Source organism: Cibotium barometz, chromosome 10 (assembly GCF_041138505.1).
Source record: "Cibotium barometz isolate CiBa-2024 chromosome 10, ASM4113850v1, whole genome shotgun sequence".
NCBI lineage: Eukaryota > Viridiplantae > Streptophyta > Polypodiopsida > Cyatheales > Cibotiaceae > Cibotium > Cibotium barometz.
In genome coordinates this window covers 48,772,775-48,883,484 of record NC_141055.1, presented here as the reverse complement: position 1 = coordinate 48,883,484, position 110,710 = coordinate 48,772,775, and the positions used below count along the sequence as shown (strand labels likewise).

Below are 110,710 nucleotides of genomic sequence, written 5' to 3'. Positions count from 1 at the left end.
TCTTTCGTGTATCTCTGTGTGTATGTCCTTTTAATTTCTGTTAAAGGCTTTTGCCGTTAACATCCTTACAGAAAACTTGTAGTGATGTCTATAAGCACTTGGTATTTGGAATAACTTACTCACCACAATCAAGAAACTCCCAAAAAGCAAATGCTTACCATTGTAGACTCCAAGCATCAACTAAATATTCTCAAAGAATGTCCTTCATCTTCATTTCCAAGAAATCCTCCTCAGTTGTGACACTTTTCTTGGGCTTCATCTTTTGTCTTCTTTCTTGGCTTCTTTTTTCTGCCATTTTGGCCAGCTCGACCAGTTCCTCAAACTCCTCTTTAGTTTCGGCCTGGTTTGTGTTGACCACTATGTGGATGTCCAGCTTAAGCCTTTGGACAAACCAATCTGCAACTATTTGCATTAAGGGTTGGGTTTGTTCTACCACTCTCTTTGCCTTAATCTTAGAAGTTTTGTTGCATAGGCTTCCACATCTATGTCTTCTTATCGGAGTTCTCTCATTTGATCACACAGAGCTGAGATGCAGACTTTATCTTTCGGAATCTCCCCAAAAAAGCAGTCATGATCTCTTCATAAGTCTAGAAATGGTTGTCTTGGTATCGTGATGCCCACTCCGTGGCTTTGTCTTTGCAGGTGTTCATGAAAGCTTCTTTGCGGATTTCACTCAGCTCTGGCTCTCCTACATCCCGAGATTTGTCCACTTTCAAGTATTGCTCAAACCTCCTTACATGAAAATCTTCATCTTCCCCTTTCTCTCCTAAGAACACCGAAAATTTTTTGGCTAATGATGCCATGGCTCCCTTGAACCTTTTCCGGGGGTTTTGTTGTTGTGGTTGTTCTTTCGAATTTTGTTGCTCCATCCTTCTTAGGCTTCCTGGACCTCCCTGGACCTGGACTGTACACAACTTCTAGCTCTTGGTACTCCTTTTCTTGGTCCAAATTATTCTTGAACCCTGACACTCCCTCTTGATCGTGTGGTGTTGTAGAAGTTTTCGCACTATCTTGTTAGTTGGGAACGGTGCGAGACACTCCCAGCTGCGAGCTTCCTAGACGTTCTCTTAGAAAAGGCATTACTTTTATCCTTTCTTAGGTTCATAATCATGCTGAAGGCGTGCCTAAATCCATTTTTGCTGTGGTTAAATTGTGTGGTGAAAGGTTCTCTGCACTGACTTTCCTAGAAAATTGCCTCCATGATATGGCTTCCTGCCACGCAAACTTGTTTTGGGGATTTATTTCTAGCAAGATTAGTTTATGCGGAGCCATAACTTTCTTTTTTTCAAGATTTCTTTAGCTTTAAGATACAGAATGCTACTCAGCGGAGATTTTTCTACTTCGTTTTGTGATTTTGCAAAAGGAAAGATTCCCAGCCTAGTCGTGGTGGAGTTTTCCTCAGTGAGTAGCTTTCCAACGGAGTTACAGTAGTGTTTTCCCCACCAGCAGGATTGCTAGGTGTTTCTAACTGATTCTCCTCTCAGCGGAATGGCAAGACAGTAAGTCTGGGGTATCAGACCAGTGGAGACATATAGCCACCCGACCACCAAAGCTTCTAGATTCAAACACCAACTCTAGAGTGGTCATGGGGATACTCAAAACACAACTCAGTTTTGGAACTTAACACACTGACACTCTGCTCTCACTATGCTAAGTCACTCTCTCTCTCTCTCTCTCTCTCTCTCTCTCTCTCTCTCTCTCTCTCTCTCTCTCCCCCTCTCTCTCTTTCTCTCTCTCTCTCTCTCTCGGGCACACAACGCGTTTCTTAAAACAGAGACAAAAAAATTTCAATTCAACAAATTGCAGAGAGTACACAAGATCAACAAGTGAGTTGCAACATTTCTCTTTGATAAATGTATTAGTTCCAGAATCAGTACAAGTTCAATATAGAGCAACTGACTGACACATGACTAAAACCTCCTAAGAACTATGACCATAGCATGGTTCACATCACTGGGACTATTCATAGTTGTGACTATCAGCAACATGCACATCTGCAAACCTTTAGCTAGCTTTCCCTCTGCTCACCTTGCACCGTCCTTTTAATCTCTCTCTTCTTGATCTTGGCAACGGCTACTCTTGTGGCTACATCCCGCTATCTTCACATGTGCAGTACTGAGAGGTGATGCTCACGATTTGGAAGGTGGTCTGACTGACCGCTCTGCCACCACTAAGCTACTGGTCGAACAAGTACATAGGTTTTTGTGCTGTTACATGGGTCTTTGTGCACAAGGTAATTTCCCTCACACAACCCACCATAGATACCTCAATGTTTGATCTTCAATCACCCATGCCCAAATTTATAGTTGTATTTCTCACCACATGGTGGATGACACATCATACAAGTTTGCTTGCTTGCCCCTGCTCCAATGGTAGTAGGTGCTTTTTCTTGTTGCCACATTTCCGCATACTTTCATGCTCTCTCTTCATATGATGGAAGATTCACATGATTACAATATCAAGGATACTCTATAGATTCAAGACACCCATATCCGTGTAGGACTGAATGATATATAGCATGTGGATGCTTTATGTATGCCAAACATTGATGCATTTGTGGCACGCATTTTACTCTTTTACCTTGGACATACAAGTTTTGGATGCTTTATGTATGCCAAACATTGATGCATTTGTGGCACACATTTTACTCTTTTGCCTTGGACATGCAAGTTTTAGATGCCCTTATGATGGATGCCCAAGCCTATGCTTGGACTATGCATCACATGATATGCCATCTACGATATGCAATAAGTGGATGCCAATTTGATTGCATTGGGTGTACTTCCCACTAATGGTATTGATGCTAGTGATGCCAGTTTGGATATTATGTTGGTGTATGATGGTACCAATGATTTTAGTATGATGCCTTTTATTGATGCTATGGGCACCCACACATTGGATGCTCATGAGGCTGGTGCTATGTTTGACATGCCAAATGGCATGCAAAAAATCAAGGATCCTTATGATATTATGTGTTCCCAAGAAAGGGCCACTAGCTTTTGATTTCACTATGGATTTGGAACTTGCTATACCTAGTGCAGATGATGCCATGGATACCTACTCTTTAGTTTCCCATGATGGCCATGACACTGGCACCCATGCTTCAGGTTATATTCTCATTGTTGATGTGCTTCATGCCTCCTAGGGAGAGGAAATTTGGTTTATATTATACATTACTAATCTATCTTGCACTGGCTTGCTAATTGGTCTACCCTCTATACCCATGCACCCTTACACATGATCACTATCTTCCATAATTTTGTGCTTATTGACTGACTTATTTCACTACTTCACACAGGATGCCTACAGATACACATGGATACTACATTGTAATACATGTCTTAGTGATTGATGGGATTCCTTATAGTCATGCTAGGTCAACTCTCATGTGATTTGATGTACAGACCTGTGGCACACACTCTCATGTGCTTTGATGTACAAGCATGTGGCACACAATCTCTTGTGGTTGCCACATGTAAGGGGTGTAATAATACTCTCTTAATCCTTTCTTGGGAAAATCACATGTGCCACCTAACAAGTGCATTCACAATACCTAAAGCAACATCATGGTGCTCAACTCACATTGGCAACATAATGCTAATCTTTGGAACTCCAAAAGCAAAGTGTATCCTTCACCTACCAATTGACAAGTCTCAAGCTCACACATCCATTGGCCACTCACACCAATGGGGGTAGGAGGGGTTTAACTCACTAAGAGATGAATACAAGGAAAGGTCAAGGGAAAAATTCCATTTTAGTTTGTAAAAAAGTATGGCTCAATGGGTTCTAAAAGTATTTAGGTCAAGAGATTGAAGAAGAAAGAATGGAACCTAGCTTCAACTCTACTCAAAAAGCTGTGGTAGCTAGCAAGCACACATGCTCCAATGCTCACAAGCTCTCCCTCTCACACTCTCTTTCTCACTCACACTCTCATACTCTCTCATACAAATAATGAAAACATTATATTTCAAAAAATGTCAATAGTGTATTTGTATTAGTTTTCATGTTTTATATAGAAGGTACTTAACCTAGCCCAAGATGGTCTTTTACAAAGCTAAAATGTCGAATTGAGGCCTATACAAGCTCCCAAATATGAGAGAAAAATGAATGTTTATACTATATGGGAGATTATATCTAGAGACTTTTAGTAGGATTTCTTCTTGAGATAAATAAGCTATATTAACTCATGATGCTACTTTGCTCTATCTTGTACTTTGCTTTTACAAATTTTGAACTATAGGGCTTGACATGGTTTGGCTCAATATTACTCTATGCTCTATCTTGGAGCTATTCCTTTGGAAGTGATATAGTATATGAGCAGGGAAAGTGAGTGTAGGTGACATGGTAATCATGTGGAGAAAATGGTTGGGTAAAAAAGGAGGTCAATGGTGAGGTAGAAAGTGTTGCCCATATGAGTTGATGGGATGCATTGAATGAAATGCAAACATGCAACTAGATGCAATATGAAAAGAGAAATGGTATATCATATGATTAAGTTTTTCACAAAGCATTTAAAGTAAATGAGTGTGCCTGTATTGCAAATGAAAAATTATATTTATGCAAGTGTGGTGCAAATGCTGGGTAATGTAGTTAGCAAAGTTACTAACTCTTGAGGTCTCATGAGAGTCTCACCATGATTCTCCAAAACTCCTAGGATCTTTTTTGTAGTGGTACAGGAAGAAAACATGAGCCCACCCTTGAGCTATGTGTGGAGAAAATTCCAAGACAATGAGGCTAAAAATAGCACAGGTTATAACCCTCTAGGTATGCCTCATTGTTTAGGACCTTAGCATGTGTGGGTTTACCTAACTAGTGGTGCTTGTGCAATTGGTAGGGTGATAGGTCTAGCATCAATGCAGACCAAAGACTCCCTAGTATATCATCTTCTTGAGGGCCCTAAATGCAAAGGTACCTATAGGTAGAAGGTGTTGTTTGTTATGGTGGTATGGAACGGATGTTGTTTGCAGCAGCAGCAAGGTAATAGCAATTAGGGAAGATGGGGTATTTGAGTTGATGGCATCCTTCAATGGAGGTGCATTGTGTGAGAGTAACATGTTGGATGTGGGAGATGACCATATTTTCAAGAAGGAACTAGAAGTCAAAGGGTATGAAATTAGTAGCATAGAACATTAGGTAGATTGTCATACAGTTAGGGCCAGGTTGCGGATCAAAGTATAATGGGGGAAAGCCAAACAAGAACTCACACACCCAAAGTACATAATGGAGATGCAAGAATCCAAGTTGGGGAAGGAGCCTCAGCTCTTTTCTTCCACTTTCTTCTTTCTTGTTCTTCTCCAAACACACCCAACCAACCAAACAACAAAAAAGCACACACTTTTTTATCTCCTAGAATCTCATTGGCATAAGAGTCCTAACTCTAAAATGGATGGTCCTATTGATCGGTTTATTACACACCACATGATTATGCGTGATGTGTGTGTCAACACGCAATATTGGCCTTCTCCACTTGTAATCTATCTTATCTCACCCAACATCCGCTATCTTGGTTCTTCTCGTTGAACTTGTCTTTTTCAACACTCTCCCTCAATCTCAATTGCATCTTCTTCACTCCAAGTCCATCTTGAAAATACATCATCTTCTCTTTTCCCAATGCCTTTATAAAGATTTCATCCACTTGCTTATTCTTCCTCACATAGACCAAGTCTCCTTCTTTTGAAATTACTTTCTCCCTCACATAATGGTAATGTACCTCTGTGTTTTGTCCGTGTGTGGTATAGTAATTATTTGCTAGCTATATGCTACTCATGTTGTCATGATACACTATGACACTCTTTTTGACCTGATGACCCAAGTCTTTGAGTAGCTTCCTCAACCATGCACCCTCACATGCAGCTATTTCTGCTCCTCTATACTCCACTTCAGTGTTTGTTGACAGTGCAACAGTAGGTTGTTTCTTTGAGCTCCAACTAACCATGCCACTTCCAAGACTAAATGCATACCCACTCCTGGATCTTCTATCATATGAGCATCCTACCCAATCTGCATCTGTATAACCAAGCACAACAATATTCTTCTCATACTCATAAAAAAGTCCATACATGCTTGTGGTCTTCACATATCTCAATACCCTGCACATCACACCAAGATGAGGCTTCCTTCTTGGCTTTTGCATAAACTGGCTAACATGTCTAGGTCCAAAATAACCAATTGACCATATTATTCGACTAAGACCATACTAACAACAAAGTTTAGAATGGATTTTGCACAACTCCCATGACCATCTAGACCCTCAAACGTAACCTAAGAACATTGTGCCCTTAGTTTACTTTTTAGCATTCACCAATGTAGTCACATAGCCTGCACAAGCATGCATCCTACTTGGAAGAGTGCCAAATCTACATAAGCCATCTCCTAACCAATTGTAAGTCTCTTATACACAACAGGTAACAATGTGTTTATTTTGTCACTTTCAAAATTGTATTCTAGCTTGTTTATGGAAACTTTGGGTTGTCCATTAGTTTTGGCTATGGAGGGAGCATGCTCAATGGAGCATGGTTCATCTCCTTCCTCCTCCGACTCAGGTTTAGCTACGTGGACTATTAAATTCCATTCATTCTTTCTGATAAGTCTCTTCAAAGTTTATAATATTTTCCTTGTAAAAGATAACTTATCAAAACTCGGTGGACCTTCGTAGACAAGAAGGATGTGAGGCCTACCTGTTGGGGTAAAGGCATTATGCCCACCCTTATAGTGTGTACAAGCCCATGTGTTTTATAGTACATAGTACACTTAGTACTTTTAATGTACTACGTGCACTATGTGTACTAGTGCAAAATATACATGTGTGATAGGGGAGTCACACACTCATTCCGATGAGTTGACTTATCCCCACATATGTCTCTCTCTCTCTCTATCTCCCTTCTTCTCTGTGTATGTCTCCCACATGAAACCCTAACTCTTAATTCTCCCATTCAACTGGTATCAGAGCCACGGTTGTGTCCGTGTGTGTGCGGGTGTACGGAGTCATCTTCATCCATCGCGAAGAAGAAGCTCGGCTATGGAGCCTTGAGCTTGGCACAAGCAGAGGAGCTTTCTGGAGCACATGCGCTGCAAACAAACAGGCTGCCGTGTTGGACGCTACAAAGAGCTTGCTGTCGTGTTGGGCGCTGCAAGACAGTGAGAGGCGACTGCAAACAAACAGGCTCGCGGAGCTTCGCTCGAGCTGTTGGTGAAAAGCAGAGGCTTTAGGTGGACATCGTGGGGAAGCGTGTAGCAGTGGCCACTAGGCGGAGGCGACATTCAACTGGCGGGCATCCATACTCAGGCGAACACGCCTACGAGCAAGCCTCTATAGCCGCCAGCTTCGGTGAGAGCAGGTTCTTGGTGCGGTGAGCATGGAGAAGAAGCGACCACGCATCACGACTGGTTCCGCCTGTTCCGCCTGTTCCGCCTGGAGAAGAAGCGACCACGCATCAGTTTGACTCCACGCTACAGAGTTCGCAACACTAGCGTTGCCCTGCCGTGAGGCAAACGCCTGTCAGTTTGACCACGTGGTAGCCCTGGTTGCCTCGCTTCTTCAACCTGTTGCTTTTCGTGCGCCTACCTCGCATGCACCTGCATCTTAGTCTCCTTCAGCAAAGCAGCTAGGAGAAGCCTTAACCTGCAACCTGCAAGACCTACACAGAACAGCAGCAGCATCATCACCCCTTTTCCTGCAACAAAAAATCAAAAATTACAAGGTATTTGCTTCAATTTTTTTTGGGATTTGCAATTGAGCAGGTACAATCATCAATTGAGCAGGTACAGGTGTCAAATTGCTCAATTTTTGAGCAAAATTGGCAAAATTGGGTGACATTGGTCACAATCAGAGTCAATTTGCAGGAAATTGGATGTCAAAATTTGGGGCTTTTGATGTAATTGTGCAATTAAGCATTCATACATGCTATATGATGTGAGAAATTTCACATTCGGGCAAAATTGCAGGAAATTGATGTGCAAATCAAAGGGCTTTTGTGCCAATTGGATTGATTTGCATGCAGGCACTCGCATTTGATGCTTTGGGCAATGTGTTGATGCCTGTCAAGCACTCAATGTGCCTGTAAATCAAAGGGCTTTTATGTATTGGATGTATATGTGGCCACCACAGGGGGAAGCATTGTGAAGACTCTGGATGCCTTCATCTGCGTTAATGTACCATGTATGATCAGAAATTGATCTTAAATCAAGGGGCTTTTCAAGATTTTATGCTTATTGAGCTTGGCAAAGCAGCAGACAAGACTTTTATGCCTTGAATCCTCAGAAATCCACTTGCAGTCAAGGGGCTTTTGCCCAATTTCTGTTCGGGACTGTTGTATGCAGTGGTCGGGACTGTAAAAGTCTGATTTTCACTCATTTGGACAGCGAGGAGAGCATTTATTGTTGCTGTACTTGTTGGTACAGATTTGGTACAACTTTGTGCAAGTTTTGGCATGGCTGCACATTGATTTGAGTGATGAAAAGGCTCAATTTCAGTTGCTGTACTTACCGGTACAGATTTGGTACATCATTGGTGAGCACTTGGTACTATTGTTCAGTACTTTGGAAGGGCAACAGAGCACATTTAAGGTGCTGTCCTAAATCTGCAGCAACCAAATTTTGGTGATTTCATCACATACAGTGGGAGTAGAGTTGCATTTGTGCTTTCGCAGTGGGAGATAAACTTTGAGAGAACAACTGTGAGCACTTTGTGTGCTTTTGGTGCAGTGTTTGCACATTTTGCAGGGAGTCAGGCATTGACAGGTTGCATATTGCTATGGCAACCACAGGTGAGAGCTCTTCATTGCTTCACATCAAGAAGCTTGAAGGCTCACATAACTATGATATTTGGCAAACCCAGTGCTATAATGTGTTGCTCTAGAAGAAGCATCACAAGCCTATCAAAGAAAGGGGTGTAATGCCCGCTTCTCTTACTGCTGAAGAGTGGGAAGATATGGATGAGCTGGCAAGATCCACCATCATGTTGTCTGTGTCAGACACTTTACTTTTCAGCATTCGTGAAGAGAAGACAGCTTGGGGAATGTGGCAAAGATTGCAGGACTTGTATGCCCAGCAAAGTGCCTCAAGCAAAGTGTATTGGTTGAAGAAACTCATAGGTCTTCAGATGAAGGAAGGGGCGTCTATGACAGTCCATCTAAATGAGTTTAATGGTATTGTCAACCAGGTCATTAATCAAAAGTTGGCAATGGACGATGAGTTCAAAGCCACTTTTCTCTTATGCACTTTGCCAGAGAGTTGGGACACATTCAAGATAGCCACTAGCAATTCAAATGCTATGCTGTCATATGCAGATGTGGAGGGTGCTCTCCTTCAAGAGGAGATGAACAGGAAGAACAACTCTGTTGGAAAGTCCAATGCAATGAATGCACGTGGGAGATCCCAGCAAAGGGGTAAAAGCCAAGAACGGAAAAGGAGCAAGTCCCGCTCCAAAAAGGACTTGGAATGCCATTATTGTGGTAAGAAGGGACACTTCAAAAAGCAATGCTACAAATAGAAGAATGATCAAAAGGAAAAGGGCAAAGGAAAGGACAAAGACAAAGATGAAGCCAAAGATGCAAAGCCAAAGGGAAAAAGTGGAGTCAAGATTGAAGAAGTCAATGTGTCACATGCAGGTGACAGTGAGGGTCCTATTCACGTCTTCACTTGATGCCCATTCACTTCTTGCAGGAGATGGTCATGGTATGCACTCATGGATCATTGATTCAGGTGCCTCCTTTCATGTCACAGGTTGCAGAGACTTGTTTGTCAAGTATACTCTGGCAACATGAAGGAGTAGTTTATTTGGGTGACAACCATGCATGCAAGATTCTTGGCAGAGGTGATGTGAGGCTTGTGTTTGCAGATGGCTCACAGCTTATGCTCCATGATGTCAGGCATGTGCCTGAGATCAAGAAGAACCTGCTTTCTACTGGACAGCTTGATGATGCTGATTATGTTACCACATTTGGTCGTGGAAAGTGGAAGATTAGTAAGGGCTCACTGGTTGTTGCCAGAGGCTCTAAGGTGGACACTCTTTACTTCATGCATGCAGGTGTTTGTCACCATGCTAATGTAAATGCAACCGAGCTACCGGAAATCTCTATGTGGCATAGCCGGTTGGGACACATGAGTGTCAAAGGAATGGAACAATTGTCTCGTTTTGGTTACTTGCCTTCTCTAAAGTTCTCAAGTTTTCAGTTTTGTGAGCATTGTATATATGGCAAGCAGCTCCAGTGCCCCCACAAGAAAGCTCTTGGATAGAAAGATGCTCAGTTAGAGCTTGTGCATACAGATGTATGTGAGATGCCTCAGCTTTCTTTGGGAGGGGCAAAATATTTTGTGTCTTTTATAGATGATGCCACACGCAAGGTGTGGGTTTATCCTCTTCGTTTGAAGAGTGATACATTCTCAGTGTTTGAGAAGTTTGTTGCTCTTGTTGAGAATCAAACTGGCAAAACACTGAAGGCTTTGCGTTCCGACAATGGTGGAGAGTATATGTCCAAACAGTTTCAGGACTTTTGTGATGCTAAAGGCATCAAGAGGGAGCTCTCTACTCCTTATGATCCTCCACAAAACAGGACAGCAGAGAGGATGAATAGGACCATTCAGGAGAAGGTCCGTTCTCCTGAATGTGACAACATAGAACGGACAGGTTTGTTCCATGGATTGACTACTTGATGCTCACTGACTGTGGGGAGCCCTCATGTTATAAGGAGGCTTTACAGAGGGCAGACAAGGCTCTTTGGGAGCGTGCTACGAAGTCAGAGATGGATTCTCTGCACAAAAATGGAACATGGAAGTTGGTGCATTTGCCTACAGGCAAGAAGGTTTTGCCATGCAAGTGGGTTTACAGGCTCAAAGTTGCACCTGATGCAAAGCCAAGATACAAAGCCAGGTTAGTGGCTAAGGGCTTCAAGCAGGAATATGGTGTGGACTTTGATGAGATCTTCTCTCCAGTGGTCAAAATGACCACACTTAGAGCTGTATTAGCTTTGGTTGCTCATGATGATCTGGATTTGATTCAGATGGATGTGAAGACTGCTTTTCTTCACGGTGATCTCCATGAGGAGATATATATGCAACAGCCAGAGGGTTATGCAGTGAATGGAAAGGAGAAGCTTGTATGCAAGCTGAAAAAGAGTCTTTATGGGCTCAAACAGGCACCAAGGAAATGGTATCATAAATTTGATACATTCATGAAATCACAGGATTTCAGGAGGAGTGACATAGATCACTGCTTATACACCAAGAAAGCTTTGGATGGCAGTCTATTGATCCTCATCTTGTATGTGGATGATATGTTGATTGCCGGGAAATCTCGTAAAGAAATGGATGCCTTGAAGAAGAGGCTGCATCAGACCTTTGATATGAAGGATTTGGGTGATGCAAATCACATTTTGGGTATGCGGATACTTCGGGACAGAAATCAGCATGTGTTGTATTTGTCTCAGAAGGAATACATTGGCAAAGTTTTGCAGAGGTTCAATGTGGACGGGGGGAAGAAGACTAGTACTCCTTTGCCTCCATATGTGAAACTCAGTGCTATGGATAGCCCACATTCGGATAGTGACAGGGCTGATATGGCCAAGATTCCGTATACTTCAACTTGTGGCAGTCTCATGTATGCCATGGTTGCTACTAGGCCGGACATTGCATTTGCAGTGGGAGTGGTTTCTAGATACATGGCCAAACCTGGCAAGAAGCATTGGGAAGCAGTGAAAGGTGTCATGAGATACCTGAAGGGCACACAGGATATGTGCATATGCTTTGGCAAACAGGATGCATTAGTGCATGGTTACACGGATTCAGATTATGCCGGTCATCCAGATAACCGGAAGTCTACTACCGGTTATGTATTTACATTCACAGGAGGTGCTGTGTCATGGATATCCAGGATGCAGAAGTGCACTGCCTTATCTACTACAGAGGCCGAGTATATTGCAGCCACACAGAGGCTTGCAAGGAGGCATTATGGCTATCTCGGTTAGTGGTTGATTTGGGTTATACAGGGGATATTATTCCATTGTTGCATTGTGACAGTCAGAGTGCCATCCAGTTGGCAAAGAACCCTGTCTTTCATGCAAAGACGAAGCATGTGGATGTGAAGTATCACTTCATCAGAGAGGTGATAGAGAACAAGCAAATTCAGCTTGTTAAGATTCATACGGATGACAACCCGGCTGATCTGTTGACAAAGAGTTTGCCTCCGGAGCGGTTTGCTCATTGTAGACACTTGATGGGCATTGGATGAGGCCAGTTTCAGCCTTGGTATGGCCTTGTATATCATCATGTACATGCTGATTTTTCTTTTCCTTTACTTAAGGGCACTTTGCCTTTAAGTGGGAGGTTGTTGGGGTAAAGGCATTATGCCCACCCTTATAGTGTGTACAAGCCCATGTGTTTTATAGTACATAGTACACTTAGTACTTTTAATGTACTAAGTGCACTATGTGTACTAGTGCAAAATATACATGTGTGATAGGGGAGTCACACACTCATTCCGATGAGTTGACTTATCCCCACATATGTCTCTCTCTCTCTCTCTCCCTTCTTCTCTGTGTATGTCTCCAACATGAAACCCTAACTCTTAATTCTCCCATTCACTGCCATGTCCGATAAGTTACTTGCACTGGGCTCAGTCTCACTTTTAGGTGGGCTAGGACCTACTAATGTGTAAGATATATACATTAATGCTTCCTTAGGACCTCAGAAAAGATGTTGCATTAGTTATGGGGAAGGCCAACTTTCACCTCCCATTGAGTCCTCCCTCTCATTGTATATAGCAATGTGGGGGAGCTTGGGTGGATTGGTTCCACAGGCAAAGGCTCCAAAATTGGTTCTATTTGTAGCCTCTTAAGAATGGTTACAGGTCTGTCTCTAAGGCCTTGGGTAAACTCTGAGTATCCCTCATTCGTTCTATAATTGGCTCTGGGATATACTTGTGTAGTTAGTGGTTCGTGCTCAACTTCACCAATAACATCAATAAAGAACAGGAGTGTGCACACATGTGCAACATCTATATAGGGACATCTACTTATATTTCCTATTTTTATGTTTTATTTCTTGACAATCAGAGACTCAAAAAAGATTTGTAATAAATGTCTATCTGGTGTTTTGTTTTCTTGCCTAAGTTTGTACTGCCTTGTGTTATAAAAGGCTATGTATGTTTTCCAGTTGAATCCCAATTACGATCCAAGGGGTAACTAAGTGTTGGCCTCGCTACCTCAATCTTACCTTGATATAAGAGAATACCATGACATGGGAGGTGCAGATGGTGAGTCTAGCTCTTAAGCAGGATGGATGGGCTAGGTGGCAGCATCTTCTTTGCATTAGGGTCTCACCACCTTTGCTCCAAGTTTGTTGGGTATTTCAGAGTCTCTTATGTCATGTATGTCTATTTGGTGTATTTTCAGTGTGTGTGTGTGTGTGTGTGTGTGACCATCTATATGTGTTTATATAGATGTGAACACTTCATATATATGTAACCATCTATATGTGCTTATATAGGTGTGAAGTTTGAACACCTCATATATAGGTAAGTGTGCCTACATGAGTGTGAACACCCTCTTATCTGATAAGATAAGTGTGTGTCATGTGTTATGTCCCCATATGTCTATGTTATTTATGTGAGTCAAAAGATAAGGTTTGCAACAATGCAGAGATTTCATCCTCCTTAAAACTATGTACTACTAACCCTAAGGCTAGGCCCTCAATTTTGCCATAAACAACTCCAATTCTGCATCAACACTGTTCTTGGGCTCTTTCTTCAAAGGCTCCAAAGTGGCATTCTTCTTATCTACTTGACTCGACATGATTTGACCACATTACCAAGCTTGTCGTAGTAGAAGCACTTCACCTTTGATTTCTTCCTCTTCTCAGAATCATTGGGATTATCAGAACTCTTCCCCTTACCTTTCTTTGCATTTGTGGAGAATGTAGCATCACTGTCATCTCTAGCTTTAAAATGCATCATCTCCTCCGCTAATAATGTGCTCCTCAAAAAGTAAGAGATGGGTTGCTCACATGCGTGTTTACTGAGCTTAGTAAACTGTCATACTTTGGGAGTAACACTCTGATATACCGTCGTGTCATTTCTTCATTACTCGTAATAATGATCCCCACCATCGCCATCTGATCTTACATATTCTTTATCTGTGATATGAACTACTTTGTTGCTTCCCTTTCAGAATGCCTTTGCTTTGAAAAGTTGATTCTTAAGGTTTTGAATCCTTGAGTGATTCCTCGTCTTATACTCATTCTTAAAAACTTGCCATGCTTCAATATGCTGAATCAGTATCATCACCAAAATCACTGATACATTCCTTTGCCTCCATGTCAAAATGAGAGCAAGATCCGATGGTATTATCTGTAGTGGATATAATGCTACGACTCGGCTTTGCATCAATCCTTGATATGGTTTCTCACAACTCATATAAATTAAGAACCGACCTGATCTTAAACTTCAAGGGAGTGTTATTTGTGTCATCTAACTTTCCATCACTAAATGGTGGAGGGACACGAGCGATTGCGTTATTTGCAAGTTGGGCCGTCTCTCCAAATTTGTCTTCGAATAGCAAATTGTTAAAGCAAGCTGCCTAAAGCCTATGCTCCAATACCATGTAAGAAAACACAAACAAAGCACTAAATTGTAGAAAGAAGTGAAGAATACACAATATTATTACTTGTAAACTTTGATTATAAACTCATAGCTATCCACCCACCCATATGCTCTGGGTAAGGAGCTTTAATGGCGATCTAAATAAACTCTAGATAGAGGATGTCTTGCTTACAAGAAAGCATGTATACAATAAACTCAATGATGGAACTAAGACTGTCAAACTAGTCTATATATAATACCCAAGGTCGGCATGGATGTAGGTTAGTCACGTCAACCAACCCATGTCTAAGTCCAAAATAACTAACCGACCATATTATTTGACTAGGACCATATTAACAACAAAGTTTAGAATGCACTTTGTGCAGCTCCCATGGCCATCTGAGACCATCTAGACCCTCAAACATAACCTGAGAACATTGTGTTCTCAGTTTACTATTCAGCACTCACTAATGTAGTCCCATAGCCCGCACATGCATGCATCCTACTTGGAAGAGTGCCAAATCTATATAAGCCATCTCCATGTAGATAAAATCCCTAGAAAGAAATACAATGAAATATGCCTCCAAGTATGTTCTCAGTTTACTATTCAGCACTCACTAATGTAGTCCCATAGCCCGCACATGCATGCATCCTATTTGGAAGAGTGCCAAATCTATATAAGCCATCTCCATGTAGATAAAATCCCTAGAAAGAAATACAATGAAATATGCCTCCAAGTATGTCCACATAAAGACTAATAAATAGTACCAATATGTGAAAAAAAAAAGCCAAAACTTTTAAGGTTTATAGCTTGATTAAGAATGTAGAGACTATACAAGATCCACTAAGCATCAATCCAATTGCTAACGATATTCCCTAGTATGCATAAAATCAAAAGACTTGTTAAAAGGAAAAAAACAATGTTTCTCAACTAATGTTCAAAAATATGTTGGAGTGGAGATCAATGTAGCCACACACACGTAGATGCAGCAAGGAGAGATGGATGGAAGCACAACACTCAAAGTAGATTGATGAGAACGAGTGAAGTACATGTGAAGTGACATGATAAGGTCTCTTACACTCATAAGTGTGCATACATATGCTCAAGGAAAAAAACCTCCTAAAGAGGGAAAAAGTACCCGGGGTCTATTTTTCCCTCTTCCGAGCCGGCTCCCCTTTTTCCCCTTCTATTTCTATCACAGGTTCTGGTTAGTTGGGCTTGATTCCCATATTTTTGCCCACCATTGGTCCTCCTTGCAAGAAAACTCCATGTCAAAATTGATCATTCACCGAAGTGGACCTCCAGCTCTTGTCAACTGGGCTCTAGAGTAAAGGGCATCGAGCTGTCTGGAAGACTTGAAGATCTCTCCAAAGCAAGCAATATGGATCACAGAATGCAGTCTTTCGATGAGGTAGAGCTGCTTAGTGCGACTGCGGAGAGTTGGTATGGGGTAAAAGCACCCAAGGTATACCTTTCTTTCTTCACTAGCAGATAGACTAACATATTCACTTTCACAGCAAACCACAGCTGCCTTTGCATCTTCCATATTGGGTGATTGAAGGGATTCTCAGTGTCACACGTTGGAGACTCACTTCACCATAGTGACTTTACTAGTGAGTATGCATACTACCAAAAGGGGAAAAGTTAAGGAGCAAGATGGCAGTCCTCTCAGACTAGGCCAGATATCACTTAGGTGTGAGAGAGGCATGACTATGGACAGAGTAAGTAAAGGGATGCAATCCTTTGCATACAATGAGATAGAAGTCCCTCCTCTCCATGCATTGCAGAGAAGACAAGTCTTATCCAGTCATAAATTTTTTTCAAATCCAGGCAAACATACTACAGATGAGATAGAAGCTCCTCCTCTTGATGCATTGCAGAGAAGACAAGTCCATCCAGTCATAAATGTTTTTCAAATCCAGGCAAACATACTACAGATGGCACAAAGTGCTGGAGAGAAAAAAATCCAGCACATAATTTGCACAAAAATTACATAATTATCATAACACAATGGGCAGGTTTTGTACTTCTCACAATGGACTCTCTACATCTTTAGTTTTGAAAGGATGTCTCCTTGGCTTACACCGTGCCCGGAATCGAGGAGTTCCAACAAGATATCTACGTACAAAAGCCTCATCAACACATGAAAGCATCGAAGGAAGGCTAGCATTGTGGATTCCTTGTGCTGCCAGCTTTTCGAATCGAGGCTTTATTCTTTTCTCCAAGCTATATCCAAAGTACTACATACAACATGAAAGAGGGTCATCAATCTATGAGAGTGTACGCAAAGCATTTAACCCGACTCCCGTGCAAAACATGAAAGCTACACATTTGTCGGCATAAAACCAATGTTATGATACCATCCGTCTGATTCCGCATACCTGAGGGAAACAAACAGCTTCTTCTATTTCACGTTTCATGACATTGACCAGATAGTGATACTTCGGCTCCAAGGAGCCCTTGATGCTCTGATGAAACATGGAAGGAAAGAGAACCATAATTTTGACAACATCCTCCTTAGATAATCCCATGCTCAGAAAGAAGTTGAACTTTGGATGAATATTGGTCTCAATGTTGCAGCATAGAATCTGTGCATTGCGAGCAAGCAACCTCTCCATGTCTTTTTCCTGTTCGAAACCAAAGGATCGTAGATATTCTACTACAGGCTTCAATTTCTCTTCACGTCTTAAAGTGAGCACCTGCAATAGCAAGAAAGCCTCATGATGGGGAGAAAAATAGAAAGGCATGCAAGACAAAGAGGTAAGATAGAAACAAAATGTATACTGATGCTTGCAGGGGTGGAACCACGAAACCCTTCCTGACATTGTGAGTGGGAATGATGTTAAGAGATGCATAGGGCATCTTTAATAATTATAACCTTACTAGAAAACATAGAAAAGGAAAAGGAAACATTGAAGGGGTGACACCAGTACCTTTATATAATCGTCCAAGGATCTCACCTGCTGACACAATAAGATCAAAGAGGGTCCTTTTTTCAATAAGAGCATCCTCTGTTGAATCACGTCTTCAATGTGCAATGCCCATCACCTAAGGATTGACAACTCAGGGTTTTCCCCCAGAAAATAGCTCTGTCCTATCCCGTCTTGTAAGTTGTCATACTGAAAAGAGGGGCAGTGCTCGGGTATTGACACTCTCCTACTAGCCCCCATACCCTAAAGATCAGATAAAAACTACAAAAGATAACTTTGGTATAGAAGTATTCTTGACGCTCATATGTGCATATGCATATGCTTACATTAAACCTTTTTGTGAGTTCTAGGTTTCACAAACCATGGACACCAATTACAAAAATACACAAATAGGAGAGCAAATTACACCATTATGTGCAAACAATTCCCTATCCAGGACTAGCTATATGTGGAATAATTCATCATCATTCACAAGGACTAATGATGGAGAAATTTATACCGGGATAATGCTTCCCACTATGCCCAAAATATTCACAAGCCATGATTACTTGTGATTTTCTGCAAACTCTATTGGGCTGGCAGTTTGAGTGCATTAAGTATGTAAGGCCCAACCTTGTGAGCCCTACTTGACAATCAAGAGATGTAAATGGTGTGTGCCCCGTAGAGATTCAATCACTTACATTACATGTCAGAATTGCAAGGCAACCAACAATAGCGCAATGATTATGCGAGGTTTTGGGCACATCACGAAATAAGTAACAGAGCAATAAGAAGTGAATAGAAAATAAAAGCATTGCACTCAAGTGCCAAAATTGAGCCAGCCTCTGTCACAACCCCGAAAAGGATGCATATGTCATGTCTACTAACCATTAGAGTTAGCGTTAGGAGGTAAGGGGCGCGCAATGTAGGCCATGCAAGTGAAGGATTTCCAAGTCCTTGAGGCATCTAGCCTTTGAGAGTGGCACGCCCCAAGCAAGAGAAGCGACGATGGACAAGTGTAATTAAAGAAGCCCCAAAAAGGCAACTTAAAATGGGAGTAGGGCCAAATTACTAGGGTAAAATGGGTTTGAGATAATTTATAAGTCGGAAGGGTTTTTCACAAAAGAGGCTCTTGATGAGCTCGTTGATCATTTGCATGGTCCAATGTACTTCACCAAGCTCTATCTATAACTATGTCTCCTTCCTTCCGTGTTGACTTTGGTCTGCAATTGTCTCAGTTGTCAGTTTTGTCGCTCCCACTGTATCCTTTTTGGAACACCCTAGCTCCTGTGTGTTGCTGAAATCCATGTTGCCTTGGTCTCTTGTGAAGTGGAGCATTGTTTGTCTTGGCCTTTGGTGCTCCTACTCATATCTAGGATCCAACCCCCAAATTGGAAAATGAGATAACTAAAGTTAGAAGTAGAGAGGCCTATTTATAGGAACAACTAACACAAGTTGTCCAACCTTTTGTGAGCCCTACAAAAGTATCATAAAGTCACTTAACACGTTCACACTGCACTAAAAGGGTGCCCAACCCTCGGCCCCTTGGCCACATTAATCTACACATGCTTAGACTCTCAAAAACTCATCCAAAATTGCCCAATGTGTCACATGAGTGCTAATAGTGTGAGACAAACACACAATTAATGCAAATACAAATGATTTAGCACACACACAAGGGAATTGACCACAAGCTAGGGGCACCACTGGCAAGAGGAGACTAAGCTGGACCAAAAAGATAAAAGCAGCTTTTCCAAAAAGCAGCTCCAGGGCCGAAAAGCAAAGCACAAGAACTTTACTAAGATGGGTAATATTTTATTAATAAAAGTAAAAGAAGCAAAAAGGAAAAAGCAAAGAGTAAAAGGCAAAAAGCATGGACAAGCTTTTGGCAAAAAGCAAGGCTTTCCCAGGTATAAAAGAGGCTTGAACCTCTCCCTTCTCATCATCGTTGAAGGTTGGAACCTCTTGTAGCACCTGGAGCTATCATCAAAGCGTGAATAACATCTTCTCCATCGTCATCACCAAGGTCATGGCCATTATTATTGAAGTGTGAGGAGCAGATCGTCATCATCATCAACTTTATCATCATGGGGACGTGAAATTCCATTGCCACCTGGGAGTTGCTACCCTAGCTTCTGCCTTTACGCTGCCTATCTCTGTCGGCTGTCACCTGCACAGCCAGCCAGCCGAGCGTCGGCCTCTGCGGCCCCTCTACGCTACCTCCAGCCTACAGAGCCGCCAGCACTCAGCTCAGCCTCGACAGCTTCAGCCTCTCCAGCGCCAGCGCTGCTGGACTGCACCGCCCACAGAGCCGCTTGTGCCGTTGCCACCCTTTGTGCCTGCTGGCCGCCACCAACTCCACCTGACCGCCAACAACTACTCTTGGCTGCCGTCGCTATGCTGCCAGCACTTCTGCCATCTAGAGCTGCTGTCCACACACAGCCGCCGGTGCCTACTACTACACCTGGACGCCGCTATCTACACCTGGCCACCACAGGATACACCTAGCTGCCGCCGTACCTTACAGTTGCTGCTGGATCCTACTGTGAGACCACGAGTATTGGACTTGGATTGGTACTTGGACTTGGATCTAGATTTGGATCTGGACTTAGATATTGGATTTGGATTTGGATTCATTTGACTTGGATTCATTGGATTTGGATTTGGATATTAGATCTGGTACTAGCCCAATGAGAGATTCTTGTGGGTCATCCCCGTGGTGTGCCCAGCATCAAAGATCTCGTGCCTCGACATCAACATCAACTTGGATATACTTATTAAATAAGTCCTGCTCAATGTGTACTCACTTATAAGTTGTCTGGTCACTTATAAGTGGGTGTGAACCTGCACCAATAATTATTAGCATGTGAATTCATAAAGCTTTGGGAATACTTACCACCTGCAAAACACATGTACACCACCTGTCAGTTCCAAATAGGTGTGCACATACACGTCCACAGGGTGCCCAGGCGTCCCCGGCCCCATGGACAACGCAGGCAAAAATCTCAGGCATTGTCTAGGCAAACAAGACAAGTCATCCAAAGATAAAATCAATGTCATGCACACACATCAGTGTAGCTAGATTGGAAGAAACACCCATTTGCTCAGTTGTATTCGATAACATGTCCAGGACTCATGATCCTTCCGAAACCTTCCAAGAACATAAATACAAAAGATCTCCAAGATAGCTAGTCCCAGAGAATTTCATGATGTCAGGCTCCATGGGCCATACATGTACACCATGTCAGGCCCCACAAGCCACACATGTACTATCATGTCAGGCTACACCAGCCATACATGTACTGTCATGTCAGGCTCCATATGCCACAGAGACACACCATGGCAAGCTACACCAGCCATACATGTACGTCATGTCACGCTCCACATGAACAATAGAAAAATAGAAGCTGTAAGGAATTTTGTGACACTTGTGGTGCATGGTGACAAGATGGCTCATCATCAGTGCAACACTATACAGCAGTAGAACCCTTTGGGATTTGATATTTATCGTATGCCGTGACCCCATTGTAATGATATGTCAGGCACGAGCTACGTAGATCATTCCTCAGTCTTAGAGAGTCAATCAATTAGTCAAAGTCCCTTCACCCACTTGGAGAGAATCATTCATGAATATAGAGTCAGTAGAAGCCTTAGGGTTTGCATCAGTTCATGGTTGCATTTTGCATATCATTCATCCCATATGCAAATAAGACCACATAGACCATGGCAGAAGCATCAGAATATTATTCAGCATTATTCTACATTGTTACCATATTTTCTAGCATTTATTGTCATTATTTTAGCATTTATCACATAATATCTAGTCGTGTAGCATTTATGATGCAGTTGGCTAGCTCTGTAGCCAGCCGACCAGCATCAAACCTATATAAATAGCATCGCTTGCTTCATTCCATCATCATTCACTCATCATCTCATAATCATTGGAGTCACGCGTTTCCCTTCAACACAAGGAGCATCTACTCATGAAGCATTCAGCCCCACATCAACAAAATGCAGCATCCACAACATTCAGCTAGTAGAAGCACATCAATACCTTGCATTTTCAGCATACATACAGTTTTCAGCATTCACTCACATCATCGTTTTGCTATAGCCCTACTGGTGAAGGTAAAACATATTCATTCATTCATTTTCAGCATATACACACAGCCTAGAACAGTCCCAATCAGCCCCTTCTCTCAGCCTCAGATTTGCAGCCTTCCTACATTCCATAGGAAGAGTGCATAGGCTTGAGATCGGTCATCATTGGTGCTTCTATAGCCGTGTACAGTTCAACCCGACTCTTGGTCTTTCATAGGTGTTGCGTTTGGATTATCTTTAGTCCAAAGTCAGTTCTCATTCGTTCTCTCCAAAAATAATAAAGCAAATACTCCTAGCAATACGAGGGGGCCCTTCAGTGGGTAATTTGGGACCCAATAAGGTGTACAAATCTCTCTCTCTCTCTCTCTCTCTCTCTCCTCTCTTCAAGTTTGAAGTGATAAAAGTGGATTGCTAAAGACTCACGAAGCCCAGGATAAAGAAGGCGGTGCAAGACTTGTGTGATAGGATCCTTCATTACGCATAATTCCGCTGCATGTTACATTGGTATCAAATTCATCTTGTCCACACACACCGCATCCTAGCGTGAGAGCATCCTTGGATGGTCATACTTCGCTCTGACATGACCACCGACTTCAGTAACATGTCTACAGAGGAGAGTACACATCAGCAGGAAGACGTCTCTCCTAAAGGATATCTTGCTCTTCCTTCTACTACAAATACCATAGCTCTAGCATAGAACCAGCTTCTTATGGAGCCTCTCCAACTTTTGGAGGCAAACGCAGCAAAACCCACTCCTCCAGCTACCCCCGACTTCGTCACCCTTTCTTTCAAATGGAACAACAAAGACGAGAGGATGAAGCCAGACGGCGGGAAGAAAAAGCAGACAAACGGGACTATGAGGAAGCCCAACGCACGATTAACGAAGACCGGCGTCAGGCTGAACTCGCTGCTCGGGAGCACCAACGACAGCTTGATCGAGGACGCATGTTACTCGAACACCAGCGGGAAAAGGAGGCCATATATCTGAAGTATCAACACCTCTCTTCGGTTTTCCCACCCATAGGTGCCACCAGCCAGAATCCCATGACATCGACAACCGTCATCCGAACTCAATCGAATTTTAGTAAGTATGATGGTAAGTGTGATCATTTATTGTCAATCAATTTAATGCTTATTTTCCATTGGCAAAGCTAACAGATCCTCAAGACAGTCCATGTATCGGTTCCCCACCTCACAGGTAAGGCAATCACTTGGTAACAGCATTGGTCTAGTATCCATACAAACCACATCACAGGTCTCACAACTTTTCGTTGGGATACCTTTGTCCATGACCTTAAGACCACATTTCTCCCTCCCCATTATTTGACCAACCTGGCAGATGAGTTCTACGGATTGAGACAGAATGGGTCACCCGTGCTTCAGTTTTCCGGTAAGGTTATAACTTTAGCACAACAGTTAGGGTTATCTAAGCAGGGCAAGATGGATCAGTTCATTCGTGGATTAGATCCTAACATCCAGTTCACAGTTCGTAACTTTGAATCCAGCGCATATGACCGAGCTTTGACTTTCGCTCAAAATGAAGAAATGAGAATGAACAGAGGTAAGCCTAAACAACTGCAGTCTAGTACCAAACCACAACTAGGGAAGGTTACTCCATCTTCTAAAGATGCTAAGACAAACAACAGTCCTAGCTTTAGTTCAGGAGGTAAGGAACCCAAGCCTAAGAAAACCCCTGAGGAAAAGGCTAAAGCAAGCATCACTGGAGGATATCTTCCTCCAGAGGAGCAACGGAAGTACCAGTCAGATAACAGATGTTTTTTCTGTCATACCATTAGGCATGGTAAGAAGGATGGTCAAAAATGGCAAGCGGAGCAAGCCTCCAAAGAGCCTTTTGCCACAGTTGCCGTAATATCTCCTGCTCCTCCAAAACCGCCTGCTACCACCAATGCGGTTCAGATCTTACCTTCTATGCATCCCATGCCATATGTGGTGCTTGATGCTAAGCAGGAGGGTGAGGTTACAACCACACAAAAAAACTTGATCCGAGGTTATGGCTCTGCCAAGGGTCGCCAGTGCATAGTCCTTTTTGACATTAGGCAGTTTTGAGGACGCCATCTCTCCCTAGAAGTTGGCTACCAACATGAGCTATCATTCGGAGGTGGACCGGTTTATACCTGGTCTCCGTACCCACATATATCAACGGACACAACAGTTTTCTTTTCAGGTTCAAAAGACCTCATTCTAACGAGATTTCATTGTCTCTCCTCTTTTGGGGTGTGACATGATCTCAAGAATCCAGTGGTTTCGTCATCATAAACCTATTCCCAATTGGGAGCAGGACACCTTTATTATCTCCAAAGGTTTTCCTGAGCGTGTCATGATTCGTGGGGATACGAGCATTCTTGGCATTCCTATGATTTCTCATCTCCAAGTCCGACAAGCTATCCGCAAGGGAGCGGAAGGAGCATTGATTTATGCTCAAACAGCTTCTATCTCATCGATAACAACTGTCTCATCTTCTTCTTCAGTCCCTCAATTGATAGATCTCCTTTCTCATTCATACATTTTGCTTAAGGATGATCTCCTACCCAGTATTCTACCCTCTCGTCTTGAGGATCATCATATCAATTTGGTCCCTAGGACAGAACCTCCTAGCAAGTTTCCCTATTGTCTTTCCAAGACTTTCAAGGGCAAGCTAGAACAGCAGTTGGCACTCAAACATTTGAAACATGTTCCTTATGGACGAGTTTTCACAGTCACCACAGACCACCAAGCACTTAAGTGGCTCCTGACGATGCCAAGTGCCCAGTGGAGTGATCAGCACACCAGATAGAGTCAGCTCTTCCACTAGTTTAGAGGATTGAACAAATACATCCCTGCTAAGCATTACCCAGTTGGCTGATGCTCTTAGTAGAAAGACTCGCATCCAGACCATTCACGAGTCTACCATTCTCAAAATATCTGAAAAAGACTTGGATAGTATGACCAATCAAGATGTCGATTCCGCAGGGTTTGGTACTCAATACAGTTTGGTCCTCACTTCTACAGGCAAATAAGTCTAGACGAGATGTCAACTTCAAGAAAGGGGATAAGATCTATTTGCATATCACGAAACAGAGATTGAAACAGGTGGGAAAACTGTCCCAAGCTTTCTTTCCGTAGTTTTGGACCCTTTCCTATAGTTAAAAAGTGAAGTGATGTCTCCATGAAATTGAAGTTGCCTAACACTTGGACGATGCATGATGTTTTCCATGTTCTTGGCTAAAACCATATGTTGGACCACAAGTGTTTGATGTTTCAAATGAACAGCAGCCATACGTGGTAGACGAATCAGAAGTCATTGAGTCTGAGAAGATCCTTCTTCAACGTTGGAAGCATGGTTCCAATCGAAGACTCCGTCAGTTCTATACGAAGTTTCGAGATCGAGGTACCCACAAAGCAGTTTGGCTAGATGAAGAGTTCTTTTTTTTTTCGTACACACCCGGGGCCCACTCAAGTGGGTGGAGCCGATTTCCCCTTACAACAATTAGCCAATTATCATGGTCGGGCAAGGGCCACGTACCATCGGGCAAGAGACACGAATTAGGCAGCCCCCATGACCACCGCGATGAGTCGAGCGCTGGAACAGCGGAGGGGTCTCGTATGGATCCTCCTATCTCGGGTGATCCACCACCCGAGGAGGAGGAGTCACTCGAGTGTTCAAGGGGCAAGAGCCCGAGCAACCAAACACATCAAGCGAGCATAGGTGTCCCTTTATAAGGTGAGAGAGCCTAGTGGGACTTGAACTCATAACCTTAACTATGCCCCCGGTACAAGATTTGATCCAACTTGTGGTTCCGGAATCCGATTGACGAGGTTGAAAGCTTGTTGTAAAACTTATGGGATAAGGATTGAAGCCCGATGATTGCTTTTAAAACATCCCTAAACCCTCTTGACTGAATTAGGGTTTAGCACTCTCCCCTATGCAGTCCAAAACTGCCAAAACATCAAATAGGCCGTATTTTGCTCAAATGGACTCCAAATTTGATGAGCTTTAGTTTTTCACCTTCTTAATGGAGAGAAGAACGCGTATACCACCCTGGATCGCACTTTGGATGTGTGCTACCCTGGATCGCACTTTGGATGTGTGCTATACCTCTCTGTTTTGAGATTTGTCGCACGGCCATTTTCTACTACACTTAAATGAACCCCAATTTGTATGATTTTTGGATCATTGGAATGCTCTTGATGAGTAGATCAAGGATGTGTGAAAACAGATTTGAAAAGTCAATTGTCCCTGTTGACCAAAGTCAACCGCTTTGAGTTGACCGGTCAAACAGTCTCCGAACCGGGCGTGCTTGGGCTTGATGGAAAGCTCTTAATAGGTGATTTCATGCTATATGATCACTTTTCCACTAGCTCGAAGCATTTATAACTGGGCCAAGATTTTGTACAATCTACCCCAAAAAACAATGCGGTGGAAAATGCCAAAGTTCACCGTCTTTGCAAATTCCAATTCGACAGTTCTAATGCTTGTTAGAAAGCTCTTTAGTAGTGCTATCTAACACTCCAAACCCCTTCAAAACAGTCCGCACCGTTTGTGACTGAATTAAGCTTTTCTACACTGCCTGTGTGTAGTCAAAATTATCTCACTAGTCTCGAATGCATCAAAAGAGGAGATCCCGTCAACATCAACAAGTTCTTGAAGCTTGGAAGAAGAAGAAGAAGACGATCCTCATCATCAACACAACGAAGAAGAATGAAGAAAACACAAGTAAATTGGTAAATTTCTAGTTTTTCGTCAAAAAATTCCGTCGAATCTTTCCGTTATCAATCTTCTTCAAAGATTTCGAAGGTGCATGGGGATGCTTTGGATATTTTGAAATGTTCCAAGTATGCTCTCTTAATCAACAAGCATCTTCATCAACATCATCATCAAAAGGCGCATCAAAAAAATGCAGCATGTCGTCCACTGCAGTCCATCTCAGTTTTTCTTTTTTCCGTCGTTGTCCATCCGTTTCGCTCAACATCTTGTGTATGCTGTTGCTTAAGCAATAGATTTGTAAGCTTGTTGTTGCTTATGCAACATCATGGCAAGCACTGCATCAACAATTTGCTTAAGAAACACTCTTGGCTGCTACAACATAAACCTCAGCAACCGCCTCAACATCAGCTGGTAGGAGCAGCAGCATAGCGCTTCAAAAACGCATCATGTTTTTCAGAGAGAAGGAAAAAAAATCGCATTTCCAAAGGTTTAAAAACCTTGTGGTTTTTTCATTAAGGATATAAAAAAAACCCCCAAACTCTCTACTAAGGTTCTTGAAACCTTTCAACACTCTCTTTAAACCTTTCTCCAAGGTTTTCCTTAAACCTTTTTCTCTAAGGTTCTCAACCGTTTTTTTCTCTAAGTCCTCAGAGATTCTACAAAGGTTTTTTTCCCTCATTTCTTTCAAGCTCAAGGCAAGCGGAGGAAGCAATTATTTGTGTCATTCTCGCTTGGGAAGTGCACGGTATGCACAAATTTCTGAAACCAAGCAAATCAGTGCATCAAGCATGAAATCCGATCCTAAAAAATTTTGATGAACACATCATGTGCATGGAAATCGTCCATCGTATTGTAATGGAGTCAAACATTGCCCTTGTGTTGATAAACAAGTGGTAGGACCTCTTCTAAATCAATGTTCACATTGGTGTATGTATTTTTGCATCATGATGAAGTGGAAGGTGGAAGCAAGAAGCATATTGAGAAGCACATGCATAAGCTATTAAAACATGGGTGGCAGTCATGTGTTGGTTTGTGTGGCAACTAGACTAAGGAAGCTAGCATGATTGGAAGGAGACATATACGTATGAAGCGTGTCTACCATGAGAAGGATTGGATGAAGCCAATGTAATGAAGAATGGTATGCGGTAATCCCCAATACTCTAGAAAATCTTGAGCCATCTCCCTAATCTTTCTTCACACAAACCTTTGTCTTCTTTCACAAACCGAAGGAAATTTCTTCCTCTGTGGAGGCACCAAAAAGTGATGACACGGAAGCGGTATAGCTATATATGCCTTTATAGAGTGTCACACTTCCACACACTGATACAAACACACCCAGAACACCAGACCCAAGAGCATGAACAAAACTTTATTTCAATACAAGTCTTCGTCTTTACAGAGTTGAACATCCATTACATCCTTAGAACCATCTTCATCTAAAACCCATTCATAATCAGCCCACTCCCTTCATCGATATGAACTATGACTGACCAATACCCTGCATCACTGTCAGAGTAAACAACCTCAAACATGGAAACATCTTCAAAGTATAGTTCTTCGATATCCGGACCAAGCTCCAGGACAAGATACATATCTGAGATGGGCTACCCTCAAAGCTTTACTTCAGGTTTACAAGACTATATTTTCAGGACAAAAACTATTACAAGTATGCATACAAGAACTCAGTTCCAGTTTTGACTCTTTACACAAAACTTCCCAGAAAACTCCAAGTCTAGAAACAAACATCAACACCTTATACAGCCGACCCTTCCACCATTTTAGTGCAGCAATGAGCAGGTCCCAAAGCTCTTCAGCTCTGACTTTAAGAAGGATGTTTCCCAGCCAACTCAGCAGTAGACGACCACCTCACCAAAAGGCATCTTTTTGGTCTTCAATTCCCTTTGCTTCCATACACATTGCCTTTTGGCCACATAGCTCCAAGAGAACCAAATTGTCGTTCTCTAAGAAAAAACCAGCAGCAGCACAATTCAGCCATGCGGTTCTCTTCCCTCCCCTATTTCGAGCTTCAACAAAAATCGCTTCACTACATCCTCCCACAAATCCAAACTGTAGACTTCAAAGAAAATAACACAAACGTCCTCTTTAAAACCAAGGCATTATAACACCATATCTCGAACAAGGCACCCCTCTTGTCTTCTATTCTTTTTCAGCAGAAGCTGTCTCATAGTATCTGCAGCCGACGCCACCTTTGGTGCAAGAGCAAGACAAGCCCCAACACACTCAAAACCTTGAAAGAGAACTCGGTGAAGCCAAACACACAGCCCAAGCCCTCTCTGGATCACCTCTCAGGATTCAGCTTGCCCGACACACAGGCCCACAGCAGCAACCACTCCCCTGTCTCCAACACTCCCCTGTCTCCAACCACTCCCCTGTCCCCTTCATCACCTTCCTTTTTCCTTTCTCGCGCACCAGCCCATCGACGTCCTCCTCTGTCTTTTTGCTTGTAGTCGCCGCCACCTTTTTTCCTTCACTGTTTTCCTGCATCGACGCTACCTTTCTCTCCTTCCCTGCAGACGACGTCATCTTCTCTTCTCCTCTGTTTCTCTGCAATCGACGCCCTCTCTTCTTTTTTGGTTCTCTGCAGTTGACGCCACTGTCCCCTCCTCTACTATTGACGCGCTCTCCCTTGGCGACTCTCTTTTTGCGCCTCTTAGGGATTCCCTACTCCCCATACAGCAAGCTCATTCCCTTGAGGCCACGTGGTCCTTTCCATCCTTCTTGCGCACGCGGTGAAGGTTAATCTACCAAGATGGTGTTGGTGGCCGCCACCTTGATTTTTGGAAGCTTGAAGCTTCTAATCTCATATTAAATCTTTATTATTTAAGGCTGTTCACACTGCGCAGCTCTTTCAGCCATGTCCCCATACCATTTAAGCCTTCCCATTCTTTGCTCACATGCCATTAGCACCACCCTTTTTGCCTCCTTATTGGCCTTAGGTCACACGCCACCTACATCCATGCTATATATTTACAAAGGGCATGCCCAAATGCAAACGGTCAGTACTCATGCAGGCACTAACACACACTCACACACACCCGAAGGCTCGCCAAAAAAAGCAACAAGATCACCACATCATGAGGATGCAAGGCCTAATGGTTATGCCTCTGTTCCTCCTGTTCAGCAGATTTAGTCTCAACGAAAACTCAAAACTGACCCAAACTAATTACATATTTTCTGAAACTCTTAGTACTCTGCACAGTATGTACACATCATCAGCCTCTGTTTTTGTCCACACAACAGTTGTTTCGATCGAGAATGACGGAGCAGCTACCATGGAGTTCTCTTGAGGGGTGAAGACCAGAAGGGGCCGAGGCTTGCCAAATGAAAAATACCCAAAGAACAAGAGAAATTGCCTAAAGAAATGGAGGGAATGGAGAGATGAAGCCAAAGGGGAAACGGAGGGGGGGAGGGAAGCAAGGGAGGGGGAGGGAGGAGGCGCAGGCGGGGGGCAACAAAGAGGGAAAAAAAGGAAAAAGGAGGAGAGGGAGGGGGGTGCAGACAGGTAGGGAGTGAGCAGAGGCGGCATGGAAGGGGGCGTAGGCAGCATAGGTGTTCGCAGGGGGGGATGCTCGCTCCATACACAACAATATATCTTGCTATAGTCGACACAAGATCTTCTCTTTACCTGCTGGCCGACAGCCTCTTGGTCCATCCAAAAGTCTTCACTACCAATACTAGCTGCAGTAGCTTCTAAATCTGATCTTTATGTGTTGCCCTTGAGGGATTAGCTACGGGATTAGCATGTACATGTCATGCACATGACATCCCCCTTTGCTAAACTTGATGACGAGATTCCAACTTCTAATCCTGGATGACTATCATTAGCTCCTTGTCTCCTCATGGACTCCACAACTTGTCATCCTTCCCTTCTTGGCAACCTTTCACTGAGAACCTTGCTCAGTTACTGACTCCACTCCAAATCTGATGAAGATTTGTGCATCTGTTCCACTTTTTCCCCTTGCCTTCTTTTGCCTTGTCGCTGAACACTTTCTTTGGTCTTCTTTTCTAAGTATTGAGTCTAGCACTCTTACTCCATCCCTTGGAGCATCATCCTCCCTTGGAACCGTTGCCTGAAAGCCTTTCTTGGTATACCCCAAGTATTGGCATATATGCTATGAGTAGTGCCACATGTGAGCATGGGCTAACCACGGACACTTTTCTCCCTTTGGGTTTTTCCCATTGGATATCTAGTGTGACAGGACACCATCACTTTTATTGTATTTTGATATTATGGAGTTGACTCTCCAATTCCATTCATTCCAATGCAATCTATTGTGTGAGCATCAATCACTATCCTCTATGTACTTGCTTGATGCGGTTGATTCCATGTGTGTGTGTCTGTGTGAAACCCTAACCCTAATATGTGACAAGCCCTAGGCCAACAGTGGTATCAGAGCCGGGTCCCCCTGTCTTGCAGGCCATCACCACGTTCAGCTGTGCCACTCCACCTGGCGACCCTCGCGCGGCTTGCATTTATGTCCGCTGTCCTAACTCCGTTGACTGCACCTTCCAGCGGCCTGTGCGCCTTGTTTCCGGCAACTGCGCGCGCCTCCTGTCCACTACCTGACCTGCCATTTTTCGCTCGCATTAGCAAGTTTCTGCCTCCACACCCGGCGGAGCTAGGACCGCCTCCGCCTCGCTAGTCGGCAGTGCTCGAAGGACAGTGGGCGGCCCGCTGCCCACTTTGTACCTTACGTGGCATTTGACGGAAATTCGATTTTTCTTGGTTCCCTTCCGTCCGGCATTGCCATCGTCCGTTAGCCTCCGCTCTGACATGTCGTCGTCGGCCAGTTTGGTGGGACTTCCACATTGCCGGTTCGCCGCCCCGCTGAAGTTCGCATCGCTGTTCACGCCTTTCATTGCCACATTGCCATCGTCCGTTAGCCTCCGCTCTGACATGTCGTCGTCGGCCAGTTTGTTGGGACTTCCACATTGCCGGTTCGCCGCCCCGCTGAAGTTCGCATCGCTGTTCATGCCTTTGATTGCCACTAGCTATCGCCGTCGACGCGCATCTGCCTACTGCTCGCCATAGCCCAAGTTGTCTGTCTATCTCCGCTGAAGGTCGTCGTCGCCCAAGCTCCCTGTCTCTGCTGCCCGTTTGTGACCAAGCGACCCCCTCTCCGTGGCCCAAGGTGTGTGTCGCTACTGCCCGTTCATGACTAGGTGACCCCTCGCCTCAGGCAGCCACCCCAGGACCAACAGTGCCACTAGTCCCTCTCAACACAATTGCTTACCTCTGCAAACGCAGATCTGGTTCCAACCATTTAGCTACTTGATTTTGGGTTCATTTCATGGGGCTTTTGTGAATTACTTGCTTAATTGCAAAATACAGGTGCAGGTAGCAGTACAGCGCACGATTTGGTGCAAGGTTTAGTGAAAATTTAAGGGTTTTAAGAATTACATGCTTCAATGCAAAATTCAAGCTACAGGACAGAAATTTGGGGCTTTCCTAAAATCAATGCTTAATCTCCCAATTAAAGCTCATTGGTACACAGATTTTTGGGGCTTTTGTGATTTGTGTGCAATTGACACAAAAAAACCCATTGGTGCATAGAAATTTGGGGCTTTTCGCATTGCAAGCCTTGTTTGCAAATTTATGCAGTGATTGTGCAAAGATTTGCATTGCATGGGTCGTCAGGACAATACAAACTTTATTTACAACCTTGTATTTGGGGCAAAACATTTTCACAAGACGTGGTGGTTGCCTAGCTTTGCACTACGGTGCGTTGGGATTTTGCCTGCAGATGCTTTTTACAACATACTTTTTGCATGTGTTTGCATATCTATTGGTAAAGAGATTCTGCATTATGGCTAGGAATACAACCGATATATTCGGGGTTTTGTCCCAACAAGAGGACAAATTGGATGGCAGTAACTACTCTCTCTGGAGTTTCATGGTCCGAAACCTTCTTGTGGCCAAAGGCTTATGGGGTTATGTATCAGGTGAAGATGTATGCCTTGCTGACATAGCACCTAACACACCTGGCCATGGTGCTCAACAAGCTACAGTACCTACTCCTCCCTCACAGGAGCAGAAGAGATGGGATACTAGTGATGCCCAAGCGATGGCTTTGATTGCTTTGCTAGTAAAGCGATCAATCATATCGCATATTAGGTCTTGCAGGACCTCACGGTGAGCTCGGGATGTACTTGAAACCATGTATCAAGCAAAGATTGAGGCCAGGATTGCATATCTCAAGAACGAACTTCAGAACTTGGACATGAATGATGGTGACAGTATGGCTGATCATCTTATGAAGATCCAAGATCTTTGAGAGTAGTTGCTCAGTATTGATGAGGTCATTTCTGAAAAGGAACTGGTTTCCAGGACACTATCATCACTGCTAGAAACTTATTTGAACTTCCATATCGCTCACTCTATCTATGCAGGGGAACCCGGAACCCATCTTGTTTGAAGAGTTGGTTGGCTTGTTACTATAGGAGGAGAAGAATTGGAAGAACAAATCTTCCATCATGCGTGGCAGTGATGGGGCTTTTGTTGCCCAAGGCAAGGGCAAGGGAAAAGCCAAAAGTAATTTTCAGCCAAAGGCTATTGTGATGCATGGTCATGAAAACAAAGTATGTAAGCTTCCAAAAGCACTTTATGGTCTCAAGGAAGATCCATGAGCTTGGTATGAGAAGATACATACTTATTTGACTAGGCAGGGTTTTCGCAATAGTCCAATAGAGAGCACCCTCTATGTGAAAGAGGATCACGGCACTTTGATTGTGGTGCGTCTAAACACATTACCTCATACAGAAATTTGTTTAAGAAGCTTATGGCTTCCCCTAAAGGCAAACGGGTAATATGTGCAAACAATTCTTCTAATCTAGTTCAGGGTGTTGGTGAGGTGATCCTCACAACAACAGATGGTGCTCTCTCTCTCTTTCTACACATCTCTGTCTATCTTGTGCATTATCTTAGTCACGAAAGATTGCGTATTTGCTTTATTAGAATGATGAGAAAATAACGCAAATATCTTCATATCTTCTGTGTTGAGCCAAGGAGGACGACCAATGGCTTTTGAAAGTAAGAAACTCAATAGTTCGCAATGCAAGTGGTCCACGCATGAGCTTGAATTGTATGCAGTTATCCATGCACGCAAGGTGCGGAGGCATTACGTGTATGGAGCTGAGTTTAAGGTATGCATGGATCATGATACACTGAAGTATTTTTGTAACCAGCTAGATTTACGAGGCCATCGGGCAATATGGGCTGAATTAATACAAGAGTTTCACATGAAAATCTTGTATAGAGGAGGAAAAGCGAATGTTGTTGCCAATGTAGTCTCGTATAATGTATCAGATGAGTTTCAATATAGTCAAGAATGAGATCATTCACACAATACGTGAAGCTCAAAAGACGGATCCATATGTTCAATTATTATGGCATAAGGCTAGCTAAGTAGATGAGGAATTAGTCCCACCTGATTTATTGTTTGGTAAACGTAGATTTACCATTGAGAATGGAATTCTCAAGAGGAACGGCAAGGTATGCGTTCCGGACTTAGATAATTTGAGGGTATTAGTGATGCGAGAATGTCATGATGTCTCAACTGTTGCAGTTAAATTTAGCTAGAGCTCGATGTTATATTCGTCGGGTTTTGGATCGAGCGGTTAAATATGCTAATCCCAAGAGGATAGCTCGTTCTTCTAAAGAGGGGGAGAAAGTGTTTATACTTGTTCCTTGGAGAACTGAGACGCTTCGTGCGGGTAATTCTACAAAGTTGTCACTTAAATATTATGGACCATGGACGATTTTGAAACGAGTCGGAGATGTGGCTTATAAGTTAGACTTACCACAAGGCTCTCGTGTCCACCCAATATTTCATGTGAGTCGATTGAAGCGTTATCTTCATGACGGTGATAATTTAGTTGATGGTATGATTGCTTTGCAAGAACCTCATCAAGAAGATCATGGACCAAAACAAATCCTAGAACGAAGAGAAAGACGATTGCGAAATCGTACTCTTCGAGAGTTCCTTGTAAAATGGAAAGGACATCCTTTCATTGATGCAACTGAGAAACGGAGTTTCAGTTTTGTAAGCGTTATCCTTAGTTTGTCATCGAGGATGCTGATTCTTAAAAGGGGGAAAGAATGTTACAACCTTACACGTGGCAACACGTGGGACGCGTACACTGATACGTGGGATTTACTCGCAAGTATGTCGGAATAAGCAGAGGAAATGAGACAAAATACTGAGAGTAGAAAATACAGAAATGCAAGAGAGGAGAAGGCTGTATAATCTCTGCTATATACACCTGAATCCGGTACAAGAATGATGTGGGGGGAAAGTGCCCAATATATATGGGCAGGGGCTGCTGGTCGGCCACTGTAAAACATGCCAACAGCCCCATGGAAAAAAGCCCATGACCAAGGTGTACCTGGTCGGCTAGCAAAGGCTGGTCGGCTAGGACACAGGCGGGTCCTCCTGGTCAGCAAAATACCTACAGCAGACGAGGGAAGAAACTACAGCACCCCCACGTGGAGCAAAATTGGAAAATCTGGACAATGAGGAAAAAATGGAGAAAGCTCACACGCGGGCGGCAGACACCCACAACAATGGTCCTCACTCCCTACTGAGTAATATGGTACAGACAGGATATGACTACTAACACCCCCTCTCATCTCGTGGATGTCAATAAGCTCGAGTGCTGACGGAGCATTTGCTGATGTAGAGGCTTCGTGAAGAGGTCTGCCGCATTGTCCTCCACCGAACAAAAGATAAGCAAGATCTCATTAGCCAAAATCCTCTCATGAACAAAGTGACATTGTATCTCTATGTGCTTGGTCCGGGCATGGAAGACCGGGTTCCGAGTAATAGCTATACAGCTCTAGTTGTTTCACTGGATGACCGTGGGGTCCTTCTGTGGAAACCCAATCTTGCCAAGTAACCTCCGCAGCCACACCACCTCGCAAGCAACCACCAATACTCTACCTTAGTAGAAGACAAGGCAATAGTTGGCTGCCTCTTGCTGCTCCATGAAATCGCTCCTGAGCCAAGAATAAAGCCATATCCTGAAGTAGATCTCCTCGTGTCTAGATCTCCTCCCCAATCAGAGTCACTCCAACCTCGAAGACTGACTCGGTCCTTCGGACCCCCTCCAATGTTATAAAAGAGTCCAAGATCCTTCGTACCCTGCAGCTACCACAAGATCGGCAATCTTGCATCCCAATGAGTCTTCAAAGGTGTCTGCATAAATGAGCTCAACAGTCCCACTGAAAAACTCAAGTCCAGTCTGATGTTCAGCAACCGAATCAATGAACCAACAAGCTTCGATACAAGGAGGCATCAACCTGCTCACAAGGATCATGTACAATAAGTTTGGTATTCGGGTCCATCGGAGATGAAATAGGCTTGTAGTTCTCCATCCCAAAGGCCTCCAGTAACTCATGAACATACCGTTGCCGAGAAACAAAGAACCCCTCTGGGTGTGCCAAATCTCCAATCCCAAATCTGTCATCTCAAACTCCTCTGACAAGGCAGCCTTCGTCACAGCTATGTGCTCTACATGACGGCCAATGAGAATAAGATCATCCACATATAGGATAATCAATGTGACCATACCACGTTCTCGGAAGAGATACAAGTTCGGATCTGCAAAACTGATCTCTGGAAATCCTTTCTCAGAAAGAAAAGAATCAATCTTCTGGTTCCAAGCCCTAGGAGCTTGTTTAAGACCATACAAAGCCTTCCGTAGCTTGTAAACCATACCTTTTGATCCTGGAACCTCAAAGCCTAAAGGTTTCTCAACATACACCTCCTCCTGCAAGTCACCATTTAGGAACGCAGATTTCACATCCATCTGATACACCGGCCACTGCTGAGAAGAGGCAAGCACAAGAATTGTCTGAATCCTGGTCATCCTAGCTATTGGTGTAAAAGTGTCCTCATAGTTGATGCCAGGCCATTGAGCATAGCCCTTAGCCACAAATCTAGCCATGTGCTTGTCCACGGACCCATCGGACGTATACTTGTTCTTGTAGACCCACTTGATGTCACCAATTACCAATCTTGAACACTGTTTGACACTCTGTCGGGAATCAAGGTGTGAACGGGGATTTTCCACAGAAGAAGGCTAGAGCACTAACTGGCAAAGTTTTGCCTGAAAGAGGGCTTCTGAGCAAAAGCAACATGGGATTTTTAGCATATTAAGTGATTTATAATGTTTATAAGTCGGTGTGTTCACACATCACTTAAGTGTGGCCGGGCTTGTTATTATTTTGGGCATGTTTATGTGGATAGAAAGAGCCGCCTCCTTGAAACTTGCCTAACAAGTTAGGTAAAAGCATAAAGTTGATATTTTGGGCTGGTTCAGCCACTTTTAGCCAAAAAGGGGAAAGCACGCCTAATATAGAACTGGTCGATTCTATTAAAGGAGGGCTTGGGGGCTGTTTTATCATCATGTGCATCCCTCTTCAGCATACTTGGCGCTTTCTCTCTCTACAAGCCAGCCTACCCTGTTTCTTCCTCCTGATTGACTAGCCATACAGCAGCAGATCTTCTATGATCCAGCCATACAGCAGGTACAGCTGCAGGCAGCTTCTTTCTCTTTTCTCTTGCAGTGGTCGTACTGAAGACTACAAGCCGGTGAGCTCGTCTCCTTTGTTTTGCGCTGGTCGTACTAAGGATAACAGGCCAGGCAATCCATATTCTCTCTCTTGCGCTAGTACAGGCCGTACAGCAAGTACAGCAGCGCCATCCAGCATGGTCAACCACTCTCTCTCTTATGGGCAACTGGCGGGCAGTAGTTTGACACTCTCCATCTCTTTTCGTTGTCCATACAGCAGCAATAGTGCGCTGGCCGTATAGAAACAGCTTAGCAGTAATAGTGCGCTGCCGGACAACTAGCCGTACAGTACCTCAGCTCTCTCTCTCTCTCATTCCTGAAGTGCAGACCTTATAGTGGTACAGCAGTCAGGCGAGTTCTTCTTCTCTCTTGCGCTCAGGTTGTACAGTGGTACAACAGCTGGGCCATTTCTTCTCCTCACTTCACCACTCCCTCCTGGGCATAGGTTCAGGGGCTGTGTTTGGAGGTATTCAGGGACTGTTTTGATAGCCTTTTCGGGGCTGTTTTGCCACAAAGTTCGGCATTGGATTTGACTCCATACTGGGCTATTGTTTTCGAGGTTGATTTGCACAGGTTTTTGGTGCTGCTTGGTACCTTGATATTTGAGCAAGCTTTTTGGCTGAGCTCAGTGGAAATTCCAGTGCAGTATTGCACTTGCACCTTGGTTTTGTTGTAGCCTTTATTCATTGGAATAAAGCAGTTCCTACAGGGAGCCAGCTGTTCCGGCTCAGTGCTGTGTTCCCTTTAGCGTTGTTTATGGTTATTTTCGTTGTGTTTCATATCTTAGATTGGCATCTAAAGTGTCTGTTTATAGTCCCGTCCAGTTTCATCGGTATCAGAGCCCAGCCTTTCTAGTAGTAAGGCTTGACAACAACTTTTGGAAAGGAAAAGATCTTGTGAAATCCGGGTTCGAATGGACAGGTCAGCGTTGTTGGGTTATAATCGAGACAAGCTTCTTCAGCAGATGAATACTATATTTCATAAGACTCTTGACAAACAGCAACAGTTGTCACATGCACTCTGCACTGTAGTGCATGATGACAAATTTGCTCATCATCATCAGTGCAACATTGTAATAGTATTAGTTCCATTCAAGATGATATTTGTCGTACGCCATGACCCCATTGTAATCCTCAATCCACGATAAGTCAGGCACGAGCTACGCAGGTCATTCTCAGCCACAGCAAGTCAGTCAGTCAGTCCAAGTCCCTTAACCCACTTAAAGAGACGCATTCATGCATATACAGTCAAGTAGAAACCTTAGGATTGGCATTAGAAAGCATCATGCATATTGCACATCATTCATGCATAGCATCTAGACCATTGCAGGAACCCCAGATATCATCCAGTATTTAACAGGATATTTACTAGGATTTTTCTGGTATTTTTTCCAACATTTTCAGCATTTTATACACATTTATGCATTATTCATTGGGCATGTGCAGTCGGCCAGCTCAGTAGCCAGCCGACTGGCTCATTCAACCCATATAAATAGAGCCCTTGCATAATCATTCTCTCATTCATCATATTCAGCAAGAGAGCATTCAAGCGCTTGTCATACTCAACCTCAGGAGCATAAGCGATTGCAGTTTCAGCCACCTCTCTTCAGCGTTTGTCTCCTACAGCCCTAGGCGCCTCAAACGCATGAGCATTCAGCCATCTACATCAGTAAAACGCATCAGTTCAGCATTCAGCCTTGTGTTTTTTGCATCCATACAGTTTTCAGCATTCATCCATTCATCGTTTTACTCCAGCCGCTTGGTGAAGGAAAAACGCAGCACTCATACTCATTTACAGCATTCATATACAGTCTAGAACAGTCCCAAACAGCCCCTCTCTCAGCCCTAGCTTTGCATCCCTCCCTCATACCATTGGGAAGAGTGCATAGGCTCGAGATTGGACATCTTTGGTGCTTCTACAGCAGTGCACAATTCAGCCCAACACTTGGTCTTCAAAGGGCTTGCGTTTGGCTTATCGTCAGTCACACCGTCAATCTCTTTAAAGATAATAAAGCAAATACTATCTCGGTAACGGGATAGGGGGCCCTTCAATGGGTAATTCGGGACCCCATACGGTGTACAGTTCTCATCTCTCTCTCATATCTCTCTAAAGTTTGAAGTATTAAAGTGGATTGCTAAACTCGCGAAACTCCGGATACAGAAGACGGTGTGAACATTTGTGTGACAAGATCCTCCAATACGAAGACTTCCGTTGCATGTTACAACAATCCTTTTGTGAGGAATTGGATAAATTGTTGAAGCGATTGGCTGACAAAGAAGCCTTATTGACACTCTATAGAAGGGACCCTTATGTTAAAGGCTTCTCGATCTAGCTTACACATATCTTTGGGAGAAGAGGGATATCCAGGTCAATTTTGCTAACCAACATATGATTCCAGATGCTCCTCGACAGTAAAGGAATCAACAACTACAGGGTTTGGACCGAAACTCCTACTACGGAAAGAAGAGAACTAGGTCTTCTTCGATGACTCCTTTAGATAGGCACGAGGATTTGGATAGGACTCCTGATCTTTATGTAGGTTTTGAGGAAGTCCCTCGAAAGAAAACAAAACCAAAGTGCAAAGTTAAAAACGGTGCTGGGTTCCAGCTTGATCAGATTCTTCATCCCCATAGTTTACAGAAAATGCAAAAGCCATTACCGTTTTCTCCTACTTGTGGATATTGTGGTGAGTCGCATCACTACGCAAAATTGATAATTTTGAGTGATTCAGATGACGAGTATGAAGCCGAGTCTCAGGAGCTCTGAGATCTTCTATTATCGAGGATTTTTCTTCGTGGAGAAACTTTTTTTTGGTACATGAGGATAGTTTTTGGCATAGCTTGAGCTATACTTTTTGGGATCCTCCGATGATCATGCTTCCTTTTTGGTTAAGTACTACCTTATTTGTAAGTTGTACTTTTTGGTTCAAGCAATATATGTATATACTGAAAAAATTTTGGTTTTTAAGCAAACTCACCCTCGCATGAAAGTGCAAGGAGAAGTGTGTTCTCTGAGTGTGCTTCAAGAAAGCAAAGATTTTTCTTGTTGTAGACAGCAACGTCTTCAGTTTTTTTGGAATGTATCTCTACTTTTCTTGTACTATGGCCGCAACGCCTATAACTAATTGAAAAGGCTTTTCTATGGTTTTGATAAATAGTTTATGGTTGGTCTTGTGTATTGGAGGCTCCTAGCAGTATGGGATGCTAGAACTGTTGCCTACGCAAGGATCTCATATGGGGAGTATTCTAGTGGTATGGGACGCTAGAATATGTCGCATATGCGGTTACAAAACTATGAATTCTTTATCAGTATCATGGATGGGCTGATTCTAGTCTATGAGCTGTTTTGGAAACAACATGGTAGTTTTGCGGAGAAGGATTTCTCACATCAAGCATGCTATGGCACATTCCTTTTGCATGTATGTGGATGGATCCTGAATGCCTCCAACGCTCGTGTAGTCATTCGAATCCGTTGCCTTCTTGTCTTGACACCCTTTAGCAGATCGGTGAGATCCACCGAGAGTTCAGAAAACTTGTCTATGTGGGTGGAGTATGCCTGGCATATACCCACAAAGGATCTAATGTCATAAGCAGTTTGTGGTACTTCCCAATTGACAATCTCAGCCATCTTGGCCGGATCGAGTCGAATGCCTTCTGCACTAATTATATATCCAAGGTAATGAATCTCGAACAAATAAAATTCCGACTTCTTCTCATTGACGTAGAGCTCGTTGCTTTCCAGCAACTTCAGGACTTTCTACACATCAATGTCATGCTGCTCAACCGTAGCTGAAAATACTAGTATGTCGTCCAGAAATATGAACACACTTTCCAATCAATTCCCGAAACACCCGCATCATCGTGCGGTTGAATGTGGTTGGGGCGTTTGTCAAGCCAGAAGGCATGACTACAAATTCATAATAGGCCTGTTCTGTACAGAAGGCTGTCTTGGGGATGTCCCCCTCAACAATTCTCACCTGGTGGTACCCACTCTTCAAATCGAGTTTTGAGAACACCTTAGCCCCATTCAGCCTCTTGAGAATATAATCTATTCAAGGCATCGGAAATCTACTCTTGATAGTCAGCTTATTGAGTGCACGACAATCGACACACAAATGAGAAGACCCATCTTTCTTCTTGACAAACAAGATCGGTGCTGCAAATGGTGACACGCTAGGGCGGATGAAGCCAGATTGCAACAATTCTTGGAGTAGGTGGTCCAACTCCGATTCCATTGCCTTTGAAAGGCGATATGGAAACTTGCTCAGGGTTCCAAGCTTGAGAGGAGATCGATCTTGTGGTCCTCTGATCTGGACGGGGGGAGCTGGGGAGGGAGATTGCCCCGAAGAAAAATCTTTTGTAACTTTTCATGGAGAGCCAAATACTTCTCGGAAGCACTGGCCACTGTCTGGGCAGTGTGGATGTATATCATCGCACAACGTGCGCCTTTCCTGATTGCTCGTTTAGCCTCCAAGTGACTTATGAGCGGAAAGTTTGAATTCCTGGCCACACTTAATGGTCACTCGAGCATTTGACACATTCCGACTAATCTGGAAAGTGTGCTTGTCCCACTTGACATCAGGAAGGAACTTGTGAAACCACTGAATGCCCAATATTATGTCTGCTCCTACAAGGAGGGGCAACCATAAAATCACGCACAAACTCTATGCCATGAATAACTAACTTAGCACCTAGAGCTTCATACTTGACGCTCGTTGTCATGCCTGTGCTAAACCCTCAACTTGCTTGTCCTCCGAAGTCGGGACGAAACGGGTACGCCGAGCGGCCTGTTCCGTGATCACGTTCTCTGTGCTACCGCTGTCAAGCAAGATAACGACTCTCTGGCCACCTATGTAGCCAAAGGTCTTGACCAATTCGTTGCGCTCATACTCCTAGTCATGGGCGCCCTTCTGCTTATCTTCGAGCTCCTGCCTAATGATTGCTCCCACTGAAGCATTGGGATTTGAAGAACTAGGGGCAGCCACTGTGGTCTATGTGGGAGCTGGGCTCACCACTAAAACCGTGGAGGCTGAGGCGGCGGTCTTTGGAGCGGTAGTCTTCTTAGGACACTCCCGAGAAGTGTGTCCTTTTGTATGACAAAAGAAACACCTACCCTCATTGTACTGAGCAATCTCCTCAGCACTCAAGTTGCCACCGGTCTTGCCTACCTCCGCTTTCTGGTCTGGAGTAAGCTTGAGCGCATTGGTACTCCCCCCGTCCAGACTGGAGGACCACAAAATTGACCTCCTCCCAGGCTCGGAACCCTTGAGCAAGTTTCTGTATCGCCTTTCCAAGGCAATGGAATCGGAGTTGGACCGCCAACTCCAAGAATTGTTGCAATCTGGCTTCATCTGCCCCAGCGTGTCGCCATTTGCAGCACCGATCTTATTTGTCAAGAAGAAAGATGGGTCTTCCCGTTTGTGTGCCGATTATCGTGCACTCAATAAGCTGACTATCAAGAGTAGATTCCCGATGCCTCGAATAGATTATATTCTCGAGAGGCTGAATGGAGCAAAGGTGTTCTCGAAACTTGATTTAAAGAGTGGGTACCACCAGGTGAGGATTGTGGAGGGGGACATCCCCGAGACAGCCTTTCATACGGAACGGGCCCACTATGAATTTGTGGTCATGCGTTTTGGCTTGACGAACGCCCCAGCTACATCTAACCGCATGATGATGCGTGTCTTCCGGGATTTGATTGGAAAGTGTGTGTTCATATTTCTGGACAACATACTTGTAATATGCAGCAGAAGTCTTTGTATTGGAAGATCCTGTCACACAAATGCTCACACCGTCTTCTGTATCCTGAGTTTCGTGAGTTTAGCAATCCACTTTAATACTTCAAACTTTAAAGAGATGAGAGAGAGATATATGAGAACTGTACACCAGATTGGGTCCCGAATTACCCACTGAAGGGCCCCCTATCCCGTTACCGAGATAGTATTTGCTTTAATACTTTAGAGAGAATGATTGTGGACTGTAGATAAGCCAAACGCAAGATCTCAGAGGATCGAAAGCCTGGCTGAACTGTACACGGCTGTAGAAACACCTCGATGAACTAATCTCTAGCCTATGCACTCTTCCCAAGGGCATGAGGAAGATCTCCACACCTGAGGCTGAGAAAGGACTGCGGTGGATTGTTCTAAGCTATGTAAATATGCTGTAAATGCTTATGAATGATATGTTACCTTCACCAGATGATTGTTACATGTATGGATAATGCACAGAAGGCAGAATACTGTTGTAGAACTGATGCTGGACTGAAACGCTGACTGTAGGGCTGAAACGCACTGCTGTATGGCTGTAGATCTGCAAACGCACGACTGAAGGGGACTGAACAGCTGCTGGCCAAGGTAGATGCATAAACGCAAATGTAAACTGCTATCCTGGGGCCTGGCAGATAGCTGTATGAAGGCGCCTAAGAGCTGAGCAGATGGCTAGACCTGAACTGCTACGTTTTGGCAAAGATGGCTGCGTTAAGGTACAATAATCCAAGCCTGAGAAAACCCCTGAGGAAAATTGTCACGACCCTGTGTTTTTCTCTGGACAAGATGCAGATGTGCACGGGGACATGGTGGACAGTGTGAATGGCATCAGGTTGGAGTCAAAAAGGGAGCCCATGTGTGGATAACCCCATGTGTGAAAGGGGGCAAAGAGATTTTAGCTTGAAAGGTTTAAAAACCTTTAAAATCATTTATAAAGCCCTTCATTAAAGAAAAACGTGGCCCATATGCCAATTTGGGGCCACGTGTGCTTTTTGGGAAAAAGGAGGGGCTGGCAGGCAAGGAGGCGCCTATCCCTAGATGAGGCGCGTGTGCTTTTTGGAAGAGGTGGGCTGCAAGGAAGCATGGGGATGAACAGCATGTAGGCTTTCTCTCTCTCTTGCTAAGAGTCGACTGCAGCATACCCACGTGTGAGCTTTTTGGAAAGAGGAGATGCTGGCTGGACTGCGCTGGCTTTTCTATCTCTCCCTCTCCTTCTCTTGCATACCGGCAGACTAGATTGTGTGGTTATACAGGACTGCAGGGATAGGCCGGCTGCTGCAGGACTGGAGGCGGCACATGTGCAGGTACAGTCCACGTGGCAGATCTGTACGGATGTTTTGCAGGTTGACTGGCGGCTCGTACAGGTGGTAGTTGTAGGCCTGTACGGACAGCAAGAAGGTACTGCTGGCGGGCTGCGCTACAGGCTATATAGGCGCATCTGAGTGTCTATTTATGCATGCTTTTTGGAGATGAAAGGGCTGGCTGCTGTGCTGTGCTACAGAACAGAGACACAGGCCTCCTTTTTCTCTCTCTCTCTCTCCCTCTGCTGAAGAGTAGACAAGGGTTGGTTTCTCTGGACACAAAGGTGGACAAGGGCTGGATATTCATGAACATAGACATCATGATGATGGCGTTCAACTGATGGAACTTTCAGCTTCTCTTTGCTTTAGGTTCAGGACTGTTTTGGGACAGCTTATGGGCTGTTTATGTATGGCTGCAAATTCAGCTATGTGCTTGGGTTTTTGGCTGCAAGTACAAGGTCATTTGGTTATGTTTCTTGGCATGGGAGTGAAGCAAGCTCGCATGGCTGCGTGCTCATGGAGCAGATTGTTTTCTCTTGCTAGAAAGGAACAGTGGGACCTATAGTTATGGGCATCTCTATGTTGCCAGATGTTTCATGAGGGAACAGGTAACTAGATGTATGGAAACAAGATAGAAGTTTCAAAGGGAAACACGCCTAAGGGTTTCATGTGGAAACAGGTCGTAGGTTTTCTCGAAGAAACATGTTTTTGAGTTTCTCCAGGAGAAAGGTCACATGCAGGCAAAGGATACAGGAATGGACACATGTTTGGTACAGCCTTGCTACTGACAAGACAGGGGACAGGGAATCCATGACAGAGATGGATAGTACCCTTGGAAGGTAGAGAGGGTTTGTACAGGTGTGTCGACTGTATGGTATGCTGTGCTGTGATACTCTTTTGAGAGACAGTTTGGGAGTTTGTGTTGTGATGCAGAAGCACTGGATGTGTCAGGGTGTGATGCTGTTCATAGTGTGAGAGGCTATGAATGGTTGTGGCAGCCTTGATCAGGGGAGAAAGCTTCTGTATGCAGACTCAATGTGAGAGTCTTTCGATATGAACAATGGCTGGACTTGTTTGTGGATGCCGTGTGGACAAGAAGCCAGATGCAGGTTCTTTGCAGGCTTCAGGAGTTCTACTGGGACGGCTGAATTACCAGCCTTGTATTGTAATCAAAGCTCTTAAAATCAATTAAAGAAATACCGCAAGGGGCGCCACTGCGATTTGGGGCCAATCGGTGTCCGTGTACTATTTGCAGGAGCACTCTAGCTCCCCATGTTTGTTTTCCTTTTCTAGGTTCTCAATGGTGTTGAAGTGTTTTATGTGCGAGTGTTTGTTTCACCGCCCTTTGGTTTCTAAAGGCCGGTTTACAAGGTTCCGTTGCCGGGACACATCGTCGACTTTCTCAAGGAGGCGAGTCCGTGGTTGCTTTGGTCGGGACAATCGCCAACTTTCCTAAGGGGGCGAGCTCGTGGTTGTCTCATGGTTGTCACATCAAAAGCTTCAACATGAGGAAAGTGAAAAGGAAGTGCAGGAGACAGTGCAGGGTTGTGTGTCTTTGCCTATATGAGGTGAAGAGCAAGAGCTGAAGATGAAGCTCAGGAGAAAAGACACCAAGGACAAGAAGTAGTCAGCCAGGAACAAGAAGCAGTTGAAGTGTTATGGTGCAGGAGATGGGTTGAAGGCTATGGCTTTTGACACTTTGTCACCGGTGGTATCTTCATGGAGGCTTCATGGGTTCGGAAGACAGTTTCTTTCTATGTTTAGCAGTGGTGATCTACTATGCTTCATCGAGGACTTGTGCTTACCACTTGGATGGAGTGCAAGCAAGTTTTGGGTGCCTGAGGATGTATCAGATGAGGCTCAGACGGAAGCAGAGGAACTTGACGAGGTTCTTATTCCCGAGCATTTACTGGCACATAAGGAAAGAAAGGTACAGGGTAAGGTTTCCCGTTGCTATCCTGTGAAGTTCAAGAGCTGTTCACTGATGGATACGAAGTGGATGGAGGAGGTTCACTGATGGATGCGAAGTGGATGGAGGAGGGTGACTTAGCAGATTCACCTCAGGATTTGCAGCTTTATCTTGATGCCTTTGAGTTGGAGTCGACTCTTGTTACGACTCATTCAGGTTCAGCAGAGCATAGGTCTGGAGCATTGCCTGATGCTCAAGAGGGGGGTAGCACCTCCGCTCCCTTGTTTCAGACAGGCTCATTTGTCATCTAGGAGTCGCTTGGTGACATCTTTGTATTCACCCGAAGGTACTGAGGCTGACAGTACATCTGTTTATGGGACTTCTATGATATTGTGTACTAGTCACATGAAATGGTAAAGTTGGCAGTCGCGCGCACCTTGAACTATAACTGCAACTATGGATAACTCTATGGAGGACATAAGTCTTGCGAGCAGTCCTAGAGTTGGTTTGGTTCATGGAAATATGGATCGAACTCTATTTGTGCATGTATGCATACACTTTTTGATGTAGAGGTATTTTTGTATTCTGGTGCCATTGGATCCTGGTACCATTGAGAATACATTGGGAAATACTCTGCATTGTGTTGAGTGCTGCATGTATGTTGGTATAATACATCAAGTGCTTTATTATGTTCATGGGTGTGACTCCTGCGGGATGGCCATGAGACATATGTGGGAAAGTGCTTAGTGGATGTAGTGTTTGGATGCATTGAGTGCTTGCATATGCTCATGTTTTACCTTCAGTCGTGGGTCCTGCGGGATGCCCATGGGCGTAAGGCTTGCGAGCAGCCCTTAGACTGTTACTTTGGAGTAGGTAGAACATTTTGAGGAGCATATTGTTTGCGAATGCATATGTGTGTCATGCATATGTTTGTCATATGTAGAATGACGCATGGTTTTGTTTTTGGCTAACACAGTTAACGTGTTTCCATTTGGTTTTAGACTTTTGCTGTAGGTTCTGAACGAACAAGCAAGAGGACAGTGTGGCTTATTGTGCAGGATGATTGTTCTATCATCCAGATGCATTGGAAGGCCATTGTTTTTGTCATATGGGATCTCTTTGCTCATAAGATGTTTTACTGTGCCATTGAGTGCAATCGAGGACGCTTGCCATTTTTCAAGAGGGGGGTATGTCACGACCCTGTGTTTTTCTCTGGACAAGATGCAGATGTGCACGGGGACATGGTGGACAGTGTGAATGGCATCAGGTTGGAGTCAAAAAGGGAGCCCATGTGTGGATAACCCCATGTGTGAAAGGGGGCAAAGAGATTTTAGCTTGAAAGGTTTAAAAACCTTTAAAATCATTTATAAAGCCCTTCATTAAAGAAAAACGTGGCCCATATGCCAATTTGGGGCCACGTGTGCTTTTTGGGAAAAAGGAGGGGCTGGCAGGCAAGGAGGCGCCTATCCCTAGATGAGGCGCGTGTGCTTTTTGGAAGAGGTGGGCTGCAAGGAAGCATAGGGATGAACAGCACGTAGGCTTTCTCTCTCTCTTGCTAAGAGTCGACTGCAGCATACCCAGGTGTGAGCATCTGAGTGTCTATTTATGCATGCTTTTTGGAGATGAAAGGGCTGGCTGCTGTGCTGTGCTACAGAACAGAGACACAGGCCTCCTTTTTCTCTCTCTCTCTCCCTCTGCTGAACAGTAGACAAGGGTTGGTTTCTCTGGACACAAAGGTGGACAAGGGCTGGATATTCATGAACATAGACATCATGATGATGGCGTTCAACTGATGGAACTTTCAGCCTCTCTTTGCTTTGGGTTCAGGACTGTTTTGGGACAGTTTATGGGCTGTTTATGTGTGGCTGCAAATTCAGCTATGTGCTTGGGTTTTTGGCTGCAAGTACAAGGTCATTTGGTTATGTTTCTTGGCATGGGAGTGCAGCAAGCTCGCATGGCTGCGTGCTCATGGAGCAAATTGTTTTCTCTTGCTAGAAAGGAACAGTGGGACCTATAGTTATGGGCATCTCTATGTTGCCAGATGTTTCATGAGGGAACAGGTAACTAGATGTATGGAAACAAGACAGAAGTTTCAAAGGGAAACACGCCTAAGGGTTTCATGTGGAAACAGGTCGTAGGTTTTCTCGAAGAAACATGTTTTTGAGTTTCTCCAGGAGAAAGGTCACATGCAGGCAAAGGATACAGGAATGGATACATGTTTGGTACAGCCTTGCTACTGACAAGACAGGGGACAGGGAATCCATGACAGAGATGGATAGTACCCTTGGAAGGTAGAGAGGGTTTGTACAGGTGTCTCGACTGTATGGTATGCTGTGCTGTGATACTCTTTTGAGAGACAGTTTGGGAGTCTGTGTTGTGATGCAGAAGCACTGGATGTGTCAGGGTGTGATGCTGTTCATAGTGTGAGAGGCTATGAATGGTTGTGGCAGCCTTGATCAGGGGAGAAAGCTTCTGTATGCAGACTCAATGTGAGAGTCTTTCGATATGAACAATGGCTGGACTTGTTTGTGGATGCCGTGTGGACAAGAAGCCAGATGCAGGTTCTTTGCAGGCTTCAGGAGTTCTACTGGGACGGCTGAATTACCAGCCTTGTATTGTAATCAAAGCTCTTAAAATCAATTAAAGAAATACCGCAAGGGGCGCCACTGCGATTTGGGGCCAATCGGTGTCCGTGTACTATTTGCAGGAGCACTCTAGCTCCCCATGTTTGTTTTCCTTTTCTAGGTTCTCAATGGTGTTGAAGTGTTTTATGTGCGAGTGTTTGTTTCACCGCTCTCTGGTTTCTGAAGGCCGGTTTACAAGGTTCCGTTGCCGGGACACATCGTCGACTTTCTCAAGGAGGCGAGTCCGTGGTTGCTTTGGTCGGGACAATCGCCAACTTTCCTAAGGGGGCGAGCTCGTGGTTGTCTCATGGTTGTCACATCAAAAGCTTCAACATGAGGAAAGTGAAAAGGAAGTGCAGGAGACAGTGCAGGATTGTGTGTCTTTGCCTATATGAGGTGAAGAGCAAGAGCTGAAGATGAAGCTCAGGAGAAAAGACACCAAGGACAAGAAGTAGTCAGCCAGGAACAAGAAGCAGTTGAAGTGTTATGGTGCAGGAGATGGGTTGAAGGCTATGGCTTTTGACACTTTGTCACCGGTGGTATCTTCACGGAGGCTTCATGGGTTCGGAAGACAGTTTCTTTCTATGTTTAGCAGTGGTGATCTACTATGCTTCATCGAGGACTTGTGCTTACCACTTGGATGGAGTGCAAGCAAGTTTTGGGTGCCTGAGGATGTATCAGATGAGGCTCAGACGGAAGCAGAGGAACTTGACGAGGTTCTTATTCCCGAGCATTTACTGGCACATAAGGACAGAAAGGTACAGGGTAAGGTTTCCCGTCGCTATCCTGTAAAGTTCAAGAGCTGTTCACTGATGGATACGAAGTGGATGGAGGAGGTTCACTGATGGATGCGAAGTGGATGGAGGAGGGTGACTTCGCAGATTCACCTCAGGATTTGCAGCTTTATCTTGATGCCTTTGAGTTGGAGTCGACTCTTGTTACGACTCATTCAGGTTCAGCAGAGCATAGGTCTGGAGCATTGCCTGATGCTCAAGAGGGGGGTAGCACCTCCGCTCCCTTGTTTCAGACAGGCTCATTTGTCATCTAGGAGTCGCTTGGTGACATCTTTGTATTCACCCGAAGGTACTGAGGCTGACAGTACATCTGTTTATGGGATCTCTTTGCTCATAAGATGTTTTACTGTGCCATTGAGTGCAATCGAGGACGCTTGCCATTTTTCAAGAGGGGGGTATGTCACGACCCTGTGTTTTTCTCTGGACAAGATGCAGATGTGCACGGGGACATGGTGGACAGTGTGAATGGCATCAGGTTGGAGTCAAAAAGGGAGCCCATGTGTGGATAACCCCATGTGTGAAAGGGGGCAAAGAGATTTTAGCTTGAAAGGTTTAAAAACCTTTAAAATCATTTATAAAGCCCTTCATTAAAGAAAAACGTGGCCCATATGCCAATTTGGGGCCACGTGTGCTTTTTGGGAAAAAGGAGGGGCTGGCAGGCAAGGAGGCGCCTATCCCTAGATAAGGCGCATGTGCTTTTTGGAAGAGGTGGGCTGCAAGGAAGCATAGGGATGAACAGCACGTAGGCTTTCTCTCTCTCTTGCTAAGAGTCGACTGCAGCGTACCCACGTGTGAGCTTTTTGGAAAGAGGAGATGCTGGCTGGACTGCGCTGGCTTTTCTATCTCTCCCTCTCCTTCTCTTGCATACCGGCAGACTAGACTGTGTGGTTATACAGGACTGCAGGGATAGGCCGGCTGCTGCAGGACTGGAGGCGGCACATGTGCAGGTACAATCCACGTGGCAGATCTCTACGGCTCTTGCAGGTTGGCTGGCGGCTGGTACAGGTGGTAGTTGCAAGCCTGTACGGACAGCAGGAAGGTACTGCTGGCGGGCTGCGCCACAGGCTATATAGGGGCATCTGAGTGTCTATTTATGCATGCTTTTTGGAGATGAAAGGGCTGGCTGCTGTGCTGTGCTACAGAACAGAGACACAGGCCTCCTTTTTCTCTCTCTCTCTCTCCCTCTGCTGAAGAGTAGACAAGGGTTGGTTTCTCTGGACACAAAGGTGGACAAGGGCTGGATATTCATGAACATAGACATCATGATGATGGCGTTCAACTGATGGAACTTTCAGCTTCTCTTTGCTTTGGGTTCAGGACTGTTTTGGGACAGTTTATGGGCTGTTTATGTGTGGCTGCAAATTCAGCTATGTGCTTGGGTTTTTGGCTGCAAGTACAAGGTCATTTGGTTATGTTTCTTGGCATGGGAGTGCAGCAAGCTCGCATGGCTGCGTGCTCATGGAGCAGATTGTTTTCTCTTGCTAGAAAGGAACAGTGGGACCTATAGTTATGGGCATCTCTATGTTGCCAGATGTTTCATGAGGGAACAGGTAACTAGATGTATGGAAACAAGACAGAAGTTTCAAAGGGAAACATGCCTAAGGGTTTCATGTGGAAACAGGTCGTAGGTTTTCTCGAAGAAACATGTTTTTGAGTTTCTCCAGGAGAAAGGTCACATGCAGGCAAAGGATACAGGAATGGACACATGTTTGGTACAGCCTTGCTACTGACAAGACAGGGGACAGGGAATCCATGACAGAGATGGATAGTACCCTTGGAAGGTAGAGAGGGTTTGTACAGGTGTGTCGACTGTATGGTATGCTGTGCTGTGATACTCTTTTGAGAGACAGTTTGGGAGTTTGTGTTGTGATGCAGAAGCACTGGATGTGTCAGGGTGTGATGCTGTTCATAGTGTGAGAGGCTATGAATGGTTGTGGCAGCCTTGATCAGGGGAGAAAGCTTCTGTATGCAGACTCAATGTGAGAGTCTTTCGATATGAACAATGGCTGGACTTGTTTGTGGATGCCGTGTGGACAAGAAGCCAGATGCAGGTTCTTTGCAGGCTTCAGGAGTTCTACTGGGACGGCTGAATTACCAGCCTTGTATTGTAATCAAAGCTCTTAAAATCAATTAAAGAAATACCGCAAGGGGCGCCACTGCGATTTGGGGCCAATCGGTGTCCGTGTACTATTTGCAGGAGCACTCTAGCTCCCCATGTTTGTTTTCCTTTTCTAGGTTCTCAATGGTGTTGAAGTGTTTTATGTGCGAGTGTTTGTTTCACCGCCCTTTGGTTTCTGAAGGCCGGTTTACAAGGTTCCGTTGCCGGGACACATCGTCGACTTTCTCAAGGAGGCGAGTCCGTGGTTGCTTTGGTCGGGACAATCGCCAACTTTCCTAAGGGGGCGAGCTCGTGGTTGTCTCATGGTTGTCACATCAAAAGCTTCAACATGAGGAAAGTGAAAAGGAAGTGCAGGAGACAGTGCAGGGTTGTGTGTCTTTGCCTATATGAGGTGAAGAGCAAGAGCTGAAGATGAAGCTCAGGAGAAAAGACACCAAGGACAAGAAGTAGTCAGCCAGGAACAAGAAGCAGTTGAAGTGTTATGGTGCAGGAGATGGGTTGAAGGCTATGGCTTTTGACACTTTGTCACAGGTGGTATCTTCACGGAGGCTTCATGGGTTCGGAAGACAGTTTCTTTCTATGTTTAGCAGTGGTGATCTACTATGCTTCATCGAGGACTTGTGCTTACCACTTGGATGGAGTGCAAGCAAGTTTTGGGTGCCTGAGGATGTATCAGATGAGGCTCAGACGGAAGCAGAGGAACTTGACGAGGTTCTTATTCCCGAGCATTTACTGGCACATAAGGACAGAAAGGTACAGGGTAAGGTTTCCCGTCGCTATCCTGTAAAGTTCAAGAGCTGTTCACTGATGGATACGAAGTGGATGGAGGAGGTTCACTGATGGATGCGAAGTGGATGGAGGAGGGTGACTTAGCAGATTCACCTCAGGATTTGCAGCTTTATCTTGATGCCTTTGAGTTGGAGTCGACTCTTGTTACGACTCATTCACGTTCAGCAGAGCATAGGTCTGGAGCATTGCCTGATGCTCAAGAGGGGGGTAGCACCTCCGCTCCCTTGTTTCAGACAGGCTCATTTGTCATCTAGGAGTCGCTTGGTGACATCTTTGTATTCACCCGAAGGTACTGAGGCTGACAGTACATCTGTTTATGGGATCTCTTTGCTCATAAGATGTTTTACTGTGCCATTGAGTGCAATCGAGGACGCTTGCCATTTTTCAAGAGGGGGGTATGTCACTGTTGGAATTAGGGTTGCAGGAATGCACACACAACTTCAAGAAGATGAGAAAGCTTGAGCACAACACAGTAGTGTATTATGAGTGCCAAAAATGAAAGATAACAAGCCCTAGAAGATAATGGGCGTATATACAATGCACGGGGGAAAAAACCTCCTAGTGAGGGAAAAAGTGTCCCGGCGGTCCTAAGTGTGTTCACACACATCACTACTATAATATGGTAACAAATCCCCCCTGGAGTGATGCGGTGAACAAGAGCTAGCACTCATGTATAGGGAAGTGTCTAGCTATGTGGACGAATCCACAAAAGGGAGTAAGCCCAAAGCTTTGCGAAAAGCTTCGAACTTCTCACGAGGCAGAGCCTTTGTGAAAAGGTCTGCAAGGTTATCCTGTGTTGGCACATAAGCCAAACTGATCTCTCCTGCAGAGAGTCTCTCCCTGACATAATGGTAGTGCACCTCAATGTGCTTCGTACGAGCATGGAACACTGGGTTCCGCGCAACTGCCAATGCGCTCTGACTGTCAGTGAAGATGGTGGTGGCAGATGGCTGCCCAACACCCAAATCAGCCATAAGGCGTCTGAGCCACACACACTCAACCGTAGCTGTGAAAGCTGCCCTGTACTCAGCTTCACAACTAGAAGTGGCCACAGTAGGCAGCTTCTTGCTCAACCATGATATGCATGAGCTTCCAAGCATGAAGCAAAAACCACTCGTGGACACGCGTGTGTCATAACAACCAGTCCAGTCAGAATCTGAAAAAACATGTAAATCTGGCGGCAATGATCCCCCCTTGGGATAAAACAACCCAAGATGCCGAGTACCACTCAAATAGCGAAAGATACGCTTCACTGCCTGCCAATGCTTAATGCCTGGGCTATGCATAAATCTGCTCACCTGTGAGACTGCAAACTGAATGTCTGGCCTCGTAATGCATACATAAATGAGGCAACCAACAGCTGTCTGATAGAGTGTGACATCAAAGTGATCTCCAGCATCATGAAGACTCAACTTCAAACCTGTCTCCATTGGAGTAGCAATAGGCTTGCAGTCTTCAAGGCCAAATCTCCGCAACAATGTTTCAATATACTTTGTCTGACACAAAGCAATACCTCCATCACACTGCTTAAATTGTATCCCCAAATAATGATGCAAATGCCCCAAATCTGACATCTCAAAAGAGGCATTCAAATCAGCCTTAAAATCAGCAATATGACTCTCATTTGGTCCTGTGAGCAGCATGTCATCGACATAGAGAGCAATGATTAGATGTACACCATCCACACGTTTAACATACAAAGTGCTTTCTGTTGGACTATTCTGAAACCCATGTGCAGTCAAATATGCATGTATTTTTTCATACCAAGCTCGTGGAGCTTGCTTTAAACCATATAAAGCCTTTTTTAACCTGCACACTTTGTTTTCCTGCCCTCTTTGAACAAAACCACGAGGCTGCGATACATACACCTCCTCATGCAAATCTCCATTTAAGAACGCAGTCTTTATGTCCAGCTGATGTACATTCCAACCATTATGAGCTGCTAATGCACAGATGCTACGAACAGTGGTCATACGACATGTGGGAGCAAAAGTCTCATCAAAATCAATGCCCTTCTCTTGAGCATAACCTTTTGCAACAAGCCTAGCCTTATGGCGATCCACTGTGCCATCAGGCTTACGCTTCAATTTGTATACCCACTTAGTGCCAATGGCCTTCTTGCCAGGGGGCAAGTCACATAAAGACCATGTACTATTCTTCATAATAGCATCGTATTCTGCTTGCATAGCAGCCATCCAATTTTCTGAACTTTGTGCCTCATCAAATGAAACAGGCTCACTTTCATCGCACATACTAGAAACAGCCAATGCATAACAATCTGACGCATAAGAGGCACCATGAGAGCCAGAACGAGTGCGACTAGACAAAGGGGCATCCAACTTGCTGTCACGCAAAGCCTGCACCAGCCATCTAGGCATGTTCCTAGAGCCCTCAATCTCTTGTCTCTCATCCTCAAGTGCATCATGCACATCTGCATCAGATATAGGCTGATCTGTGCCATCATTTAAAACCTGCATAGGCTGAAAAACTGCCTCATGAGGTATTGCACTTGACTGTGCACCACTGAAAAGAGGCAACAATGTATCATAGACATCACGTGAGCTGATATCTGTCTCCTTAGTACATGAAACCAAGGGCTGAACTGCATCTTCCACAAATACAACATCACGGCTAACCAAAATGCGCTTTGTCTGTGGATGATACAAACGATAGCCTTTGCTCTCAGCACTATATCCAACAAAAATACATTTGACAGCTTTGTCATCCAATTTTCTGCGATGTTGCACAGGCACTAATGCATATGCCAGGCAACCAAAAACACGTAAATGGCCAACAGATGGCTTGCGGCTATGCCAAGCCTCATATGGAGTGACAACCTGTAATGCTTTGGTGGGACACCTGTTTAGTACATAAGTGGCACACATGACAGCCTCAAGCCAAAAACCATGTGGTAGACTTTGACTCTTAACCATACATCTTGCCATTTCCATGAGAGACCTGTTTTTTCTCTCAGCCACACCATTTTGCTGTGGTGTATACGGCACTGTACATTGGTGTTTTATCCCACGCTCAGCCAGAAATGCATTAAATTCTGAAGACATATACTCCCCCCCTCGATCTGAACGGAGGGTGCCCATCTTACTTTCTGACACATTTTCAGCCATAACCAAAAACTGTTTGAAGCACAAAAACACTTCGGACTTTGCCTTCAAAGGATATACCCATGCATGCCTGGTAAAATCATCAATGAAAGTCACGAAGTAAAGGTAGTTTCCAAATGATGGAGTTTGCATGGGACCACAAACATCACTGTGAACAAGCTGCAATCTGCGTTCAGCTCTCACTGATCCATCTTTGGGAAAGGAAGCACGCTGCATTTTACCCAATATGCAGCCCTCACAAACATGCTTGACAGGTGCCTCAAGCTTAGGCAAAGAAGACACCATTTCAGATTTCTGCAGGCGCAGCAAACTTGCAAAATTCAGATGACCAAAACGTGCATGCCACAGTTTTGCATTTGAAATAGCCTGCGTATCCATAATAGCACATGCTGAATCCTCTACACATTTGCCATCCATATTGAGCTTATACAGCCCTCGACATAGTGAACCAGATGCTACAATGATGTCACCACAAGAGAGATCATGAACAGTACATCTGTCATCCACAAATTTTACAACCAAACCTGTTTTGGCAAATGCGGAGACTGACAGCAGATTCTTTTTGATCCCTGGCACATACAATGCATCAAAAAGTGTAAAGGTGTTGCAATTTGCAACATTCAGCACAATCTGTCCAACTCCTTTAACGGGATAAGAGGAGTTATTGGCACAAGTGACAGTATTCCCTGTGGGAGCAGACTCAAGGAAAGTGAATAAACTGCGCTGCGAGGTGATATGCTTAGTGGCACCACTGTCAAAGTACCATACATCTGAATCTACTGCAGACATACATGTGTCATGCAAAGATGGGTCATAACTGCACTGCGCATTGAATGCCCATTCTGTATCTTGAACAACATTAGCAGATTCATTGTTAGAAGGAGAGGCATCTGCAACAGCCATACCAGCCTCTTTCTTCTTAGCCTCTTTCGCAGCCAGCTTAGGACACGCTTTGATGACATGATCATTTCCCTTACAGTACTTGCAAAATGTCTTCTGTTTGTCACCCTTCTTCTCATCTTTGTCTTCCTTCTTTGGTTGCGCAGCATTTGCAGATTTCTGCTTACTAGAAGAAAAGCCAGCTTTACCTTTCCCGCTTCTCTGACTAGCAACGAAAGCTTGATCTGCGACACGCATAATATTCCTGTTTTGCCTTGACTGGTCTTCTTGCAGCAAAACAGAAACTAACTCCTCAAATGATAAGGCATTGGGATTGCCTTTCATCATCAAGCGAAGAGTGGAAGCAAAACCCTGATAAGAATCTGGTAGACCATTCAAAACAGTCTGCACAAGTGAACTGTCTGACAGGATTTCATCTGCAGAAATGAGCTGCTCTTTGAAATCCTTGATCTTTGTCAAAAAGCTATCCATAGAATCACCTTCGTTCATATGCTCACTCTCCAACTGTTTTCGGAGGTAAGCAACACGAGCCTCATTTCTTGCCTGATACAATGTGGCAAGTACATCCCAAGCATCCTTAGAAGTCCTGCAGGAGCGAATATGTGGGATAATGGTACGTTTGACAGATAGCGCAATCAAGGCATGAGCCTGCGCATCTCTACCATCCCAACGAATCTGCTCTGCTGAAAGTGGTGGTTCTCGAACAGCTGCTACAGCACTTGTGCCTGCACCATCATCAACAGTACCTGTTTCTGATGTGTTTGCAGCATTCCCAGCCACAATAGGACGTGCATCAATACCCTGCACAATGTTCCATAACCCCTTTGCTACCAATACATGTCGCATCATATATGCCCACAATGGATAGTTGGTGCCATCCAATTTATCCTCAGCAGCCAACATGCGGAATACATCATTGTTGTCAGCCATGGCCAATGACTGTACTACTAGATGTAAATGCTGTCTGTAAGAGGTAAACCTGTATAAAATCGACCTGTGCTATGTAGCACAGCCCAAAACAGACGAATGGGCACCTGTCCTGCAGATTTTAATCTTGACAGAAAATCTGCACAGTAGGACGATTTTGCCTGCGCAGTACTTGGAATGCAAAAACGGAGGGCGAAATGACTTCAGATCAAAATTCTGAAACGAACAAGCCCTACGGGCTCACCCACGGCATATACTAACCTGCAGACGCTCGTGAAACCTCGTCGCAATCGGAGGAGATGAAGCGGCAGGTGCCGGTGATGCTGCCCGGGAGGAGGAAGCCTGCTCTGATACCAATTGTTGGAATTAGGGTTGCAGGAATGCACACACAACTTCAAGAAGATGAGAAAGCTTGAGCACAACACAGTAGTGTATTATGAGTGCCAAAAATGAAAGATAACAAGCCCTAGAAGATAATGGGCGTATATACAATGCACGGGGGAAAAAACCTCCTAGTGAGGGAAAAAGTGCCCCGGCGGTCCTAAGTGTGTTCACACACATCACTACTATAATATGGTAACAGTCACGACCCTGTGTTTTTCTCTGGACAAGATGCAGATGTGCACGGGGACATGGTGGACAGTGTGAATGGCATCAGGTTGGAGTCAAAAAGGGAGCCCATGTGTGGATAACCCCATGTGTGAAAGGGGGTAAAGAGATTTCAGCTTGAAAGGTTTAAAAACCTTTAAAATCATTTATAAAGCCCTTCATTAAAGAAAAACGTGGCCCATATGCCAATTTGGGGCCACGTGTGCTTTTTGGGAAAAAGGAGGGGCTGGCAGGCAAGGAGGCGCCTATCCCTAGATGAGGCGCGTGTGCTTTTTGGAAGAGGTGGGCTGCAAGGAAGCATAGGGATGAACAGCACGTAGGCTTTCTCTCTCTCTTGCTAAGAGTCGACTGCAGCCTACCCACGTGTGAGCTTTTTGGAAAGAGGAGATGCTGGCTGGACTGCGCTGGCTTTTCTATCTCTCCCTCTCCTTCTCTTGCATACCGGCAGACTAGACTGTGTGGTTATACAGGACTGCAGGGATAGGCCGGCTGCTGCAGGACTGGAGGCGGCACATGTGCAAGTACAATCCACGTGGCAGATCTGTACGGCTGTTGCAGGTTGGCTGGCGGCTGGTACAGGTGGTAGTTGCGGGCCTGTACGGACAGCAGGAAGGTACTGCTGGCGGGCTGCGCCACAGGCTATATAGGGGCATCTGAGTGTCTATTTATGCATGCTTTTTGGAGATGAAAGGGCTGGCTGCTGTGCTGTGCTAAAGAACAGAGACACAGGCCTCCTTTTTCTCTCTCTCTCTCTCCCTCTGCTGAAGAGTAGACAAGGGTTGGTTTCTCTGGACACAAAGGTGGACAAGGGCTGGATATTCATGAACATAGACATCATGATGATGGCGTTCAACTGATGGAACTTTCAGCTTCTCTTTGCTTTGGGTTCAGGACTGTTTTGGGACAGTTTATGGGCTGTTTATGTGTGGCTGCAAATTCAGCTATGTGCTTGGGTTTTTGGCTGCAAGTACAAGGTCATTTGGTTATGTTTCTTGGCATGGGAGTGCAGCAAGCTCGCATGGCTGCGTGCTCATGGAGCAGATTGTTTTCTCTTGCTAGAAAGGAACAGTGGGACCTATAGTTATGGGCATCTCTATGTTGCCAGATGTTTCATGAGGGAACAGGTAACTAGATGTATGGAAACAAGACAGAAGTTTCAAAGGGAAACATGCCTAAGGGTTTCATGTGGAAACAGGTCGTAGGTTTTCTCGAAGAAACATGTTTTTGAGTTTCTCCAGGAGAAAGGTCACATGCAGGCAAAGGATACAGGAATGGACACATGTTTGGTATAGCCTTGCTACTGACAAGACAGGGGACAGGGAATCCATGACAGAGATGGATAGTACCCTTGGAAGGTAGAGAGGGTTTGTACAGGTGTGTCGACTGTATGGTATGCTGTGCTGTGATACTCTTTTGAGAGACAGTTTGGGAGTCTGTGTTGTGATGCAGAAGCACTGGATGTGTCAGGGTGTGATGTTGTTCATAGTGTGAGAGGCTATGAATGGTTGTGGCAGCCTTGATCAGGGGAGAAAGCTTCTGTATGCAGACTCAATGTGAGAGTCTTTCGATATGAACAATGGCTGGACTTGTTTGTGGATGCCGTGTGGACAAGAAGCCAGATGCAGGTTCTTTGCAGGCTTCAGGAGTTCTACTGGGACGGCTGAATTACTAGCCTTATATTGTAATCAAAGCTCTTAAAATCAATTAAAGAAATACCGCAAGGGGCGCCACTGCAATTTGGGGCCAATCGGTGTCCGTGTACTATTTGCAGGAGCACTCTAGCTCCCCATGTTTGTTTTCCTTTTCTAGGTTCTCAATGGTGTTGAAGTGTTTTATGTGCGAGTGTTTGTTTCACCGCCCTTTGGTTTCTTAAGGCCGGTTTACAAAAATCCTCAAGCAAGCATCACTGGAGGCTATTTTCCTCCAGAGGAGCAAAGACAGTATCAATCAGAAAACCGATGTTTTTTCTGTCATCCATTGGGCATGGTAAGAAGGATTGTCCAAAAAGGCAAGCGGAGCAAGCCTTCAAAGAGTCTTCTGCCACAGTTGCCGCAATATCCCCTGCTCCTCCAAACCCACCTGCTACCACCAATGCGGTTCAGATCTTACCTTCTATGCATCCCATGCCATCCGTGGTACTTGATGCTAAGCAGGAGGGTGAGGCGACAACCACACAGAAAAGCCTGATCCGAGCTTATGGCTCTGCCAATGGCCAACAGTTCATAATCCTTTTTGACATGGGCAGTTCTGAGGATGCCATCTCTCCCCAGTTGGCTACCAACATGAGCTGTACCTTAGTGCCCTATCATTTGGAGGTAGACGGGTTTACACCTGGTCTCCGCACCCACATATCTCAAAGGGCACAACAGTTTTCTTTTCAAGTTCAAAAGGCCTCATTCCAACGAGATTTCATTCTCTCCTCTTTTGGGATGTGACATGATCTTAGGAATCCACTGGTTTCGTCAGTATGAGCCTATTCCCAATTGGGGACAGGACACCTTTATTATCTCTAAAGGTTTGCTTGAGCCTGTCATGATTCGAGGAGATGGGAGCATTCTTGGCATTCCTATGATTTCTCATCTCCAGGTCCGACGAGCTATCCGCAAGGGAGCAGCAGGAGCATTGATTTATGCTCAGACAGCTTCTATCTCATCGATAACCGCTATCTCGTCTTCTTCAGTCCCTCAGTTGGCAGATCTCCTTTCTCATTCAGACATTTCTAAGGATGATCTCCCACCCAGTATCCCACCCTCTTGTCCTGTGGATCATCATATCGATTTGGTCCCTAGGGCAGAACCTCCTAGCAAGTTTCCCTCTTGTCTTTCCAAGACTTTCAAGGGCAAGCTAGAACAGCAGTCAATTCTCACACATTTGAAACATGTTCCTTATGGACGCATTTTCACAGTCATCACAAACCACCAAGCACTTAAGTGGCTCCTGACGATGCCAAGTGCCCAGTGGAGTGATCAACACACTAGATAGGGTCAGCTCTTCGACCAGGTTGGAGGAATGATCAAGTACATCCTTGGTCAGCATAACCCAGTAGAAAGACCAGCATTCAGACCATTCAGGAGTGTACCATTCTCAACATCTCTGGAAAAGACTTCAAAAGCATAGAAGATCAGTATGTCGATTCCGCAGCGTTTGGTACTCAACCCAATTCGGCCCTCAGTTTTGAGCCTGACCATTATTCAGTTCATCGATAGGCAAGTAAGTTCAGACGAGATATCCACTTCAAGAAAGGGAATAGGGTCTATCTACGCATCATGAAACAAAGATTGAAACAAGTGGGCAATCGTTGTCCCAAGCTTTCATTCCGTAGTTTTGGACCTTTTCCAATAGTCAAAAAGTTAAGTGATGTCTCCATGAAGTTAAAATTGCCTACCAGTTGGACAATGCATGATGTTTTCCATGTTTCTTGGCTAAAACCATATGTTGGACCAGAATTGTTTGATGTTTCAGATGAACAGCAGCCAGATGTGGTAGACGAAGCAGAAGTCATCGAGCCCGAGCAGATCCTTCTTCATCATTGGAAGCATGGTTTCGATCGACGGATACGTCAGTTCTATACGAAATTCCGAGATCGAGGTACCCACGAAGCCGTATGGCTAGACGAGGAGTTCTTTCAAGAGTACCCCCAGTTGTTAGCGGACTACTTGGAAGCCATGAACGTGCCGCCAAGCTAACCAGGAGGGAATATCAAATGCGCTCTGCACTGTAGTGCATGGTGACAAACTGGCTCATCATCATCAGTGCAACATTGTAACAATATTAGTACCATTTAGGATGATATTTGTCGTACACCGTGACCCCATTGTAATCCTCAGTCCAAGATAAGTCAGGCACTAGCTACGTAGGTCATTCTCAGCCTTAGACAGTCAGTCAGTCAGTCCAAGTCTCTTAACCCACTTAAAGAGACGCATTCATGCATATAGTGAGTAGAAACCTTAGGGTTTGTATCAGAAAGCATCCTGCATATTGCACATCATTCATGCATAGCATCTAGACCATGGCAAACATCCCAGATATCATCCAGTATTTATCAGGATATTTACTAGGATTTTTCTGGTATTTTTCCCATCATTTTCAGCATTTTATACACATTTATGCATTTATTATTGGACATGAGCAGTCGGCCAGCTCAGTAGCCAGCTGACTGGCTCCATGAGTCCATATAAATAGAATCCTTGCATCGTCATTCATTCATTCCATCATATTCAGCCAACAGCATTCAGGCGCATCATATTCAGCCTTGCATTCACTTCAATCCCATGCGTTTTGGAGAAGCGTGTCATCCTACAGCAAGAGGAGCATCAACGCTTGCGCATTCAGCCCTCCATCAGCAAACACAGCAGTTCTCAACATTCAGCCATCAGTAAACCTTGCGTTTTTTGCATCCATACAATTTTCAGCATTCATCCATTCATCGTTTTGCTCCAGCCACTTGGTGCAGGTAAAACACAGCATTCATATTCATTTACAGCATTCATACTCAGTCTAGAACAGTCCCAAACAGCCCCTCTCTCAGCCCTAGCTTTGCATCCCTCCCTCATACCATTGGGAAGAGTGCATAGGCTCGAGATTGGACATCTTTGGTGCTTCTACAGTAGTGTACAGTTCAGCCCAACACTTGGTCTTCAGAGGTCTTGCGTTTGGCTTATCGTTAGTCACACCGTCAGTCTCTTTAAAGATAATAAAGCAAATACTATCTCGGTAACGGGATAGGGGGCCATTCAGTGGGTAATTCGGGATCCCATACGGTGTACAGTTCTCATCTCTCTCTCTCTCATATCTCTCTAAAGTTTGAAGTATTAAAGTGGATTGCTAAACTCGTGAAACTCAGGATACAGAAGACGGTATGAGCATTTGTGTGACAAGATCCTCCAATACGAATACTTCCACTACATGTTACATTTGGTCTTCGAGAAGGGTGAAAGAATGGCTGTAAAACAAAAAAACAGCAAATAGATCTTGCAAAGAAGCACATGTGCAAAAGAACTGAAGTAGAAAACTTGTTATCTGCTGAAGTAGAGCACGAGGGCTGCCCGTAGGTGCATACAACCAACAGCAGTAGCTGAAAAAATGATGTGCTAATGATGCAAACCCAAGCCACCTATATATAGGTTGGACAAGAGCTAGTCGGCCAGTATAAAAACAGTGAGCTGGCCGACTATGCAAAAAATACTAAGATAATGTCTAAAAAATAGACAAAAAAAGCAAAAAAATATCTAAAATAAGATGAATGCATGGCCTCATAAATCTGGCCAGATACAGCATGAAATATGCACATATATGCCCAATCTGGAGATGATAATGCCAACACCTCCTCTTCAGCGCCGATGGGCGGACCGACTCCAGCACGTCGAAGAAAGACCTCCAAAGAGTCTAAAGGAACAACCTCCTCATAAAAGGCACAAAGCTCGCGAAGATATGGTACATCTGAATACTGAGAAGGTCTTCGGAAGAAGCCACGAGAAGATCGAGAAGATATCGAAGACGAAACAATAGGATCAATCTGAAGAGAGAAGCCCTCAGGAGATGGAACCATAGATGGTACCTCCTCTACATTTGCAACAAGTATCGGGACCGAAGTAGACTTCTCCTCTAAAGAAGAAGGAAATGAAACAACCATTGGAACAAACTTATCATCAGTGATAGTAGAAGTGTCAGGGTCAAAGTAGGGACAGGCTCCAAGATAGTATTCGTATCGGAGTATCTTGTCACACAAATGCCTCCTCTAAAACATAGGAAGGAGAAGCAATTGCCAAAGTAGGAAGCTCGAGAATATGTGAGGATATCTTGGCAAAATCATCCACCTGCCCAGTAGAAGAACCACTATCCTCCTCTGAAAGAGACGAGAGAAAATCTGCAATAACAGCATCAGCATGAAACAACACAAGGGAAGGGAAATACTCATCCAAAGGGATTAGAGGAATTGATAAGGTCTCTATCAGAAACTCCTATAAATAATCCTCTGTTGCGGATAGGGCACTGACTTCTGAATCAGACGTCTCCTCTGTTGCGGATAGGGCACTGACTTCTGAATCAGAAGTCTCCTCTGTGACCGCCAGGATGATGGACTCATCCTGCTCCTGTAACGATGAAAGAACAGGGTGATCATAGACAGCAAGGAAAGCCATCTTAGCATGAGACTTCGTACCCTCCTCTGTCGTTGGCAAAGTATATAAACCATCTGTCGTGGGTGAAGTGTCTGAGCCATCGGAGGAGGACTCCTGTTTTGCTTTAGCTTTAGCTTTAGCTTTGCGGGAAGCAGCTTGTCTAGCAAAACATTTGGCCTCAGAATGACCAAGTCGGCCACAAAACTCACAAGATTCCTTCATCCTGGAACCCTTGTTGCTGTCAGAATCGTCGTCGTCAGAAGATGACTTTGTGGTGACTTTCTGCTTGTTGTTGTTGGAGTTCCCTTTTCCGCCTTTGCCTTTGTCCTTGCCCTTGTTAGAGGCAACAAAAGCAGACTCTGACTTGCCTTTTCCGCGAAGCGTGCACTTGTCGTGGAGATAACTCACGACTTCCTCAAAAGGGGGGAGAGGCTCACGGAAGTAGATGTGATCTTTGAAAGAGTCAAAGGATGATGGCAGCTTATCAAGCAATTTATGGATCGGGTTGATGATTGAGCTCCCATACTCCTCAAGCTTCCTCTTGATCCTTGTGAATTTCCCAATCTTATCAATGATATTATCTGAGTCATTGATGGTAATCTTCCCAAGATCCGCCTCCAACTTAGCAATCTTCACAGAAGATACTCTCCCGAACCTCCTCTGAATCTCATTCCACATCTAACTAGCATCACTCCAAGAAGATATAAATTGTGCCTGGATAGATGGTGTCATACAATGGATGATGATGAGACGGGCCCGTGCATCCAGAACTCCACGAAACGCGGGATCCACCAAGTGAGGACTAGTGACAGAGGGCCACACACCTGCTCCTTCAAGAAGCAATTGCGTATAAAACAACCAAGTATGGTAGTTGGTAGCAGTCAACTTCATGGAATCACTCACTTGAGGGGGTGAATAGGATGGCACATGGGAAGGGGTTGGGATGAGGGTTTGTGGGAGGGGAGAGACAAGAGAAGTGGTGGTGGTGGGAAATATGGAAGGAAAAGAAACAGGAATCTGGGAAGAAGGTAGAGAAACACGAAGCTGGGAAGAAGAAGCCTGTGAATTTGGGGCTTGGGAGCGGGAGAAGAAAATAGAATCCCCGAGTGAGAAGAATAACTATGACTAGAAGCCATATCTCTGATAACGCAGCAAAATCCTCCTCTTCAACAAAGCTGATCAGAAAATCAGCAAACTCCTCCTCGAAAGCTGAGTGCAGCCAAGAGAAAGGAAGAAGAAGAAGGGATGGGAGGGTGGGAAACCAAAAGGAGAGGTAAGAAATGACTCCACTGGGTTAAAACCCTGTTGTAGCACCAAAATACGGGGCTGAGATCTGAAAACGCAGATCTCAGACTGAAAACGCATCACCTCTATGGAAAACGCAGGTCCTCAACAGAAAACGCAGCTCCTCAGTGGAAAACGCAGGTCCACAGCAGAAAACGCAGCTCCTTTGTAGATGTAGATGCGGTGGATCTTTGCCTACAGCAGTAGATAGAAAACGCAGGTCCCTGTGTAACACTGGGCTCTGATACCATGAAAGAATGGCTGTAAAACAGAAAAACAGCAAATAGATCTTGCAAAGAAGCACATGTGCAAAAGAACTGAAGTAGAAAACTTGTTATCTGCAGAAGTAGAGCACGAGGGCTGTCCGTAGGTGCATACAATCAACAGCAGTAGCTGAAAAAATGATGTGCTAATGATGCAAACCCAAGCCACCTATATATAGGTTGGACAAGAGCTGGTCGGCCAGTATAAAAACAGTGGGCTGGCCAATGTGCAAAAAATACTAAAATAATGTCTAAAAAATAGACAAAAATAGCAGAAAAATATCTAAAATAAGATGAATGCATGGCCTCATAAATCTGGCCAGATACAGCATGAAATATGCACATATATGCCCAATCTGGAGATGATAATGCCAACAAAGGGCAACTATATTTTGCTGAAATTTGATAAAAGCTGTCTGAAGCAAGGAACCGGCCAAACTTCATCTTTTCCCAAGTTATCCAATAGATATTATGGGTCATTCAAAGTTATTGATAAGATCAATGAAGTACATACAGGCTTGATCTTCCACCTCATTCGAAGATATATAATGCTTTTCATGTAAGTTCGCTAAGGCCTTATAATGGACCAGAACCAAAAGAACCCATCATTGAAGATCCACCTTTGGTGGAAGAAACTGAACAGGTGCTAGAACCAGAACAGATATTGTTTCACAAGGACTAGACCACCAGAAGTGGTTTTGTGACTCTGAAGTTTTTGCTGAAATTCAAAAAATCTACCCTCACCGGATGCAAAATGGGTAGATGAAAAGTTCATGCAATCTTATCCAAGGATTCTTCAACCATACGAAGAAGCTTTTCAACTGAGAACAACTGAATGAAAGCCAGAGGGTTGTCATGACTCAACGCAAAATGAAAGAAAGAATTCTTTGTATCCTTTGTAATAATTATACTTTCTTTTATGTTTTTCATGTTTTCCTTTGAATTTAGATAAGCAAGAAAATCTATTCATTTGGATAGATTCGTGCATAGGAGCTAGCTACTACTGGTGAGTGGCCATAGGTCATGGTGGGTCCATGCAGTGGACTAGAACATGGATAGTGCACACTTCCACCTATATGACCTCATTAGGTGCCTATGGCCGGAACTCAAGCATACCAGAGTCAAGCTCACACACAGAAAGGATTGATGCCTGGGAGTGTGGGCTAGATCCGCCATAACAGACAGTTACAATCGATGAAATGGCATGACCAATTAAAGTCTATGTTATAGCAATTGCTTGATTTTCATTTTACATGAGTTAGATGCATCAAATTGAAAAACCATTACAGTTTTGTGAATGTGGACGGAAAGAGCTTTCATTTGACTCCCATATTGGGGGGGTCCCTAAAATCTAGGACCGGGCTCAAAAAAATAGGGACCTCGGTTTTCCCTAAGAAGACTAACCCTAAAAATAGGGATATCCTAAAATTTAAGAATCACTTATTATATTTAGTAATTTTTGCATCCTAACTGTGCTTGCTAAATTTGGAGGCTTCTATTTTTTGGCAGTTGACACCTCACCACAAAAAGAATAGACAAGTATCCCAACACTTGTCACTTGAGCTCCAAGTGTTCTAGAAGAATGGACAACCGTCCCAACACTTGTCACTTGAGTTTCCAAGTGTCCCTCCACGTGTCCCACCTTTTAACATGTGGCTGGACCCTTGTCTTTTTCAGCTTTACTTTCCCTCTTAAGCTTTGAAGGTCTCTTTTCCTATAAATACAGCCCTTTCCCTCTCATTTTACACACAACTCCCTTGTTGTAAATCAATCCCTACTCACCCTAAAGCAACCCACACCACTTGGATACAACCCCTACCTCTCCATCAACGCTTTCACACGATGTAACTACTCCATCTTCCACCTTTTCCCATGCTGTCCATTATTGCAGCAAGTCTGTAAATGAGGTTTCAGCTCTCTTATTACTCCAATTTCAGCTTTATAAAGTCTCTTTTTCCTTCATCTTTGGATCAAGTACAAAGTTGTAGCCATTATACAGCTCTACATCAACAAAAAGGCTGATTACTCTCTCTCCCATTTGGGCTTCTCACTATCTATGTATTGTAAGAAAATGCATTTGCATACTTGCTTGTTTTTGTATGTTCATTAGCATAGACTTTTGCAGGTCTGTGAGAGTGAAGATTACTTCTTCTTCACTCTCAGGTTGATTGTAACTGAACTCAATCCTAAAGTACTTGGATTGAGTAGAAATAAATTCCCATCTTGGGGGGGGGGGGGTTGCCCATCTTCAACCCTCAATCTAGCTCCATCATGTCTGTCAACTTTACTTCGAATATGTATTGCTATCTTATGCACAAGTGCTGTAATTAATTTCAGCATTGAGTTATTTGAAGTTAGTTTTGTTATTCATCTATTTTAAGTGTGGAATAACCATCGAAAATAAACGGGAATATTAATTGTTAAGCATACCACGTTGTATGGGGCACTTACAGCTGGGGAGAGGGCCCCTTGGAGATGAGTCTACACCTCCCCCATGCACACATCAATGGTCTTGGGGCAGCCCTATGGGCTGGCCCCATCTCTGTTGAAATATACAAGTGAATAGAGTGTGTGCGGGAAAAAGCCCTTGGTTAGAGGCTGTAAAAGAGGATGTGTAAATGTGAAAGAACCTGTGAAAAGTGAGAAGAATCTACTGGGAGAGAATAAAGGGTAGCATGAGAAGATTTAGGAAGTGTGGAGATATTCTGGGAAGTGTGGAGATATTCTGGGAGATATTCTGGGAAAAGTGAAGAGGTGGAGAGAATCAGGGAAAAGAGGTGGAGTGAATCAAGGAAAAATCAGTGGGATTTGATGCTTGGATGTAAACTCTATAAATTGAGGCATTGCCCTAATGAGAATTTGCTGGTTTTTGATTATCCATGCCTACATTAAGCTATTTGCTAATTACTCACTAATTACGTCTTAATTATTTACTAATCACTTTATTAATGATGTTGATTCTAGTGTTTGATCCACCATAACTCATCACATTGCTCTAATTTCAACATGGTATCAGAGCCATGCCTAGAATCCATCAGGTTTATGAGCCCATTATCTAATTAATTAGGATTAGTAGATAATTAGAAATTAATCAAATTTTTAGTTATTTTTCAACACACCTCTGCACCCCCAGCCAGTTGGAGGAGCTCCCTCTCCTTGCACACATCAAATTAGCCCAAACCCTTCTAGCACAACATAGCTATCTCATTGCTCTTCAAGCTCATCAAATCAGCGCAGCAAACCGCCGAACGGGTTCAGGAGAAATTGCGATTTTCTCAGGCGCCTGTTTTTGGGAGAAAATTTGAGATCTTCACTTCCACAGTTAAAATGGGTCTAACTCCTCTTAGCCCCAAGTGTTTTCAAGCATGCTCTACAAGCTGGTGAAGTCAGAATTCAATTTGATCAAGTCTACAGTGAGATCCAAGCTCTTCATCAAATCTGCAGGTGACTTTGGTAAAACAAAGATTAAGCATTCAATATTTGGTCAAATCTTATGTTTCTTGGCTTAATCCTCTACTAGACTCATTGCTATTGATGTCTTTGAAAGCATTTGAGCTCATTTGAAGTCTAAGGCACCAGTCTGGACTCCCCGCATACTCTGTTTTCTGCACACAAAATAGAGGATTAATTTGCTAATCAGTGATTAATCAATGCTAATCACTATATTTTAGTGCAATTGAGGGTTCAAATTAACCATTAGGTATCTGATACAGATACCTATAACTTCAGATTGCAATTCGAACATCAAAAACCCAAAGGAACTGTCAGCAACATTTAAACATGCTGCTCACATGGAGCAAGAAGACCTGACGGACAAGCTCATGGCCCCAGCCATGAAAGAAGAAGAATATCTCTTTCCAAGAAGAGGATCCACACCGAGAAAAAGATCTAAAGGCAGATCTGAAGGAAGACATGGACACGAGAAGGGAAGCTGCCACAAGAAGAGAAGCTCCACAAGAAGACTGAAAGAAGAGAAAGACACGGACGCGTGGAGAGAAGCTGCCACGACAAGAAGACTGAAGAGAAGAGAAGATGTGAGGCTCCAAAGAGTGAGGAGCCATGTGAAAATCTCTGAGAGAAAGAGAGAGAGAGACCCCACAACCCAATGTAACCTGCCCCAACAAAGTAAAACCACCTCTGAGCCACCGATGATGTAGGCCACGTGGTAGATAGATGTATGTGTGAGCACTTTAGTCAAGGTCGCGGGCAACTATAGTAAGCCTTGGACACATAGAGAGAGAGAGTGTCAAGGACTATGAGTTGACTTGAGGCACTGGTCGCAGGCTATCAAGTAAGAGAGAAACTTGGTATAGGGTCCAGGTGTGCTAAGTTAACTTGAGGGGAGAAGTGATAGACACTGGTCGCGGACTATCAAGTAAGGAGGGAAACTTGGTATAGGGTCTAGGTGTTCTAGGAGTATTCACTTGAGGGGAGGTGTTGAAATATACAAGTGAATAGGGTGTGTGCGGGAAAAAGCCCTTGGTTAGAGGCTGTAAAAGAGGATGTGTAAATGTGAAAGAACCTGTGAAAAGGTGAGAAGAATCTACTGGGAGAGAATAAAGGGTAGCATGAGAAGATTTAGGAAGTGTGGAGATATTTTGGGAGATATTCTGGGAAAAGTGAAGAGGTGGAGAGAATCAGGGAAAAGAGGTGGAGTGAATCAAGGAGAAATCAGTGGAATTTGATGCTTGGATGTAAACTCTATAAATCGAGGCATTGTCCTAATGAGAATTTGCTGGTTTTTGATTATCCATGCCTACATTAAGCTATTTGCTAATTACTCACCAGCAAGGGATTGTTACAATTATCTGAAGATTAGAAATAGAAAATATTTCCAACCTTTGGGGATATGGAAGTTATACCAGTCTTAATTATTTGCTAATCACTTTGTTAATGATGTTGATTCTAGTGTTTGATCCACCATAGCTCATCACATTGCTCTAATTTCAACAATCTCTACATGCAAAAACCTACATGCCTACACAGAGGTCTAGCATCCAGTAGCATACCAGATATACAAAGCAACTGACATCATTCTAAAGGGAGACTCACAACATGGACTGGCACTACTTCATGTGCAGGACAATGCACACCTGACCTCGGACACATAGAGTAGAACCCTGGCTGACTCGTCCCGTACTGGGCTCACATGGGACCAGTTCCCACTCCAAGTCCTGCACCTTCTTGTTCAGATATGTCCATGTGGCATCCAATTGCAAGATGCACGTGACACCTTCTGGGAAAGAAAATAAACCCATGTAAATCTGCTACAATCATCCACAAGCAGCATAAAATACAAAGAACCTCCCAAAGATGGGGTCTACATAGATACGCACAAGTCAGTGTGTGTACCAACTCCAAAGGTTTCGAAGCCCGCCTAGTAGCCTGCTTCGGAAAAGATTCCCTGTGATGCTTACCACAAATGCAAGAACTACAATGTCCGTGCCTGCTGCCAACATCTAGCAAGCCATCCACCATCTCGTCTCGGAACCCGCCGCAACGCATCCACATTCAAGTGGCCAAAACGGAAATGCCACAAATCAAGGAGCTGAGTACCTATCAGAGAAGAGAGTGTTTGCAGATCCCATTCTCCACTCCGCCTTCCCAAACAACCTGGCTTGTTACTTTGTCCCGAAGAGCAACAAAATGCTCATCAAACTTCACCCGTATGCCAGCCTTGCAAACCTCATGCACTGACAAAACATGAAAACCAAGAGTTGGGACATAAAGAACCCAGGAGGAATGCTCCCCCCCTTTGCCATCGGGAATAATCCCCAACTTGCCCTCACTATGAATCGGGATAGTGGATTTGTCACCAATGAAGATGTGACTTGTCTGCCGTCGAAGATCCTACAATAACTCTAGAGGAGGAGTCATGTGCCTGGAAGCACCACTATATCGAGAATCCACTCCCGCGTATCCCTAGCGGTGAGACTAATTGCCTCCCTGCTCGAAGAAGATGAAGCATCTGTGTCCATAATCTCCAAGGACACAAAAGCTGGAGTCTTTGAAGCTACAGCTGAAGAATCAACACTCTTCTCAGTACTCCGCTGAGGACACTTCCTCCAATAGTGACCGTTCTGGCCACAATGGTTACAGGTCTGCTCGGCCTTCAAAGCATCACGCTCTGAGTCGGGCTTCTTCTCAGATGACTTCTCCAATGAAGACTTCCCTTTGCCCTTGTTGTTGTTGTTGTTGCGGCCTTTCAACCGCTGACCAGTCAAGGCCTCGGAACCTCCGCCCTGTGGAGGGTTCGTAAACCGCTCTTCCTAGTCCAAGACCATAGGCACAAGCTCCTAACACGTGATGGTACTGAGCCTCCTATTGGTGATCAAAGAGGAATAGAAAGCTGAATACTGAGAGGTCAGATGAGACAGCAAAGTGATGGCCATGTCCTCTAAAGATATCTCCTTCCCAGCCTGAAGAACCTTCTGCTGAAGAGCTTGGAGTTTGTTGATATGCTCCCGCATCATCAAAGACTTTGCAGGATTCATCACTCGGATCTGCACTTCCAAGGAAATCCGCTTCATGGGTGATACCCTGTTATACAGAGAAGCCAAGTGCTCCCAAATCCCTTGGGCCAACGTCATGTGTTTGATAAATCGCATGGGGTGTGCAATTAAGGAAGATGAAAGACACACACGGGCATTGACATGATCCCATAACTGTGCCTGAGCCTTCCGTTCTTTCCTAGTAGAAGGTAAAAGCTCCCCGTCCTCCAACTCTAGTCGTGGAACCCCTACCACAATGAAATCAGCCAAGTCATAAGACTCCAAGACAAACTCCATCATTACCTTCCAGATGCCATAGTTGGTCTCGTCCAACTGTCGATCCACCGGGAATGTGGGGAGAGTGAGGATCTTCACATGCTTCTCAACCATCTCAAGCAAATCTGCCATCTCAAGAGTTCACAAAGTCTTGTGAAGGAGGGGTGGGTGGGAAAAAAAATGAAGAAGAGGCTGCAAACACTATGCAAGGTGGCTGTCCAACAGTGATGGCTGCCTTCTACCCGTTCTCCAAGTCCCGAATAGCCGACGAATTCTCCAATCAGCAAAAAAACAGCAAACCCTCAAGCTCTCACTGTCTCCAAGCTTCAAGCCACCTAGGGCTCTGATACCATGTTGGAATGCACAGCAGAAAATGGGACAACTGCTGTGAGAAAGAAAACGCAAAAGTGTAGAGAGAGAAGCTGTATAAACTCTACTATATACACAAGATCCAGTACAAATGAAGTGTGGGGGGCAAGGGTGGTACCACCCTAGGCTGCTCGTCGGCCAGCCCAAAAATAGCCGACAGGCTGCAAACATGTCCACGACTGGAATAAAACCAGTCGGCCAGGAGAAAACAGGTCGGCCAGGACCAAATCAGTCGACCAGCACAAGAAGTCCCCTATGACAAGCAAAAACTAGGAAAACAATGGAAAAATGAGGAAAAATTGGAGTCTACTCCTAACTCGGGCGGGCACACCCACAACAGAGGCCCTCACTCCCTACTGAGTAGTATGGTACAGACAAGAGCTGACTGCTAACAGAAAGATGCTCCTCTCCTCTGGCTAGCTGCTCTATGAGGAGAAGGCTATCTCATACATGGAGAGGGGGAGGCAATAACCACACAGGTGGTCCGTAGTGCCAAGTGGGCTCACCACCTCTATCTGTGAGAAAAGGGACAAGCCGCACGAGCCTCAAGAAGGCTTCCCCCGGTTCCGCATGTGGTTAGAGCCACCTTGCAACTTTCCCCACTGGCCTCGGAATGCTCTTGATGGACTCCATAGGCGGAGTGTGGGTGCTTTCAATGGCTTCGCTGCATCTAGCTCGCCAAATGTGCCAAGCTGCAATGCTGATACAGATCTCCCATCTCTGGCACGAACCCAGAGTCCAATGATCAGTGGATGGGGTTGGGACTAATACTGCCAAAATGTGAAGGTGAGAGACCCGAAGGGCTAGCCCCCCACCTTCCTCCTCGTAGTACGTGACTAGCTCAGCCTTAGTGACCCAAGCAACAGCGGCCCATGAAATGATGCGGGTCAAGGTCCTATCCATCGTGAAAATGCGAAGAAATCGCTGCCAAACCTCCTGAGCCTTCAGACAATCCCAAAGACAATGTCATTGAGACTCCTGAGGGTGGCCACACCTTGGACAAGCAGCTGGTCAACCGCCAATGGCCAACCACGTGCCAACCGCCAAACTCCTGTGTGCCAGTAGCCAATGAAAGAGGGTCATCTTTCAAGGCCGAAAACTGTCCCAGAGCCTCTTCCAAAAATCTGAGAGAGAATGCTGTGAGAGGCCCTGTGACTGTGACTGCTAGTGTCTTGTTGCTATCAGGATGCCCTTGACCTCGGGCATCTGAATCCTACGGCCTAGCTGCACGGTGTATGCAAAGAACGGGGTACCCAATGTCTCCTCCCGGTCAGCAGGATCACGCTGAGTCCACTCCCTCGAGTCCCCCTGGAGGCGCGAGGTTCTGGCTCTCCCAAATCCATAACCGCCAGAGTCTCTCCCTAGCCACCTTGGCTAGCGGGGGGTCAATGTGCCACTCATGTGCCTGAAATCCGATCACCCTCACCCTCTGTAAGGTGTAGCCACTGAAATTATCCAGAGAGGGCTCTGATCTCTCTAATCTGCCATTGGCTCCAAAGAGAAAGTGAGCAAAGCATAGCTCTCATCCGCGCCATGGACTTCCAAGAGAATATCATGCCTGGTGAACACGCCCAACCACTGCGGGGAGTCAGGTCTGGGATAGGGGTCAGGGGCCAGCCACTCCTAGGTAAAAGTAGAGTCAATGTCGAGACTCGAGGCTAAGTCTGTATCTACCCCGGATCCCAACCATGCCTCTCTCCTGAGCCTCCACGGGAAGTTGTTTGAATGCAAGCCAATCTCCAAGGGACCTGGCGGGCCCTATGCTCAACACTCCCCATGATACATGAGGTCGGGTCCCCAACATGTGGCCACTAGGTAAATGGATCAAGGGATTCCAAATCAGGGGCTGCCGAAGACGCTCCTCCTAGGCTACCGGAGCTGACTGTTGAAGGGCTGGCTTGAGGTGATCCCAAGCACGGAATAGGCTAGCTGCAAATCTGTCCTCAAAAGCTGGGCTAAAGCCGCGGGCCCGCATCTCTGTGAAGATCCATCTGGTGCTCTGCTTGCCGGCTGGGGGGGGGGGCAGGCTCGGAGTACGAGCTGAAATCCGGGCCAAGAGGAAGTCCTTTCAAGGCTCACCACCTAGAAGAAGTCCTCTAACAATCAACTTGCTCCACAGGGCATGGCTCTGATGGCGGGGTCAATGATGCCTAGGCCCCCTCTGCGTCACGGCTAAATGATCACTTTCCAGGCCACCTTGGCCCGGGCAGGCCTCCCATCACTACCAGCCCACAAGAGGTTCCGGATCAACCGTTGTACCTGACCAATGCATGCTCGAGAGAAGGCCCAACAAGAAGTAATGTACCACATGGTGACAAGGACCTTGTTCGCCACCACCACTTAGCCGGCTAAGGAGAGCCTCGCAAAACTCCAGCACAAAAGCTTCTTCCGAATGCTCAAAAGAAGAGGGGAGAGCTGCTGCTCCGGGGAGATATCAATGCCCACCTCGCATCGCAGATAGCGGATTGGAGTGCTCCTCAGGATCCACTGGAAAGCCTCAATTGGACGCCAAGTTGGGGCGGGTGTACAGTCTATGCAAAAACCACACGACTTGTGCCAGTTGATTTGCGCTCCTGATGCGCAAAAAAAAATCTCAATCGCCTTTGCGAATCTCTGGAGATTCCCCACAACTCTGGATAAGTATGTTGCTATGTCATCTGCAAACAGTGAGTCCAGCAGCTCCTCTTGAGTACGGCTGGGGAGACGCAATCCCTGGAGCCCCGTCTCCTGAGCTGAGAGAAAACTGCTCATGGCCTTGGCAACAAATAGGAAGAGGTAAGGTGCCAATGGACAGCCCTACCGGACCATGCGAGAGAGGGGAAATCTATCACCTCGGGCTCCCTAAATGAGAACCTAACTATGAGAGGCTGAGTAGAGGCCTGAAACACCGCGGATCCACTCCACTAGGACCCCATCCATTGCATTGACACCTTGGGCCACCAGAGCACAGCACAGGTGCACCACTTGCACTGACACTACAACGGTGCACTACATGTCTCTTGTGCTCACTTAATGAGCACCACGCCCCTCCATAGTGACGGCAGGGCCACTTGATGGTCACCCTTGGACCAGCCCAAAGGCCAAGCGGCATTGTACAAAGGTATATCAGGATTGTGTGATGGGGATCATTCTGCTTACTATTCTTTCTCCAAAAAAAAAAACAATTCCATTGGTGAAGAAAAAGTATCTTTGAGAAAGCAAATATGATCCCTCTATGGAGGTAAAGGTCTGAACAAAACAAAGTAGGATGGACTCCCTTCATGGCTGGCAAGTTGCAGAGGGAGGTTACACAAGCAGCAGTAGAACGGAACAGCCACATTGGGAACTGTGATGCCAAGTAATAAAATCGTAACCACAACAGAGAAAAGGTATGATGAACTCAAAGCCGCCACAGCCAAACAAGGTTTGCAAGGCTAATGCACATCTTGCTTTGAGCAGCAAAACAAGTAGCTAAATGGACCCAACAAACTTAACAGAATTGCAATTAATATTTATGTACAATTACAATTAATATTTATGTACAAGGGAGCTTATGGTGTACCTGAGGAGACATGGTTATGACTTTGCCAAGCACATGGTCTTTTACTCCAAGTTCTCTCAAGTAATGTAAAGCTGGTTCGAGTCCGGCAACGGTGCAGTTCAGCAACTGAGGCCGACGCAGCAAAACCTTTCCTAAACATGATTGTTTCACTCCGAGCCTCAGAAGCTGGTTCACCATTGGCTCTATTTTTCTGTCAGTGTCTGTGACCAGAGCCTCTGGAAACCTACAGACAAGCCTTCTCATGTCACTTGGAGACAAGAACTCAGATAAGTAATCAAGGGACATTTTCATACTGTCTATGTCAGATCTTAGAATGGTGGGCCGACGCATGATGCCTTTGCTTAATGCCACTCCATCCAAGCCCACTTGCTTAAACAGTTCAATCCGATGCTTAAGAAGTGAGGTAGTGGATGCAGAGAAAAGCTCAGGAGATTTTATTAAAATTTTTGATAGATCTCCACATGGCACATTGGCTTGTAAGAGGCAATCCATAGGGTACTTAACTTTGTCCACTTCATGACTAAACACCTGTGGCCGGTCCTTAAGCAAAGTGTAAAAATCTTCCTTCTTGAAGCCTAAGGAGGCTAGATACTCAATTATCAACCTCATTTCATTCAAATCATGATTAAGCAAGGACGGATGCAATGCTAACAGCTTGGAGAGCTCCTCCTTATCCATGCCTAGCTCCATAAAGAGTGTGACTATTGCTTTCAACTTGGAAGGTTCAGCCTTGAGCAAGGAAGGAGCTTTGGATAGCATTGGAACTGCTTCATCCCGCTTGACTCCTGCGAAACCCATCGATGAAGAGACCGAGATGATTGCGTCACCCTCGGTAACATCTGTGGTTCTGCACTCTTCTATGTATCTGTGTAGTGGTTGCTCTTCCACACCTAAGTCAGCCAATTTAGACCTTGCACTACCCACTATATTTTCCTGTGCCAATGTGGCTTCTTCAATGCTTTTGGCTAGCTCAGACTCTTCCATGCTGAATTGATTCAATTTCCCTTTTTCATCTGCCATTTGGGCTTCTTCCATGCATTTAGGTATTGCTTGCTCTTCCATACCTGATTTCCACAATGTGCTGCTAATTGTATCTTTCCCAGCTGTGAGTGTCATTGTGGATTCTTCAATGCATTTTGGTAGTGCTTTTTCTACACCGATCCAACCCAATTTGTCCCTGGCTGTACCTACCGTATCCTTCGCACTTGCATGTGCCATCCATGTGTCTCTGGCTCCCATTCTGGCTCCTTCTACACATTTGCCCAGTGTTTTTTCTTCCACAACCAAGTGTCTCATTTGAGCGCTTGCAGTGTGGTTTTCACGAAAACCAGGCTCAAAGCCTAATCCATCTCTGCATATTCTTGGGCACAGAGTGCTTTCTGAAAGCTTCCCATTCTGCTTCCCAGCTGGTTCTGATATAGGACGATTAGACAGTGTTGACTTGGGTGATTTTGTACGACAGTAAGCCATATGTGTCAAGTGGGAAGGCGTATTCAAAGAAACTCGTTGGCACTTGGGCGATGACAAAGGTGGCCTCAGCTGCATTGCCTGCTTGCAAAGATGCTCAACTTTCATGGAAGAAGAATTAGGTTGTCGCCCACACGAGCTGATATCTTGTGTTTCATGGCAATCAAGGTGCCATCCCGTGAGCTGCATCTTGACTGGAAATATGCTAGGATATGCAGGCGATTAAGAAAAGGGCTTTTGTATTACCTGCCAATGAGCAAGGCATGGAAAGAGCTGTTTGAATTCAGGAGATACATTTGGTGGAGCCAGCGTATTGTCACAATCTATCGCATGCCGGCTAAATATATATGGTAACCAAATTCTCTTTCACATTAATTAATTAGATAAGGGTTGAGCAACCTTAGGCCAAATTTTTGTTAAGGTGAAGCCAAGTTTTTTACTAACCTTATTAACTTTGGAAATATTCCGTAACGCCTCATGCTGTCCATAAAAGGTGCTAGGCTGGTTTTTTGTTGTAGGCGAAAGCCCGCGTGAGAGAGGACGATGCGATGAGAGGGAGAGGGAGAGAGACGATACGCACGATTGTAGTGAGAGAGACGATACGTTGAGATGATGCATTGAGAGGGAGAACGATGATGCGCAGAGAGATAATTTTTCATCCCAAGTGTATAAACCCTTAGTATCCAAAAGAGAGTAAAACCTTGGCTTAACAAAATCTTTTATTTTAGAAGGTTATCTTTTGTAATTAGGAGTGGAAGGAGGAATTAAAGAGTTTAATCCATTAAAAAACAAGACATATCTTGAGGAGACTAAGGTAAACATTTTTATTAAAAAAAACTAGAATAATTAAAAATATGAGAAGCATCAACAAATATAGAGAAGATTTTCTTATAACACTCTCTCTCCACGTGTAGAGACATAAGCCAAGCTAATCTCTCTTGCATTGAGTCTCCCCCTTACATAATGATAATGCAGCTCAATTTACTTTGTGCGAACATAAAACACTAAGTTCCTCGCAAATTGCTCCTGCATTCTGCCTGTCAATGAAGATGGAGGTGGGGGACTGCTATCCAACACCAAGATCTACCAAAAGGCATCTAAGCCATACACACTCTACAGTCATTATAAAAGTTACCCTGTACTTAGCTTCATGACTCAAAGTGGCCACTGTCGACTGCTGATGAGCCGTGATATACATGAATCACCAAGGTGAAAGTAAAAGCCACTAGTGAATACTTGCGTGTCATAACATCCAGCCCAATCGAAATCACTAAAAGCATGTAGCTGAACATCACTCCCCTTAGCATTGAATAAACAGTAGACCAAGGGACTGAGTAAGTATTTAGGCAGCCTGCCAATGCTTACTTTTGAGACTAAGCATAAACCTGTTTAACTCGGGGACCCTAAATGAATGTCTAGCCTCGTATTACATAGATAAATGAGGCACCCAATACCCTGCTGATAAAGTAATGCATCAAATGGTTTACTTGTATCTTGGTGGTGATGGACTAGCTCTGGCAACCTGTGACATGCGTGGATACAGTTCTACCACACTCGACGAACATCAGATTGGGTGACCATGGCTTGCCATGTATATGATCCAAGGTAGAAAATTACCAATGTAGAGTATTTAGGTGGTTAGAGCAAGCTAATTGTACAACCTCTTAAATGACTATCATTTTCACGTAGCATGCAGGATCTTCTCACCATTTGCGGACATGTGAAATGAAAGAGGAGGATATGGATGCCCATTGTCTGTTCTGGGAATACATTAATGAAGTGATGGACAACCATGGTTGTGAGAGGGTTTCATGGCAGACGATGAGGCTCAGGCAAACTGGAATGCAATTCGACATGTGTTCAATGGTGGAAAAAACAACGTCTTGACAGATAGGGAGAGGTCTTGTCTATTTCATTTGGAGCAAAGCATGGTTGCCCACACAACAAAGTATGTGTGTGTTACGTCTCGAGAGCACAAAGCAATGTGTGAGAAGTGGCGCATGGCTCCTACCAATGAAGCTACATGAGTGGAGGCTCAATTGATACATCAATGGTGGTGCAGTGGTCATGTGATGGACAAGAATTTTTCAGCAATAGTGGGAAATGTGCATAGCACATGGCAGGGGAAGGATATAGACACAAGATTTCTCTTTACGATGCATGCACTACTGATATGGCAAATGCAATTTTACAAAGCACAAAGGTAATCTCTTACAGTCAAGGCAAGAATATAGGGAGAGGCCCAAGCTTGGAGAAACTAAAAGAACGGTGCTCTACAAGCCCTGCCCCCAAGTGGTCCGAATAGTTAATTAGGCAACTGAAGGAACACCCATGTACAGGGCGCCTACCCCTCTCACTGGTGACAAAGAGAGTGCACGTCAAAAGAGACCGTCAAGGGTGGTAATTGATATTGATGATGAGGCCATGTATCAACCAGAGTACAACACACATGTAAGAGATCGCAAGTATTCTGGGAGGCCACTAAAGATCAATTTCGAAGAACATGATACAAGCAAAACTCCATAAAGAATTGTAGAAGTCACAAAGGGCAATGTCATTGAGCGCAAGGTGAATGAACCAATGTGGGCAATTTGAAGGACATGCATTGGCAGCAAGGTCACATGCAGCAGAACGCCTCATGGGGGTAAGAGGTGTGGGCAACACATAGTCAGATTTGCTAAGGGTGTGCCTACAGCTTCCTTTGAAGGCTATCGCAAGCACCCTAATGGTCTCATTAGACAATGGTTGTGGTTTTGCCCTGACCACGTGCTTCATTGCTATATAGTGGAAAACAACATAGACCCAAAGCCCAGTCCACCACCCAAGATATGGCCAGTTGCTACTATAGGAACGAACCTCACAAACGAGGAGGTATATTCATTGTGGGAAGGTGGATACCAGGTGGAGTGCAAGAATGCAGAAGGTGTTGTGCCCACCCCATTGTGTAGTAGTGGGGCTTCAAAGTTATTTACAACTGCAACTTTAAAAGATCCGCCATATAGGTCCACTACTAACATAGAGGCTGGTGGGTCAAGCATGCAAAATGGCATAAGAGTCAAGTACCGCACATCAATATGAGAGAAAGTAGCTAAGATAATAAAGGCTGCTTTGAAAATGAAAGCTATGGTGGTAGAAGAAGAGCAGAGAGTGGAGCACAAGTATGAAGTTTTCAAGATCGAATCGCACGGGGATGATGCACACGTGGGAAAATATGATGTGCATGTGAAAGCCAAACCGCCTTGTACATGTCCAGATTTTGCAAATAGAGACACCAAGAAGAAGTCGTACCTTGCATGCAAGCACTTGTACTTCATTTATTTACATGTGCTAGGATTAAGCTAGAGCGAGAATATGTTCATCCACCAACCTATCCTATTTGACCTTGAGCTTTACAATGCCTTGTCTCGTAAGAGAACATACCCTAATTTAGAAATTTGAATGCAAGGATAATCGGTTGAGCTTAACCTTTGTGGATGTCACCTCATTGTAGAGGGTTCTATTCTGCAATGTCTATCTCCTTCAAATACATGCTCGCTCTTTCCCAAATAAGTTCAAAATATCCATTTTTTATTGTGGTGCTGAAATTTGAGGAAAGAAACCTCTATAAATAACCTTAAAAAAATATAGTTTTTTATTTTGAGTGTTGAACCTCTCCCACTACTATAAATATAGAGGCAAGCTCCAAAGTAATTTGTTATACAACATTGCCACCAAGCTTGTTAGAAGAGTAAAACAACCCAAACCCTCCTTCTTTTTGTTTGTGATGGCCTCATCAAATGTTAGCATTAAAGTTGTTGCTGCGCATATCGAGAGGGAGGCCACCGATGTGGAGATCAAGGAGAAGACTATAGATGGTGCACAAGCATGGAAAGGTCTCACATCCTTTCCACTTCCTAAAAATTATGAAAACATTTCTCAAGCTAAGGACAAAGTGGTGGGCTCAATTGCAATTTGGTGAGTCCATGGTTTTATTGATGAATCGTCTGAGCGTGTCTTGCTAGAGGAAGTATGGAAAGGTACGAACACCGTTTGCTTACTTGTGCCTGCACCCAGGCAGACAACAAGCAAGGCCCATAATAGTAAAGATGGTGTACGTGAATAAACTTGGTTTTATTTTCAGTTTGAACCAATAACCCCAATGTAGAGGATGTGATAATGGTTTTCTCATTTCTGTATTTGGAAGGTGTACGTGAATGAACTTGCTTTTATTTTCAGTTTGAACCAATAACCCCAATGTAGAGGATGTGATGTTGACATGTGTTTATATGTTCACTCCCGCTGAAGTAATTATGTCATGTTGCTCTCTCTAACTTGCTTCGCCAAATTTCAGTAATTGGAAGATTATTTAAAAACTAGGTTTTATTCTCAGTTCAAACCAATAACCTCATTTGTAGGCCCTCTTTGTCTTGGGGAGGGGAGAATCTTTTTGGAATCCACTCGCTTGATTCCTAAAAAGCGCTCCCTCATAAATGCTCGTCAAAAAAATGTCCCTTCTTTAATGCATACTTCACTCCATCCTCATAACATTGAAAATCATGTTGTATCACATTCTTTTGCAACCTATTTCTCAAGGAATTCACAAAATACACAAGCTTTTGTGGTGCATGTAAAGAATCTAGCTTATTAAACATACTTTCATATACCTCCCAAAGGAGCTCATACCATTCTAAAACTCAATCAATGACTCCTTATCCTCATGTTTGATTTTCTTGATTCTTCCCCTAGTGCATCAAACCATGCTTGAGAAAACCCCTCAAAAGCTTGGCACATGAACATATCTTTCCAATAATCACCATGGATATGCAATTGCGTGCATTTTACCTTAACAACATCAAGAAAAGGTTCCACATCATGTGACCCATCTCCATAGAAATATTGGTCTCTATCCATGCATACATTTTCAAGTGTCATTTCCTAACATAAACATTAAAAAATTTTGCCTTCAAAATAGTACCTAGCTTGTTTCACTTTGGGCATACATGATGCAGCATGTTTTGGTTGCAAAAGGAGTGTGGAACATTGTGCAGGGTATGGATGTACGTCCAGGTTCTGTGGATGTAGGATCTGTTGAGGATGTTGCAGGTTCTAATAGCTCTACTATTGCTCCTGTTTTACCCATTGCTGAACAAGCTCGTTGTTGGGATGGTAAAGATGCACAGGCTCATGCCTTGATTGCACTTTCTATTAAACGTAACATCACTCCACACATTCGTTCAGCTAAAACAGCAAAACAGGCTTGGGATATTCTAGCTGGTTTGTATGATGCAGGTCGTACGAGGCAAAAATCTCTTACCTGCGTAAAGAGCTAGAATCGAAGATTATGCAGGAAGATGATGACATGAATGTTTTTCTTGCTGAAGCGCAATCCAGGCAAAATAGGGCTAGGCAGCATGCAGTTGATCAGGCATTTGTTGCTGTCCCCGGCAGAGAAGAAGTGGTAAGGCAGCCCCTTCCACTATTTCTTCTCCTATTAGTAGGTATGCAACTTCTTCTCCTTCCACAGGTAGCAACAATAGGTCTGAGAAGGCTCTTGATAAAGGCAAGAAAAAGATCAGGTGCAACTATTGTAAGGCAACTGATCATGTCATTAAGAATTGCCCTCGAATTGCCCTAAGCTAAAGGCTAAAGAGGCAAAGAAGAAAGAGTCAAATGCAGCCACAATAGCGGATGCTTCTATAAATGCAGATTCTGCAAATGTTGTGCAGGATACAGAATGGGCATTTAGCGTGTATTGCTAGTATGACCCATCTGTACATGATGCATGTTTGGCAGTTTCTGTTGACTCTGATGTATGGTATTTTGATAGTGGTGCTACAAAGCACATTGAGGTGCATTATTACTATGTCAGGGAGAGACTCTCAGCAGGAGAGATCAGCTTGGCATATGTGCTAACACAGGACAACCTCGCTGATCTTTTCACAAAGGCGCTTCCTCATGAGAAATTTGAAGCTTTCCGCAAAGCTTTGGGCTTACTCCCCTTTGTGGACTGATCTACTTCGGGCATGGCACTTCCCTATACATGAGTGCTAGCTCTCGTTCACACCATCACTCCCAGGGGGGATTTGTTGCCATATATATAGGCAGTGATGTGTGTGAACACACTTAGGACCGCCGGGGCACTTTTTCCCTCCTTAGGAGGGTTTTTCCCCCAGCTTGTATATACGCCCATTATTCTAGGGCTAACTTATCTTTGTACATTGACACAATCTAATACACTATATGTTGTGTGCATTCTTGCTTCTTCTTCTCCAAGCTTTGTGTGCTTTCCTGCAACCCTAATTCCAACAGTCCCAAGGTGGTGATTTTGTGTAAAAATTGGGGAGATCCTAACCATGTTAAGGTATGAGGTCTAATCAGCACATTGGTATCTAGAGAAATTGGAGGCACTACCACCTTGTGATGTTTTCTTTTGTTGATGGTGACCTGTGTTTGGATGAGGACTCCATTAACTTTATGAAGAAATTCCACATCTAGTAGGGAACCTTCCTCTTTTGGTGATGACCATTGTCTTAAAAAATGGTTCAGGAACCTCTATTAGATTCTTCTTTGGTGATGATCATTGTCATGAGACGAATGGTTTGGCCCTCCATTGGCCTCCTCTTTGGTCTGCACTTGAGTGGGCTAGATGTGGAGGTCACACCATCAAACATGGTGGAAAATTCTAGATTCCTTATACATGGATTAAACCCTTAGTTTTGGTATGTGTACATGTAGTGTTTTATGATGTGTGGATTGTGATTTGGAAAGAGATTTAGACTTGAATAAGATAAGATTCGAGGACACAATGAAGTGGAAATGATGGGAAGAATGCTACAAAATGATAGGAACTAGGGAAGATTAGAGGAAAACATTTATGATCTTGGACTTTCTAGGATATGAGCTTGGACTTGTACCTGCAAGATGATTTCCCAACTAAATGGACTTGTATCCACAATTAGTGAGAGCTGCTCTACCCACTCAGTTGCGAGACAGACGAGCAGTAAAAGGAGGGTTTAGACTACTTCACACACTTGTTTCCTAAAAATAATCATTGAGGTCAGTATTACTTCAAAGTGTGCTTGTTAAAATGGATTTAGTGCTGCTTTTTATTATCGGGCACTGCTTCCATTAGCTCTTGCTTTCCTACTTTCTTGCTCGATTTATCCCTCCTTGGCCTTCTTCTTTTTCTTTACTTTGTCTATCTCTTATTTTTGGTTGCTTTATCTTTGCCGAGCTTTATATAGCCTAGTTTTTCCATTTTCTACATATCTCTAAACCACTTACCATGACTGGTCATGTGGTTAGAGGTTCCATATTTCACATACCAAATATCTCTTGACCCTGACACATCTCCTACCATCATGGAACTGAGCATGTGTTGTATCACAAACAACTACTCACTTTTGTCTCATCATCCTATTTACTTGATGATGCATAGTTGCCTTGCTACAACTTTCCACTTTTCATATCATTTTTACTTTTTATTATAGCAGTCCCTTGCTATGTGCCCTAGTTTGCCATAGTAATAGTACTCTGTCTATTTTCACTTTGATTTCTTTCTCAACCACCTCAGCCTCTTTGGATCCCCTATCTCTAGAGTAGCCTCTTTTACCAATATAAGATTGATTTTCTTGTTTGTTGTGCTGTGCCCATGATTTCTATTTCCAAAACGGCCTCCACCTCGGCCTCTAGATGATTATCTGTCTTTGTCTCTACCTGTATCTGAGTAGAAGACCTATGCTCATGTGAATTCTCCTCTGGACATTCATCTCCTCCCTCAACTAGTCCCCATAGATTTTTCCTCATGAACAAATACATGGTCTTTGTTTGCCATGTATGGAACTGCTCCTTGTTAAATTTAGATATTTTTGTGCACTACTCATGATGATGTGAAGGGGGTCTTACCTCTTGATCCAATTCAAGGGTAGTGTCTACCCTTTTACAAGTTCAATCTGATGATTACAACAAGTTTTGATCACTAATGATGCTCAGAAAACTAGATGTACTAGTTCACAGTTTGTGTGTGTAGAGAATACACTGATTTGTAGGGATTAATCGGGGTAGTGATTGTGACAAAAAATTCAATTTGAACACATAGACTTGTGTAGCACCTTCCCAATGTTGGATTAGATCCACCAATGCCTAATTAACACCTTGATTAGGTGAATTAATCAAGCAATTTGCCAAGATAATTCACTGTTCATGTGCAGAAGGTTGTCCCCACTTGGAGTCTTCAATTGATCCACTTGCACAAATATAATCTCAAAATGCTTCAATATAGTAGTAGATAAATGTGTCTAGATATGTTTTGAGCCACAAACATCAAGATTGAAGCTTTAATGAAGAATTAATCAAGTAATTAACAGAGGCACCTCCCTGACTATGCACAGTGCTAGATCTCAGGGTAGACTTCATGATATCAAAAACCATCTTCACTAGCTTGTAGAGCATGCTTGAAAACCCCCAGGTCTAGTTGGAATTAGACGGATTCGAAGCGAGCTCGTCGTATGGAGCATTTTTTCCAATTCTATGCGTGATAAATGCATTGTCGCCCGTCGATCTGCGTTGAAATTTGTCGATTCCTTCGAGCTGCGTGTGGAGCCCTGAGTCTAGTTTGTGCCTCTAAAAGGGCTTGGGCAATGGATGTGTGTGAAGGGAGAGGGAGCTCCTCCACCAGCTGGGGGTACATAAGATAGTTGAAAGAAGAGACTAAAGAAAAGGTTTAATTTTTAATCATGATTAGTAGAGTAATTAGCAAGTTAATTAGGCTCAAAAATCAAATGAATCTTAAGCTTGGCTCTGATACCATGTTGAAATGCAAGTAAGAGTGGGCTATGGTGGATCAAATGCAAGGATCAACATGATTAACATAGAATTAAGAGGTGATTAAGATGAGATTAGTGCACAATTAATCTAATAGCTTAAAGTAGGCATGGAAACTCAGAAACCATCAATTTCATTAGGCCAATGCCTCAATTTATAGGTTTTACATCCACAAGATGCCAAGCATCTAATCCCACTGATTTCTCCTTGATTTGTGCCACCTCCCCTACATCTGGGGGCACCTTTTCCTAGAATCTTTCCACACCCCTATATTTACTCATGCTACCCTTGATTCTCTCATCAGTAGATTCCTCTCACCTTTTCACTGCTACCCACTTAATTACAAACTCCCTTTTACAGTCTCTTACTAACGGCTTGTTCCCACACACACACCCATTCACTTGCATATTTCAACACCTCCCCTCAAGTGAATAACTCTAGCACACCTGGACCCTATACCAAATTTCCCTCTTACGTGGTAGCCCGCAACGACCAGTGCCTCAAGTCCCTAACTCATAGTCCTTGACACTCTCTCTCTATGTGTCCAAGGCTACTACAAGTGCCCATGACCTTGACTAAAGTGCTCACACATACATCTACCACATGGCCTACATCATCATTGGCTTAGAAGTGGTTTTACTCTATTGGGGCAAGTTACATTGGGTTGTGGGGTTTCTCTCTCTTTCTCTCTCAGAATAGATATCTTGACTCCTCTACCTTAGGAGTCTCCAATGAAGTTTGTCGATGTCAATTCTTCTTCATTTGGTTTGTTGTAGCAGTCTCTAGCCATGTGTCCTAGCTTCCCACAGTTTGCCGCAAGTGAAGGTCCTTCCTCCTCTCTTACCTCTTCCTTGTCCTCGTCCTAGTGCAAGGCCTCCTCGAGTGTAGAATGCTTTCTCCTCTCCGGTTATTAGCTCCAATCCTTTCTTCTCTTTGATCTTGTTCTCTTGCTCTAGTAGAGCTCCTTCTATCTTATGGAGCTTCAAATCTGGTACATTCTTTAAGGTTGCCCCACAATGTTCTCATACTCTCCCCCTTGTCCACACTTTTCAGAAGCACTACTAGTGCCTCGTCATCTTCTACTTTCTTCCCAATGGCTGCCAGTTGTTGCTTAATGCTTTTGTATTTGTTCAAGTGTGTGGTTAGAGGTTCACTTTCCTTCATGTCAAGTTTGTAGAATTGCATTAGCAGATTTATCTTTGAATTTTTTGCTTGAGTGCCGAATAATTTGTTAAGTTCATCCCATGCATCTTTAGCTCGTTGTATCGCTGCAATGTGGTGAATGATTTCATCATTTAAGCTAAGTGAAATGAGTCCTAATGCTTTCTCATTCCTGCTCTTCCACTCATTCTCCCAACTCTCCTCTGGACATTCATCTCTTCCCTCAACTAGTCCCCATAGATTTTTTCTCATGAGCAAATACATGGTCTTTGTTTGCCATGTATGGAACTGCTCCCCGTTAAATTTAGCTATTTCTTGTGTACTACTCATGATGATGTGAAGGGGGTCTTACCTCTTTATCCAATTCAAGGGCAGTGTCTACCCTTTTACAAGTTCAATCTAATGATTACAACAAGTTTTGATCACTAATGATGCTTAGAAAACTAGGTGTACTAGTTCACAGTTTGTGTGTGCAAAGGATACACTAATTTGGAGGGTTTAATCGGGGTAGTGATTGTGACAAAAAATTCAATTTGAACACATAGACTTGTGTAGCACCTTCCCAATGTTGGATTAGATCCACCAATGCCTAATTAACACCTTGATTAGGTGAATTAATCAAGCAATTTGCCAAGATAATTCACTATTCATGTGCAGAAGGTTGTCCCCACTTGGAGTCTTCAATTGATCCACTTGCACAAATCTAATCTCAAAATGCTTCAATATAGTAGTAGATAAATGTGTCTAGATATGTTTTGAGCCCACAAACATCAAGATTGAAGCTTTAATGAAGAATTAATCAAGTGATTAACAGGACACAGTACTAGATCTCACTGTAGACTTGATGAAATAAAAACCCGTCTTCACCAACTTGTAGAACATGCTTGAAAACCCCCAGGTCTAGTTGGAATTAGATGGATTCGAAGTGAGCTTGTCGTTGGAGCATTTTTCCCAATTCTGTTGGCGCGCGTGATAAACACATCACCCTGTCTGTCGATCTGCGTTGAAATTCGCCGATTCCTTCGAGGTGCGTGTGGAGCCCTGAGTTTAGTTTGTGCCTCTAAAAGGGCTTGGGCAATGGATGTGTGTGAAAGAAGAGGGAGCTCCTCCACCAGCTGGGTGTACAGAAGATAGTTGAAAGAAGAGACTAAAGAAAAGGTTTAATTTCTAATCATGCTTAGCAGAGTAATTAGCAAGGTACTTAGGCTCAAAAATCAGATGAATCCTAAGCTTGGCTCTGATACCATGTTGAAATGCAAGCAAGAGTGGGCTATGGTGGATCAAATGCAAGGATCAACATGATTAGCATGTAATTAAGATGTGATTAAGATGAGATTAGTGTATAATTAATCTAATAGCTTAAAGTAAGCATGTAATTAAGAGGTGATTAAGATGAGATTAGTGCACAATTAATCTAATAGCTTAAAGTAGGCATGGATACTCAAACCATCAATTTCTCATTAGGCCAATGCCTCAATTTATAGGTTTTACATCCACAAGATGCCAAGCAGCTAATCCCACTGATTTCTCCTTGATTTGTGCCACCTCCCCTACATTTGGGGAGGCACCTTTTCCTAGAATCTTTCCACACTTCTATATTCAATCATGCTACCCTTGATTTTCTCATCAGTAGATTCCTCTCACCTTTTCACTACTACCCACTTAATTACAGACTCCCTTTTACAGTCTCTTGCTAAGGGCTTGTTCCCGCACACACCCATTCACTTGGATATTTCAACAAAACGAGGATGAACTCTTCTTCTAAGAGAAGGGAGCTGAGGTTATCAAAATCCAATTGAGTGGTTGTGACTTGGCACCTCAAAGCTCGAGAAACCACATCATACTCCGGGGGAATCTTAGTGAGGATAAGTGCAACCAACTTAGTAAAGGACAAGGTAGCACCCATTTCCAGTAAACTGGTCATGGGGATAAACTTGGCCTTCATGAGAGGAACGACTGCATAGAACTGCCAGTATGAAATAACAGACCGTAGAGTTGCCCTTGCAAAGTAACCGCCTGCATTGATGAATCTCGAGCATAGAGATCCTCCAATTTGGACCATACTTGATGTGCACGGTTGGTGAGACCTCCTTTGTAATGGTCCACACATGGAGTGCACCTTCGAATCATGATCCTCCCAGTCTTGTAATTCCATAAGAAATTCATCCTCCTGAACCTGCGTCCAATGCCTTGAGTTTTGAGGATGCTCGGGCTGCTTCTCATCACTACCTTGAAAAATATCCCACAAACCCTTATGGATAAACTAGATCTGTATATTTATCTTCCAATGGGCATAGTTGGTTCTGTCCTCCTTGTTTGTACAGGGGGGAGCCATATCCACAACAATAGCAAATCTCTACAAGAACTCCCACAAAGTAGGTAGAATCGCCAAACAAGAGGGCGGCTATTAATGCCACTAGTCGAGAGTGCTCCACACTCAAAGAAGACCACCAACTACTATCCAAGGCTGAAAAACACAACCCATGCACCACCAACAAATAAAATTGATAGAGAAGAAAGTGTAGGAGAAGAAAAAATACAAGTACTAAAAAGCAAAAATTCAACTGCCTACTGAAAAAAACATAGCCACCAAGGAAAACGCAGCCCCTTGATGAAAATGCAACCTTCTTTAGCGAAAACATAACACCAAGATGGAAAACGTAGTAGCAAGTTGAAAAATGTAGGTACCTTTTGCTGTGTTTGTTTGTATAAATTGGGCAAAAAGAACTTTGGGGAATGATGGAGGACTACCCTTACCCTGGAGAAACTATTAGTGGCAACCCAATAAAGGCCTATTCTCTTGCCACTTTGGTAGTGACCTAAAAGTTTACAAGGATCAATGGGGAGATGGTAATCAATATCTGCTACACCTGAGGCAAATTCAATAGAGAATCATGGTGTAGATGAAGGTGGCCCTAAGCATGATGCATGGCTTGAAGACCCTGAAGAGATTTTAATGGGACTAGATTCAAACATTGAAGGCATAAAGGCTTTAACACCTCTTATGCCATAGGCGCATGTTAAGCCCCAATAGCCCTAACCATTTGCAACACCTACACAGGCAAATCCTCTTGCGTAGTAGCCCCACCATTTTACAGGTAAATATTTGCTCCTTATGCATGCTAAAATGTAAGTTATTTTTAAAAGGATTTTAAAAGGTAATTAGATTAATACAAATCCATAGGTTTGCATTAATTGCCATGTGGAAGGCCTTGCAAGTGCCATTATCAAGGGAGAGGAAGACCTAGGTCATGTCAAAATTAGGGAACTAGAGCTTTAATCATCCAAGAAATAAGATCTTCAACTTCTAGCTCTTGCGTTGATAGAGAAGAACCATGGCTCGTAGTGTAAGAGGTAACACAAGGCAAAGAAGGTAAGCAAGACGTCCTCGCAAATGAAGTGGTAGAGGATCCACTGGACGAATTCCATCACAATCAATTGGGGGTTGCAGGCCGATGAGGAGATTGAAGAGGAGCATGCATCCGTAGGAAAGGAGGTTGATCTTGATAATGAACTTCTAGAAGTATAGGGGCCAGTCCTAATGATGTAGATGGTGCCAATGAGTGGGTAAATGTAGCAACAACACCAAGTTAGACTAGTGGAGATGACATGGACACTAAGCCACATGGGACTTTTCATCATCTACCCTTGTTTGAAGCGTGATCAAGGACCAGATCTTGGTCAACTTCCACATGGGACTTTTCATCATCTACCCTTGTTTGAAGGGTGATCAAGGACCGGATCTTGGTCAACTTCCACATGAGTTCTCAAAAATTCAATTATTTCTTATGTTGTTTCCATTAGACTTGATCAACATGATTATAGAGACCAATAGATACGATGGGGAATAGAGGGAAAGGGAAATGAGTTTGTATGATTCCACTACGATTTGATCTCCATTAGATCAGCATTCTTTCCTTAGATTCTTATTAAGAGTCTCATTGAGAATGGCCAAGGGATTCTATTGGAATGATAATAAGAAGGGGGTGATTCGTCTCCCTTATTTTGGTGAGAAAATGAGCCAAAAAACCTACCACGTGATCAAGAGGTTTCAATACATTATGGATAGCTCACGGCCATTCACACTAGGGGTACAAGGGAGCACAAGCTTTGGCAAATCATCCCCTTAGAGGAGAGGTTGAATGAGACCTTTCAAAGGTATTATAGTCCACACGTATCTTTAATGGTGGATGAGAGTATTATACCCTCTAAGTGCAAGCTAAACACTCTAATGGTGGATGAGATGATTATACCCTTTAAGTGTAAGCTAAACCCATGTAGAGTCTACAACCCAAAGAAGCAACACAAATTTGGGTTGTAGAGTCTTCTTTGGGGGGGTTATAGAGTCTACAACCCAAAGAAGCCACACAAATTTGGAATCCAGGTTTAGAACATTTGTGACTCTTAATCTACATACAATTTCAATTTTTGTATTTATAACAAAGGTTCAGTGTGCAAAGCTTTCCTTCCATGTAGTGGCTTCTCTTGTGAAGGATTTAAAGAGAAAGGGCCATCATATCTATTTTGATAGATATTTTACATCTATCAAGCTTCTTGAGTACTTGAGGGATGGGGGTCATGGAGGTATGTGTTGAGATGTCAAGCTCAACACGAGCTGACACTTATGATATGCCTGGGTGATCGTTTTCGCCATTTACATCACTGGCATGTTTGGTAGGATGCTGACATGATAGATCTTTGCCTATGATTCTATAACTAGACTATACCAGTTACTACTAGAATACCACTGAGTTACGGCATACTTATCTTGCTAGCTCACTCACTTAGCATGTTCACATTATGGACTGCATGTACATATTACTTTAGTACTTATGTCATATTTCCCTTATTTTTTAGTTGAACCCTTTTAATGAGAATTTGCTGGTTTTTGATTATCCATGCTTACATTAAGCTATCAATTAATTACTCACTAATCACATCTTAATCATCTAATCTCTTTGTTAATGATGTTGATTCTAGCATTTGATTTACCATAGCTCATCACATTGCTGTAATTTTAACATGGTATCAGAGCCTAGCCTAGAATCCATCAAGTTTATGAGCCCATTATCTAACTAATTAGGATTAGTAGATAATTAAGAAATAATCATTTTTTTAGTTATTTTCAACTAGCCCTCTGTACCCCCAACTAGTGGAGGGGCTTGATCTCCCTCTCCAGGAGCAACATTAGGGCAAGCCCTTCTAGGCATACAAAGATATCTCATTTGTGCTCCATCCAAGCGAATCAGCGCAGCAAACCGCCACCACAGCTCACGATTTTTGCTAATCTGCAGGCGCTGTTTTTCTGAGGAGAAATTGAAATTTTTATTGCTCCAGATCAAATGGGTCTAATTCCTCTTGGCCCTAGGGTTTTCAAGGGTGCTCCTACAAGCTGGTGAAGCCACAATTTGATTTGATCAAGTCTACAGTGAGATCCAAGCTCTTCATCAAATTTGTAGGTGACTTTGGTAAAACAGAGATTAAGCATTCAATGTTTGGTCAAATCTTGTGTTTCTTGGCTTAATCCTCTACTAGACTAATTGCTATTGATGGCCTTGAAAGTATTTGAGCTCATTTGAACTCTAAGGCCTCAGATCTGGACTCCCCCCATACTCTGTTTTTTGTACACAAAACAGAGAATTAATTTGCTAATCAGTGATTAATCAGTGCTAATCACTGTATTTTGGTACAATTGAGGATTCAAATTAACCATTAGGTATAGATCCCTATAACTTCAGATTGCAATTTGGAGATGGTTTGATACTCCAATCATTCCGTACAAATTGGTTACCCTTGATTTAATATAATTTTTGGTAAAGTTATGCTGATAAATTTATGGTAATCCTATCATTTTGCATTTAACTCTTGGTTAATGCCTACAAATCACACTCAAATTCAAGATTATTCACAGCTAGAGTTACATTTGGGAATGTGCATAAGAATGAATGCTATATGCATTATGTATTGGGCACATTACATCAGTGTAAAAATGGGATCAGACACTGCCCTTGTCCAGAATAAGGCAAGAGGTAAGACCTCCCACATAGATTTGGGTTTGCATTGCATAATGACACAAGATAAACTTCAAAAGCCCAAAAGAACTGTCAATAAAACATTTAAACATGTTGCTCATATGGAGCAAGAACTGACGGACAAGGTCATGGCCCCAGCCATGAAAGAAGAAGAACATCTCTTTCCAAGAGGAAGATCCACACCAAGAAGAAAAGCTAAAGGAAGCATTGAAGGAAGACATGGACGCGTGAAGAGAAGCTGCCACAACAAGAAGACTGAAAAAAGAGGAAGACATGGACGCGTGAAAAGAAGCTGCCATGACAAGAAGACTGAAGACAAGAGAAGATGTGAGGCTCCAAAGAGTGAGGAGCCATGTGAAAATCTCTGAGAGAGAGAGAGAGAGAGAGAGAGAGAGAGAGAGAGAGAGAGAGAGAGAGACCCCACAACCCAGTAGGCCATGTGGTAGATGTATGTGTGAGCCCTTTAGTCAAGGTCACGGGCACTTGTAGTAGCCTTGGACACATAGAGAGAGAGTGTCAAGGACTATGAGTTTAGGGACTTGAGGCACTGGTCGCGGACTATCAAGTAAGAGGGAAACTTGGTATAGGGTCCAGGTGTGCTAGGATTGTTCACTTGAGGGGAGGTGTGCTAGGCACTGGTTGCGGACTATCAAGTAAGATGGAAACTTGGTATAGGGTCCAGGTGTGCTAGGAGTATTCACTTGAGGGGAGGTGTTGAAATATACAAGTGAATAGGGTGTGTGCGGAAACAAGCCCTTGGCTAGAGGCTATAAAAGAGAATGTGTAAATGTGAGAGAAGCTGTGAAAAGGTGAGAAGAATCTACTGGGAGAGAATAAAGGGTAGCATGAGGAGATTTAGGAGGTGTGGAGATATTCTGGGAAGAGGTGGAGAGAATCAAGCAAAAGAGGTGGAGTGAATCAAGGAGAAATTAGTGGGATTAGATGCTTGGATGTAAACTCTATAAATTGAGGCATTGGCCTAATGAGAATTTGCTGGTTTTTGATTATCCATGCCTACATTAAGCTATCAGTTAATTACTCACTAATCACGTCTTAATTATCATCTAATCTCTTTGTTAATGATGTTGATTCTAGCATTTGATCCACCATAGCTCATCACATTGCTCTAATTTTAACAATAATTTCGATAGAGAGAATTCAGATGGATCCTGCGAAAGTAGAGACAATCCTTAAGTGGCCTCATCCAACCAATTTGGAGGAATTACATATACTCCTTGGGTTGGTAGGGTTCTATCGTAAATTCATTTAAGATTATGCTAAGTTAGCGATTCCCATGATAAAAATTTGTTGAACGAGGGCAACAATGTCATGTCCTTACCCTTATGGAGCCTGATAAACAAAGGGAAATAGATCATGATTGACGAAAGAGTGACACCGAGAAACAGTAACATCAACTCATAAAACAGAACAAGCATCAGTCCCACAAAGCCTACACAAACAATACCCAAAGTCACAGGGTACACAGAAGTGGGTGCCCAAGGTTCAACTCAAAAAACAGAACAAGCATCAGTCCCACAAAGCCTACACAAACAATACCCAAAGTCACAGGGTACACAGAAGTGGGTGCCCAAGGTTCAACTCAAAAACCAGCCCCACAAGAAGGAGAAGAAGGATAATAGGAGACAGTAAGAAAGATTCACAAAGGAGCCAAAAATTAGCCTTCACAAACAAGTTGGTAGTACTCCAAACATGCCAACATCCCACAAGGCCTTCATAAGAAATGGGTCCGAAAGGATTTACTATGAGCGCAATGATACTACCAAGGCAATATGGCAGTGTGGGTACCCAAACCCTGCTTAGTGGCCGTCACAAATTGTTTCGATATAACAAAGAAAAGGGTAGTAAAAGCATGCAGCACCAACACCCAACTAAAGCCAATGCAAAAACTGCACAAACATTGGTATGGAGGAGGAAAACAACTCAACAAGATGGGTTGAGGATTGCCAAAGTAATGTCAGTAACCACTTCAATCAAGGAGCTGGACAAATAGCCTAAAAGAAACAAAGAAGTTCAACCAAGGGACACGGATAAAAGTCCCCACCCATAGGACCCAGTAACAACATTGCTCAGTTGGGTGGAAGGAAGAATCAAAAACTCCACACGGAGCTAAAACGCCTGTATCAACACCTACCTTGAAGTGCCAAGGTGTCACCTTGGTTTCCATGGCAATAAAAGATGAAGGAATCCATTTGTTGCCCAATGGATACAAGGTAAACTGGGTATCATTCACTCAGTTAATGCATGTTTGAATGACTGAGCATAAAGAAAAAAATAGAAGGTATCAATCTTGCACATTCATGATCCAAAGAAGTTCACGCCGTGAGCCAATCCTAAAAAGTTCACGCCGTGAACTAGTTCAAAGAAGTTCATGCCATGAGCCAATCCTAAAAGGTGCACGCCGTGAACTGATTCAAAGCAGTTCATGCCGTGAACTGGTTCAAAAAAGTTCACATCGTGAAACACTCACTTCTCACGGGCCAATCGCAAGACGCCACGTGGTTTGCTTCATTAAGGTAGCCGCCCTGTCCCTCTTCTCCCATTGGATATTACATTTGCTGGCGCAAATCCAGGAGGATCATTTCCTCTTCCATAGAACCTATGGGCATGACAAACACTTTCCCAACCAAGGAATTATTTCTAATGGAAATGTTAACACTTAAAAATCCCTCAGCTTTCATAGCTATCAAGTGTACATTGCATACTTTTGCATTAGTGCGTTCAAGGTGTGGTCTATCTAAGGCTACCCATGTCTCATATGAGATCAAGTTATGACTTGATCCCGTATCTATTTTAGTGCAATGCTTGTTGCATGGCCTTTAGCTATGGTGAGTCTCACCTTGAGTCCTGCTGGCTCAATGTTCAGTTCCTCTTCGTCCGAGAGAGTTAAGGAAGCCATGTTGACATGTAACATTCTCTTCTGGAGTAATTGTTTAGCTTTGGCCTCCCTTGCCTTAGCCTCTTCTTGAGCTTGCTGTATTTTTTCCTTTGCGACTTGTTTTTGTTGTTTTAAGAGATATTCTTGCAAGAGCATCTCTTGGGTCAGTGGTCCAAAATATTTTTTGAGTTTGCTTCCATTAACATAACCCTGCATCTGTACGCCATCAATTGTCTCAATTCTAACCGACCCCTAAGGTGTGATCTCAGACAGGCGGAAGGGTCCCAGGCCTTTGTATTTAAGTTTCTTTTTTCTAGTGCTTCCTACACCATACATGAGGACAAGGTCCCCCATTTCCAGTTCTTTTTGTTTCAATTTTTTGTCAAACCAGTGTTTCCTGCATAGTAGTTTCTTGACCATGAGTCCAGGCGATGCTATTAGCCTGGTCTCATCAAGCTTCTCTAAATCAATTAGCCTTTCAGCTAATGCATTCTATCAGACATTCTTGCACTGCAATCCTTAAGCTCGGAACTAGGTATTCCATAGGCATTACTGCCTCAACACCATAAGCTAGACGGAAGGGAGTGTATCTCGTTGCTACCTTATATGATGTTCGATATGCCCATAGGACTGTTGTCAACTTATGTTCCCAATCCGTTCAACTTGCTTCCAAGGTTTTGGTCAAGATAGTACACAAAATTTTATTTGTACTCTCTGCTTGACCATTAGCCTGTGGATAATAAGGTGATGATTTCCGATAGACCACTAAGAATCCAACAAGTAAATGATCAATCACCTCATTAATAAAATGTGAGCCGTGACTAACTAATTCTAATGGGCAGCCAAACCTCAAGAATTTTACTGTTGTTCGTGCATCAGCTCACTTCGAGGCTCTGGCTTCTGCCCATTTGGTGAAATAGTCCATGGCCACAACCACATATCGGCTTGTGATGAATGGGCCACTGGACTAATAGCTCCAAGAAAATCTACTCCCCATTTTTTTGAAGGGTTGTCTTACAATAATAGGGGCGAGCGACATCTTGTCCCTTTGTTGTGGGATAGCAAAATGCTGACATTCTTTGCACCTTTTAACAAATTCTATGGCATCTCCGAACAACGTGGGCCACCATAATCCTCGTGCTTGAAGTGCCTTGCGAGCCGTGGTTTCCCCAGCAAAATGCCCTCTTGCTATCCCTGAATGAGATTCATCCAATATCTTGAGACGAACTCATCTTCTCTCACACATCTTCTTAGAACATTGTCTTTACCCAGCTTATATAGTTCTCCCACAATTAATTGATAAGGTGCAGCAAGCTTGATAAGCTGTCGCATTTTATCTTTGTTCAAGGGTGTTTCCAAAACGGAAAACCATAAGCTTGATAATCAAATATCTCGTCGCTCCATTTGGGTACCATGTCCAGTTTGAACAGACAAGCATCAGGGAGATCATCTTCAACGCCCTTGTTGGTTCCCCATTTGGAATTCTTAACATATGATTGGCTAACACATGTTGTGCCCCTTTTCTTACCATAACTGTAAAGTTGAATTCCAACAATAATAGAAACCATCGTGTGAATCTTCCCGTGGTGCAAGGCTTATTCACTAGGTACAATAAGGCTTATTCACTAGGTACAATAAGGCTTGATGGTCCACAAAAACTACGAATTTGTTGGTGGACAATAGGTATTGTTGGTACTTCTTGACAACGTAAACCATGGCCAATCCTTCTCTCTCTATTGTTTTATAGTTCACTTTTGCATCATTTAATTGACGACTAGCGAAGTAGACTGGATATTCCAATTTGAACTCATCGGGCTAGGCTAGTACGCATCCAATAGCAAAGTTTGATGCATCAATATGCACATGAAATATGAGGTCCCAATTGGGGGCCGTAGAATTGGCACACTAGCCAATGTCTACTTCAGTCAATCATATGCTTCCTAGCATTCCTCAGTCAATCATATGCTTCCTGGCATTCCTCAGTCAATCATATGCTTCCTGGCATTCCTTAGTCTATTCAAAGACAATGAGTAGCTTATACAATGGCCTGGTGATTTCAGCATAGAAAATAATGAAGCGACAGTAATACCCAACGTGGCCCATAAATCTTTGCACACCTTTGTAGTTAGTGGGCGGTGGCAACTCTAATATCAACTTGAGTTTGCTATCATCCGTGGATATATCGTTCATGGAAACAATGTGTCCTAATATCACACCATGCTTGACCCAAAATTGGCACTTTAAAGGGTTTAGGGATATACGATATAATCGACATCGCTCGAACACCTTCCTTAAGCAAGCCAGATGGTCCGCCCATCGAGAGTGTGCACACAGATCATCAATGAATACCTCCAACCACTTTTGTAAGTAGTCTTTGAAGGCTGTGCACATCAAGCATTGGAATGTTGCTAGGGCATTGGTGAGACTGAAGGGCATGACTTTGTATGCAAATGTCCCCCACATTGTATTGAAAGTTGTCTTATGCTGGTCTTCTAGTGCTATGGACACCTGATTGTAGCCGGAGAATCCATCCAAGAAGCTGTAAGCTTCTTCACCAGCCACTCTCTCTAAAACATGTTCCATATATAGGGTAATGGGTAATGGTCTTTCCTAGTCACTGCGCTGACTTTTTTAAGATCGACACATACCCTAAGTTTCCCATTCTTTTTCTGCACTATTACAATTGGTGACAACCAGTCCGTGTGCTCGATTTCATAGATGAAATCCGCATAAAGAGCTTCCCTATTTCCTCCTTTACAATCGCCGCATACTTAGGATATATCTAGTATGGTTTCTGCATGGTTGGCCTTGATCCTTCCATGATTGGAATGGTATGTTGCACTACCTCAGGTGGTACACCCTTCATCTCCTTGTAATTCCAGGCAAAACAGTCCTTAAATTCCTTAAGGAGAGGGCAATGAGCTGCTCTTCTTCCACCAAAGTCAAGTCCTTAGTAATGAATATAGGTCTGCTGGCTTCCTCCCCTAGTCCCGCAATATCAACTTCCTTGACCTCCGTCGGGCCATCGTATGATGTGGATAGGCCATCCTCCTTAACCCTTGTTGCCATCACAGTCGCGGACCACTTTCCGTTTATCAAACAATGTAGGTTTTGAAGTGGTTTGGTACTGAGAGCAAGTCTGGTTTATCCTCATTCTCACTTTTTATTTTAGCCATGACTTTTCTAGCCTCACGTTCGGCTTCTGCCAAATCTATATTCCGTTTTCGACGCCCAGATTTTGGAAGCTTAGGTGTTTCTGGCTCTTGAAGGGTGACTGTCTCCTTGTGTTTTCCTTCAAGTGATATCTTACTCAACTCCTCACCCCAATCCTTGGAAAACTCATTGTGTACCTTAATGGCTTCAAGGTATCTCAGCCCCCACTAGGCATCCGTGGGTTTTCTTCGTAATAGGGCATTTCATCAGGCAATATATCGTTTCTATTTTCACCATCTTTTGAGGCATTGAGCATTGATACGGCTTTATGGTATGGTCCCTTCTATGCTAGAGGTCTCCTCTTTCGATTCTTCATCAATGATTTGACAATTAACCATACAGAGAGAGGCAGGACTATTCCAGATTCCACATACTGGGTCCCCTTGGGTTGCATCACATCTATGGTAGCTAGCACATGCATCCAGTTTTCACTGAAGTCCGAAGGAGGAAGTGATGCATACATTTTCGTTTCCTCTTCTTCCTTGGAATTTTCCACCGTGGTTTGGCATATTTGTACAGATGCGATCCACTCCGTTGTGATCGAATCATTACCAAATAGTTACCCTTCTATGGGGTGTGCTTTCCACATTCTCAAATCTATCTTTAAAATTTGTGAATCCCTACGCACATACACGTGATCTAATGCCCAATCATGCACCAATTTGGATTCCCTCATGAAGGGTCTCCCCAAGATTATGTTATATGAGTCAGGTTGGCGCAGGAAGTCCATTACCACAAATGTGTGATGGTAGCGAAACGTAAAGAGTTTGAGTTTCGCATTCTCTAGGAGTCCAATGGGCCTTGAAGATGTTCCATCGGCCATTTTTACAATTAGATCTACCCTTTTTAGATCAGGTTTTCCCTAGTTCTCCCAGCAACGTTTTGTGATGATGCTAACCCTCGCCCCACCATCTAGGATAGCCAGTGCCTGGTACCTGCCGTGTGATGAATCAGGATTGTAGCATTTGTGTCGTCGCTTTCGTAATAATGTCCCACTTGATTAACTGGTATCTTAATGACTCGGGTTTTCCTTGTGTATCTTAGGGTTCAATATGCCAGAGGTGGCAGAACCTTCTCTATAGTATCGGCTACATTTAGTCCACCTTCTACCCATTCCTTTATGTCTATCCATAAGGTTGGTGAACTGTGTGTAACAGTTGCCCCAATGGCATTTGTACAGGCATGGATAGTACAGCCCGCGAGACTTCCGATGTCTCTGGGTTCTTTAGTGATTGAGGGTTCTTCCCAGGTGTGTGTCTCGTATTCATCCATAGGGAAGGAATGGATGGACTCACCCAGCGCATTTTCCTCAAACATTTTGAACATTGTGTTTACTTAAGATCCCTCTTCTGTTTCTTATGGAATTGGAGTGGGTACATCCAATTCTCTTTCTCTTGTTGGCTCGTTTCGTGGATACATTGTATCCCTGACCCGATTAGCGCTTGGCTTGACTTCATGAAGCCGTTGACATTCTTCTACTAAGGCCATGGCGTCTTCAAGCTTTCTTATCTCCTCATCGGTGTTGGGGTACTCACCGACTCCTTACAAGTTGATGGTTGCTCCCATTACTCCCCTAGGTCCAGCCCTTTGTGGTTGATCCCATCTTCTCTCAATTGGGTGGATCCGGTGTCGAACATATCTTCTTCGGATCCATCTTGGATTGTGACCCTTGTGTCACCCTTACCCACTTTTTTCACTCTTCTCCTATAGCCAATTCTGGAAATAGTCGCATCTGCTCGGTTCTTCCCCTTGTCTCCCAAACTGGGCTTGGGCTCGTGTCAGGACATTGAGTGGTGTGATATTTTCAGGCTACACACTAATGGCTTGGATGGTGGGTGAAGTCGTTGTTGCCAAAGATATTCTGACATCTTTCGGTGTTGCGACAATTCTAGCATATTATCTTGATATTAAATTGCAGTTTGTAACATGCATTTAGAGTGGCTGGTCGGTGGGCTAGTACCAGATAATCATGCATCTTGTGGTCTCTAACCCCTCTTCGGAAGCAAGGCAATAACTGATCGTCAATTAACCTCTCCCGTAGTTTTCACCTTGAATTTAAGTGCTTAAGTCAAGACACACAGTCTCTCATCGACTCCATTTCCTTTTGTTTGATATTGTGCAGTTGTGCCACAGGGCTCCATCTATCACCACTTTTGGCAAAGCTGCGCACAAACACATTCTTGAGTCGTGCAAAGTTAACCTTATCCTCAGGTTTGAGGGTTCGGAACCACTGATGCGCTTTCCCTTCCACTCCAGGGTCAGTGAGAAAGCATGAATCATTGTCACATCACTGACATGCCCGCCGCAAGTTTCGCATGTGGATTCAAAATCTCTACATGTTGGATAGGATCTCCGTCCCCATAGAATTTTTGGACGAGTTTGGAAATGATGTGTGGCTTCATCTGGGAGGGTCGGGATTCTAGAGAAGTGCCTAGTTCCCTACCATTCCTCGGCCCATCACTGTAGTCAACAGATCCGTCCTTGTGGCTGCATTAAGGTCAATGGTTGGTTCCACCCTTGGTCTCTGAGGAATTTCTCCCCCCCTACCTAGACCTAGACCTCGTCCTCTCCCTGTGTTGGCTCTTCTAGGTATCTTCAATCCGTGGGATGGTCCTGCCCCACTGCACCTTGGAGTGGCTCCTCATTAGCTACCTCTGCACGCCTTTGCAGAATTAAAAGTTCCATGTCTTGTAGGAACGTAGGATGATTGATCATCTGCTCAATATCTTTTTTAGTGTATAGATGGTCCTCCACTTCACCCGCTGCTCTTGCTAGATTATCCTCTTCTTCTAGGGTTGTAAACCCTTCCTTAACTCTCTCTAGACTCTTCATTTATGGGTTCTAAGTTTGGATTTTCTCCCTCACTTCTTCCCATGACTATCTCTGGCTTCTTACCCCATGATTGGAGTAGGTTTGAACCTCCCATCTCCTTTTGTTCAGCTATAGCCCTTCGAGTGTCGAGCTCTTGTTTCCTTAAGCTCAACTCTCGTAGTTGTCGTTCCACCTCAATCCTTTTTAGATCTAACTCTACTTCTTCTGAGGTGGGGGTGACGGACCCATGCTCGCAGATTGCGCTTCTTCATCATGACTGGTTTGGAGACCAAAAAATCCTCGGGCGATATCAATGATACCACTGGATCTGGTTAGGGAGGGTGGTTTCTCCTTTTCCCCAAACCCAGAGTACCTCAGCCCTTCTTCCATGGACTCTTCACTACTAGTTTCAACGGTGGTCAAGTTCCTTAAGACACTCAAGTAAGCCTAAGTGACCCGAACCCACATTTTTTTGATAAGAAGATCCTAGGTGGTTTGATGCACTATCGTCAGGTGTAAGATCGTCTCTGATGAGCTTTCCAGATCTTAAGTGCATGTATATATGATTTGATAAGCTACTTTGATGTCCCAACTAAGTTTTGATCAGATTCTGTCGATCTGTTTCGGGGGCCGTGAGATTGCAGAGAACAATTCACGGCATGAAGTGTTAGAAAATAGTTCACGTCGTGAGCGATTTTCTGCATTTTCACGTGTTTAAAAATTTTTGTTCTTGGAATCAAAACTCCTTGTTGCCTTGTTATGGGTGTCAATCTTTTCAAGACTTCCTTAGCCTTATTCATGACTACACCAAGCTCGTGAGTTGGATTTGATTAAGGCGCGTGAGATTATAGGAAAAAGTTTACGTTGTGAAAATATAAGATTTCATGTCGTGAAAAATAATGGGTTCATGCCGTGAAAGTTTCTAAAATGGTTCACGTCGTGAGCAAAAAATGGTTCACGCCGTGAAGAATTCTAAAATAGTTCACGTCATGAACGATTGTCTACACTTTCACGATTCTTGATTTTGTCAGCGCTTATGGCATTAGAGGTGTTAGGATAAGGTTACCTTATTTTGTGGCAAGGTAATCCCGTGAATTACGATATTAATCGCGACGCTAATGTCGGAAGAAATTCATGGCATGAAGTTGCAGAAAACAATTCATAGCGTGAATGTTTCCTTGCACTTTCACGTGGAAACTTCCCGTGTCGACTATTATGATTTTGGGTGCAAAATACTTATCAAACAGTTCCCAAAATGATTGTGCCACATCTAAGGAGTGGAATACAAGTTCAAGGCACAGTCAATGGCTCCTTATTTTTTAGGTTTTGGTGAATTTTTGGAAAAGAAGAAAAATAGAACACCAATCTGCTCCAATGATTGAAATATCCAAATTAACTATAAAAAATAGTGAAGCTCTATTTAAGACCACTCCACCACACATATACACAACAAACACAACCAATTTCACATGATTTTTTAATTTCACACAAATCTTATCCATTCATTTCCTACATAATGCACTACCAGCATGCAAAGGCAATCATGAATCTTATGCAATGGGAGCTGAAACTCCAAGAGGAAGGAAGAAACAAAGGTGATTCCCCGGTGCCAAAAATGTTATGGGCTACCACACGTGTCCCTTGAGACCTCTAAGCTCACTTGTTAAGCTCCACCTCCACGTTGTCATCATAGAGTCGCTCACACCATCGTATAAGGCAATCACTCTCTCTCACTCTCCCACGCAAGTATAAATCATACAAGCATAGAAGAGGCACAAATGCTAGAATGCTCTCTCTCAATCTCTCACTCTCCCACACAAGCATAGAAGAGGCACAAATGCTAGAATGCTCTCTCTCAATCTCTCTCAAATTGATTTGAAAGGTCGTAAAGCTCAGTGGTTGGGCAGAAATCCTTCAAGAATTTGACTTTCAACTAAGGTATCATAAAGGCCGATACAATGTCATGGGGGGGCTGATGCCTTAAGTCGCATGCCTACTATTTCATGGAGTTGAAAAGTGAATTTTTAGATTCACTCAAAGGCAAGTGCGAACATGATCAATCATATGCAAAGGTGTGGATAGTTGTTACGCAAGGATACCTCCCACTACGCAGTAGTAGCGAGTGCAAATGATACTTCCACACCCAGCTCTCCTCTTTCTAGGGACGAGCTTAATCATTAGAAGCATTTTTCCATCAATAATGGGTACTTGTTACACAAAGGAAGAGTGTGTGTACTCTCGGACTCCAACACTAGGCACCAAATACTTTATGAGTATTATGATAGTCCAAGTGAAGGTCATCCTGGCATTAGGAAGACCTATGCCTTAGTGAGAAGGCAATTTTATTGGCCTGGACTTCACAGGGACGTCCAAGAATATGTTTTGCATTGTCAAAAATGCAAGGTCAATAAGGCTGAGCGTCTTAAGATAGGCAGGCTATTATAACCATTAGAGATCCCTAATGGTAAGTGGGAAAGCATCTCTATGGATTTTATTATAGGTCTACCTACAACTAGCAGAGGTCATGATGCCATCGGGTTGTAGTGGATAGGTTGACCAAGATGTATTGGTTTATTCTGACTAAATCCACAGTGAAAATGCCAAAGTTAGCTAGGCTTTTCATTGAGAATAGCTATCGACTTTATGGGCTGGCCAGCAACCAATATAGTGAGTGATAGAGACCAGAAGTTTAATAGTCACTTCTAGCGAGCACTATTTAAAAGGTTGGAAACAATGCTCAGTATGAGCACAATTGACCACCCCCAGAGTGATGGTCAGACAGAAAGGGTCAACCAAGTACTCGAGGATATGCTAAGAGCATATGTGAGTAAACGGCAAACAAATTGCGAAGATTACTCACCAATTTTAGAATTTGCCTACAATAGTGCAAAGCATGTCGTCGCAACAGGATTTAGTCCTTTCATAGCTACTAAAAGAATTCAAAAGGTTAAATATTTTTTGTAAGATCATAACGATATGCTCAAAAGGTTAAATATTTTTTGTAAGATCATAACGGTATGCTTAAAATCACTAAGGAAAATGTTAAATGGGCCCAAGATCGTTACAAGCAATATGTGGATGAAGACCGCAGAGTGGTCACGTTTGAAGAAGGTGACCAAGTATTTCTCAAAGTTCCCTTGAGTTCGGAAACTTTGAAGACGAGAAAAGTGCCAAATTTGTCACCTAGGTATTGTGGACCTTTCACAATACTTAAGCGTGTAGGTGAAGTTGCCTACAAGTTAGCTCTGACAGAACATTCCAAGGTTCACCCAGTTTTTCATGTTAGTCGTCTACGGAAATGACTAGGCTAAGATGCCAATGTGGTGGATGCAAGTGTTCTTGTAGATTTAATTGAGCCTCCGGTGTTACCACACGAGCCAGAGCGCATCTTGGATTATCAAGAGAAGCAAACTCATCACAGAATTAGACAACAATGTCTAGTTAAGTGGAAAGATAGAACGAAAGAAGGTTCAACTTGGGAGTACGTTAGTACTCTCAAGACCCGATTTCCTACCTTTGTTTTTGAGGACAAAAACTCTTCCAAAAGGAGGGAGTAGTGTCAAGACACGAGTAGGACTAGGCAGGAGTCCGGACATGTGTGGATGGCCAGGGCTATTTTAGCCGACTAGGGTTCCTATATCCGGCAGTTGGGTGGAGAGTTTCCCTATTCTCTTCTAGCAGGTTTCATAGCAGGTTTCATGGAGGCCCTTCAGACATTCCCAAAGTTCTTTCCATCTTTTTTTCAGCAGCCAAGACTCCAGCTCACCTTCCAAATTTTGTTGCAGTATTCCACATTCATCTCCCCTTTTCTTAATTCTACATACAGTGCCCTAGCTGTGCCTTTAATCAGTTTGACCCCATTAATCCAACAAGACTCATCAAAAGTAGTAGAGAACCATCCCACCTGGACATGCATCATCACATGTCCCATAAAGTACCTTCCCCTCGTAGACAAATCAAATTCCAGTTGTAGAGTTGATCTAGTTCCTTCCACCCCACCGACCCATTCTAGCAATCAACTGGCTTTTTAGCCCTCTATTATTCAGTTTCCTTGCAGAATAAGTCTCCAGAAGGCCCAATGGTGGGTTGAATTTATGAGAGCACCATAAACCCAAGCTAAGCATTGAGTTCCTCGAGGCTTTGCATGCCCCATCCCAATACATCAAACTCAAAGCATCCTTCCAATTGTTACACAACCACTTGAAAAAGGGGGAACTAGTCACTTTCAAAGGGGCATAAGAGAACAAATTTTGCTTCCATCTAAGACCCTACCAACTCTCTTTTGAATGAACCAAGGAGGCTTCCACAACTTCCCTTACCATTACTGTACGTACTTCTTCTTGACATAAGAACTTAGGAAGAAGCAGAGGCACCCTTGCTGAAATTTGGGTAGGTAAATGCACAATACCAATCCCCCCTTCACCCTTTGGTACAGACAGTTTATCCCAGGCCAGCCAGGCTGGAACATTCCTAGTACCTTTACCATTTCTCCACAAAAAATTCCTTATAGGACCCAAGATTCTCTTCTAGTGGCCTTTACGAAATTCTAACACAGGGCATAGAAACATTATATATGCATTCAACATAGTGTTACAAACAACAATTCTGCCATGAAAAGGAATTCTAACCCCTTCCCACTTCTTTAATTTTCCTATGAATATGTCTAAGGCCCACTCCACCAATTGTTTATTTGTGACATCCACCCCAAAAGGATCTCCTAGGTGTCTGACAATTCGCCCTCTTTTAACAACCTCACATCCCCACCTTTCCAAGTCAAAATCATTGTCTTCAAAAAGACTTATAATTCTGGACTTTTGGATATTACACCTTCATCTAGAGGCATCTGCAAAATCCTGTATGATGCATAAAGCCTGTCTCATATTTTCATTATCAGCCTTCAAGAATAGCAATGAGTCATTAGTAAAACATTGAATGACTAGCTGCTCACTATGTCTCAGTCTTAATCCAGTTACAGTCCCTTTCAAATAGGCAGCTTCTAGAGCAACAATCAGAGGATGAGAAGCAATAGCAAACAACAAGGGGGCAAGAGGACATTCTTGCCTCACAAATCTATTGATAGCAAAGCCTCCAATCACTCTACCATTTAGCAAAATATTAGATTGGTTTCCAACAAGTGAGAGTGTAAATACAAGTAGCCACTTTGGGTCCAAAACCTAATTTTTTGATCACTCTAGCCACAAAGGACCAATGCACTCTATCATAGACTTTTTCCAAATTAAGTTGTAGCATGACACACTTCTGATGGGTTTTTAGAGCAATATCTCTGCCTAGCATAGGTGCAAATATATTATCATAAATTGACCTACCTTTGATGAACCCATAATGTCTTTTAGATATCACCTCTTGCAATACAAGGGTAATCCCGATGGCAATGACTTTGGCCATAATTTTATATATAACTGTTAATAAAGTGATTGGTCTCCAATGCCCAAATCTACTACAAGCAACTTGTTTAGGTATCTCACCAGCCCTTCCTTGAAGTCTTTATCCAAGGTGCCAGATTTGAAGGCCTTATTACACCTCCCAGACTATGTCCTTCAAGGAAGGCCAGAAAGCAATAAAGGACTCAACAATCACCCATCCTAGCCTGGGGCTTTCTCCTTACCTAGCTTCAAGTGTGCCGCCCAGCTTTCTTCAATGTCCACATCTCTTTCCAGCCATCTGGCTTTATTAGAATCCACACTTTGATTGATCAACCCAAGAAGCTAGCCCAATGCCCTCTATCTGTTGCCCTTTCTCATCTAGAATCTCACCCATAACTTCTATGCTATCCTTCCCCCTAGCAAGCTTAAATAGAAAATTCTTAGGCTTTCTTCTATTGTTAAAAGTTTTCCATCTTATCCAATTCTCTTCCTTTCTAGCACACTCATCATCTTCTCATTTCAAGGCATTCTGGCACTTGAAATATTCACTGATTTCATCCTCAGTGAGTCTGTCTATCTGTTTTTTCTTTTGAAGACATTCCAATTATCTGGTCCAGTTTCTCATTTCCTGTCTTTCTCTTCTTAACTCTCAACTTCCCCACAACCCTAATGATCCCTTGCATCTCATTAGCAAACATTCTCCATGACCGCAGTCATTCCTCTAGTTTTTAATATATCAATGGCTTGTTCAATGTAGTCAACGAAGAGATTATCCTTCAGCAAAAGGTTATTAACTCTCAGTTTCCTAGTTTGATCACAAAATCCTCCCCAGTTAGCACACTATCAGCTCCACTTCAGAGGCATATGATCAGAGACAATCGAATTGAAGTCAATCGACACCCTTAGAGTGTGTGAGATCCATGAAGCCTGCTGACTGAAGAAAATTCTATCAATTCTAGAAGAAGAGCTTATATATTGCAGACTAAAGTATGTGTGTCCAGGAGTATCTCTCCAGTCCCCTAAAGACCACCTATCCCACTTACCCCATTTCCCCCCTCATCTCATCCCATTTACCTTTCTCATGATCCATCAAAATGGAACTCCCCCCACTCCTATTTACATGCCTCTCAACCATATTAAAGTCTCCCAAAACAATACAACGATCCAGAATATTCATATTACTAATCCACTCCCACATTTCACTCCTAACTTTATGGTTTGAGCTCCATATATATTAACCAGCCAAACTTTCTCCCCATTAATCAAAATTTCCACCACCAAAATCCTCCCATTAGGATGGTTAGCTATAACAGTAGGATTCAAATCACTTTTAATAACAAACATCACCCCGCTATATCCAGAATTCACCCCCCATACATAATCGTCCAGTCCTTAAACCTATCCCTCCTCAAAACTTTGGCCCCAAACAAATTATGTTCCTGAGAATTGCTAAAATAGATAATCCCCACCCTTTAAATAACCCCTAAAACAAAGCATTCTTCTTCTTGTCTTTAATGCCTTTAATATTCTAGGTACAGCCCGAAATGTCCCTAAGTTGAGTCATGTCAAAGCTATTTCAGGAACCATCTCCACCTCCTCCCCTACCCCTTGCACTTCTCCCTCTCTCTGTATCCCCTTCCAAGCTTCATCCACTTGCCAATTGAATCTCTGAACAGAAGAAGTACCACTATCTTCCTCTCTTAGAGGACTATAAGGGTTTGAATAAAGCAATGGGCTCGAGCTGCCCTGTGATTTATTCCCCTTCCCATTCTTCCCTGATTGGCTCCCTTTCCTTCTTGCTTCATCCTTGGTTTGTTTGAGATTAAGTTTCCCTTTTGCCTTAATCCAGTCCTCTCCCGATTGTCCCTTCTCACCCTCACATATTTTCTTTTTCCCTTTCCCCCCTTCCTCTTGACTTATAATAGGTTCAGTTTCTTTAACACTATTTTCTCCCCCTATCTCCCCTACTGCTTTATCCTCACCCTCAGGTTTCTCAAGCAGCAACCCTGCGCAATGTGTCCAAATCCCCCACACTTGAAATAGGCTCCAGGGAAGGGGCCAAATCTCAAACCTAATTCTAATTTACCTAAATCGCCTAAATAAATTTCTATGGACCTCTGAGTCTCAATCCTAGTATTCCACAAAATATGAACACTATTAGCATGTCTACCCCCCACATCGTCCCTGGGTATATATAACACATGACCCATTGCCCTAGCAACATCCTGTAAAGCAGGTCTAAGCTAAGGTGTACCAGGGTAGAAAAGGATTACACTACAAAGAGAAAATAGCCCAATTTGATGCTTGATCAACTTAGGGTTCACCCTCATGCATACCTTTCTTCTGTGAATCTAAGCATGCGAATCAAGTCTTACGTTAAGCCAATCAGGAACATTTTTCTTCCTCTCCATCTCACCACCTTCTTCGTGAGGTCATTTCATGTCGTCCGTCTCCTCCAGCTCCCAATCCCACCTTCTTCGTTGTGAGGTCATTTCATGTCGTCCGTCTCCTCCAGCTCCCAATCCCACCAGCCCTTGCCATGCTCCTCAACTTCTTGCAACCACGAGTCGGCCATCCTAAACGTGCATGCACACACAAATAGTCGGATGTCCCTTCGACGTACAGGGGCATGCGTCCCCACACGCGTCGAATTAAATCACCCACTAAGTTTACTCACTATTCGTATCTCCGCTCTAACCCAAAGTGGCCTTTGGACGGGCACAACGCTCGTCTTTGGGCATTTTGGCCGTAAATTCTGCCACTTATTGTGAGTAAATATGTGAAAAAACGGGCATTATTTCTACTAAACCTGTCATTTTGAAGGGTGACCTAGCCCGTCAAAAACTATCATTGCTCTAACCC

The 110,710-nt window shown here is 43.8% G+C and overlaps 1 protein-coding gene across 1 annotated transcript; it reads right to left on the bottom strand.

Annotated features, from left to right (window-relative positions):
* Positions 1-16,375: 16,375 nt before the first annotated feature.
* On the bottom strand, positions 16,376-77,867 carry LOC147635012 (uncharacterized). The gene is made up of 3 exons (XM_086804261.1): positions 76,083-77,867; positions 16,955-17,272; positions 16,376-16,813 (listed from the first exon to the last, which is right to left on the bottom strand). Exons 1-3 carry the CDS (start codon positions 77,736-77,738, stop codon positions 16,604-16,606), a joined length of 2,184 nt encoding a protein of 727 aa, XP_086660387.1. The 5' UTR covers positions 77,739-77,867; the 3' UTR covers positions 16,376-16,603.
* Positions 77,868-110,710: the final 32,843 nt, after the last annotated feature.

Bases quoted from the DNA above. Each gene is read 5' to 3' on its own strand.
- LOC147635012 (XM_086804261.1), bottom strand. From the start codon at position 77,738: ATGCAGCTCACGGGATGGCACCTTGATTGCCATGAAACACAAGATATC. The intron at 17,273-76,082 runs GTACACCATAAG...TTGCTATTGCAG, and splicing joins TCATAACCATGTCTCCTCAG to GTGCTCACTTTAAGACGTGA. The intron at 16,814-16,954 runs GTATGCGGAATC...TGTTGTATGTAG, and splicing joins AAGCTGTTTGTTTCCCTCAG to TACTTTGGATATAGCTTGGA.